The sequence below is a fragment of the Neopelma chrysocephalum genome, unplaced genomic scaffold, assembly GCF_003984885.1.
Source record: "Neopelma chrysocephalum unplaced genomic scaffold, ASM398488v2 Primary Assembly neopelma1_142, whole genome shotgun sequence".
Taxonomy (NCBI): domain Eukaryota; kingdom Metazoa; phylum Chordata; class Aves; order Passeriformes; family Pipridae; genus Neopelma; species Neopelma chrysocephalum.
In genome coordinates, this window is record NW_020897804.1 from 2,477,200 (window position 1) to 2,621,378 (window position 144,179).

At 38.8% G+C, this 144,179-nt stretch overlaps 3 protein-coding genes across 4 annotated transcripts; all 3 read left to right on the forward strand.

The window, feature by feature from the left end:
* Window positions 1-24,029: 24,029 nt before the first annotated feature.
* SPON2 (spondin 2) lies at window positions 24,030-31,654 on the forward strand. 2 transcript variants are annotated; one of them, XM_027699934.1, is made up of 6 exons: window positions 24,030-24,389; window positions 25,186-25,418; window positions 25,779-26,002; window positions 26,270-26,461; window positions 27,475-27,649; window positions 29,688-31,654. In XM_027699934.1, the coding sequence occupies exons 1-6, from the start codon at window positions 24,229-24,231 to the stop codon at window positions 29,864-29,866; spliced, it is 1,164 nt and encodes a 387-aa protein (XP_027555735.1). In that variant the 5' UTR covers window positions 24,030-24,228; the 3' UTR covers window positions 29,867-31,654. The 2 variants fall into 2 exon arrangements, with proteins under 2 accessions (XP_027555735.1, XP_027555734.1); XM_027699933.1 differs by having other exon boundaries at window positions 24,092-24,395; window positions 25,193-25,418; window positions 29,688-30,714.
* A 2,546-nt stretch (window positions 31,655-34,200) lies between these two features.
* Window positions 34,201-39,768, forward strand: LOC113975678 (transmembrane emp24 domain-containing protein 11-like). Its single transcript, XM_027699932.1, has 5 exons — window positions 34,201-34,411; window positions 35,295-35,395; window positions 36,140-36,265; window positions 38,429-38,575; window positions 39,453-39,768. Exons 1-5 carry the CDS (start codon window positions 34,282-34,284, stop codon window positions 39,600-39,602), a joined length of 654 nt encoding a protein of 217 aa, XP_027555733.1. The 5' UTR covers window positions 34,201-34,281; the 3' UTR covers window positions 39,603-39,768.
* Window positions 39,769-43,140: 3,372 nt separating this feature from the next.
* RNF212 (ring finger protein 212) lies at window positions 43,141-62,648 on the forward strand. The gene is made up of 12 exons (XM_027699931.1): window positions 43,141-43,282; window positions 44,994-45,055; window positions 49,049-49,123; window positions 51,703-51,759; window positions 54,731-54,789; window positions 55,492-55,556; window positions 55,646-55,715; window positions 56,541-56,586; window positions 57,828-57,891; window positions 59,456-59,528; window positions 60,198-60,385; window positions 62,489-62,648. Exons 1-12 carry the CDS (start codon window positions 43,171-43,173, stop codon window positions 62,524-62,526), a joined length of 909 nt encoding a protein of 302 aa, XP_027555732.1. The 5' UTR covers window positions 43,141-43,170; the 3' UTR covers window positions 62,527-62,648.
* The last annotated feature ends 81,531 nt before the right edge of the window (window positions 62,649-144,179 follow it).

Genomic DNA, 144,179 nt, shown 5'->3' on the forward strand with positions numbered 1-144,179 from the left:
CACAAACCTTCTATTGAGGTGAGCAAAGTGTGACTGCAGCACTTCTCCCAGGGAACGAGTTAAGACTTTCAAATTATGTTGTCATTCAGTGAATTTCCTCCAAATATAAGTTTAAAATTTAACCTTTTAAAACTATATGTCCAATATTGAGTATGTAAGTCACAGTTTTCTGGTGTATTTGTTGTTGCTTGTAACAGAAATCTTTAATGTAACCTCTCACAGTAATTTGTCTCTGTTGTGAGTTGGGTGCTGACATTGAAGATATGAAGTATTTTGAGAACATATATATTTCTTATGTTGGCTTGCTCAATTATCTTTGTTCTTCAGGGCTGACACAGGGCACTGTAAAATGTTTTAGAGTGATGTACATTACAGAAAAGCATCAATTGTCATAAAAATTTTGTGGGTTGATGCTTGAAGTCTTTAGCAAAAGCTGGGGGGGAAATATTTTCAGGTCACTGGGTGCAGTCAATGATGCTGAGTCTCATTTCAAGTGACTGAGACATTACTTGTAAATCCTGGAGCAGAAGTTATTACTCTATTCAATATAAGTAAGTTACTGAATGGACTACACCAATTTTTGAGTGCACAGAGGATAGAAGGCTCTATTTGGAGAGATTTGTGCAGCTAGTGATACTTTTGGTGCTCAGCTCAAAGTTTTGGCTTGTAGTCTAGAGGGATTTCATGTGGTTAATTGCATGCTTACTACTTGAAAATGTTACTTGAATTTAGGCTTTAAGTATGTGCAGAAGATTATGTGATATCAGAATGTAATGTTTATATATTTTATATGTATATTTAATATAAAAGAGGACTACATGCAATGTAGTAACAGTACTAGATGAGTACGACAGTTTCCTGGTAGAGTGGAATAATTTGCATTGAATTCATAATAAAACGGCTCATTGAAAGCTTATATTTAAATATACTGCAAGGAAGACAAGTAACAAAATCATGTTTTAAAAATAGTTAGGTCCACCAGGCCTGCTTTCAAAGAACTTCAGAAACTCAGAATTTAGGTGTTTAAGTCTCAGCTAGTTACCTTAAGTTCCCTTTGTAGTCAATAGGTAGAAACAGAACTGGGCTGTGAGAGAGACTTGCTTTTATATGTCCAATTTAGAATAAAATGAAACAAAGTCTGCTTCTCTAAAAAATCAGAGTGGAAGAGGTGCTTTTGGTGAGCATCTGGGAGTTTTGATCCTAACTCTAAAATGGATATGTGACAGGATTTCTGACTCGCTTTTTTAATACACTTTCAAAAATTAGTTCTTATCATTATCTTAATAAAATTGTTTATGTATACCAAGAAGTGACTTTTTTCTTAGTTTATCAAGTTCAGCTGTTTGGGGTTTGTTTGTTTTTATTTGTTTGCTTCTATTTAAAAATTAAAGTTCATACTATATATAAAATTTTGCAAATGTTTCTTCTACTGTAGTACTAAATGTCATCACCCATGTCTTGCACTTCAGTAATTGGCTGGATATTTGAAAACAAGATAAAACATATCTACCAATATTTATAAAATATACTGTATAAATTAGGTAGAAGCCATGGGGAATATTAGACACTTATTCATGTTTTTAGAGCAGGCTTGAGAAGATATGGATTTGGCAAGCTACAGAGTAATTTGAAAAGAAGAAATCATACAGTGTTATCTTGTTTCTTCCCTTTTCTGGTTTCATACAATCCGGGAGATAAGACTCTTGTTACCAACTGAAAGTACCATTGTTGAAATTTAGTTAGCGTTTTGTTTTAAAACAGACCTGTAGCCTACATTTTTCCTCCATTTTTTTTTCCATTTTATCCTAGTAATATTTGTGTCTGGTCTTCTAAACTGAGCAAAGATTTAATTTGTACAGTCAGTTTGGAGAGCAGAACACTTTGTTTACATCAGATAGAACACATTCATATAAGACTAGAAAATTAGACACTGCACAGCAGCTCTTTTTCTGTAACCTAGTTCTAAAATACCTTAATCAGAAATAGCCTTGGATATGTGGCTATTTCTCAGGTATTATACCTTTGTGGACTCTTCTGTCCTAAACTTCTGTTTCCTCCTTGCTGCAGGTATATATAACAGAGAATGCTTGTTACAATAAATCTGCATGACACAACAGAGCTAAACGACACGTTAAAATAGTTCTCACTAAGTACAGAACCACACCTCTTTTAGCCCTGGTGACTCTTGCATTGTTTGTTTGAGTATCTTTTGACAAGAAAGATGGAGAACACTGAACTGAAAGATAGGAGTTCGTAATGTCTCCCTCATTTGGGAGGTGAAGGGTGTGGTTTTGGTTTTGCTTGGGGTAGTTGTGGGTTGGTTGATGAGAAGCTCAACATGAGCCAGCAATGGGCACTTGCAGCCCAGAAAGCCAAAGCTGTCCTGGGCTGCATCCAAGGCAGCGTGGGCAGCAGGTCAAGGGAGGGGATTCTGCCCCTCTGCCCTGCCCTGGTGAGATCCCACCTGCAGTGCTGCCTCCAGCTCTGGGAACCAACACACAAGGACAGGGACCTGCTGGAGAGAATCTAGAGGAGGGCCATGAAGGTGATGAGAGGGCTGGAGTACCTAAAGGAGGGGCCTACAAGAGAGCCAGAGAGGGATTTTTCTCAAGGGCACGTAGTGACAGGACAAGGGGTGTTGGCTTGTATTGAGGGGTATCAAGGGATATTGAGAGTAGGTTTAGGTCAGATATCAGGAAGAAATTCTTTACTTCGAGGGTGGTGAGGAACTGGACCAGGCTGCCCAGGGAAGTTATGGGTGCCTCATCCCTAGAAGTGTTCAAGGCCAGGTTGGGTGGGTCTCTGAGCAACCTATTCTAGTGAAAGGTGTCCCTGCCTATGGCAGGGGGTTGGAACTACATGACTTTAAGGTCCTCTTCAACCCAAACCATTCTGTGATTCTATGAACTTGTTGTCCCAGCATCATCCCTAACAAATTTTCCTAACATTTTGTCACAATTAAATATTTATAGGAGCTACATGATGCTGCAGTTTTTAATATATTTAATAATTGTCGGTGTTCTCTTATTGCTGCTAATCCACAATGAGATATGAACACTACATTTCCATACAAGAAGTTATATACATACATGCACACACATATTTATTTATATGAATATATATATTTATTTATGTGCTTGTAGAGTTATGCCATACAGGCTTCCTAATAGATGGACTATTATTTTCTGCATAATTTTGTTTGTAACTATGTGTTTAATCACCATCTTTTGAGCAACTACTAAGTACTAAGTAGAAATTTTTGGTATTTTGATCACAATTACAGAAACATGTTCTTTCTGGCATAAAAAAATAACTTAGATATGGAGAAGGTATATGAAAAGCCAAAAGATTTATTTTACTTAATGTCAGTTTGTGACAGTGAATTCTCTCTGAGAGAAACTTAAACTTTTTATATTCTATGTCCCTTTAGCTTCCTTCACATTACCTTTAGCTTTGATTAACCTAAATTTTACATCCCATGTGTGCTTTTTGCCTCCCTGCTACTCATTTATTTTCCCTAAAGAGAGATAATGAACATAAAATTAATTCTAATACGGACTGAAAACATTAACAGCCTTATTGGGCTTTTGTATTAGAAATGAAAAGCTTTAAAATATGTTTTTAATACAGAGAACAATACAATAATGAATTTCAATATGCATAATTTGCTTATTGAAAATACTTTTAAGAAATTATTTATAAAAGCCTTTACTGTTGTGAAGCCATAACTTTCTACATTGATCAACAGTTAAAAGTCAGTGCACACTAAGAAATCCATGATTAAGGTTATACAAAGAAGGTCCTTTTGTTTGTACATGTGAATATCCTTTCTGTCTAGGAACACTGGGAATTCTGAAAGGACTGCAAATCCTAATTCTATAATTTCTTGCTTTTCCCACTTTTTCCTAAAAAATCTTATATTGAAATGCTTATCTGTGTTCAGTTCTCCTAGGGAATCCTCTAAGACTGCAAACTTTTCCTAAAGGTCCAATACCTTTCCGTCTACCCCATAAATTACAACTCCATTGTAATGAGTTAGTGTTATAACAAAGACTCACTGGCAATGCAGTGTATTTTAATAGACAAATTACTCCAAATTAAGCTCTAACCATCTGTTCCATTCTCATTTATGACTCTAAAATGAACATATTTTAAAATTATATCATTTAAAAATAATGTAAATGATTGAAGTCTGTAGTAAGGCTTCTGCATATTTGTTCATTCAGTGTAGCATATTTATGGTAATAGTGATGTTTGTTCCTTGCTCCAGGCATGTATGAAGGAGAAAGTGGTTAATGCTTGATACAATAAATTTGCAGTTATTATGACGCATTAAGAATGTCAAAAAAGATATTTTACTCCTAGAGAGTTACACTGAATGTAAATCTCTGTATTGGAGCATCCTGATGGGATACCTGGAGGCAAAGCTTTAGCTAATTCTACAACTTGTAGGGGGTTAAGGATATCAAAGACATTAAATGCTTACAACTGTAGTTTTAATATGCTGGGGAAATGAAGCTGTTCTGTATCACTTTCTGTATTTGTTAACTGCTATGCCACCACCAGGGATCTCACTAGGATTTATAGAGAAAGAACATGCTGATAGCTATTTAGAGGGAAAACAGTAATTTTTTTTCTCCTGCAGACCCATTCAGTAGTAAATTGTGGTACAGATTGATGGAGCAGCAAGGAAGAGAATAGAAAAGACATTCTCAAAGGATGCAGCTGATAGTCCAAGTAAATCCCATTTCCCATTGCTTCTCTGCTCTGTGTCCTCCATGTTTTAAAAATGTTGCATTAAATACTCATATTGATCTTTTAAGTGAGATAACTTTATTACTTTTGATTTTGACTTCAAAATAAGCATCAGCAGCCTAGGAATATTTATCTCAGGCTTCATGTGACTGCTGCATTTGACTGGGAGACCACCTGTGGAAGGGGCTAAGTGTTACTTACCATGCAGAGGCACCTTTTCTCCTGCAATACTCTGCAGGTTTCTTATCTTACTGAAATGTAAAACAAGATCAGCTGAAACCAGGAACTGAATCTGGCCTGCGATTTGTCACCACATTCAGCTAAAAGATGACATCAGCCTCACCAGTTTGCAGTTTAAAAGGTAGCAATTTTGCCTGGGTTAAATAATTGGGTTGGCTCTATAGACAGTGAGGAGTGTGACAGGGTTGTTTCTTCTGTGTGTTTTTAAACAGGGAGGTTTTGGAAGTGTCACTGTCTGTGGAGACAGTCCCTTTGACTGAGGCAGGCCAGATGCTTTGCTGTCAGACAGCTAAAGTTAGACAAGAAGAACGCCAAAGTTGGCATTTACTCATAGCACTCCATGTAACATCTCCTTTTCAATCATTTAGAGAATGACATCAATGATTATAAAGGGAACATCTGCTGATGGCTTTAGGAGGTATTAAGTTTGGAATGACTAATTCAGTCATATAATTAACAGAAATGCGGTTTGTTTGGCAGAATAGGAAAAACACACTATAGAGATACTGATGATAATTGTAAAGGCCAGTAATAGAAATCAAAATGTATCACTTCAGTACATTACATCTCTGAGTCTGTCATTCCAAAGTAAGTGCCTCTTAAAACCAGATGCTCCCCCTGCAATATTTGATGTGTGTTTATAATGGATGGACAAAGAAGATATATCTTTTGTTATCTCTAAGCACCAAGGTCAAATTTGGTAAGCAAGCCAGTGGTTTCAGAGTTTTAATTATATACAAAATAACTCTGTTTAATTCCTGCAGAAATGCGTCTGCCTTTGGGGGATGTTCTAGAAGGGAGCATTTTAAAATTGGCCATCTTTTTTCATTTGTCAGGAGATATAAATTTTAAAGTATGCTTTTTTTTTAACCTTGTAAATATTAGGAACATAATTCAGATCTCCTCTCTTTTGGCTGAGGGTGTACTGGAAGGAAAATGCATGTGGCTAGTTTTCACACTATAACAAAATGAAACTACGAAAGATGTATTTTCTCTGGAATATTAATCACTGAAATCACAAGATGTATTAATACAGGACAAAATGTGATTTTACTCTATCTAAATGCCTTTCAATATTTTATCTTTTAAAATTTTTGTTTCTAGAGTCTTCAGAATTTCTTATTTACCAGTGGCTCATTTATTATTTGATGTATGATTTCATTCCATTCCATTCAAATTTATAAACTAAACTTGTAACACTGAACACTTTCCAGTACACAGCTAAGAGCTGTGATTAAGGCTGTTTATCTGTGGTTCATTCTTTTCCATTCTCCACCCCATTGTTTGTAGCATTTTGTTTTGCCAGGCTTTTAAAATTTATTTTACTTCATGTGTTCTAATTAGGCAAAAATGCTAAGAAATTGATCTTGCATTTGGAAAAAGAATGGCAGAAGTCTTTCTTTCCCTTACTTTTCAGAACTTCCCTATAGAATTTTTTTTGGGGGGGGGCAGTTTTTTTCACTTTGCAAATCAACTTTTCGTTCAGTCTCACAGAACTCCTGCTTTTGGCAGATTTCTGAGAGTCTGGTACTGTTCCACTCATCCCAGGAGGAATGGATTCATGAGCAGAGCAAAGGTGAGGAGTTGAAAGTTCACAACAAATGAATGTTCTTATATTATTCCATAATTCATCCTGTGAATATTACTGCTATCTAGATGGAATCTTTTGGTAGACGTGTAGATGTTCAAAAGAATTACATGGTGGATCTTTTCCTCTGTGGGATCTGAACTTCTGCTCATATAGCTCTTTATCAGGCAGGTTTTCCTGCTGCAAAGGAGACTGAGCAGAAAAGCACATTACAAAGGGAGAAAGAGGAAATTGGACATTCTCAAAATTACTGAAAAATAGTTATTTTCTGTTCTAGAATTTGGTTCACCCGCAATGGTTTAACTATATAAGTTAATGTGGGTTTGTTTTGGTTTTGTTTTTAGTGAAAGTTTTTTACTAGAAGGGAAACCAAGTCTAATTTTCTTCCTGTCTAAATTTTCCATTTGTATTTAGGAGGTGATAAGTTTGGGGCCATAGTGGCTATTACTGTTCTTTCTATGCCCTTTGAGATTTCTAACTATGAAATGAAGCCAAAGCTGCAGCTGCAGCAGCAAACATGCACTTTTTTTAATGAAAAACATCTTGCTGTTTTCCCCTTCCCCACTATAAAATTTTGCGTAAGATGAAAAATAAAACATCATGTTGCAATTAGGCCACAATCTATTAACATTTAATTTGGTAGAGATGAAATTAAACACAGGTATAGCAGACATTTTCATAGATTTTGGGTTTTGCACGTATTAGCACACATGAACCATTGTGTGTGGTACTATGCATTCAGAAGAAAAAAAATACCACTTTCTGTCTTTTCCGTAAGTTAACCTCTCATTCTTCAGTTTTACATGAATATTCTCTATTGGTAGCAATTTTACAGACAAACATAATCCTGATATAAAATTTTGGTTCTATTTAATGTAATACTTTTATATAAACAAAGTGTGCTGAATCTAAGCATTTTTCAATGTGTGATGTCAGCTTCATGTACTTCTTCAGTTTTATTAATTCGAACATTTGTCCTTTGAAGGGGTAATGATTTATTGTGTGTGGAAATTCCACAATACCCTATTTTGCTTTGACAGCTGTATTTATTCCAGTGAGTTAATTAATGGGAATCCCAGTTGTTAAGATGGTTTTCTGATGTGTCGACAAAACCCAAAGAAACAGCTGACAACTACACACTTTAGTTTCAAGAATTAAAAATGGCTTATTTCCTTTCCTTCCCTGCTCTTCAGATATAGAATACAGGGATTGTCCTTTGGAAAGAAAAATGAATCCAGGCAGATATTTGAGTTTCACTTTAAAATGCATTTTTGTAATAGTTTCTTTTTAAGATTCGTCTGTAATATTGCTAAATTAAAAAGAAAAACAAAACAATTGAAGTGAAAATAATTCTATTGTTTTCTTAACTATCTCAACTACTTTCCACAGTGACTTAAGTGATGTGATTAAAGTGATTAATTTTCTTTCCTACTCTCCTTTATACAGCAATCTATGACCTGAGATGTAGAAATCTTTAATCTAGCAGTTAAAGGCATAACAAGATATTACTGTGGCTGAAAGCAGAACTCAGAAACATTTAAACTGGCAATTAAATGCAACTTTTAAAAACATAATGAGTCTGACCTTATTTTCCAGCATCTTACTACATCGAGGGCAATTAATAACTGACATTTCTCCCCATGGAAAGTGACAGATTCATCATCATTTGGAATCTTGAAGTCAAAATTAAATGTCTTTGAAAAGAATGTTCTTTTGCCCAGTAAAAAAATTAAGATTGTTACTGTTATCGTAAGAAGAGAAAATAATAATTTCCCAATATGAAATAGCAAGAAAGCTTTTGGTCCTTGTTATTTTGAAGTCAGATAATATGATGATAGTGGATTCTTACTGTCTTAACAGTCTGTGGATCTACAAAAAACTATTCAAATAATACATGATAAGAGTATAAGGAGGAGATAGAACATTTTGAAAGGAAGGATGACATTAGGGAGGCAGTCTGGTTTAGCAATTAGTGCACGAATTCACAAGTCAGAAATTCTACATTCTATTCCCATACCTGACATTGATTAGCAAGTCACATTAGGACTTATTATCAAAAGTCAGATATGCAGCTGATCATCTAATTAAGATCATCATGCTATTAGCATAACTGCATTTGCAAATCATGCATGCAGAGCTTTAGCCTTTGTTTAACCTTGATCTGTGATATGAAAGTAATCTATGTTTCTACCCTCTTATTCCATAATTTGAGCAGCACACAATTTTAAATATATTTATCCTCATCAGATTCTGTCAAACTGGGTATTATTATTTATTTTAAGAAAGTAGAACTGCAGCACAGAAATAGCAGGTCTTGATTTTCAAAGATACTTAGGCATTTAAAGATGCACATAACCAATTAATGAAATTTTCATAAGTCCCAAAGATGATCACATCCTTAAGCCCTATATACATTTTAATGACATTTTAGGTGCCTAAATGATATTTGAATTTGTTCTATGTCTTGTGAGGGTCTATGAAATCAAAGTCCAGGTGGAAACTGTGTCCACATTAGCAAGTAGCACAGACCAACATAAGCAAATTAATAAAATGAAATAGTTTGTACTAAGGATCTGGCTGTCACACATAACAGGAGGCTTTAGTATTGGGCTAGTTCTACTTGTGCTGTGGACAGAATGCTTGCCAAAGCTCACCTTCTACTTACTTTCACTCTAGTTTGTGTGGGGATCCAAAACCAGTCAGTAATATGACTGAAAGTATTATTAAATGGGAATGATCAGGGAATTTGCTTCAAAAGATGACAACTGAGTCAAAATGTTGAATTAGGCTCACTCTGTGATTCTTAGAAACAAAACAATCTAAGAAGTGTATAAGTAATTGAATTCCTCTCTGAAAAGGTAGATAATATTGATGCCCTTGCTTGAAAAGTTAGTATTAGTAAGCAGATTTGGTCATCTGAAAAGTACGGTAAGATTTTTTTGAAGTAGCTCACTGAAAAGCTGGACAGAAACTGTTAAAACTAACTTTGGAAGAGATATACTTGATTTATGGAAGGTTAGCCAACTTAACAAAACAAAATACTTAGCACCTGTCCAACTTTGAAAATATTGCTGTATTCTGGGATTATTTTAGTAAGTATCCTGAATCTCTTGGCCAAGTTTATGAAAGAAAGGAATAATTTTCCATCCACTGCACTGCTCTCACATTTTCATGAATTTTCCATATAATGAGAAAATGGAAGAAGAAATGTCTCATTTCAATGTCATCAAGTATATGAGCAACATGAAAAAAAAATTTATGAAATTAAATAAATTTACATGTAATAAGGCTAAAGGAGATTAAAATTTCAAAGAACAAATATGATTGAGAGTTTCAGTGTGTCATTCTTTTGAATAAATTAATTTTTTCACTCTTACATTTTCCACAGAAATATCATGGCCATATCAGAGGTGCTCTGTAAACTGATACTTCTAATCTAAATATTTTAATTTTTCCAAAAGATGAAATGTCATCACTGTATATATGAAAAAAAACTCCATAGCAAGCAGTTCTTTTGACAACTGCACGTGAGCAAGATTTCCCAAGCTATATAGATTTCCTCCCTTTTTTTCTTGCACTTTGGTAATGCTGACATACTTCAATAATAAATACACATGAGCATTACTCAAGAGAGGTCAGCGAAAGAATGCTGGAAAAAAAGAAAGGTCCCCTGTTACCGTAATACCCTTTTCATGCTCTGAATATTACATCAGAGTTAAAAATGCAGGACATAAACAACAGCTATTGAAAATACCCAAATGAACTGAATAGGGTCAGATGTTAGTAATACAACATGAAAAATCTATATGGATTTTAGAAAGGAAAAAACCCACTTCTTTGTATCTGAATCTTGTGTATTTATGTATGCATTTAATTATTTAATTTCTGGGGCCTCAGAAATGAGGTCACTACAGTAGGTTTCTAGATTTTCCTTGCCATGTTCCTCAGTAAAAAGATGTCTTAATCCACATCCTTTCCCTGCCTTTACGTTTGAGTGAAACCTTAGAGCCTTCATGACTTGTACCAAATACTGTGGATGACTCAAGAGTCTTTTTTCAGTCTAGAAAATGAAGCAACTTCTAGAGATTTTCCAGATGTTACTGCCAAAAGGATTTGTGATATGTCTCTTCAGACTCTTCTAGTCTAAAGCATAAACTGAAGGAGGTAGCCTTATAAAAGTATAGTATTCTCCCTTGATTTCAGAGAACACCTCAGCTGTCTTTTTATTATAAACATGACGATGCTTATAAGTATTCTCATTTAGACTATTAGTATAACTTGTCACGTAATTTACAAAGTCCAAACCTAACACTCCACATTACCCTGTGTAAGAAAATATTTTTAGCTGACATGTATATACAGTTTTCTTTTATAATTAGTAAGAATACTCACTAATTTGCTAATTAATTAGCTAAATTTATAACATTTCCTAGAAATTATTTTTATGGTGTCTCTTTCCCACCAGTTTTAAATCTATGAGGGCTTTCAGACTTGGAAGCAAGTTTAATATATTTTTAATCACTGTGGTTCAATTTCTTAGCCACATTGCCTCTTCTGCCACGCAGTAAAGAGGATCTCTAAACATCTTGGAAATGGCTACTCATAAAGAACAAAGCTTCCTAGTATGCTCATCTATATATCTGTTATCTTGGAAGCTATTTAACAATTTAAAATTTAAAAGAGAAAACACTATTTTTTGTGTTCTTTCAGCACAGACTTTCACTGTACTTTCTCTAGAGAAAGGCTGTCTCCCTTTTCTGAATACTAACAAGTGGGTATAAAAGGCAGGACATATTCTATGTTCTCCAGTCTGATTTCTGAAGCATCTGTCTTGGATTTCCCTTGTGAAATGGGAAGAATGGGAAGTAAAATGAATTCATTTCCTATTGAAGTGAATTCACTAGGAATCTAGTCTACAAATCTTGGAAACATTTACCTATGGGGAATTTATTTTAATTTTTAAAAAAATGGTCTTTATCCCCTCAGGAATGTATGGAGTTTATGAATGGCTGTTATAAAGCAAAAGTTTGAGTTGGAAATCTGTTTCATTATGGGCTGATACTACCTGACATATATCTTTAATGCTATCAATGGCTTCATAATGGCAGTACCATAGTGGGTTTTAGTGAAAAATCACTGTCAATGAAGAGCCTAAAACCAGTGAGGGATGGTTATGGGAAAGCCTTTCATATATTACCAAAAGGGTTCAACTCCTAGTTCTTGTTTATATTCTCCCACAACATCTGACAGTGGCACATCCCAAAGACTGTTCCTGCTTCAGGAGAGAACTTCAGCTCATACTAATGTCACATTCCTACAAAACCTACATTCAGTAATAGCCAACTCTTTCACTGAGCTTTGCTGAAGTAGAAACTTTCTATTGTTATGCTTTTTTTTTTCCCATGTGCACATATTAGAGTTAATCTTGTATGTTATTACTTCAGGAGTCAGTCAGATGCCATGACAACAGGTAGCAGTGTTATAAGCCGGACAGACAATTATCCAACAATTTGATAGGTGACTAGAGAGGCAAAACAAAGAGGTGGACACATTTTGTAAGATCTATCCATCCGCTCTTTTCTGTACTGCCTAATACAAATACACTCATATCATCCTTGTTCTGGACTATGTTAGTGTAGTCCAGACTCTGAAAGATGAGGATGATCATAAGCCTGAACCATTCTGGCTCATATATTTGCATCTTCTCTACCCAGAAACCAGGGCCTAAGGAGAGTTGATTAATCCAGGTCTTACCTGAGGTAGAAAAATGAAAAGGCTGCACATCTGAGCCTGAAAACTGGGAAAGGCTTTGCAGTTTAGATGGAAGCACTGCAGAGTGCCTCCAATTTCGACTGCTTTTTACCTTTATGACAGATGACAAAACTGAATTTTCTCTTCATGGTTAGTCTCTATTTTATGGTTGTTGGGTTTTCTTTTTCTTCTTGTTTGGTTTAAAAGGGTGTGACAGAAGGGCTGCCTCTGCTTTTCCTGGCTGTGGCAGTCTGTGTCAGGTGGATGGGGGGGAGGAAAAGGAGGAGATGGCAATGTCTGCATGCAGATGGAAAGACTCCTGACAAAGCACATGGCTTGGTTATAGCAAAGGAGCAGATCTATGGCCAAGCCTCAGAGGTCAAGGAGAGGATACATTCCTAGAGACCCAGAGGGAGACTGACTGCAACCCAGGAAGGAGTGCAAATTGCTGGACTCCAGAGCATCTGGAAGGAGAGGCTCATTCTGAAAGGAAATCGCATACAAGGGGAAGATTTGTTCTCCAAACTTCTGTTTATCTGCATCATCCACAAGATGTGCATTTGGTGTGTTTTAATGGGTTGTCTGTGCTCTAAAAAAACACAGAAGTTAGAATGACTTTGGTGTTTCTGGGGGGTTGGGGGGTTGTGTTCATACTGCAGATAAAATCGGTTTGTACTACCCCAAGGCTCAGACCTCCTCAGAGTCACATCGAAACCCCACAAAGGCAAATGTTTTTATATAATCTTTCTGGGATGGAGGGTCTCTCTTCCTTATTTGGCAATTACTACAGCAACATTAGTAAATTATGCCTGGTGTAATTTATTTGGCCATTTGGCTGGTAGAAGAAGACAAATAGCTACCATAATGGACTAGAAACCATGGAAAAATAAGCTTTGTGTTTAATCTGTTGAAGCTGATCTAATTAGTGATGACAACTTGTCTTTAGTTAGTACAAGAGATTTAAGAGCATACTCTAATGTTGGTTTCTGTTTCCCTCAATTTTTGCCTGCTTTTCTATCTCTAGGTGCTAAAATCAAACATTTCAGTCTTCCAAGAAAGCAGTTATAATATAATACACACTGCAAACAAATTATACTTTCTATTCTGTTTAAAACATCATTTATCTACAAAATATGTGGCTTGACATTACAAATTCGTGGACGTGTGGGGTCCCATACAGTCAGCCAAATTCTCTGCTGTCCTATATCCTCAAGCTATCCCAGGACAATCCAGGAAAATAAATGCATAAGCTAACTATCAACAAAAGATATTGATCCCTCTGTAAACTGAGCATAAAGCATTATGCATTTTTTTTTAACCCTCTCCCTATCCTGTTTTGGGATTATTGGCAGTGTCACTGAACATGAACTGAAATCCAAATATCACATGCTTTGTAGAAGCGTTGTGACCTAAATAATGTCCACATGGTCTTTATTGAGCTAGTCTGCACCATGCTTTGCTTCGTTAATGTGTTGTATTACACTAGCTAGCTGAGATGCTAATGGATTGGTGTAAGAGATTAATGGTTGGCCATAGATATAAATCTGATCATCTGATTTGCTGTATTTGATGGTACTTTGTTGATGTATACAACAAAGCAAGTGTGTAAAAAGTTTGATACCATGAAATGATGGGATTCCTGTTAACAGTTTGATAACAACTGATCATAGTTTGAGGTTTGTGATATAACATATGCATATAACATATCACCTTCAGAAATTACTATGAATTGCACAGTAGATTTTACAAGCTGCTGTTATCAGAAATATGTTATTTTATTATCATGGGGAAAAAGGCAGGTCAGGCACCACTGTCACCATAGGTAGCACCTGTAAAAGTAGCATCTCATGCTAAGAATCGGGAAAGACATACTTACCTGTAGATGCAATGAAATGACTGCTTGTATTTCTATGAGGTTTTATAACACTATAACAGTTATTAAAGGAAAAAAATATTTATTTTGTTGCAGAGGATGATCAAAGGTTGACAGCTAGATGCTTCTGAAAATTTTTTCATTGTTGGAATCACTGTATCTCTGACTATTTTACTCACAAGTTGTAAGCTGCTTCCACACCTAATTTGCCAAAAGTTGGGTAGCCAAGAGAAGAGTTAAAATCACTCTTAAGATAAAGACATCTGCTTCTGCATTAGAACAGCAGGAATAGTAAATGCTGCTGTAGTTTTCGAATTTGTGAACATGAAAATAAGGAGATGCTTGTTAAAAGAAGTTCCAGAGAAAGACTTCCTGAAAAGGCAGAGGATCCACACTTGAAACAAGATAAAAGTCTTTTCTTTATATCATACTACAGTGTGCTATAAACACATAGCACTTGATGAAACAAGGAACTGTTGGTAAATTTATGACAATTCTAAATCAGCAGAGTGACCAACAAGGCAAACAATGAATCTGCTCTTCAGGCAAGTCTTCATAACCTTGAGGAGGCAGCCAGCATCAAAAACTTCAGCGAGGAATACACAGATCTTCCCCTGGGGCAAAATAACCCCAAACATCAACTCAGAATTGGAACCGACTGGCTAAATAGAAGCAACACTGAAAAGAATCGGGGAACTGTTGTGAATACCAAGTTCTATGAGAACAATTGGTGTGCCCTCATCGTGAGTAAAGCAAAATGCATATGGGGCTGCACAGGAGCTGCAAGGCCAGCACACTGAGGGGAGTTATTTTCTTATACCCGGGACTCACCACTGGGGAGACCACACTGAACACTGTATTCATTTCCGGGATTCCCAAATCAAGAGGGATATTGAGAGACTGGAAAGGGCTCAGTGGAGGGCTGTTGAGACAAACTAGACTAAAGGATACTATTACACGTGAGGAGAGGCTGACAGACCTAAGCTCGCTTAGTCTAGTGAAAAGAGGTCAAGGGCAACCTAAGGGCAGCCTGCAGTCCCTCCAAGCATGTTTTCAGTCAAAGACAGCAAACCCAGAACTCCACTTGGTAATGGCAGATGATGTAGTAAGGGACAAGAGCCATATATTGCACCTTGGGAGGTTCAGTCTGCTAAAGAGGAAAACTTCCATGTGGAGTGTGGTGTGGCACCGGAACTGGTTACCCATGGAGGTGGTGGGAATCTCCCCCCTTGTGCTTTTCGTGACTCAGTCAGACAAAGGCAGAGCTGCCTTAGTTAGGTGATAGTCCTGCTTTGGATAAGAGGCTGGACAAGAGATCTCCAAAGGTCCCTCCTAAATGGTGTTTCGATTAATCCAGAAAGTAAATTGATATATATTATTGAATATATAGTGAATGTAATTGAATACTGTTCACAAAACACCCAGGAATAAATTCACTCATTACAGAATATTGTGCCTGTTATTGACATGAGTAAATCAATGCTTTTTAATTTCTGGTTTTGATTGTTCTGGCTTTTCCTATTATAGCAATTCTAGAGACAGTTAGAAATGTGCCATGTTATAATGATCATGTAGGGCTATTACTGCTCATATAGTGAACTAAATGTGGGGACAATGAAAGAAAAGTATGTAAATGATTACTGAGGTCTTTCCCCAGTTCTGTGTTTATTTATCCTTAGTTTTAAGGGTAACTGTAACGTATTAATGTAAATTCCTTTTTTTCCCATTCTTCTAATCATGCATTTTATTCATAATTATGAAAGGTTATTCAAACAACTGCTAGAATAGCTTCTCAGGACCCATAACTTATAATATATTCAGTAAATTGCACTGTAACTTTGAAGAACAGGTTAGGACAAGAAGTGAAGAATATCTTTCCTTAATTGAATCTGCAAACAGAATTTAGGGTAGTTAATTAAAATGTGGTCTGGGAAAGGGCTTTTCTATTGACAAAAGGAATTACAATATGAGCTTTACATCTTTCAAAAGAATAGGTGAGATTATGATTATGTTCACATCGACATAATTGTAGAGTGTTTCTATTGGTGCTAATTCATATTTATACCAGTGCTTCAGAATTAAAAATCTGTTCAAGCATTTCTAGTAGTACAGTGTGTCCCAGTATGATGCTTGACACGGATATAGTTTTAGAAGTAAAAGAAGTAAATGAGCAGCACAACTTCCTGAGATATAAATTGATATCAATTTATCCTTAATTTGTAGTTAGTGCAGAATATAATGGAGAAAAATTAAATTTTTCATCTCTTGGTAGAGTTCCCTTTTTCACTGTAATAACTGATAAATAAAATTCGCACTCGGGTACTTATATTTATTAATAATGAAGAGATTTGAAACATCAATAAAAATTGCAAGAAATTATATAACCCATTATTTAACCAGCAGCTTTCTTCAATTTCAAAACAGCAAACTCATTTTTTTACCATAATTTCACTTAATTCAATGTTGGCAAAAATACTGACTTAGAAAATATTTGTTCTTACAGTTCACATTCCCCTGAGTTTTGTTGAGAACCAAAGGGTGAATAGAACATTTCATTCATTATTTCTGGAGAAGACCAAGTTTTTTGTTATAGACAAGTGATATTGGCCTGTGGTCAGAAACAATAATGTCTTACATAATAACACTCTTGTTTCTCATGCTCAAAATTACTTTTAAAACCTTCTGTGCTCTCAAGTATGTGTGTCATGAAAGATACTTTTTTTTCTGCTGTCAGGGTGGGTAATTCTGTTGAAAGTTTATTTCTGTGCACTGGGGCATACATGTATAGACAAGTAATAAAACGAATATTTCTATATGCAACACAATATATCTATGATAACCTTCCAAATGGTTTAAATGAGGATGGCTGACAGCATAATGATAGGAGTATTGTTAATTAAGATTACCCATTTGACGGGGGTTGATTTCATGACATTTATAAAAGTCTGTAAAAAAAAAAAGCCTGGTTGCTTATTGTGAGGAGGTCACAAAAGACTTGAAAGTTCCCGTAATAAACTCTCTGTGGGCATGAATTTAGTGTTATTTGTGTTTCAACCAGAGATCCTCTACAAGCACACCAACACTTCTGTGGAAGCTGCTGTCATTGAACAATGTGCAGATGATGAAAGGGCTTTCCTCAGAATCCAAAAGAAACATAACTGTGTTTGTAACCCTCTGTTTCTGAATCTATAGATCCCATCTCTCAGTCAGCTCCATATTCTCCATGTTTATTTAACTGTAGTATCTTGAGTTTTGGAGAGAAATTGGTTCATGCTAACTCAAGGAATTCTGCACTGAATTCCATTGTATGGCATAGACGTATTCATGTCATCAGCTCTACATTCCCCTCCTCTGCAAACCTTAATTTTGCAATTATATTCCCTTTATTACTTATGAAAGAGAAATCCCATATGTGGGCAGGGCCTATGAGATTATTAGACAGGTGAGAATTTCTTGCCATTACCCAAAGCATTGAAATACTATCAGAAAGAAATTTTCTTCATGATATGAGATCACAGGATAGTTGAGGTTATGAGGGACGTCAGGAGGTCTCTCATCCAATCTCCTACTCAAAGCAGGGTCAGCTTTGAGATTCAATCAGTCTGCTCATGGCTTTATCCAATCTCATCTTAAAGTCTCCAAGGAGGGAGACTGCCCTGCATCTTTGGCCCAACTGTCCCACTGCTTGACTGTTATGATGGTGAAAACATTTTTCCTTATACTCAGTTTGAATCTCTCTTGCCTCACTGTCTGCCCATTGCCATTTATCCTCCCAGTGTCCGCCACTATGAAGCATCCACCTTCATTCTGGTGATCTCCTTACAGGCACTGGAAGGCTCCTCTCAGGCTCCTTTGGTCACCTTCCCTTCTCCAGGCTGAACAAAACTTGCTCACTATCCAATGAGCTCACTCAAGTTTATCAGTGTCTTTCTTGCATGGAGTTTAAGTGGGGTTGGAATACCAGAGACAAAATTCTAGATGAGGTCTAACAAACGCTGAAGGTAACACTGCCAGTGCTTGAGGTCTGTACTATAAGATCTTCTTATGCCCTTGAACGATATAACCTATTATTTATCATCTGTCATTAAACTGGAAATTCCTAGTTTTTCTTAGTGTCATTAGATCCTATTTATAATCAACCTTAGGAATGATGATAGAATTATATCTATAAACAGGAAAGTTTTACTGATTTTCCTATAGAATTTCCATGGCAGAAGGTAAAAAAATGTATCTTGGCCCCCAAAATGTGGTGTCACTCTGCCAGTGGGCCACAACTCTTCATTCCAATGTCACTCCTATTCTACATTGACTCCTCACCAGTTTTGGTGTGGGAAAAAGATAATGTGCTATGGTGGCAACTAATGGATCTTTTACTGAATTAGAGTCATGTGCAAACTATGATATATGGATGACTTCCCAGAAAAGACCAATTCATTTTTTTCAGTACCTCATTATTCACATGAATTAAAGATGCAACTCTAACAACTCCACAGCAAGCATTTAATAGATTTAAGACTTCTAAAAAAAACCCCAAGATAAATCAACAAAACTGACTGTGAAGCAGGACATAATATAAGCAAAGAGAGGCCTTGATGGTGACTATTTTAGAAATATAATTTGGTGGCCTTCTGTAGTGTTGCCACAGAGATAAAGGACTGACATTTCTACAAGGCAAAGAAAGCATCAAATTGGTCAACACTCTGAAAAGTAGCTTTCTAGTGTTTAAATCTTTTTCCAGTGGAAATTCAATGGCAAACAAGAGTACAAATGTTAATGGCACAGGTTCATGTCACTTTAGAAATTAAGTGAATGACATAATAGGAAGATTGGACTTGTTGGAAGATGCAATCCATATTTTTCACAACAATGAGAATTAATTTTTATTCTTTTAGTTGTGCTGCTGTAGTTTTGTTCCTTGTTTCCATAGCCAGTTTTCAGCTCTCTTCTTAAACCTTTGTACAGAGAGCCATATTAAATATTCTCTATTATGTAGTAGAAAACTATTGAATTTATTAACAACTGAGGTTTACAAGTAATGACAATTCCACTAGCAACAAAAGCATGTGAAAAGAATGAGGTCCACCAAAAAATCCTACAATCCTTTACATTACAAACAGGGGAATAAGAAACTAAAACTCGTAAAATGCCATATTGAAATAACCACAGGGATTTCTACACAGGCTGTCTACTCAATCTTACTGAAGAATGATGGAATGAAATATATGGTAAACAAAACACTTTTCTTTTTTGTTTACATTGTGTGTGTGTGTGAAATTCCACAAAAATATTCTGCCTTCTACTCTAATGAAACTATAGTGCAATACACACTAGATTCTTTCTTTCAGTTAAAAGGTTTTCCTGAAAATATCTGAAGTAAACTTAAAAGCAGAGATTCCTTCAAGTGTCCATCTCAGGTCTGCAAGGTTTGCCTTCAGCATCTTGTAAACATTCAGCTTGTTTCAGAGTTCTGTTAAGTCATGCAGGGTGTACAGTCCAGTGAGCTAAAACTGCTGGTGTAGGCATGCCACAGGTTAACACAGTGCTCTGAAAGCTGACCCTCATCCACAGCTCAGAATATCTGATGAACAAATCAAAGAAGCTGGTCTTTTTTCCCTCAGATATGTGCAGTTTTGGTGGAATAAAAGACAGCATGAATTCCTTCTCCAATATCCTGCTGTAAACCCCTCTGGAAACAAGACAATTTTTACTGGTGTAAAGGAGGAGAAAATAAGAAGCTGTGATGCAGAAATGGGTGATATTCCAGGATCTTCCTGAAAAATGCCTTTGAAAGCAGAAAAGATGATATATTTGCTATTTTTGAACAGGTTGAGTGAACCTAAGCTGTGGGTAGAGGAAGAAGCTGAAAGAGAAGCATAATCTCTGGTCCTTGTCATAGGGAACCTTGACTTGGTTAGCTAGGGCTGGCCTAGGTTTCTCAGTACCAGAAGTTACTCAAATACAACTGACAGAAGAATGTAGAGGATGATCAAAGCGCTTTTTGTTGCTGATCAGTGTCATTGTGGTCAAGGAGACTGGTATTTTTCCTTGTCCTTTTCTTTATCTTGGCTTGAATTCTCAGTGAGCCCTGAATAAAGATGGAGATACTTGAAACTGTTACTTAGGTGCAGATGCTTTCATGAGAGCTAGGATCAATGGAGACCTTATCAATATATTGGAGACCAGAGAACTACTCATGAGCTATTAATTTGGTCAAGTACCAGTATGAATTAAAGGGTGAGCTGAACCGTTCTCTAGATTCTATCAACTAAAATGACCAAACTTCCATTATCTATAGTGGCAGTTTACATATCCAGTTTGCATGTTTGACCTTACTTTAGGTGCCTTAATCTGCAAATTAAATTTTTATTCCAAAAGGTTAATGAAGATTAAAGCTGCCCTCGCTACTGTTGTACAATCCAATATCAGGAATACTTTATTTTCCTATATAAAATTCTTTATTTTATGAACACTTCCAAACCAGCACCGCAATTTCTCCATCATAAAATATTCTGCTGTTTGCCGCTCTGGTGCTGAGATTTTACAACTTAGTGCTCAGAGGGTTTTGACTGAATGTAAACCTTTGGCATTGCCATGGTAACTACAGGAAAGAAAGTATGACTGTATAATCCTTCTTAAGTAACACAATGTTGTGTTTTTCTTGGTAGACAAAGAGATTCTAGGTAGTCATAAGCATATTAAACAGCCTGTGAATATTAAAGTTGCACATATACTCCTTTTCAGAAAAATGGAAATTGTTTTAGCAAAATTGTAATGTGTGGTAATACCTCAGGAATATAAATACAAAATTTCTGGACCTTCTGTTTTGAGTAAAGGTGGGCAAACTAACTTCAGAAAAATCACTTTGGTAAAATTTCCTTTGTCTTAATCCTATAGTTTAATAGAAAAGTCATAACTAATCATGGCAATCTGCTTGCTTACCAGAAAAAGGACTAAATTATTCTCTGACTAATCAAAATGGAATTTACACCTTTTAATGTGATATATTCCTGTGTGATAGCCTAAACATGTTCAAGTAAGTGTTTTTGTACAGAGCAAATGATACCAGAGCCAACATGATATTGATGATACCACTGTATTTTTAAGTAGATTTTTTTCTCTAGTTTTCTCCTTTCTTTAAGTATTCTTGTTAGAAAAATACAGAATATTGTAGAGAAGGTTATGACTGTTATTTAAAAACCAGTAATATCTGGACATCCTTTTTGTTTTGTGCTTTCCAGTTTTCATCCTCTGAATCTTGGTAAAGACTGCAAGAACTGTAAAACTGTTGTCTTGTTGACAAGAAACAGCAGAAGTTGCACACTTCTGCAAGCAAAACTAAACCCAAGGCACATTTTGGCACAGTTGCTTATGTAAAACAAGCTTTGTATGCCTAATCCCTGCAGCATCCGGGGTCTGTAGAGGTACATATGTGGATAGAAAATACCTGTACCTGAAGAGACGCAAACTTGAAAAACAAAAGCTGTTTTCCTGTAAAAAAGAAAGAAAAATATGTTCTAAACGGAAAGGGGTTTTTTCCAGTTTTCCATGAGTTTTCAGCAGCTTCCTAATGGGACATACAAACTGAAGAAGGAACGCAAGCATAGGTTCTGATCCCACAGCAATTTTTTTCTCTAACTGCTGGCCCACAGAAATTTGGCATCTGTGGTTCTCAGTCATGAAAGTAATTCATTGAGTAGAAATTTTTTTCTGTTTTTTTTTTCCTTCCCATCTACGAGATACATTTGGTGTTTTGATGTCCTTCACAATGTCAGAGACTGATTACACTTAGCACAGTTTCTATTTAAAGAAATAAGACTGTGAATCCTCAAATTAGTATTTTCTGACAACATTACTCTGCAGGTTTTGTTTTTTTTTCTCTTCTTTCCTCTCTCCCTCACCCATGGGAGGTAGGGAGAGAGGACAATTAAATAAATTTACAGTATTTTGTCCAACAATTTCATTAGAAATCCCACAAAGGTAAGAGTGGGGCTCTAGGTCCTGAAGAATTTAATCCTGAGAAATCTGTCATAGTAAAGCCCTCACTGTAAACAAGGAAAAGTCCAGTGCCAAATTATGCAGCCTGCATGTATTGTCCTGTTCCTGGATACATTCATAACACGTAGCCATGGAACCAGAATAATCTAGTCTGGTGATGTGCCTTTTGCCAGTAATTTATCTTTGAAAGGAAAAGGCCAGTCTGATATATTACATAATTCTGTGCCAGATCCAGAGCCAGTTGCTTAGTTCCCATTTTAAGTGCCATCCTGGCAGTGCCACAGTATGTTTCAGCATGAGAACTTCACTGGCTCAGTAATTGTGGTGATAAACAACAAAGCCTACTGAAGTTTACAGCTGCTTAGCAATATATATGTAAGCCTTAAGTATTTCTAATAGTGCTCTGAGCAATGTACTTTTAAACCTTTGTATAATTCTTCTAGAGACTGCATGGGCTGGAAAGATCATCCCCTTCTGACGTTATTAAATTAAAATCTCTAAGAAACCTGTGGATCTGGAATTCTGTGCATAGGAGGGAGTGAGATGGATATGATTCAAATATCATCCTTCAAAAAACACTCAAATAACTTGTATAAAAGTATGCATGAAGGCTCTTTGCTCTTTTTCTTAGTGTAGTCTGGCTCCTGGAACAGAAATCAATTATGGAAAACATAAGATTAACATAGGATGAAGAGACTTTGGAAATAAGGGCATGTCCCTTCATAGATGGCTTAACCTCCTACAGGATTCCCATAAGCTATCCAGATAGAGAGGAATTGTGGCTACAGGTGCTGTCTCCATCTATGTTGAAACTTGCAAGAGATTCCATTTTGTCAGCAGAATAATCAATGGAAATTCCATTCAGGCATCCCAGTTTATTCACCTCCTGGCTTGGATTTACCACGGGTGAGGGGCAGAAGGGAAGTTTCCAGTTAAAGTGCCACAAAGCTCTAACATGTTTGGTAACTCCCTCCTGGTGGACAAATGTGTGTCACTTCATCTATATGCTGTGTGCTTAACCTGTCATGGCCTGGGGGTTTCATCTGAAAAATAACTGCTCTTATTTGCTTTTTTCCCATGTGCTGTACCATCATGTTAGAGATCTGTGGAAATACTTAAGTGACATTCCTCACAATTTCTAAAGCAAACTCTATGCAATATTATCTTCATGGTTCGCTGTAAAATTTTGAACTTAACTTCCTTTGCTGATCAGCCAAGAACCTTATAGGGATGGCACAAAGCCCTTGTTTTCCCTTATTTGAAAGGTGATGGGGAAAACAATTTAAAATAAACATTACACATTATTTTTAATTGGGTCACTATATAATGCATATTTTTTCATAGACAATTTAAATAGTTTTAGTGATGTAAGTATATGTGCTGTGCTACAGAGGACGTATAATTTAACTGTAATAATAAGATTTTTATTTGAGGTTTTCACTCTGAAGACAGCTAAGAAAAATCTCCAAGCTTCCCAAAACCACTCTTTCCAAAGAAACCACAACGTTACAGAGCCCTTTCATCATCCAGCACACGGTCTGTACAACACAAAAATGTACACTGTACTACTTTAAATTAATTCATATTTGCAGGAGACACAGTCTGTGTCACTATGTGCAATTATGAAATGTAACTTTTTTTTCCTCTTGACATTTTTAGCTGCCTCACCCCTTTTATTTGAACACATACATATGGTGTGTGAGAGTGAGCAAGCTCTCTGTAAATGTTTGGAAGGAGCATCTGTCAGACAATAAAACTTACAAGAAAACATGTTTCTCATTTAAAGTGTATTCACCAGAACTATTTCAGTGTTGGAATCAGTTCATTTGTATAGCTTGGAGGCATTAATAAGAGCAGAGAACTGTAAAGGCACCAGAAAACTCGAACTGTTACTAAGAATCCAAGGTATTTTTTAAAAGCATTTTGTCTTTTCAGCACCCCAGTCTTCTGATAAGGAACCTGAACCAGTTGACGGACAGGAAACCTCTGCTAGTCCTTCCAAAGAGATTGCAAACAAGAAGATGGCATGATTTTTGCAAACCTGGAAAGTCTAAAGATTGCAATAATTGTTGGACCAAAGGGACCCTCTTCAGGCATAAATAGCAAGACTCCTACTGTCTTCTCTTGCAGACCAACTCAGCTGCCAGCAAAAGCAGGTGCTCTCCCACTACCAGTGCTCCAGAGGAATATTTAGTGAGTATTCACAGCTATTTTTACAAATTAATATATTATTAGAGATTTAGTTATGTTTGTATAGTTTTCTCAAAGGATAGAAACATTTAAAAATCATGTTGAAAGGCTCTTATTTTAAACAATTGCTGGAGTTCAACAGTCTGATGCAATTACCATGTTAATTTAAAAACAAAATTTGCACAAGCTATGACAGTAACTTTTAAAAAATATTGGGTTTTAGAACTGTGCAGTTTAGACAATCTAAAGGAATTACAATCTATTTTTAATCCACATTATGACAGCTAAGTAATTTATATAAATATGAAATGTATTTGACTTTAAATGTTATGCTATAAAACAGCCTTTGTAGAACACAAATTTAAAATAAATCATTTCTTTTGGCAAAGTAACCTGCAATTTAATCTTTAGAAGAATAAATACACCACTAATGTTTTCCACAGAAACAGTTGCTACTCTAATTAAATCAAGATGTGACTCTAATCAGATTTCAAAAGAAAATCAGAAACAGATTTTTCTCAGAGGTAGTACTATGGACAAGGATAAGATATTTCTATTTTCATTAGAAACACGTGTCCCAGGTAAAGTTACAGATTTGTTCTATATAGCATGGAAATTACAAATCTGAAAGCATTATAGTAATGCTTTTAGAAGCATAAAAATTTTTATTGTTTCAGATATCTGCTTTCTTTTAGGTTATAACTGATGCTACATTAGATTTTATTAGGCAACTGTTATTAATTTTGAATTTAGAGTGACTAATATGGCTAACAGATTTTTTTTTTCTTTTTGTGTGGAAGGGAATGGAAAACCTGATGTTTGTCTACTGCTCCTGTAAAGTTATCTGGACAGTACTTGTAACTATACTAGGTTATGCCAGCAGCTTGCCTGTGGGGGATGATTCTATTTGCACAGCACAGGAACTTGCTAAGTACAGGATAATCTTCATAGGGAAATGGAGTCAGACTGCTTTCCCTAAGCAGTATCCACTCTACAGGCCCCCAGCACAGTGGTCATCCCTGCTAGGTAAGTCAAGTATGCACAGTTTTAACAGCAGATAAATCTCTTGACCTCCGTGGTGTTTTTTTCTTCTTAATAGTCAAATTTAAGATAACTAATGGAAAAGGAAAAAATTGCCAAAGTTATTAAGAATGAAATTCATAAAATGAAGTATCCACAATATTTTCCAAAAATCTGCAACTGTTTTCAATTGACTTCTGTTTTCAATTGGCTGCAGCTGAAACAAACAGTGATAAGCCAAATGTTTTAGTGTTCACTCAATTTTATACACATTTTTTTTAACCTCAGAAATAAAACAGAGAAAATGAAGAAATAGGGACATTGTAAATCAGACTTTTATGTCGTGCCATGTATTCACTCAAATAGGTGTTACTCATAGTTCTGACTACAGCATGTGGAAAAAAAATGAATATGCCAGCAATGGTGTACGTGATTTTGCTGAAAAGGGTGAAGCATGGGTATTAATGAAAGAAATAGAAGAAGCTGGAGAGAAAATTCAGAGTGTACATGGAATCTTCTCTGCTCCTGCAATTACCAGTGGTACAGGACAAACCTCTACTGAATTAGAAGCGCATCCAAGACATCCCTTAGTAAGTAAACATGCATATTAACTTCAAAAGTTTATTTTATGTCACCAGCACCCAAAATTAAATATTTGACTTCTCACTTGTAGGAACAATATAATGCAAAGAGTTATGAGAAAGCATGTCACATTGCAGGGAGCACTGTACAGTTTCTATAAAGTAGAAGAGCATAATGAAATTATTTCAGAATTTTTGACTTAAAATTACTGTAAACAGGGCTGAAGCATTCCAAAATGAGTGATGCAATCCTGATGGATAATTTTGTTTCATTAGGTTTCATTTGTTGTACGAATTGTTCCAAGCCCTGACTGGTTTGTGGGTATTGACAGCCTAAATCTCTGTGAAGGAGACCACTGGATGGATGAAGTGTCAGTAGATCTATATCCATATGATGCTGGAACTGATAGTGGTTTCACATTTTCCTCCCCAAACTTTGCCACTATTCCACAGGAGACAGTTCAAGAGGTAGGTATTGTTCCATAGTTTAGCACTTCATACTGATATGTTTTGATATTTCCCTTTAAAGGATAACTATTCTATAATTGTGAAACTGATTTTAGTATCTAGGATGCTGATGCTCTCTACACATGGATTTATTACACAGCTGATAAACTTACTGATTTTGTTTATTTTCTGTATCTTTGAAATTTATTAGGTAGATGCAGATGGTTCACAAAAACTTGTCTCTACATTTTAATAACTTTATAGAAAAGCTGACAGTTTTTAGATGACATTTAACAATCCTTAAAGCACCAAGAAAATAAAAATACTCGCAAGAGTCCTGACATTATGAAATATGTATCTAAACAGGAAAATTCTTAGTAGTGAATACTGATGTGAGGAGGAGTTCAGTTGAAAGCACTGCTGAAACCTGAAACTTGCATCTGAGGGAAAGGACCTAAAGGAAAGCAAAGAACTTCACTGCTATTGCAATGACCCCAATCTCTTTTGCTCATTTGATCCTCTATATGCCTCAAACTTTGCTTTTGCCATTTAAAAATGGTGGGGAACAGAGGATTTTGATTCAAATGTTTTGAATACTATAGGTATTCAGTAATCCCTTCTTAAAGGTCAGTTTTCCCCGAGACAAATACTGTGCTAATGAGTAATGAGAAAAGGTACAGAGAATCTGTAAAACAATGCATTTGGCCTCCTATATCCATATGACAGCAGACCTAATATTATTATTTAATACTCAGCCAGTTCTTTCCATCAAACCTTCCATACATTACTGTGTTTTCAGTACCTCCCAGCACAGTTTGCTATCCAAAGTGGATGAAATTCATTGTTCCCTGTCTCAAAGAATTCTGCATAAAAATTCTAGGACTGCCAGCATAGTTATGAGAACTGAGGTTCACAGAAACTCGTTGTACTCAATTAACTTGCCAAAAACTTGCATGATGTATAAACATGATTTTACAGTTATCTTCTTACTAATACGATGTCATTTGGTTAATATTCCCCTTTTAATTTTGCAGATCACTTGCTCCTCTCCAAGTCACCCAGCAAACTCATTTTATTATCCAAAACTCAAAATTTTGCCACCTATTGCTCAAGTAACAATGGTGAAAATAAAGAAAAGCCAGCTGGGTCTTTCTGCACCTTTTATTAATCTTCCAGCCAAAAGCAATGAAATAATAGACTCTGTCTCAGGTAAGTGATTAGTTCATTGATGTTCTCAATTCTGTTATTTTCATTCACTCAGAAATATGTGGAAATCTGGCAGGTGATGTGGATGAAACAGGTGATCAGGCAGAATACTCTCCTATCTGCATAGGAATAGTTTCCAGACTCACACATGGGAAATAAAACAAGCCAGTTGACATAAAAGAGAATTCCTGAAAGACTAAGGGAGGGATTGCATATTTGAGCTGTGGTTCAAAGGATTGGGTTGCATCCACAGTAAGAGCTTACTCAAGCCTTTGTATCAGTGTAGATCAGTGAATTTTATGAGAAACAAATGACACTTGATCAGAATCAGAGTTCCAAAACTCTTTGCAACTTTGAAGTAAATATTCACCCTTAAGTTTTTACATGATGAAGCCAAGAACTATTATTGTTGTCTCCTTCTGGATCACAAGGTTTGCCAGTTATGTGCAATAAAAATTGATATAATTCAATTGTTTTGGACTTATTTGCGATAGAAACATAAATCCTGACAACAAAAATCAGATTCTCATTTTTATTTTCTTAAAAATACTAGCTAATAACCTTGACCAGGTAGGAAGATATGCAAACTACTGACTCAAGTCAGTCTTAAGGGTGATTTCCAAATCCCTGAATTAAAAAATGTATGGTTAAAACCCAATATTAGCTCCAAGGGAGCAATGCACTCCCAGAAGAGTTGCTATGTTCCAAGAGCTTCTCCAGAATGTCTGAGTATTGCATGGGTCTGTGCTGGACACCTCACAGCCACTAAAATAAAGCTCATTCTCTACACAACTGATGTGTGATTTTTACTTTAATAAAGGTATTTATCAATTTATAGTGGTTTAATGTACTTCTGTTAGTAAACAAGACACATTCAAAGTGACTGTTTACATATCTCATTTGCAGTTATGTCTGTCCCACAGCATTCAAAATGAACATTTGGCCCTCTTTAGGGAATAAATTTAAAACAATGCATTTAAAGCATGGTATTTCAAAATTAATTTTTAATCACAAATCTCCACTTTATTGTACGCTAACCAGTAAATCAGTCTGCTTAAAAACATATTCCAGAATCAAAAAGACAGATTTAATTACCAGAGGTAAGTTGTGTCCCTCATGCCTTCTAGAAACAGGAATGAGTGATGACAGCAGAAGTGGTGAGTTCACTGTAATGCCAGAGATTTATACCAGGTGTCACACACTTAGTGTGGCATTTAAAGATGTGCACACCTATTTTACCCACAAATGCTGTAACAGGAAGTGTTCATGCAACTTCCTGTGACAAGCAATATTTTAATGTATTCTGCTAAGGAATACTCACCGATATTTTTATGAGATATATTTTTACCAGAAGCATACATTGTGCAAAGTACTTCAGAGTTTCTAATTTCTTTTCTCGAGGCAAATTATACTGTAACCCCTTTTAGTATTAGAAAGCTTACAGTGACAGAATATCTTTATTGGCAAAAGGGAGAGTAGTATACACACTAAACAATAGCAAGATGATTTAATGTAAGAAATGGGACTTTATTTCTGAAGCAAAATTGCAACAAAATTAAAATGGAATTCGATATGACCAACTATTGGAACAATAGCTAAGAAATATAAATATACCCAAACAAACCAGAGAAAAGCTTTAATCCCAGCATTTTTAGTAAGCCGTTAAAAGACAAATGAGTTATAAAATTGACAGTAAATGTTTTTTAATTCAACCTTTTGAGTGCAATTATTTTAAGTGTAGTTTTCTTTTAAAGGAATTTTGTATTTTCAGTTCAATAGATAATATGCTGCACTACTGATATAATACCTCAGACATGCTCTAGATTGCAATAACAATAATATCATTGTCCACAAGTTTAGGAGATGAAACCAGATCTTTTTTTTAATTTATGAGACAACATATGGATTTTATTATTATCACATGTATTTTTTCTAAAAGAAAGGATGCTATTTGATCATAATTCCTTAATGCTTTTCCAACTGTGTACTTGACTCAAGTACAGCTTCATGTAAAGTTACGTTTTTGTTGTGTGTATTGCAGAAACACCCCTGGACTGTGAGGTTTCTCAATGGTCTTCCTGGGGACTCTGCAGGGGTGTTTGCAGAGAAACAGGGACCAAGATCAGAACTCGTTTTGTGCTTCTTCAGCCTGCCAATAATGGAACACCTTGTCCAAATCTGGATGAAGAAACGCCATGTGAACCAGAAAACTGTGTCTGAAATAAAGAAAAGATAATAACTTAGATAATTTAAAAGTAGGATAAGTTTAAATCTAAACTACATGTCACTCAGTGTTCTTTAGAATTTGGATATGCTGCACTATTTTGATGAAAAGGTGTATAAGAGTGGTTTTGAAAGTTGCTATTTAATGTCAAGATTTTAGGGGGTTAAATTTCTAAGGTTTAGTATGTCAATAGTACTCGATCACTTACAGACCAAAAACCCCCAAATAAATCCTTCCTACAATACACTGTAAGTTCTTCGAGTACCCTCTAGTGGCAGAAAAGAAGACATTTGGAAACGTACTTCACATGAATAAAAATCAATCACAACATCTAAACTAATAGCCTTCTTAAATGCTGTAATTTGATTATCTACAGATATTTATACCTAGAAATTAATTTTTTCATCTAAATTATGTTTTTATAATTTATTGGCATTTTTCTTGTCTTTCTAAATATGCTTAACATGCATTTCTTCAGAAACTACTTACCTAAGTCAGAGTGACCAGATGTTTGCAGCGTGGTTAAGACAATAGTGGAAGTGAGTAAACTTGTCTTGAGACTTACGAATATATGAAAATGTCTTTTTCTTTTTTTTTTATCAAAAGTGAGAAGAATAACTGCCATGAGGACACTCAGCCAACAAAATTACTAGAAAGATATAGAAGTGTGGATACTACTAGAAAACTTTTGAACTGAATTAAATGTGTTAGCTGAGATTCAAAAACTGATTGTTGGTGTGTGTCACTCATAAGACAACTATCTCAAAATAAATGCTGTTGACTATAACGTAAATTATATCATTACCTTTATATATGCAGTAAATATTGTCCACATTTCTTTAAATGTGTTGCTGCTATTTGTTATTTGCTCTTTTTCCACTTTTTACCGAGAAAATTTAGAATTTTTTAATAGTATCTAAAATTCAGGTATAGACAATGATAACAAAACACAACATGCCAGAAAGTGTTCCTGACTGCAAGCTTTAATGCTCGAATAACTGTTATAAAATGAATGTAACATATGGCTTATGAAGAGTTGTGGCTACCAACCAGGAAAAGGATTTTGGAATAATACTTACTCAACAAAATAAGTTTGCAGTCAGCTCACAAAACTTTTACAGCACACTGCAGTTTTACAAATATACAGCGCAGATATTGAACAGGAGAGTTGATTTGAGAAGGTTCTTTTAGGAATATGCCAAATACAAGAAAATTTCTCACGTCCTTAAGGGAGCACACTGCATTCTCCACAGGGCTGAAACATTCAAAAGGTTCTCTGTATTTCTTTCCAGGAGATAAATCTTGCAAAGACCCAAATAAATTTGAAAGTTTATGACACTAGAATTAGTTGCTCCTCCAAATGATGTTAAACACAGTTTTCAGAGCTCAGTGTAGGAATCTCTACATCTCTCATTCTTCAGACTCCCACTGTTGCCCATTGTTCAAAATTGTTTCACTTACTCTTTTTATCATATCTGGTTGGTTTTTTTCCAGGTTCCCCTGTTTCCACTCTATAATGGGAATAGTGTAACTACATTATTTTGTGTTTAGTTAACTACCAATATTTTTCTTTCTTCTTTTTATATTAATGTTAATCATTCTGTGTTTTCTGTCACACTATATTTTTACATTTTTACTACTATATTTTTACAGATTTACCATCGTCTCAGAAAACCTATGCGTACATCGAAGTATATATTTAAATACTCTCTGAGGACAGGAACTAATTTCAAATTTATTGATTGTTGAGTGACAAATTAGGCTCAATAAAGGCTTTGGGCAGATCTCAGATTCAAGTCTAAATCCTAAATGCCTTAGGAAAAACAAACCCACAAACCACAGGTATCCTTGGAGGTAAATTCCTGGAAGTTCTCTTAACATTAGAGTTTTGCTTCTTCACGTGCCCAGAGCAAATAGAGGGTCAGGTCCAGTAAAAGAATATCTGCCTTTGCAATTGTATACATGACCTGAATCTGGGATTTCAGTCCTACAAGAAAAGAACTGAGAGTGGAGAAGTCCCAGTGTTTACTCGAACTCCTGGAGACAAAAGTTTCCCAAAGGACACTGAAGGAGAAAGGATGAGAGGGAGTGGTGGAGTAGAAAGGGAAGTGAATATATAACAAGCCAACACACTTCAGGAAACTCCAGTCAGTGATATATAACTTTGCTACTTTAGAGTGTTTATGTACACGAATATTCACTGCAGCTTCCTTTAAAAGCAGAAGTTTTCTATCCAGCCAGTTACCTGGATATGGGATTTTTTGTAAGCTGTGACTTCAGGAGACCTTGGTACATATGACATTCTTTAAGGATGCCCTTGTAGTTATGTAATGTTTGCCCATAGATCATTCCAGGTATTGCCTTTGCAAATCCCAGGCATGGAGTCATTACTTGGCAAGACTATGGATACAGTGAGTGAAGCACATTCTAATGATGGAGCATATTTCTTATAATATATCTTTATTAAACTGATTAGTGAGGTACATTATCCCTGTGTGGATACTGTTAGGACCTTGTAGCTTTTACTTTCTGCAGTCTTGGAATTCTCTTAAAAATCTGGGGACCAGGAAGAGGCATAGAGAAGCTCTTCCTTTCTTTTCCTTTACAACTAGTGTTACAGATGGCTGGCAGCCAAGATGCTGTGGTCCTAAAAACATGAGATTTAGGGAAGGAAATGGGCAAATTAATTCCTGAGTTAAGCTAATCTCAGAAAGCACTTTGGGAGGAAGCTTGAAATGGATTTGTAAAGACAATTCTTTTCAAGAATGTTTTATAGGAAAGATCAGCTTTGATGCCTTGGCAGATATTATTGCAGAATGGAAAACATGGTTAAAGGTAAGTGTAGTAGTCAAAAAGTCACCACAGAATTAAACTGTGGTCCTACAGAAATAATCAACACCAAATTAAATTCCTATAATGGAATAAGGTACCTCATTACTGAGAACAAAAAAGATGGAAAAGGACTCTTTACAAGGATTTGTAGTGATAGAAAAAGGGAGAATGGGCTCAAACAGAAAGAAAGCAGGTTTAGGTTACATATTTGGAAAAAAATTCTTTACTGTGAGCATGGTGTGACACTTGAACAAGTTTCCCAGAGAAGTTGTGGATGCCCCATGCCTCGAAGTGTTCAAAGCCTGGCTGGATGGGGCTCTGAACAACCTGGTCTACACAAAAATAAAACATAAAATAAAATCCAAATTCCACCTTTTCAAGCAAAATAAATGTTGGTAAAATTCCATCAAGGAATGTTTTCTATTCTGTGGCACTGTGTCCTACATATATGACCCGTATATGTGCAGCTGAGGTAACGTCATCCCATACCCTGAAGTCAAGATGACAGAAATCAGAAGTCAAGCGAGAGGTTCATCAAAGACACTTCAAGGGCATCACTGAACCATTGCCCTGCAAATGCCAGGTGCTGCTGAGGACAACGGTAGGGTTGGGCAGACTGTGATCAAACTACAGACCCTTCCAACAGGAGCTTCTGAAACAAAATTGAGCTCCCTACTGGAAATGATCCCACAGGTGGGTCCTCCCCGCTGGAAAACGACCACATATCCTCTGACATTGAAGCCAACCTTTCAGACAAAGAGATCTCAGTTTATAAGACAAAGAACATTTGAGTGATAGATGAGTTTGTCATCAGGCAAACGCATTGGTCTATATTAGCACCAAGGATAAAAATAAAAACCTCAATCTTTGTTCAAGTTACTCTATAGCTTTCTCTAGAGAATTTATTAGGCAGTGACTAAGAAATAGACATTCTTATATAAAAAAATCTTATCCTGAAAGTGTTAATGTTATTTTTTCCCCGAAGTATCATATTGAATAATGTTTCAGATTCTTTTACTGTTCAAGTTCTTTTGACTTCTTTAAATTTCTTTCAGACCTTTCATGTAGTCCCTGTGGTTTTATGCAGGCGCATATATTTGTCCAGTGATTTAGGATGGAAATTACAAGATTTCTTAATAAAAGAGGAGTGAAGCTCTGGAATAATAGCCCAGAATAAATAGGAAATACAACTTAATAACTTCATTTAAGTTGAAAATTGAGCAGTTTTTGGAAAGAGATAGCCAGTGTGGTTACTTACAGTAATCTAGTGAACTGATCTCAAGTACCTGAGAGGCCCTTTCAGTTTCATGCTCTTGTAAGTGCATAAAATAAAATTTTAGTCTAGATGCTGGGAAAGAAAAAAGATTTTACAAGGTGTCTTTTTCATGTTATCTCATTCTCCAGAACATATTGCAGTTATTTATAAACGTGTAACCACCAGCTGCCTTTTCTCACAGTTTTTTTCTCTCTCAAAAATACACTGATAAGAAGCAAACAAGGAACAACCACAGGACTACAGGCATTTGTATGTAACTATTTCTCTTCAATAGCAGTACAGTAGGGATATATTAAAAAAAACATGAAAAGCCAATTGATAGGATTATTTATGAACTTCTGGATTTCTTTTTCACTTGCTTTGTATTTTCACATTGGAGAAAGAGAAGAGAAATGTATAATTGAAGATCTTCCCAGCGACACGTTGGTATTTGGTAGGTACCTGTCAGTGCTCTATGATTATCTAACCTATGCAATAATAAAGATAACTTTTAATGTAACAGGAAATTCTGTTACTGATGAATATACTAAAACATTAGTGCTAAGGAAAGGGCACACTGAAAATTACTCCCCACAGCAGGGAGTAGGAATAAAGTCCTCACGCATTGTGTGTGTCCATCACTCAAAAAAAAAATGCAGGTTTTCAGAGTGCTCTACTGACTAAACAGTCTTTTAATTCTACATCTGCGGAACTGCTGCTTCCATGTGTGTTTCTATACATTCTGACTGATGTACTCATTGACAACAGAATTTCCGTAACATGGTTTTCCCCATATGAATGAGAGAGTTACTTTTTTGATTAATGCCAGTCTGGAAAGAAACAATTCAAGATGTACTAAAGTTCCATTTCACCTGGGATACCACAGGCACATTAAATTAATCTACAAGACTGTACATGCAAGATTTCAAGGGGATAGCAAAAAATAATACAGAATAATCTTTTTCTTTAATAAATAATGTGATAAATATGAAAAACAATCCAAAAAATGTAATTTCAGTACAGCACATTATGCTTTTGGGGGTCTCAGCATGCCTTCTGGAGGTTAATCTTGCCAGAGTTTTAGGAGTAATCAGAAAGTACTTCTTGTTAATTAACCATTATTTGTAGTACTCTAGAACATTTTCTGGTGTAGTAAAAATTTATTGCATTTCACAGTATTGTAAAGTGCCCCTGAGCACTTTTAATCATAAACACATGAAATACATATATTGTTTTAATGTTAATCATTTATCTTTATATTTTTCCTGAAAAAGCAATGAAGATGTTTAATGTTAAGCTATGTTTTATTTAATGGATTTATCCATGTTCTTATTCAGGGAATTACAAAGTACAACGCTGGGATATACATAAACACGACTTTCTTGAATCTGCTCCTGGTTTGGGAATGTATGTGACTGTCTCAACTCCTTCTGGTGAGGTAAATATGCTCTATGAATGTTTCTGTAGGATTTATATGTTGACTTCTGGCACTGGCAGGCAGCACTATCTAAAAAGAAAAGACACTTCTGGAGAAAAAGTAAATCTACAGTTTACCAGCTAGTTTGGTATTTTGATGCTGAAAGGTTTAAGAACCTCGTGACTTCTATCAAAGTAAATAGAAATTACGATATTTGATAATTATGTGCATGGTCAATTTTTGCATTACCATCAGATTTCGGAAAGTGTGTTATTAAGAACAGTCAGTGACAACTGAGAAAACAAGTTAAAGAAAAAAAAAGAAAATTCACTAATGAAGTAAAACGGTACAGAATGTACTTGAGCAGCAGAAAGGAAAGCTGATGATAAACAAAACTGTGAAAGTTGAGATCTTCCCTAGGCTGGGTGTGGCCCTCATGTAGAGCAGCTGCCTGTGTTGCCATGAAGTCCTGAGCCTTTCCAGCAATGGACAATATATTTCTGTGCCTAGATGAGGTTTTAGTTTTCAAACTTTGCATGCTTTAGAGAGCAATGGCTTTGTACACTGCAGAATTCTATAACATTTCAGTGTTCACTGTGAACTAAAATAGTTTAATTTTCTCTAAATCTACCCTGAAATTCAGATAAATTTAATGATGTCAGGAGGCTAATTGATTCCTTTTTGATCCAATTCACAGTACTGTCTTGATAGTTTTATTGGTATTTACAATTTACAAACCCAACATATATAAAATTTAAATTGCAGGTACTATTATCAAAACTGTATGGGCCACAAGGAACATTTTCTTTTACATCCCATCTCTCTGGGGAGCACATTATCTGTTTCCAGTCAAACTCCACAAGACTTCTGGCAATTGCAGGAAGTAAACTGGTAGGTATATTTCTTAAATATTCTTTGTTGTAACCATAAATTGTTTACAAACCACAGAGATTACAAACTAGCTTAGAAGTTGGACTAACTTCTAGCAGATAATTTGACATTTCCTAGTGATTAAAGAAGACAAAACCAGAATTTTGTAGATCAAGAGATAAAAAGACTCTGTTCTCTTCTATTTAAGAAGTCGGCTTTCAAGAGGCAAGACTAATAATGATAGAGAGACTTAATGTTTTTAAAGTGCTTTGAATGTGATTCTGATCAATAAGAATGACTAATTTGGTTCAAAAAGACCGATATGAAACACTTCTAAGACTAACACAAACATTTGTCATAAAGGTGTTCCATGTCTTCACTAACTTAGATTGAATTCCTAATGAAAACTTAACATTTCAATTTTTGAGAGATATTCAAAGAAAAATATATTAGCATTCTTGTTATTGTGTACTACCAGCAAAGCTGGTCTTAACGCAGATTTTGAGAAGAAAAGAAAAAACCCATCAGAGGTGGTATCATGGCTCTAATCTATCCCAGAAAAAAAAAAATATAAATTCTGTTTTGAAAATATATGCCTTAGCCCAAAAGATAGTTGAACAGGTGAGAATTACTCTCTAGAGTGTTTGTTTGTTTGTTTGTTAATTAAGTTGACTGCAAAAGAGTTAGATAACCAGCTAAATATAAACATCTTTTAAATGTGTTGAGGTAGGTCAAATTTCATACAAGCTGTGTACTTTGGGAACATGTAGATGACACAGAAATGAGAAGAACAGTACAGAAGTGGGATTCTTATACTGGAATAACTAGGTGTTCTTACAGACTGATTGATAGAAATGAATGGAAATTTAAGCATACACATTGCAAAAGCACTCAGGTTCTAATAAGAAAAAAAATTGGTGGAGTTTATCAACTAGAGAGGGTAAGGGTGATAAAGCTTTGGTTGATCATAGTTAACTACACACCATGAATGTGATTCTGAGGATATGCAGGTGATTTTTATCTGGTATAAATGGAGCTGTATTAACATGATTTTACATGATACATGCACCATGTAGAGTTCTGGTCATCCTATTTAAAAGAAGTGAACAGATGTGGGGAAGGAGAACGTTAATATCACAAATATTAAATGAGGTGGTTTGTTTAGCTTGAGAACACAGAAATTAAAAAGGAAAATACTGCTCTTATAATTATACTTGCAAGAACAAAGGTCACACAAGAAAAACATTATTTAACTAAGTTAAATTTTTCAGTGGTCTTCTGTAAGAACCATATGGTTATCTGAACTCCTTCAAACCAAAATAATTAATAAATTAATGGATGATAAGGTTGTGAGACGGATTTCTAGCTATACAGTTAGCTAACTCCAAGACAGCTGAAAGATCTGCTCTTCATTTGTGGGTGATGTCTGGCAGATTATTTGCTTGGCTAAAACCTTTTTATTTTCTCTTAGGCACAAATTGGCTTCTAGAAGAAATTCCTCCTATTAATTTTAGCAAAATTTTTCATTCATGACAAAATAAGTTGCATACTATTGCAAGTTCTGTTCTTCACTCTTCTTTCTATGGTTCTATTGCTTGACTGGGTTCAGGCATTTTTGCCATAGATCATACAACAGCTTACAGGATATTGGGAGATACTTCATTCTGGATAAATAGTGTGGAGAAAGAAAAAGATACCCTATGGATACCCATGTTAAACTGCAAATAGTGATACAGCTCATCTCCTTCCAGTCTTACAGTCCCAACAGTTACATGAGGAAACCCAGAAGGGCATCTACAAAAAATTTCCTGCATTGAAGAATGTAATTCCTGCAATATTAGAATGGAATGTGAAATATAATAAGCATCCCTTATGGTCTTTATTTTTTTAACTATTTTGGACAAAGAAAACATTTTCATGGTGGTTGAATCAATACTATCATAAAATAACGCCCTAACATTAGTGAAGTTTGTAAATTTGTATAACTAGTTTAAAAATAAAATTAAGAAGCACTTTAAATTTACCACCTGATTCTAATTTTAGGAAGGATTTTTATAAGAAATTAAAACTATTTTCCTGTAATGAACCTTAAGGGAAATTATCCATTGGTTCATTTTTAATTTGAATTTAGGAATTTTGAAAAAGCAGATGACACAGAAATGAGCATATATTTTCTGTTTTCAGCGTATACATTTGGACATTAGAGTTGGAGAGCATTTTTTGGATGAATCTGCTGTTCAAGCCAAAGAAAAAGTGGATGAAGTTAATATCAGACTAGAACATCTAATTGAGCAAATGCACCATGTATCCAAAGAACAAGACTATGAAAGAGTATGTATGTTCCCTAATGGAAACATTAAAAAATATTGTACATAGGCTTATTGATTTATTAAGTATTATGAGGTTTATTATTCAATTGCAGTGTTATTTTTAACTAACACATAAAAATCTATTGGTATTTAACCAAAATTGTCTCTATTACCTTGCAAAATATTTTTAAGCAGTAACCTAAAAACTAATTAATGACTGAGAACTCACGCTTATAGCAACAGGTGTTATTTTATAGCAGCAGGTGTTATTTTAAAGCAGAGTTTTCCAAATAAGAGTGTTCTTGGCCAGTCAGCCCCAGCAGCTGAGCAGGTGGCAGGTACCGCTGTGGGTGATGTCTCCAGCTGTTGTTTCCATGCAGGTCTATGTGCACAAACTTTATTGGAGTGGGGAAGGAAATGACTGAGTGTATATTTATAAATCTCCATGCAGTTAGAAATAAAGCCCTCCTTCAAACAAGTGTACACCCGTTCTCTTCACTTTTCCATTCGTACGCAGGCAGTCAGACTGTGTTTGAAATATATCGACTAGTTACCTAAAAATAGAAATTTGGCTGCAAAAGGGTTCTTGACAGCAATATGTGACTGTAAACCTAAGAAGGTTAAAGCCTGTACTAATGGGACATATTTAGCACAATATATTTTCTGTGAATAAGGGAAGTTCTGTTTGCCTTTCTGCTTGAGGATACAGTGTGTCTGCTTCTCAGTTTTGATTTGTAAAGATACCCACCATATGGATAAATAGAAACTTCCGTTTTTATCAACATGAAGTGTTTGTTCACCACTATGCAGAAGAGGGATGTTTGTCTAGTTACCTGGATAGCAGCATGAAACATGTAGATGCTAAAAGGTAATAACTATGCTTTTCCTTTATTCTTCAGGAACGTGAAGAAAAATTTCGGAAGACAAGTGAAGAAACCAACAGCAATATTTTGTGGTGGGCTATAGTACAAACACTGATCCTCATCTCTGTTGGAATCTGGCAAATCAAATCTCTCAGAGATTTCTTTATAGCTAAGAAACTTGTTTAAATTCTATAAAGTAAATGCACAGATTCAGAAATTGCACATCATGTAACACTGAACATCATAAGAAACCCTGTAACTAAAAGAAAATTGGTTGCATAGAACTCTCAAGTTTCTCTCATCTTCTACTCTGATTCTAACTCTGGTTTCTCCATCTATGTCACAACCTCTTATACCCCACTACATTTTATTCCTTTAATCCAATTTTTTATAAGCTTTTTTTCCCCCTATACAGATGTAAAGCTAAATCTAGAAGAAAGATTCAGTGACTAAGGCAGCATTTCGTTCAACTCAGGATTGTTACATCTAAAATAGAAATCTAAAAAAAAAAGTTTCCTAGGATTTAAAATTTCTATACTTGCTTACTAATGTTACTTGGTACTACCACAAAGAGTTCAGCACTTCAGACTGACCACAATTCAGACAGGAGGCAGAGAAATAACCCATATCCCCTGTGGTGCTTAATTTGGTGAGAGTGTCTTGAACTCAATCTATATATGGGTAACACCTAAATGTAATTGTGACTGCTTTCTTTCAAAATATTCAACTGATCAGTGGCGGCAGCAATTATCATGGAAGAGAGAGACCCAGACAAGCAATTTGGAGTTGTACTTACTTTTCACTTCCAGATTAGGCTATGGAATTGTGATCAGACATCTCCCACAGTTGCTCATTTAAATTATATTCTTTATGAAGTATGCCAAAATAAACCAAATTACAGGGTTTTTTTGTAAACAATGCCTACACATTTTGTTTTAATTCATTCCTGCAGAAAATTCTTCAGTCTCTTTCTGTGTTGAGAATTTTTACTACTTTAATTATTTAGCAACTGTAATATGACAGCCTAAAGAACTTACCAGTTTTTGACTTATTTTTCCATTTCACTTATTGCAGCTTGGTTACATACATCTTTATGCCTTAATTTAACTAGCAGTGTAACTACAGTATCATACAATGAGAAGTCAAAAGCTCTGGTTAAAAATCCAGATAATTAGCTTGACAAAGCAGCAGTAGTGTAAGGAGGAGTTGGAGGTGGTTACATATAAAAACATGAAACTTGAAGAAGTTTCTAGAGCACTGTGATAGCAAAGTATTATGGTTTGGTTTCCTACTTCTCTTTCCAGACCCTTTGCTTATCTAAAAGGTAGTGAAAGCTGGAATATCTGTAAACAATTACTGTTTTAAAGGCACTGCTTTCTTTCTTTCTTCTATTTTCTCACTTGTGGTTTTCATCAGCAAGGAAATGACACTGCCCTATGAGTTCACTTACATTTCCAGTACAGTAATGAAAATACAGCTGTGAGAATCCATAAAATTGATACAAAGTAGAGACAAATCAATCAAAATAAAATCTTATAAAGCTACTCACTGAGGTGTGTCCTACATTAAAAATTCTGAGACTTTAAAGTTGTCACTCGGAATAACCAGTAAATAAGTTTTATTAACTTTACTTTCATAGATCAGTCATTCACAACCTGTCTTTCAAAAGTATCTTTGGTGGTGGGAAAGAAGGAAATATGTGTTACAACCATATGGTATATGAAGTCCAAGAAAAAAGTTTAATAGTGTTGCTACAAGCTTGTGTTTCAGACTTTAGCTGATATTTAGTGTAAGGCTTCTAACCACATCCCAATGCCAAACTTAACTTATCTCACAATACACTTAGGCTTTTAAACCAGGACAGCCACTACATCAGAATTTATAAAGGGGCTGATTGTATTTCTCTCTATTAATTAGGTCTATGCTCAAACTAGCACTGAGACTCAGAGCCTTGGATACAGCTTGAGAGTGCTTCATTCTTTATCTAGAATAATAACAATAGTAATAGTGATTAAACATCTTTGCTTTGATGAAATGTTTTCAGTCTCCTTCAAGATTTTTAATTAACTCTGTAAAGCAGAAGCTGAATTGCAACTCTTTTGGGACGCACTTTGGGGGCAGTAGGCTTCGTGAAGTTAAAAGACAGAGGTTCCTCCTCTGCAGTTTGTGGCTCTGACATACCCAGAGCTACAGCCTGCACTGCACCTAGATCTGTAAGGGAATTTTTTCCTAAAAATTTCATCAAGGGAAACTAGCAAAATATGGGTTTGTTTTTTTTTTTTGGTCTAAGAAATGAAAATCAAAACTCCTTGTTTTGCTCTTTTTCCTCATTGAAAGATGCCATAGCAAAGCTGTGACAGCAAATTAACAACCTTCCTGGATTCCTACATTTAAGGGAGTGGAATTCACAACCTTTTTCCACACACCTGCTGGCCAGGAGGAATGAGGAGGATGGGGCTCCTGCTGCAGCCCCTGCCTGGAGCACTGAGATCCCAGGTCACTTCCCCACATTTGAGAAAGGGAGGGGGAATCTCTCAGAGGACCCTCTGCGTGGGCACTGCTCCGCTTTGGTAGTGAGAGGTGAGAAAAACAACTTCTTTTAAGGCTGTGAGGGTCAAGCTCAGATTCAAAAACTGCGCATCACATAACATTGAAGAGCCGAAGAAACCCCGCACCTGTGAGAAAATTGTTTGTATATAACTCTCAAGCTTCTCTCATCTTCTACTCGGATTCTAACTCCGGTTTCTCTATGTCACAACCTGTGTCTTCCCCTTACATTTTTACCCCTTGAATCTCATCTTTTATCAGTTCTCCCCCCCCTCTACAGATGTAAAGCTAAATCTAGAAGGAGGACTCGGTGACTGAGGCAGCACTTAAATTGAAGTCAGGATTGGGATGAGTCAGGATTGAGTACCCATAGGGGGTTGAGAGCAAGGGAACATGAGATGCAAAAAGAATTACTAGGAGGAAAGCAGGAGCTGGGCAGTGGGGAAGGAAGGAAGATAAAAGATGGAAAGGCTAATGGGGAGAAGAGAATTTATAATATGTCATAAAACTAATCTGGAGTCCTTGGTTTTCTGTATTTATGGTTTTTTGGTTTTTTTTTTTGTTTTTTTTTGGTTTTTTTTTTTTTTTTTTTTTTTTTTTTTTTTTTTTTTTTTTTTTTGGTTTTTTTGTTTTTTTTTTTTTGTTCCCAGGCTCATGTCTATAAGGGAACTTTTTAGATTTGCCTTGAGCATCTAGGCTGAGAGATTGGAGATGGAGGGACTGATTTGTGAGAAGTGTTCACCTGCTGCCAGCTGGGTCATTCCTGTGAGTTCATGCTGGCAGTAGTAACTGCTCTGTTTTTCCTAGTTAGGTCCCACTTAGGGACCTGAATCTAAAAAAAATAAAAATAGGAGTTTCCCAAGATTTTAAATTTCTCTGTATTAAAAATTCTGAGACTTTAGAGTAAGATTACTGCTTAGTGACCTTTGGGAAAAGGAGGGGGAATCTCGCAGAGGATATTCTGCGTGGGCACCGCTCCAGTTTGGTAGCGAGAGGCCAGAAAATACAACTTTTTTTGGGGGGGGTTGTGAGGGTCGAACTCCGCCGCCCCTCAGGCCCCGCGGCGGGTCGGGCGGTCCCCCCTCCCCCGGGGCCGCCTCAGACGGGCGGGCAATGGCGGAGCGGCGGCCGCGGGGCTCGCCCTGAGGAGGGACCGCGTCTGCCCCGGCCCCCGGCTCGCTGCCGGGCCCTCCTGCCCCTCCGGCCCATGGCCCTCCCGGTGTTCTGCAACTCCTGCTCCTGTGAGCCCCGCAAGCCCACGCCGCGGTTCTGCCTCACCAGCTGCGGCCACGTTTTCTGTGAGATTTGCCTCCAGAAAGGTAATGGCTGCTGGAGCGGGCAGTGCTGGCGTGCACACCCTCTCACCTTATCCTTCGTATTTCTGACTCGTTGTGGAAAAAAAAAGAAGGACCTGAGCATTCCTTCATGTCTGTCGAATGCTGTTGATAAACCTTTTCAATCCTTGCTATTGATTTTCTTTAAATACTGAAGGCCGCCAGTGTCCACCTCCAGGTGAGTCTGGCTTTGAGAGCAAGCCTTGGGCACGGGAAACTGGAGGCCTTGATAAAACTATTCTGGAAGCTTGTGATTCATAAGGTTGTTAAACAAACAATCAAAGGCATTCTCTTCTGGCTAATTTGGAAAAGGACTTGCTTTTTCATCCTGAGAATGGGCAATTTACACAGCGTAGGATTTGTTTAGGGCAGGCTTTGCAAGTAGTCTTAAGTTGTTTTAAAGCTCAATATTGTTCCTGGAAATTTTTCAGCAGCGTGAGGGAGGGTTGGAGGTGATATTTTGAAGCTCTTGTGTCATGTGCAATTCCAGAGTCATATTCTGTGATATTCATTATCAACCTACTCTGGCTGCAAGTTTTGTTATTAATTTCAGTCAAAGAATATGTTGTCAAGGACCTCTGGATGTCATCTTGTTCAACACCTTGCTGAAAACAAAGCTAATTTTAAAGTGAGATCAGTCTTAAATTGCAGTATTTCAACAGAACTTGATGTGCTCAGACGAAGATATGTGGAAAAGACAGAGGAGTAATGAAGTTGTTTTTCAAAAGAAAAGAGCAGCAGACAAATACCAATGTTTTTTCCTTTGAGATCATGCTAAATGTCATATTTTTTTTTAAGGGCACACAGAAGAAATGATGAATCTGTATTTCAGAATTAAAAACTTTTGACTAGCTGTGTTCACAGGGTTGCTTTTAAGGAGGAGGATCATAAAATGCAGCCTCTAAATCCAGTTTGCCGGCTCCCAGAACCTGAACGTCTTTCCTTTCTGCTCTTAATATTGTTTGGCAGAAAAATGCCTGAGAGATTATATATCTTTTTGCTGGGAATTCAATAATAATCATAATACCACGTTTAAAATTTATTTACTCTTAAACGATGTTTATAAACATTGATCCACAGAATCCTCAGAAAGGAAGTAGCTAGTAAAATTACCAGTGATAAATATTGTAATAATATGCATTTGATATAAATATTTTCTAGTATGTTTGCAAATAATCAAAGAGAGTTTAAAAATGATAAAGTTTTTAAAATTACTTTCTCACTGGAAGAATTCACAAGGTAAAATTATTAATTCTTTGATGTTAAGGTCATATATTTTATTGAGAGAACCATACTGGGCCCCAGTCTAAAAAGCCATGTATCTGGTTGACTGTAAGTCATTAGTGCACTTAAGCATACATTTAATTAAACTAGGCAAGTAGTCCTATTTAAATCAACGGAACTAAAAGTCACCTGCATTCTGTGACACTAATGATATTCATAAAATCATTTACATGGAATGCTTGTTTGTGGGAGTAAGACCCGATGACATTCACACACATATATTCCTTGTGCAACTCTGTGTAATAGTTATTAAAGAATCAAATTCTTTATTCATGTTTATTCACATTTCTCGTATAACCTGCAGATTTCTTCCACAAGCTCCACACAAAGGTTTAGGCATTGAGTTCTATTTACAAGGTATTCGGTATCTACTCAGTTTGATGTATATTTTAAACGTGTGTTTACCTTACAGGCAAAAAAGATGAATGTTTGATCTGTAAAACTGCTTGTCAGACGTTAGTTCTTTCAAAACAGGTAAATGAAGCTTTAGTATTGTTGCATTACATTAATCTGTTGTTTGCTTAACAGCTAAATTATTTGCATTACAAAATGCTTCCTTTTTTTTGGCCAATGGTGACATGAATATTTACTGAAAAACCGTTGTTAGTCTTAGATACTTATGCACTAGACAGCTTTTAGTTGTATGTATTTCTTCAAATTAAAGTGTGAGGAGACTTTTTAGGTTTTCAGGTTCTGCTGGACTGTAAATCATTCTAAACTTTTCAAGAAATGTGACTGGCTACTACTGTGTAACATCAGTGACTGCTTTCAAAATGTGGAAGAATGTTTATTGGTTTTGGCATTTGTACATCAGAGAAAATGAACTGTAATGAATTATTTTGTGTAATGGACTGAATAGAAAATCCGCATGATGGCACAGCAATGTTTTCAAGGTTTTTTTCCCCCCTGTTTTCTCTTAAGTTTAATGATTTTCCTCATGGCCACCTGATTAAGAGAGGATCTGAAATGTTGTAGGGAATCCTTGTTATTCACTAGAGAAATGAGGGCTTTTGATTCCCTTTCTTGATAAATCATTAGAAATGTTTGTTTTCCCTTTCTCCCAGGAACCATCTTCTCCTTAGCTGATTTCATAAATAGGTTGTGAAGACATTTATATTTTCCTAGACTGATGCCTACCTAAGAGACAAGAGCCTACCTTACCAGGATAGAGAAAAAACACTAAAAATATTCACTAATATTCAATACAGCTAATGCATAAAATCCTCCTAGGCTATAAGGCAGTCATGTATAGGAAATAGAGGACAATTTTGGACTAACCCTGAAAAGATGACCTTGAAGAAGGGCATGATTTCTTTAGATATGTTTAAAACTGAGCTGATGTATTTCTAAATGCAGAAATTTCTACTCCTGTATGCTGTATATGAAAAAGTAAAAACCTGTTACACTATGTTTCATGTTTGTAAACGCAGAAGAATCTTGCAGAACTGAATTAGAGTGAAGAAGACGATACCAAAAATAAAAAATTACAACAAAATGGCAAAATGCAATCATAATACAAAGGAACAATGCACACAGTAATCAAATATTAAAACAAATATGAAAAAACCCTCATAAAAATTCTAGAAGACATATTTTAATATGCTTTCATTATCAACCTACTTTGGCTTGCAAGTTTTGTTATTAATTTCAGTCAATAATTTAAGTTGTCGGATACCTCTGGAGGTCATCTTGTCCAACACGTTGCTCAAAACAAAGCTAATTTTAAGTGAGATCAGTCTTAAATTGCAGTATTTCAACAGAACTTAATAATTTACTTCAAAAATACCAAAGGAATTAAAAAAATGCAATGATTGGGATACTAACAAAAATGTTAGATGTTTCATTAGAAGCTGCCATTGCTCTGGAGGGTTGAAAGGAAGCAAATTACCATATTCTTTAAAAAAGACATTAATGATGATTGCTTATCCTTGATTAAGAACAGATAAAATGATTGGAATGATAATTAAAGATGCATATAAAAAAGTCATGGCTCTATAATTCAGGAACCTGAGTGGAAATATACCTGGTAAGCTTTATGAGCTTGATGCTGTGGAAGAATTCCCAATGAGGAGGAGGTCCTATAAATGTGTTAAAACTCCTAATTAAATTGTATGTTGGGGCAATCACCATCTACACATTAAATATTCTCATCTTTACAGTAATGCATTCTTGTCACCTTTATATCTTCCTTGTATGTCCCATGATCCCTACTTGCTTTTCCCCAGAGGATGGTTAAGTGTTATGATAAATCAGAATCTCGCTGTTCATTATTGTAGAATATCATATTAACATCTGCTACTCCTCCACGCAACAGATAAAATTTAAACAGTGTTATAGGAACCTTTATTTTAAAGAGTTTTTACATCAGCATGAAGCTGCTTGGGTTTTATTTTTTTAAAATCTGATAGGTACTTAAACCAAGGTCATTGCTTTGACAGAATCCTAAATAGATTGCAAGAGCTTGGCTCTTATGAATACATTTCATTTAAAGATGCTAAATGTACTTTTATGAATATATTAATTTTCTAGATGAAGTATTATCGCCTTGTTTGTATTTTCTTTACTTAAATACCATGGATAGATTAGACTGTGCTGTCTGTCTGTCTGCTTTTCTCTTTCTCCATCTGTCAGTTCACCCCATGGAAATTTTTGAACGCTTTGGCTTATGTCAACCAAACTCAAAAGAGCAGAGGAAGTCTCAAATACAATTAATTACCTCCTGTGAGTTCTGTAAAAATTAGTAGCTGGGGAAAGCAAGGCAAAGCAGCTTTCCTTGCTCTCCCCTGGTGAGGGGAATGCAAGTACAGCCCATCAATAATCAGAAGTGCGTTTGGCAGCTGTGTGCACGGCTCTGCAGTCAGGAAACAGCGCAGGCCATCAGGTGAATTGAGTACAGGACACCAGAGTAGCTGATGTCAGAATATGGAGAACAGAAGATACAAATCTATTGCAAATCCAGGTTTATTAATTTAGCTCCTCACATAATTATTTCTCGTACATTAGAGACTCAATTTCCCTTTATTATTAAAAGGATATAATTTAAGCACACATTGCAAATAGGTTTGGCAAATACAGCTGTTATTTAGTCTTGGATGTTTGACTTTATACCAGTGTTAAAATATTTTTGGTGTAGGTAAAAATACTGTATCTATCTCTCTAGATGTTTGTGCATTTCTAAGTGGAGCAAAGCCTAACTCTTTGATTTCAATGCACTGTTTTTAATTCAAGTGACTGCACTCATCTCTGGTTTCTTAGACTCCCAGAAAACTTATGCTTCATTCACAGGTGGCTTACTTCTTATTTCTTTCAGTAATTCATCTTTTGAAATTTTTCTATTTTTTGAACTTCTCAAGATTCTTTAGTACTTCTGGGATTAATTTACCCTTGGTCTACAATATTTTCAGTTATTTTTGAATGGATTTTGGAAAGTGATTCCTTACATGAAGGATGCCTTCTTTTATCATCTGAGTATGCTGGCATTACTTTGGGGTTTTTATTCAATTTTTGGCTAGTTGTAAACCTGCCTTCTATTATTTAATCATAATACATCAAAGAGAACTTTCCAGGTAGATTGTTTTCTCCTAAATTCACTACTTTTGAAAGCTGTTTAACTGTTTTAACTTAGTGCTATAACTAGTGTAACCATTTTGGAGTTGTATTTTCTTTGTTTTTCGTACGAACTAATTAAGAATACGTGTATTCTGGATTAAAGTAACACTTAAGTTATCTGCACTGCTTTGTAGTTTTGGATAGATGTCCAAATGTCACTGTCATTCTGAAATTCACTTTATATTTTGCATCATTTTTTTCTCACCATAAATAATAACTATATCTTTATTACAATGATGGGTTAGGTGCAGAGCACTTACTGAGCATTTTCTGAAAGCACAGAAGGCCATTTGTGAAGCCACATCATGATCTCTGATTAAAAGTCTCAAGTCATAAAATACCTGAAAAATTCAGCTATGATTTAAAGGCTCTTTTCTTATTCCACAATGGCATTCTGCTGCCCAGTGGGCAGGAGAGACAGAGGGAACCCAGTCAGCATTGGAACTATTCTGAAAAAGGACTTTGAAACAAAAATGATTATAAGATGCACCCGTGTGGCTGGGAATGGTGAGAACCAAAAAGGCTGAAGAGGGGCTACCAGAAACCTGGCTTTTGGTCTGGAGGCATTGCCTCTTCCAGGAGCCACAGCATCTTCCTTGAATGTCCTCTGGAAATTGTTACTATCTTAGAATAAGTATATAAGTGTGTAATATATTTAAACAAATGCCTTCCAGATGGTTGATAAGGGCGTTAGAGAAAACTGGGCTTGTTTTCAATTTCTGTATTATCCTACTCATGGTTTGTCTGTTTTTTTATTTGTATACATCAATCAATTTAAGCAACAGTTTACAAAATGCTTTATTTAATATAACGTGCAAATAAAAATGCTAACCTTGGCATACTTTCTTTTCTTTGTAGATAAATCCTGATATTCAGGCACTGTTCATGGGAGTGGATGTGTTATGCAATAAATACTCAAAACAAATAACACAGGTGAATCTGCCTTAAAACTTTTTAGCTCTGTAAAATAATCAGCAGCTCCTACTGATTTTTATGTGAATGGAAAAATTGTATGAGTGAATGCTTGAAAATGTATGTATGCCCAATACCATCTTTACTTCCTTAATTCCACAGTTTCAAAGTTCTTTAAAAGGCATAAATTATTCATTATGGTCTCTGCTTATTTTTTCAAACTCTCTCTAAGGAGCACTAGTCTGGTTATTTTAATGGTGTAAAATCACTTTCAGTGCCATGCAATGAAAAATTAGATCTGCCATAAGCTTAAATGTGCCCAGATATTGTGCCCTTATTATAGCAATAAAAAGTTACACAGTGAAAACCTGAGCGGGCTACAGTTCTGAGCTGACTGTGCTCTCTCTCCCTTTTTATTTTTTTTTTTTTAAGTCAAAGCAGGTCTCCTTTTTGTTCAGCTAGATGCATTAAATGATTCCAAGGTAAATTTCCTCCTTGTCTTCTCCAAACTCCAGATAGGACTCCTTCCTTCAGGCTTAGTTTCCAGTCAAGAACTTTAGGAGCTGTGTGGGTAAAATGAATGCATCCAAACTCTCATTGCCTCCTCATTTTCTGCATCTCTTCTTGTACATTCTCCCTGAACCCAGCTGCAAACAAGTTTGATCTTCTGGTGAGTTTCATCTTTTGGTGAGTTCCCTGATCCGCAGAAAAGTAACCCAGGGAAGATCACCTGTTTTCTTCAGCGGTGATCATGGATTCACATTTCTCTACTCTGTGCTTCACAAACTTCTCCAAAGCTGAGCTTGTTCTCTTTCCTCAGCAGGGCTCTTTCTCAGGTGCCTAGGTGACTCAAGGTAAACATGAAGCCTTCCTCTCTCTTTACAAACCCACTTTTTAACAGCATGATCAGCAGTTATTCTGTAAACTGAACAAATGCAGGCAACCACAGTATCAATCACATCTGAATATAAATCTCCATAATTATTAAAGGAAGAAAATAGAGGACACAATCTCAAAAGACTAAGGTGAGATAAGCTACTGGGAACATATTGAAGTGTAATGAAGGCATTGAGGTATGGTCAGAATTTTTCCCAGCATCAAAAGACATAAGAGCAGCTCGTGCTCTGTTAGGACAAAGGTTTATCTAATCTAATATCCTGTCACAACAGTGGGTGCTCCGGAAAGGGCGTGAGAGCAAGGCTGGTGTGTAGTAATACATCTTCAGAACAGCCTCCCAGCTTTCAACAGCTTGTGGCACAGGGTGGGGGTTGGTGCCTTTGCTTTCAGAAGCTTGTGGCGGATATTTTTCCCCACATAATTGTCAAGTTGTTTTCTGAATTTTAGCATCTGTCTCATACTATTGAAGGGAGGTGCACAGGTTATTTACTGCGTGATAAAGGTTTCCTTTTTCAGGTTTTAAGCTGCTATACTCTTGAATCCCATTCTGGAGGAAAGTGCACTCCATCTGTGCTAATCATTAGTTTCAGACTGCTAATGCATCCCTTCTTCAACTGTCTTTTTTCAGCCATGAAGCTTCATATTCTATGTGGTCATTCTTTTACTGAGGCTCTTACATACCTCTGATTAATCTTGAACTATTCCCAGACCTGCTGTGTCCTTTCTGAGATGTTAAGCAGACTCAGGATATAGTAATAGGCATTTTTAAAGAGAAATAATGATGTCCCCTATACCTTTTTAAATCACTGCTAAGATCTGATTTTCTTTTTGACTGGTACTGAGCTCTAAATTGACATATTCACAGATTTCTCCTAGACACAAGAACACATTTCTGAGTGAGGGGAGGCAGCTCTGAGCCATCACTTTCTGAGGGGATCTTTCTTCCATCAGTTCTTCTGAAGACACTTCTGATTGTTTGATGAGCATTCAATGGGAACCCCCAGGCTCTTCCACAGTGAATAAAAAGTAACCTTTTCAGTTGGATACTCCACTTTGGGTTCATATTCTTAGAGTGTTTCTTCTTGGTTGTCTCTATTCCTACACGTTTTCTAACACGTGAGAAAATTTATTAGAAGTTATTGCCTGTGGTAATTTGTTCCTCAAGCTCTTGTCTTGCCTTGTCTGTTTTTACTTTTAACGTGTCATGGTTTATGATCCTCATTTGGACGCCAGAAGTGCTTACACACCACCAGGCAGTGTGTCTAACAATTATTTTTTAATTAAGAGGATATTTTTACAAGGCATGTTATAATTGCCAGTAAGACAGATTACTTTTTATGTTGGCATTAATTTTATGTGTTTGCTTAGCACTAATGAATAAGAAACACTGCAGCTAAACTGCCTTTCTAATGTCTTTGCCTTTTTATTGAACATAGTGTTAAAATATGAATCCAGTGAAATAAATCTACCAACTCTAGGGTAGGTCATATTAGATTTAAATAAACTTTATGAGACTTTATCAATGACAATAAATTAAAATGTTTTGGGGTTTTTTTTTGGAGAGGACTTAAAGAAGATATGGTAACTACTTATTAAAATATAGAAAACCTTGAATACTGTGAAATAGTTCTCTTCCATCACTTATTTGCTGAGGTATATAAATGTAATTTTATGAAGCTTAATGTAACTGTACTTGTTTTCAGATTTCAGAATTTCAAGAAAAACACCGTAAACATTTATTGGCATACTACAAACAAAAGGTAACTCTAACTGTGATTTTCTTACTTTTTCTTATGTTTGCCTTGTTACTTTGGTTTATTTTTAGAAATTATATTAATCTTTTATTGGAATACTTAGAATAATTAATCAGGATTGACTCATTTCTGTAATTATAAATACCAGTTTTTAATTGTATACATTTTGTGAGGACTTTATTAATTGTAATTGCTGTTATTTAATAAAATATTTTAGTTGTGGGGTGACCAAGATTAAATGGAGAATCAAAGGACAGAAAAGGAAGAAACCAATTCACTGTATGGAGGGGGAAGTGGGGAGAAAATGGTGCTAGAAGATAAGCCTAGAGGGAAGGAAGACTAGGGACGTGAGAAGCTTGAGCAGCGGAGAACAAGACTGAGGACCAGTACCCTGAATTCAGGATAGCTCAGTGGGAAGAAGGATAGAATTAATTATTCTGTGGAGAACAGGTGCTGAATTTGTGACTGTTCTTCTTCCTTTGTGGAGTGGAAGTTTCTTTTTCATTTTTCAGCTATTTCTAAATATTTGATAAAATAGTTGGCTGTTTCCTTCATTTCTAAGGACATGGACAGGGATATCCCTGAAAGCTGCTTGGCAGTGTTGGTGACTCGACCCATCAGTAGGTGCACCATGTGTGAAGTGACAGAGGCAAACTCATATAGCTGATCAGTTGGCCATTCTGTGTATCAGGAGAGCTTCTGGTGTGGTTGTCATGGATAGAACAGCTTGGAAACTTAAATGCTCTGTGGCTCATTCCTCCCTGTTTTCTGTGGCTGCCTTTTGGGATCAGTCCTAGAACACTGTGGGGTGTGTAGTTTTTTTCAAGGTCCTGTCCTTCTGCTTTCAAAGCCAGGCCATGGAGGAACCCTGATTTCATTCCCTTTCTAATCTATTGTGCTGACTCCAGATGGTAAAACTGAAACCTTTAGACAAAGTAAAATAAATCTCTTAACATCTTTATTTATGCTAAATTCTATTATCTCCAAAGAAGAGAGTTTTGATACCTTTTGATGGTAAGTTTCTAAGTTATTTACTGTTGAGACATGAATTTAACAGTGGTTTTAAAGTACTCAAGGATGCTGCTTGACCTAAGGAAGGTGTTTAGGTGACAGTGCTGGAACAGTTGAAAATATAGTTTGTTGCTGCTTCAATGAGCACACTGTTTTGGGTGGTTTTGTTGTTTTGTCCATTCTGTGCATTTGTTAGTATGTTAAAACTGCTTGCATTGGATCAGGGTCAGGAGAGACCGTTTGTCTTAAACACCCTGTGAGCAGCTGTGGGTAACACTGGTGAGGCTGTTTTGGTGGAGAAATGGTTTGTCAGTGAGGCTTGAGGTGAGCAAGGAAGAGAAGAGTGTCCCTGTGCAATGATAGACCCCTCCCCTCCCTGTGAGTGTTGGTTAGCAATGCTCCCCCTTCCAGAGTTACTGTGAGGCAGTCTGAAGGAGCCAGGGAAGTCCTCCTGCCACTGGCTTTGAGATGAAGGTGGGTGGGAAAAGGATGGAGCAAGAATGCTTTACAGTATAAATAGTTTAGCAGATGCAGTGATGCCTGGGGAGGTGACAAAGGACAAATCTGCCCTTTGACACAAGTGCCTCTTCCACTTTCCACTCTGTGGGTCTTGGCCTGTGGGAAGGGTGCAGTACTGCATGAAGAAATTCCATTTTGTCCTGCTTGGCTGTCTTGTTTATGGTCCCCTTCCTTATTTCTAGTGTGTGATCTTTGTCACTGTCAACCAACAGGCTCTCATGACCTTCATAAAAGTTGCTTTGTTGCTGATCTGGGGAGTTGTGCAGATATCAGTGTGCAGATGATGGTGTGTGGTGTGGGAACTTGTGTCCATATTCCTGGCAAGTCTAGACCTCGTGTTGTGCCAGGACTCCAAAATACTGAAAACCAAATAGTCATTCACCTTCTTTAAGGAATTTTGGTCTTAAAATTATCCAATCCTACAGAGTGACTGTACATTCTTCCTGACATCTGTACTGGCCACTTTCTTAATCAAACCCAGCCCTCATTAGGAAAAAGAAAAAAGAATACTAAAAAACCGATCTTATGTAAATTACATTTTGCTTTTAATCTGTTTTGCAGAGTTTTGCATCTGCAAAAAGAGCATAATATCTCCCACAAACTATATGATTTTATAAAGGTATATCAGGTAACGTTATTAAAGGACTCAAACGTGAGGAGAAGAATGAGAAGTTAAGCAAATTCATAATTTGCCTTCAAATCAAAATGTGAATAGTGTGAAGGATTAAGGTCACACCATGGAAATTAGGGATAAAATATAGATGCAGTTTTGAGGCTACTGAGTAAATTTTTACTTCCTTCATAAAATATAATATATGATCGTGTCATGAGAGACTGTAGAAAATACACATAATAGGGAGCTGACCTAATGTTTTTGACCTTAATATTCTTCAATTTTGCAAGCTCATAACATTCTTTAATGGAGATATTTTTGGTTGTGTCTGTAACATAATAGGAGATACTTTTCACTTAAGCTTATTACAAATAGATGCTTCCGTGAACTGAGTACATTTTAAATCTTAAATGAGAAATATGGGAACATCATATTTGGTATTTTATACAGTTATTGGTAGCTTTTTCAGATAATTCCATATTAAACATAACTTAGCTGTTATATCAGATATGGAAAAGAAGAAGAAAAAGAAAACAAAACTATTTTTAAGCACTTTTCTTAGTATTCATTTATCCAATATTACCAGCACACTTAACAGAAGGTAATCAAACTAAGTTTGTAACTGCCAAAAAGAAACGTATCTCTTCCAGACTGACTGTTTGATGGATCTGAATTACAGCTATAACAGCTCCAGTAAATCTAGAAAAGCAATGATGTCTTTAAATTAAAACCCATAGAAAGCAGCCTTTCAACACTTTAGAAGACTAGTTGGATGAAAATGAAGTTGTATATCACAACAAATAGATTTTGTTTAAATCTATGATTATCTCACAGGCAGCAAAGCTGGAAGAATCTCTCAAGAAAGCAACACAACAAATACAACAGATACAATGGTAAGTGGTTTAATGCAGCAAAAGTAAATGTAATCAGCCAACAGAAAGGTTAATTGTTAAAAAAATAAAAAAGTCGTGCTTTGTTTCCCTTTCTCATATATTTGTACATAGTTTTACAGAAATACATGAATAGTGATTTCTGACATCAGAACCATTTTATTCACACTAATCAATCCTGTCAGGAAGAAATCCTTTTGTTTTAAAATTCAACTCAGTGGTTACTCTAAAAATGAACTTTCAGTAAAGTCTGTGACATAGATAATCAGTTTTAAATTTTTATTTGCAGTTACATAACCATTCTGTGTATTTTGCAATGGGCTTTTTAGCATCAGCCTTGAAAGTACTATGATACCTTTCCTGGTGTCTAGCCCATTTACAAAATTACCAGGGTTTGGTAACATGGTTCACATCTTTTCTATTTCTAGTAAAAATTAACTTCTGTTTGGATATTGTTGGGTATGTAGTGAGTGCTGCAGACATTATGGCAAAGTACTTTAGGGAACAGACATTATGATCTGGAGAAACAGTTAGCTTATCAAATAAGTTCTTAATTTGCTTCATGGCAGTTAGTTAATTTGCTTCATGTTAAAACTAGCTATTGATGGATAAAATGCTTTGATTTTTTACTTCATTGATCAACTAGACACTTAAACTAATCCAACCAACTCAATTTATATCTGGTTTTTTTTGTTTCTCCTTTAGTATGAAAGCACCTGAAAAAACTGCACAACTGCCATTTTCCAGTACAAGCCGAAATCCATTTTCCAGTAAGAAGTGTTGGTTTAAGATCTTAACTATGGAATACCTATCACTGGATATAGCTATGTTCTAATATTAAATTTCTTAATGACTTCAGTTCCTTCAAGAAAACAGAATGGTTATTCTTCATATCCTCTTCATTCTAGTCATCCTTCCTCTTCTGAAATGTACGTACAAATTAGTTAATTTTCAACGAAAATCTTAACTGATGTTTTATACAGAAAGTCATTTTTTCTTTAATGAGTTTAAAATATTTTCTGATTTTGTGTTTTGTTTCTGCAAACTGTTTATATATGAAAGAACTGAGGAATGTCTTATCTATGCAAGTGTACTTAATAGTTACTTGTATAGATTGTCTGTGTAGTCGCTGGAAAAAAATCTAAGACATGATGGACCTTATTCTAAAGAATTTCTGAATGGATGGATAGATAGATACGTAGACTAGAGAGACAGATTAATTAGTGGATACATTAATTAGTGAGACACTTTCCATTTACTATAGGGGAAAACTTGTCTGCCTATATGTACACTGTGGTTGTCTAAAGTTAGACGGGATGAACTCTAGTAAGGCTCATTTAATTTTAAATAAAATGAACATACAGTTTGCTCAAGTGAAAATATTTCTGTACCTATGATTGTGACTTTCTTTTTTATTAAAAAATAAAATTTCAGAATCCTCCTTGTTGTGGAGACAAGTGACAAATATATAAATATGCATGTTTATTCAGACTTAAATACAAGAATAGCAAGGCTGATCATAAAATAACTTTCTCTGTAAACGTCTAAACCAAAGCTCAGAATCAATTAATAGATTTTTCTACTGCTAGTGGGTTTTGGAATAAGTCCTAAATACTCATATGTGTTATGCATTATGCCTTATGCTTTTTCATTATTAGTCAAACTTAACATCAGAATCTAACATAATTTTAGTTGTTATAATGAAAATGTTATTTTTATTAGAATGTCATACTTATTTTGGCCTTTTTTGCAAGGGTGGAGGCAATGGAGGTTGATCCTGTACCTTCACCGATGAGGAAAGTAAGTGATTTTTTAATGTATGTTTATATATGTATATAAACACACATACATGCTTTTGATTTTTCCTACTCTTTTAATGCTGCAAAAAATAGGATTCTCCCCCCATTCTCTTCAAAACATTTCTAATGTACATGCTGGTTTCAGATATGCTGAGCTTGTGATGCCAAATTAAATGGAAGATTCTTAAAATCTCAGTATGTTTGTATTACAAAAATATATCTGTTTAAAAAATAAATGTTGCTAATCCATGCAACCGAGAGTTGCAATTAAAGTTCTAACGTATTAAGGAATGGAAATATAAGTAAGATTTTCACCTTTACCAGACCTCATGTGGGTGGCTACAGTGCAGATCTGTGCTAGCATGTCAGGGTTTCCTTTGTAACCTATGGATAAATTATATCCACAGATAGGCCTATATCCATGGTTAGGCCCATGGGCATAACCTATGGATTATAATATGTGTGATTCATCTCTTTCTAAAGGAAACTTTCTGGCCTCATTCATGTTTCTCTTCCATGACCATAAAGGGAATTTGTGGGGATCAGGATGTAAATACTTTCGTTGCAGATGTCTGGAGTTACAAAAAGTGAATCACTTTTAACTTCACATCACACTCTCAAAACATTAATGAAATTTAATTTTAATTTTTTTTTTAAATTTGGGGCTTTTTTAAATCCAAAAATAAAATCAGTCTTTATCTTTCACTTTTTGTAAACGGTTCTGTTTGCTGCTTGACCATGTGATCTTGCTTCTGTCTATGCTCAGGGGCATCAAAGTGTGTGTGGTATCTTCCCTTGGTAAGAAAAAGCCAGATGTGGAGCCAGTGGTCTGAAAGCACTGTTAGACTTTGATATTTGAGTAGGGAATTGCAAGCTTTGAGTGACCTTGCTAACATGAGAATGAAAGCAGGAGCTTTTCACTGTATTAATGTCCTGATTAGGAGAGGTAACATCCAGGAACAGATGCTAGCTTAGGAATGGAATCTCAGCATAGAAAACAATGGGAGTGTCTGATATGTTTCTTATCTGAATGTGTCAGATAAGAATAAAACTAAAATACGTGTGCTTTCCCCTTGCCCTTAGATCTCTAAAAATAGTAACTTAATTCTTAGGTTTTGCTTTTTAGTGATGTGAATGAAACTGGCAGTGGAGAGTTCCAGAAATCTGTAGCACTATTGCTTAAAATGCCTTTATAATTAGTATACTTATTACACTGTGGTTAATGACTTGCCATTCATTTAGCTCGAGACACCATCTGGTCCCACAAGGTTATCAGTAATAACTCCACCACAGGATGGGCGTATGGGTGAGTAAAAGTAAAGTTTGTAGCTGAATAACATTTCTATTACATTAAAAGGATGAATAAATTAAAATCCGTACATTAGCAATTTACTAAAAAAACCTGAATTGTGTTGAGGTGTAAGGAACTTGCCAAATAGACATCAATCCAGCAGATGGGAAATGCTTAAAATGAAGTATGAAATGTCTTCCTAGTACTTACCTCTTCTGTTCTGTAAATTATTACTTGTAGCCAAAATGATTTCTGCCCAAGTCAACAGCTGCAAAGAAAATACTATAACAATGTGTATGGTTGAAGAGAACAGGAATACTTGCAATATACATTGTTGACCCTCTTTTAACCTTCATAATTGTATTTGTTTCTAGTTAGCAGAGATTAACATTGTCCATAATGTCATATGAAAAATCACATGAGGAAAAGGGGGGAAACTAAATGGAAGTTAAAAAAGTATTTAATAACAAAAGTCAGGTAGTTGAGTTGAGATCAAGAATTTCTTTCGAAAAGTGATTTTTTTGTTTCACTCTATCACTGTAATTGGGTCTAAGACCTTTTACCTGCCAGTACTTTCATTCTTGGGCTGTTGCAGAGCTTGGGTAACACTCAGGTGCAAATAAGAGATGAGTAACAGCCTACTGAAATCAGTGCAGCCTCTTGAGAACTGTTTGTGAGGAGGTTCCCTGAATTCGTGATGCTTTGCAGGTCTGCTATTCATGTGTCCCTCTCATTCTTGGTTTTACATTCAACATGTTTCTGTGACAGTGCATTCCCAGGCAGGCTTTTATTTGGCTTCAGCAGTTCATAGAATCCATCTCCAGCCACATAAAGAGCTTTTAGCACTCCTGTGTTTTTACATGGTGTAAATGTCCCGAAACAAAGACAAATGCAATTGCAATGCAATTTCAATGAAGGAGGAAAAATTGCTTTTTCTATGTTATGTGTGATTTATATGCTCAGATCCTCCCTAAATACATGCTTGCCTATAAATTTATGGATAACAAGATAAAGGGAGCTGAGGTTAACTGTTTTTTTTATTGTGTCTAAAAATAAATAGATATTTATTAGACAGTAAAATTATATGTAGAGCAGTTATGTGTTCAGCACATTTCAGAACCAGCCCATAAAGTCTGGCAGTGGACAAAGCTGAATGAATCAAAGTGTACGTGCAAAAGGAAGGGCAAGTGGAAACAATGATTTAATGGTGCACTAAAGAAAATTTCCTTCTCAGAGGTGGATGGGGCAAAAAAGGATTAGCTGAAGAGCTGGAGCACCTCAGCACAGCTATCTTGATAGTCTAGTAATAATCTAATAAATGAAAGAAAGTGAAAGAAACCAACATGTGTGTTTAACTCAGAACAAGATTTGCAGGATGGTGCAGTATGATTTTTTTTGTGACAGCTAATCTCTTTCATTGACTACTGTAGTTGTGCACCATTTTTAACTCTTCAATAAACCAACCATGAATTTGTCCCAAATCATGCAATTAAAGTACTAATCTTTGTTTCCAAAGTTATCTCTTAAGGAAAATGGGTAATTCACTTTGGTCCTGTTTTCATAAATCTGATTCTTACAGGTAGCGTAGCCTACAAAAGTTCTCAGTCATCTCTAATAATGTCAAGTCAAAACACTGGAGCAGGATCTACAAGGTAGTTAATCTGTACATTTAAATGTTATATTCTGTGTCTGAAGAAATGTTATTGTGCAGGCTGGCTGTCATCTACGTGAATGTGTTTGTTCTTGGTGGAAGGTTGTATTTAGAAATCACTTTTTTCAAAAATACGCAGAGATAGTCTGAGTTTTTGTAACTGTGGACATCTGCAGTCATGATACTTCTATATAAAGTGTAGTAATTTTATAGTAAGAAAGTGTAACAATGTCTCTGCTTTAACATTCTTATAAAAATCAGAGCTGACAGCACAATATTTACTCAAGAGCTGTTATCTGAATAACCCAAACTTTTCAGTGGCCTGGAGCAGGTGTTTCAGGCTTTTCATTTAAAAATTGAAAATATCTCAAACTGTGAGAATTATTAACATGAAGAAATAACTGCAAATGGTTCCAGAAAAAAGTAAACTCTTTTTCCTTATAATCATTAAGCCAAATATATCTTCCTAGGTATTTGCAAAGACAAATTCAAAATATATGTAACAAAGTATCTATTTTTTTCCATCTCTGATTCTCATATAATGTTTTATGTCATTCTGGTAGTATTTTCTTTTAAAATATTAGCACTGTGAATTTAGGTAATTTTGAAATCTCTTGTATTATTATGACATTAGCCTCAAATCACATGCAGGAATTCATTTCATTAACAGATCCACACCTCTAGGATTACCACTTAATGGATGTCCATCATCGTCTGGATCACAGAGTAGTAGAAGGGGATCATGGGGTAATTCTGATTTCAGAACCCCTCAGCTGTATCCACTTACATCACCTTCCCCACAGCTTTCTGCAAGACATCCAATCACCATCTCTGGACTTCTGCAAAGACAACAGTTAGGCAAGTATATTTATAAGACAACATTTAACACTTCCTGAAAAATTTTAGCATAGCAGCTAATTTTTTATTTACAGGAGACAGTAGATTAGAAATAAATTAAGCAACATTAAGATGGTATTTCAAAATTGGAAGTAGGCTATCAGCAAAATATGAAAAATGCTGATGTTTATTATTGCATTTTGCCTTAGTCTTATTTCCAGTAGAGTATTTGCTGTGAAAATGTGTTATTGCTTCACCTCAGAATATTTTAACAGAGATTTAAATCTGATGATGTCCATAAATGTTTTCTAGAAAAAAACTCCACAACTTCCAAAGAATGCAAAACACACAATAATTTGGCAAAAACTAATTGTGCAACAAATCTCAGGTTAAGGAGTAGAGAAAAGAAAAACATGAATGAAGTGCAGTGGGAGTCATAGCAAGACCGGGATACTCAACAGGAGTACTTTAATAAAGCAGAATAGTTGAGTTGACACATGGGAAAGGAGTAAAAAAATGTCTGTAATGAAAAAGATGAATAGGAGGCAGTTCCTGCATGACTGAAGAGCATGTTGAGAACGTGGGTGAGAGCTGCCACCTCACTGCATCCAGCAGGGAAAAAAAAGGAAATAGAAGGAAACTGCAGTACTCTGAGAGTAAGAAGTGAAGTATTAGTCATCCGTTATTAGGAATTAGGGAGCGTTAATGGAAATGAACAAATCAGTGAACTCATTCTGAAAATGAGCAATGAATAGGGAATGAGCAGAGGATGAGACAGAAAAGAAGAAGGAAAATGTGTTAAGGAATAGGGGAAAAGGTGAGAATGTTAAAGTGGTTGGGAGTGGAAAAGGAGAGCAGAACGGTGCATGGGACAGAGCAAAGGCTATAGAGGAAGCAGAGTAAATAATTTATGAAGAATGGAGATAAGACTGCAAAATACTAGTGTAAAAGAGGAAGCAGGATGGACCAAAGGAGAGAGATGAGAGGACAGTAAAGGCTATTTCTCCTGCAAAGCAAGAGAAGTAGAAAGATGATGTTCTGCATAGTTACAACAAAAAGACTAAACAAAAAAGCAAAGGATAAGGAAATGATGGGAAGAAAATTAAGGCAAAAACATTTCCTAATATTTTATTTTTATGTTTTATAAATAATATTATTCACTACATGTTACTTCTCTGTCATATGATCTGTATCTTCAGTTTGGGAGGAAAGGCTTAGATATTAATTATGAACATTTGTTGTTGGTGTTCTCCCCCATATTCTGTGATATTAACTTTATTTCTTTTATAATTACCTACTATCCCATCACAGACTTCAGTAGTAATTTTCCCAATCCCATGATTTTTTCAGTCCTGATACTGAGGAGGTACCTAGATGAGGTTATTTAGCACCCTGACTCATCACATCTTGCAAACCTAATTCTCTGTATTGCAGAATTTGCATGACAAGTTAAAACTTTTTTTAAAATTTACATTAAAAAGCTAATTCATCTCTAAAGCACTTTTTTAGTCCATATTAATAAATGTGATCTTTCTATTCCGAGAGTAACCCATCCACAGCAGTTTTGAGTTCATGAAAACAAAATAAAAATATTGTAAGAAATTCACTCCTTGTCAGTTATAAAGGCTTACAGCTTGTGGAAGCTCACCTCATAATTGTTTTACTTGCAAAATTTCTGGGCAGTGATACAGCATATGAAATAATGCCTGAACCTGACAGAATCTCTAAATAATGTAGGAGCAACCCTACATTAGGAGAAATTAAAGTTTAAAAAGCTGTATTGAACTTAAGGATTAGTTTTCATTGAGCTATATGTTTGCAAGTTAATTGCAGTTCATATGCAGAACAATGGCTTTGGAAATTGCCTTGTGTAGCTGAAATTGGAACATGGCAAAAATGCTTCTATGGAAAGAGAAACCTGATTTTTTTATATAAATACAAAGGAGCATATTTACATTCATGAAAATAGCTATAGAAAAGTTGTCATCAAATTATGTAGGTTGTATTTTTAATTTTTTATAATTTTCTTTTCCTTGTATAAGTTCCCAAATAAGTTACATGAATAAAGTTTTCCTTTAGTCTCACCAAGTTTTTTTTCCATTTGTACTTGTATTGTTATTCTAGGATCGACTAATTTTGGAGGACATTCAGCAGAAAGATAAGCAAACATCTGTGAATTCTTTTGGTTAATAAGCATCTGGAGAAGCACTACAGAGTCTTTGGATATCAAATTATTTGTAACTTCAATAAAATGTCAAATTGGCATAAAACAGCTAATTGTTCAGCATGAATACTGTATTTAAGCATCACTGATCTTTCTGATTAACATCTACAGTAGTTTTGAACAGAAGTACAAAATCTTCTTGTTTTTACAGATTCTGGCTTCAATTATATCATATAAATAAACAGCCTTTATTACCTAAGTGTTAAGACAAAACATGATTATATACTAAATGAGCATTTTTTGCTGTGAGTACTTTGAGCTGCAGCAGAACTTTGTAAATGGTTGTGCCTGTATGGTATTAGAGATGGACTGCAGTCCTAGAAAAAGCATTAATTTATGGATTTTTCATTTCAGAATTCCAAAGTTTGGTTCTTAATTGGAAAAGAAAGTAGCAAAACAGTTTACACTGTTGGAAAGGGATAAGGTTTGAGGGATATCACATTCTAGAGGGCTCTACCAAGCTCATAACACAGTATCTATTCCACATTTCCAAAAGTTTACCATTTGATTTAGGTAGCAATGATTCCTTCCTGAAGTGGAGTGAAATGGGAGGACTGGGATGAAGAGACACAACCCAGTGAAGATTACCTGTACTCTTGCACAGGGACAGTAACTGGAGACTCTGAATGAAGGGGGCCAGAACGCAACATTTTCCTTCTGAGAATAACTCTTAAATTCACATTTCCACCATTACTGTGCATGTCTGGCAATAATTTTGGTATGACTGAGTCATCAAATACCTTTGTTTTGACCCTAACTTTACCTGAGATCACTCACCAATTACCATCACTGGTAAAACAGTGGAATCCCACAGTAGATTTCCTTTCAAGCAAGCTTTCATTCAAAAGATTTAATTTTACAATGCCACAGACATATACAAATAAAGATGTGCAGTGTAACTCTTAAAAATTTCAACTTTCCTTTAGTTCCAGATGAGCTAGAATAGCTTGAAAAATGAGGCTAGTAAAATATGATTGCACTCCTCGTGGTTCAGGTAATCATCAGTTTACCTTTTCTGGTAAGCAGATGGTGCTTTTGGCTGTAGGTAAAGAAGAGAACTTGGAACATCACATCAGTAAAGAAAAGAAGTGTATATGGGTATTTACATTCTTTTACTTCTGCTTTGAACTACTTTATAGTATCTAGTAGCAGCTTCTACTTTACCTGTATTGCTTAATCTGTTTGAGCCCACAGTCCAATCCTGAAGAAAAAAAAAATCCAACAACCTCATCTGCAGAGATGTTATAGCTTTTTAGTGCATTTTGAAGAGGAAACAGAATGTAATTTGTGTAAAGCAAAGGCATGGGAGCTACCCATGCTGAGCAGAAATGCTTTTGAGTAACACCCTCTTGCTTTCCAGTTCAGAAAAAACGAAAATTTTAAAAGCAATTAATGCAATAAATGTAATGTGAAAGTTTCCAAAACTTGCATCTAAGTGGCTCTTAGATAATGCAAAATAATTGCTGGGAAAAATTAATTTTAAAAAGCTGTGTAAGGAATGTCATTTGCCAAGTTCAATGCTTTTAGTGTTTGTTCAACAAAAGTTGAAAATACTAAATTCGGTATTTTATTCTTTAAGAGGAGAAGAAGGAAAAAAAGCAAGGTTTCTTCTATCTTCCAATAAGCCCAGAAGTTTGCATATTACTCTCTTAGGCATCTGTCTTCACAGAATTTTTCTTGGTTTCGTGAGGAATTAGTCCTTTTATCTGTAAGGAAATTTGCAGTACACTAACGAAACACCAGAGGGTGCTGACTTACCTCTAAACAAATTAGTCACACCACTCTTCTGGGCAAGGGAAGTAAAATCGGTACTACTCTGGCTTTTTCACTTTGGAATTTGTATAGAAAAGCTACAGACATGAAAAAGAAGAGCAACGATGTGATGTAGAGTCTGAATGTAAAACATCAGAAAAGAACCTGAAGATGAACAACGAGTGTGAGGGACTGAATGAGCTGACCCCGAACTTAAAACAGTAATTCAGGTACAGTAGTGCACAAGTACATGAGAGGTAAAAATGGAAGCAGGGGTTAGTCATGCTGGTGGGGTAAACAGTAGTGGTCTGAAGGAAGACATTATTTAGGCTTGATTTTGAGAGACAACTTTGGCAACACACTCGTCTCTCAGGATGGGGGCAATGCACCATCACAGTGGATATTCAGTTCCTCATCATTGAGAAGTGATTACTAAAGCTGTGCTGTATAACTTTGAGAGACAGAGACTAAACTAATCTCCAGTTCTTTTCAGTGTTTCTGTCTGCAGGTTTCTGGCTTTAAGTCATAAGAGGGCACTAATTTATCTTCTGCAGTTTTCTCGGAGAGAACACGAGTATATATTTCACTACAAGGGTGTTTTATGCACACACAAACAATAGCAAAGGATTTTATTACAAGTCAGAATCATGCTATTCATGCAGTGGGGTCACCACTCATGCTGAAGGTATCCTCTTGTTTGCATTATCATTGCCAACTTCAGCTTCATTTCACAGTCATCACTTATCTCTCTCACAAGGTGACGCTTAGGCCATATAAGGTAGCATCATGTCTATTTATTCCTTTGTCACACAAAGGAAGTCTGTTGCAGACAAATGCTTGGTCTGTTAGACATAATACCTGATACTTGCCAAGGAGCATTTTCTACAATTGTGCCAATTAAAATGTGAAATTGCTACCACTTATTTTTGAACTCTCTTGTTCTGGCAGTCAGGAAAGAATGCCATAACTCATCAAGATGCAGCACTCTCAGATTATTGATGATGGTCCTCTTTTCCCTCTAGAATTTAACCTGCTCATGACCTGAGGAAATGCGATTTGATAATTCTCTCCTTCTGTGGTCTCCGTGTCAAAAATGCCAACATATTTCAGTCTGTAGATCAGCTTTGTGTGCCTTTGGAGCACATGCTTTTTCTGGTGGTCAGACATGTACTGTTGTGCCACTCTTCCTGCAAATCTTCCGTGCAGATAGGAAGACACTTCTCATGTCCATGCTGTAGTGTTTGGGGTTCTTTCATATTGCACCTTTAGGATTGCTGGGTATCCCATCAGCTCCAGCTTTAGCACTATGCAGTCACTAAATCATCTGCATCACAAGAACCTGTGACTGTTACAACACTTTGTAGGGAAAACTGCCTTTCCTAGCAGAAGGATTGGCTTGCTGGGTGTCTCCATGGAGAAGGTTAGTGATGTCCTGCCCCCATGACCCTTTGGCTGGTGTGCCCTATGGGCTCTGGGCAGCTCTCCCGTTGATTATGTCTAAAGCCCTGATACTTCATCCCTTGGAATGATATTAAATATTTGTCCTGGACTCGTGAGATTACAGTAGTACCAGGGATTGGGGTGCCAGCTGGGCACCTGGTGTCTGCATGGGATAGGGAAAGAACTTTCTAGGGACAAAGTGATATTTATGTGGTGACCAGGTGGGGAAAGGTGTGACTGTGTGTGTGAAAGAAAAGCCTTTCAGTGTCAGGAGCGAGTGAACAAACTTTATTATCGAGTTACTCAGTTTGCCACTAGCAAAAGAGGAAAAATCTTTCTATTCTGCAAATAGTGTTGCTTTCCTTCTTGATGCAGAACATGGGAAAGGTCCCTCACAGCCCTGCCCACAGCAAACAGCAGTCCCCTGACCTTGCTGCCGTAGAGCGGTTCAGAAGCCACCAAATCGAGAAAAGTGGCTGTTCTATGTCCTGATCCATCTTGCAATAGTCTGAAACAGGCACTGTCCCCAGCTGTGCTGCCAAGACTCACAACCGAAAAACCTCTGCAGAGAATGGACAATGCTGAGAGATTCCACTTGGATTCTGGCACTCCAGAGAATCACCCCACAGACATGGTGTTCTGTCCTGACTGACCTGGGGCCTCTCAAATAAAGGCACACAACACGTTTCCTATCAGGGCGGTCTCCATCACAAGATCAAGGGCTGTCTATCCCCATATTAAGGCATCTGGAGGAAACAACACAAAAGAGAGGAGGAAATCAGTCCCACTAGACATTCCTAAAGGCTTTTTCTGGCCCGTGCCTTAACCGAGCGCACATTTTAGCCATGTTTGACATCCTTGCCCAGCTCAGTGTTGAGCCAAACAGAAGCTGACTTTGGAGATGGTCTAAGTACATCTGTGTCTTTATGCATTTGGCTGTGCAGAATGTGTTAAAAAGTATATATATTTCAGCCATCTCCAGCTCCTCTGAGCTCAAATGATTTGAAACAGGCAGGCTAGAGCTCCGAGAGTCACCGTGGGTGATGACGGGCAAGGCTTGGTGCGATGGGAGTGAGGAACAGATGGGCCGTTTTCAATTATGGTCCAGTTCCAACTATGTTTTTGACCTCCATTTGCACGCAGGACCCAGACTGGGAGGGGGGCAGCTGTCAGGGGTTATGTTATGCTAGGAGTCACCTGGAACATGGGAACATTATAAGTCAGGATGGTGCAAGAGAGGGACAGAAAAGCCTAGCTGGGAGATAGAGGGTGGAATAAAGGGAGGAAGAACAAAAGCAGCCGGGAGTATCAAGGAATGTTTTCAACATAAACTACCTCCCAGTCTTGCTCAGCTTTTCTTCTTGTGTGTACTCAGATGTTCATGCATGTTCTCCCTTCTGCTGTTGCCCATACAATGGTAGCAGTAGATTGATCCTAGAGGGCTTTTAAAGCAAGGAGTGACAGGAATAGCAAAAGGAGAGCTGTTTAAATGGCCCTGGTCAAGGCTTCTGCTGTTCTGTGCTCTGATATTACTCTTTTTGGAATAAATATGGAGACCTGGATTCCTTATTTATTTGTTCCATTGTAAGCTCTGAAATTTCCAGCTTTCTGTTAGAAACTCTGCAGTTCCTAGTAATGGCAGGCCATTTGCAAATTATGCAGCTTTTCTAACTAAGTAATAAATAGATAAAGGAATGAGAATGAAGGCAAATAACCTTCATAATGCAGAGGACTTGCGCTTTCCACAAGTGCAGTGCAGTTGCTGTTTCTTCTGACAGCATTTCACAGCTTAACCAATAGAGCCTATAGAGTGTGTGGGTAAAAATAACACAGACTAGCAATGTTTCAGCCCCATACATTAAATCTTTGCTGGAACATAAAAATAGAGCTCTAGTTTGCCTATGTGAAATTACCAAGTTTGCAGATTATTAGCTTGAATGTAAAAAGGTTCCAGCACAGCATACGGTAAATACATTAGTGCTATAGTCAGGAAATCATCATTTTCCCAAGCTATAGGTCTTGCTGACATATGTGGTGGAAAGGCTAGTTCTGCCAATTGTCTGCTCCCTTCATATCCTCTGATTTTGGTGCAAGTTTAAACCAATATGCTTAATAGCCTCAGTCTAGTATTTTGAAAAGTTGCAATACTATCTATCTGTGTGGAAAGTCACATATCAGTGACATTTGGTTGGCAGAGTGGGTTTGGAGAAAAATGGCAATGGAAACAGTTGGCACTGAGTTTTTAGAAAAAAAAAAGAGTCAGAAAATGTGAGTCTGTATGCAGTAAACTCAAATCTTATTTGCTCATATATCACTTTGTCAAGGTTTTCAATAGTTCTTGTGGAAAATGTGTAGATGAAATATAAATCAGCTTCTACCTATAGTAAGGATTTTTCCTTTAACCTAATTGGTGTTCTCCCAACCTATGCCATGCACAGTATACTGGGTAGTACAACATTGTCCTCCCAAAAGAATGACATGAGCCCCCAAAGTCATTTCTTTGAGAGAAAGAGTGCATCCATTCACATTTTGCAGGACATGTGTGAGGCAGGAGGGTGTGTGTATGCATTGGCAGAACGGCTGATACCCTGCCATGGATGCACAGGGACATGATAGATCTGTATCTTCACATGCTCATGTAAATATTTGATACCATGGTTGTAGATTTAGAGGAAGGCTGCCCTATATTTCCGGTTCAACTCCAATTGGAAACCAGCAAGCCACACTCCAGCTATGGTCCTTCTCCTTCACACTGTAAATCACAGACAGCTAATAACAATAATAATGCTAAGGCATCAGTCTGCTGAAGCATTTTTGCACACTGGGTGAGGCAGCAGCCTCTTGGGGTTCAGAAATAAGGAGTTCAGAGTCTCATTGGTGGGTTGGAATTGGCAGCTTCTGGCAGTGTTTGCAGGAGTGTGTGGAGGGGACAGAAAGTTGACTCTGTTTTAGCATAGAGAAGCCTCTTTGGAGTCCTTTCATGGTGGTGCCCCCGCAGTTCTCCTCCCTGAACACTCAGAGTGACTTTCCTACAGCCTGTGATTAATTGTTTTAACACTTCAGCAGTGAAATCTGCTCCATCCATCCTGGCTCTAAAACTCAGACCAAGGGGTGACTTCATAGGCATTTTTCATATGTGCAAACATTTTATTACATTGCAACTCAAGCCCTCTTTCTTGGGGGCAATCTTTGTTCCAAACTACTATTCCCTTAAAACTCTTACCTCGGTTGTTGATGATGGAGCTACAAATATTGCCACTAAAGATACAAGCTGTAAAATAAATGTCACAAAGAAACATACACTGTATATAAACTACACGCACACTGAAAGCCTTCCTGTTGTTTGCTGTGGTTAATTCCTACACTGTTCCTTGAGAATCAGTTGAGAAAGATATAAATCAGAAAAGAGCTCCCAACAGTATGCTGTTGGGGTAAGAGCAAATTTTTGACATTGATTGTTAATATGGCAACAGAGTGTTCGAAGGGACAAAAAAAGAGTTGGAGAGAAGGGAATAGCTCTTTTAAGACTCAGCTGTGCCTGTCAGAACTGTTAAAAGAATAACAGTTTTTGTTAGGCATTAAACTGGAATCTCTGCCGTGCTTCATTTAGTTTCCAAAATTCATAAATGCAGCCTGTTTCCAAAAAATTAATTAGCTTATGAGTAAAAACAAAAAAAAAGGCCCGGAAGTTTGTGTAGAGTGTTTTAGTGCTTTCTTGTGATATGCTAATATATGTTTTATTTTACTTAATTGCCATTCAGCAGTATTGAACTTTTTGAATACACCGTATGTAACGTCCCATTACTGCATATATCACATCTAATGAAATATTGCTGTACTAGCTGCATATTTTCCCCAACTTTATATAGTGTTTAATCCATGTTCTTCATACCCCAAGACAGTGAAAATTGTGACTATTCAGAGAGTACAATCTCTTACATTTTCCTTTTAAGCAGTAATAAACAGATCCTGAAAGAGTAATTAACCCAGCACAGTTAAAGCCAAGTTAGTGGTCACAGGCCAGATTTTAGCATCACAGAGCCTGTCACCCAGAGGTGAATTTAGACCAGCTAGGACTGTCAGCAAACAGCTTGTGAGCCAGTGGTGTCCCACTCACACACCAAAAATACAACCGAGTGGGGCAGAACTGATATGTGAGCCCAACCATCTGAGCAAGTGGGAATTTTGTTATTTGTGAAGCTTTTTGGACAGAGGTGCCTTGAATACAACTATTTGCTGCCAAAAATTACTTTTAAAGTGGAAAACACATCTCTTTTTATACTGAAGAGTGAGAAACCATTAAATTGAGGATGGGTGAAACACCAACAGCCACACTCACAGTTCCTACCCACATCCAGGGCTTTGGTGGTGTGAAAAAGGGATACGTGCATGTGTTTCGCCACATATTTCCTAAATAACCAAACTTCTCCCAGTCAGATTGTTGTAACTGAGAAGGCAACAAATACAAATGTTTGCTCGACAATTAGTTGGGGGTTATGTCTGAATTCTTTTCTGTAAATCTGATATTATTGCTTTGGCAATAACAAATATATCTTTAACTTCTGATTGTTTAGCCTAAAAGTGATATTAAAAAAAATAATAAAAAAAAGAATGAAAGAAATACAACTCACTTTCACTTTACAGTTTGTTTAGAGAAGTCAGACAAAAAAGTTATATTAAATATGAGGTATTTAGTAAACTACATAAATACATAGTAGCTATGTATATCCATTCTTGGGGTCCCAGTTATGCCTCGTTATGCTATTCTGTCATAAATATTTATGTGACACGTAACTGATATTTTTAACAGAGTTCTCAGTGATTTTCCAGTAAACATTATGTGCAAACTGGGAGAGGAGTGACAACACTTATTAGTTCACCACTTAGGGAAAGCCACCAGCTGGATGCAATAGTGTTCAGGCTTGTAAAAATCCACCCCAGTGCAGCTCAGTTGTATAAGACACACAAGAATCCACTTCGCCATCAAGGTTGCTTTGCTGTGAGCAGCCTGGGATGTCTAATTAGCTGTGAACTCTGTCTGAACTTTTCCTTGAGCTTAGTGCTATGTTGTGTAGCCTTCCTAGAGTCTAATAAGGGTGAAATCACACTGCAGCACTAATCTAATTCAGGTAAAAACAAACAAAGCCTGAGATAGCGCCTGCTGGAGGCCAGGCTTTCGCTAGTTCATGTGCTCAAAGAGGTGCTTGTCCATTTAACCCGAAATAGCCCTTTTCGTCTAGTACTTGGTTAAAAAACAAGCAGCAAATAATTTGTAGCAGTGATCTGCAGTCAGCCAAGGGATATTAGGTATGCAGGCCCTGGTCTTGAGGGGGTTTTCAGCAGCAGAACTGGTTTTCAGTGAAAAGTGAGTTTTCCAAGCTAGATGATCTTTTAAAAATTCATGTTCATTGAAATGTATGTAGGTTTTTCATTATTTTTCCTCTGTCAACCAAAGAATAAAGATCACAAACCCAAAATGTTTTATGTGAAATAGTACATTTTTTACTCAGAGGACAGGTAAACAGGTATCCTGGCTGCCTCTTCTGTTATCCCTTTCTTCCTGAGAGAGCAAGTGGAGCCTAATGTCACAGGATGTCACACAGCAAAACTTGGGCAAAGAACTCTTCACTCAGTCTGCTACACCTAAGCAGGATCAATATAAGCACAGCTACTCACCCCGTTTCCAGGGAGCTGAGGTGGCATCTTTTCATTTGGTAGTGTTCTGTTTTCCTTCCAAGGATGTCCATATAACATAAACAGGGAAATTAATTCAGCCATTTGTTTTCAGAAGCAAAGACCTTCCTGTTGTTGTTTCTACATCCATGAAACCATGGTAGGATCAAATTAAAGCAACATAAATGAAAAATAAAAATAAATTTTGTTATTAACATGAGTCACATTTCTGGACTAATTTTCCTATATAATCAGATGTTAAACTTACCCAAACCATAGGCCTGTTTCTGTGCAGCACAATGTGAGATCTTAGGATCTGAAGCGGAATAACCAAGGAATTTACTTCATTTTCATTGCTGTTTAATGAATGCAAGAATTAAATTCTGTGAACTTTCCAATATTCAGTACAGCAGAATGGAACTAGTGTGAAACCAGATGAAACCTCTCCCAAATCCTTTACACAACACAAAATATGAATCTGCAGCCTCGTGCAAATCTGAATACAGCTTGGAAACCCTGCAATGAATGGGAACAGCATTTCCTTGTGGCAGTGGTAGAGATAACAGGATTGAGTGGATGTGGAAGCAAAAGGCACTCTAAATAATGAACTGCTGAGTAAAAGTGGAGTCAGGATTACAGTACATTCCTTATGGCTATCAGCAAGCAATACAGTGAGTGGAAATGGTCTCTGAAAAACCTATTCAATCAGGGAAATTGCCCCGCCTGTAGCTCATTAACAGGATTAAGTCCTGATACAAAGTGACAGTCAGTATTATTTGTTTAGGCAAAAAGCTCGCTCCCTTTGTAGTTTTTGGCATATCCAGCTGGCTTTAACAATATGGATCTGAGACAGCTAGTGTAGCTTTAATGTTAAATTAGCCAGGGTTAAAAGCTTGCCAAGGCCAGGCAGGAACAAAGTGTTCTTTTTTGCGAAGCTGGCACATGGGCCCAGTTTCATTTCAGTAGCACCCATGTGGTAGGTACTCCATTTCCCGCGTCCACAGCAGTGTTTTTCCAGGTATTAGATGTCGTTTTGTCACCAGAGCTGCTGACTATTACACTGAGATCCTGCTCTCTGGGCCGATCAAACCGTGTAAACACCCCATTCCTTGCTAGGAAAGGGTCCCTGTGCTCAGAGCACTGAGCACAGGGGGAAACCCCAAAGATCAGCCCTTTGTTCAGAGGAGACTCACGCTGCTGAAATCTGAGGTCTGTTCTGAAGTCTGAACTAGAGATAAAGGCTCAAGTCCTCAGCTGGTAAAAATTAGTGCTGCTACTGTGAACTTCTGGAGCTGCTGCAGTTGAGTTTATTGTGAGACAGCTGGAGTGTGGTGTAACTGATTCATTGCTGAGGTGTTCCAGAGGAACCGGCGCTGGAGAGGCAGCTCATGCTCCAGTGCTTCCTAAATATGGATGGTGGTCTGGATTTAGCTTCAAAAAGATAAATATCCAGGCTATTACAACAGTTATTAAACTGCTATTTTAAAATCAAAACAGATTGTGGTTTATCTCCCTTTTTATATTTGGAGGCTACAGTCTGTATTTGCGGGTGCTGGACAGCAGAGGTTGTGTCAATGTGTTTGAGGGAATTACATGTGTATTCCTGTACAGCAGCATGGCATCCAAAGTGCAGAAATGTGTTTGTTACTAGAAATCAGTACTTTCTTTTCTAGATGCAGCTGCTGAATGATGTTCCCTTGCCCCCAATGCTGCCACCCCACTACTGTGCTGCCCAAGGCCAGCATAAACCTCTTCTTGCACTAAAAAAATAATTTGGAACTAAAACATAAAAAAATACATTTATCTTTCGCCATAATTATTTGCTATGTTTCTTTTTCAGAGCTTAATCGAATGCCTAGGCCTGGTGGGTTAGGAATAAATTTTCTTTGAAATTTACCCCAAATCTGCTCATTTGTGCCAACAGCTGGTTTGAGAGACAGGAGTCAGAGCTGAACCAGACACGGTGCTTCTCTCCAAGAGTGCTGCAGTGCCTATACCCTTGGGGTTATCTGTCCCAGTGATGCTTTAGGTAATCTGGGTTTGAGAACTGTAGTTTATTGTGTTTGAGAGAAATCAATGCTAAACCCTCTAACGTCCTGCAATGTCAGAACATGATATACTAATATCTTAAATAAAATATGAAATAAACGTAGTGATTTAAAATAATTCAAGCACTGTGAACTTTGGCAGTAAGGGGGCAGAAAATGTTGGAAAAGTTTGCTTATGTCACAGCTTAGGGAAATCTTAATGATTAAGAATCGGGCATGCAAGATAAAAGGAGTAGTGTTGAAAAAAGAAGACTGATGTATTAAAAAAGTTTGATTGAAAAACAGAATTTGTGGATCAAGCTGTACCAAATCATTACGAAACAGACTTGTTTATGCCTTTTGTTCTAGCACTGAAAGTAAATGGCCAATATAGCTATAAGAGGCACTAGAATCTGTCATCACTTATGGCCAGAATAAGGCCATGGATAACAGACTGTAATGCAATCTAAGTAGCAGTGCCATGAAACCAGAGTAATTTAATTTAGATCAGAGGATTCAGTTTGTGTGGTATAGACTTATGAATATAATAATTCTTAGCCATGACAGATTATCCTGCCAATGTACTACAGCACTCCAGGCTTTTACAGAAATGCCATCCTCAGTTGCACGTTTTGTTTTAGTCTGTGCCCCGTGATATGTATTAGATTTGTGGTATATATGAGCCACTAAAGACCAAATCCCCTGGTGGCCTAGTGGTTAGCATGCAGGACTCTCACTGCTGCGACCACGGGTTCGAATCCCAAGTCCCCCGGGCAGATGGTAGCTCGTTAGCCCTGTGAGGCCATCCATCTATGAGAAGGACACTCTAAACAAACCTACGTCCTAAGGACCTCACTGCCATTGTCCAAGCTTGCTTGGCCCCGGCAGATGAACCTTAGGATTAAAGGGTGGGCTCAGTTCAGCGCAGGCTGTGTCTCACCTAAAAAATCCATTGCGCAGGCTGGAAAGGTAAAAAGACCTTTCCCCAAATCTTCGTTCGCGAAGACTGGCCATTATATAAAGACCAAATTGAAATCCCTAAATCCAGTATAGTCTCAGAGATCATAACATAAGCTGAAAACAACAAGAAAAAATTGCCCCATTAACTCAGAAGATGTAGGTGATCATAAATAGTTTTTTGAACAAGTGAGAAATAAAGTCATGAAAGGCCTGAGGAACTGGGAAGAATTATCCCTATTGCAGGAGCATATCTATATTCAGCCAAGGAAACTAAAATATTGCTTAGAGTAAACCATGTTTAAAAGTGTTGAAGAATAGTGATACCACATACATTTGTTCTTATCTTTGGGCAACAAGTAGGAAATGAGGAAAAATTAGTTTCTCCATATAATAGACATGTCCTTTTCCAGATCCTACAAGTCTTAAAAGACCTACATTTTCTCTTCCTTTGCTTTGCTTATCTATTTTTGTGAACATTTGTTAAACAACAGGTAGACATCATCTGTCCATCTCCTTTTGTTTTGAGTCCTGACTCATAACGATCAAAAATGAGATAAAGAATTCCTCTTTCTGGGCTTTAATACTCCAGCAGGAAGGATGTGTGTTCCCAACCAAGTAAGATAGTACTTGTTGTTCCTCACAAGATCACATCATCCCTATCCGAAAACCTTCACCTTTGGCTTACATAATCTTCAAAAAGTTTTGAAGCATGAGACGTGAAGAGATGTCTTCAGTTAACAGTTGGACTTGGTGATCTTTAAGGTCTTTTCCAACCTAAACAATTCTATGATTCGATGATTTTAAATTACTAGGTCAAGTGTACTTTAAGGCACCTCCACAATCCTGGTTTTGACCAGAGCAAAGATCTTGATGGATCTTGCTTTGATGTCCTTTCAACCCACGTGAGAGTGTCACAGAGGCTAGAAAATGAGGTCAAACTGGGGGAGGGTGGAATAAAAAGGTGAGTGGTAATTTATGCCAGCAATATTCCATGTATGGGAGCTGAGACATAACTAGAGCTCATCGTCAGAGTCCAAGAATTGCTCCAGGTTCCTGCACTTCACTCTCAACCCTGGTAGCTCCATTCTTAGTGTGCAGACAGAGACATCATGAAATGAAAGCTGACATTTCTCAGCAGTGGCTTTTTTGGGAGTGTCGAACCAATTCATGGGTTTAAGTTTTGCCCTGATACGTAAGGAAGCCACTAGTGCCCATATCCATGTTTTATCATTGCAACTGTCCAAAGGTTTTGTAACTGTGTAAAATACATGGAAAAAAAATAACCTTGAGGGACCTAGGGCTTACATAGAAAAGAAGCCAGTTGGATTTATTTAGCTACTTCATGTTGGATCATTGAATAGAAACTTGATAGTAGTAAAGGAACATAGTAACATCTTTTTAACTAGTTTTTATTCCATGTATTTTAACTCCACAGAGATTCAGAAAACAGACACTGTGACCCACAAGTGTAGTTAGTTCTCAGCTCATAATGCAGATGTGAAAAAAGCATTTGTCTGCTTAGGCAAGGTTCACTTGCATTCATGGCATATGGAGCTGAACTTTTCCTGTTTTCTCTTCTGGCCAAAAAGCATTGGGTCAAACATATCTGGTGCAAGAATGTTGATTTCTGTTGCTTCAGCAATGAATAAGACCCATAGCTTATTTTTAGGCCAGATAATAATCCCAGTAAAACAATACTGATGACTGTAAGTTTGGCTCACATTAATAGATTAAATGTGGGTAGATGCAAACAGATGGCATGGGTTCTTTGTCACTTCCTGGCAGAACTGGACTCATTAAAACAGCAATTTTGCTGAAGCTTTTGTGGCTGTGATTAAAGTTGCCAAAACTTTTAAATAGGCAGAGTTTCAAAGTGATAGTTGGGATGGTTTCCAAATGTATCTGGCATGGTACAGCACTCTACATTAGACTTGTAAAGCTGGATGTTTTTGAGAATAAAGGAGATCTTTCATTTACCCAATAGGCACTTTTATAATTTCATATGTCATCTGTTGCATTTGCAAGAATGTTTCCCTCCAAAGAAAACAGTCAGTGGGAAGTAATGAAGGATTATTTAGTAAACAGTATGCTAGAAGGCTGTAATGGCACTGATGCTTCTTCTCTGAGCTTTGTCAGAAACAGAACAGGGTGAAAATGTTCACTCAAATGACAATTCACAAATGAATGCGGGCGAGAGGGAGTGATGAGTGTTTGGAAGCTGCTCTGCAAGAAGGCAGAGTGCTGACAGTTTCCAGCTCTTATTCAAACTGCAGTTTGCTCCTTTTGCAGTAAGAGGTGGTGCTGCTGGCAGGAAGAGCAACACTTCTTGCAGGTTGAATTCATGGTTATTTGCAAAAGCTTTGGTATTTATTGCCTGAGGGAAGGGTGGCTCTCAGTACTGCACTGGTGCTACAGAGAAGTGCCTTATCCACAGAGCTCCAGTGCAACCATGAACAAATACAAATAGAAACATAGATACAGAAATTATTTAACCTTTCTGTCCCCTGGTTTTTTCACTGTTAAGGTGGTTTTAGCTTTTTTTTATGGGAAAGGCAAAGAATATAAAATTTTCTGAAGATTAATTGCTATAGGATGCTAAAACCCTACCTGCTAGTGTCTGTAAGAGGGATAGATATAAGGGCAGAGGAGACAAGTGGTCTGACATTTCTGAGTTGAGGCTGGAGCTGAAAGATATTATATTAACAGAAAATATTTAGTCTACCTGTAATTGTCATAGAACCATAGAATTTTTAAGATTGGAAAAGACTTAAAGTCCAACTGTTAACCTAGTACCACCGCCATTAAACCATGTATTCAAATGCCATATCCACATTTTTTTTTATACTTCTAGGGATGGAGACCACCACTTCCCTGGAGAGCCTGTTCCAATGCTTGATAACCCTTTCTGCAAAAATTTTTTTCCTATCTCCAATGAAAACTTCTCCTGGAACGACTTGAGGCCATTGCCTCTCATTCTATCACTTCTTACCTGGGAGAAGAGAACGACTCCCACCTGGCTACAATATCCTGTCAGGGAGACCAATACGGTCTCCCCTGAACCTCCTTTTCTCCAGGCAAGTTAAAAATAAAGGGATTGGGTTTTGTTGGTAATTAGCAGATTAAGACTTGGATCTGGTGGTGGAGGGTATTGAATGAAAACTCAGATGGATCTGCTGAGTGGAAAACATATTTGACATTTGGAGAAATGAACCCAATATTTTATAGGTTTCAAATATATAGCAAACATTTTAATTCCCCAGGTTCCAGGAATATTACAAACAGGCCACATAGAAAACCCTGAAGTTTGATATACAGTATGTGGCTTTAGGAAAGAGATTAAGCTTGCACATGTGCTGGTCTATTGCAGTTAATGATATATGAGAAACACAGTTTTAATGGGTTCACATATTATTTATTATGGGAGCAGAACATCATAAATTTGATAACCAGATCCTACTAATTTGCCAAAATATGTAAGAAACACAGTGACATAATTGTGTTTGTACTGTATTCACTTGTGTAGAGTAGTTTAATTTGTATTTATGGGAAATTTCCATTCAAAGGCAACTCATGCAACAGCAAATGCTTCTGTGCATACTTGTACAAGATCTTACACAGACATGCAAAATTCTACTACAAAATATTGGTGTCTCCAGGGGAACAAAAAAAGTATTTTACAATTACAGATTAGAAACTACTTATAGCTTATTACTTTGGCAAATCTGTGAAAGAAGAGTTTTGAACATGGCTGTGTTTCTGCAAATTTGCAGAAAAATATTGTCCCAGTAATAAAAGTAGTAACTAACTAAACATTGTTCCACTGATTTATTAACACAGGTCCTGGAGACGTAAAGATCAGTCTGTCAGATATAATTCTGTACCATCACACTGTTTGACCTGTCTTCTAAGCAAGAAGTCAAGAGCAGCTCAGCATGAGGGAGCTTCTAAGTACTCTGTGAAACTTTCCTGTCTTTTAAAATCAGGCACTGATTCTAACTGTAGTATGCAAGGGACCAGTAGTTTCAGTGAAAGGTAGCTTGTTACTGAAATGACACGTTCCCACAACACTGTGTTTTTATAACAAATACAAAATCATTCATGAGTGGCAAAACCATCTCTAGTTTTAAAGTGAAGCAAGAATCCCATTCGAAGTAGTGTAATGAACTGTCAGTAATAGATATTCTCATGAGATTATTATTTTAGCTCTTTTTAGGAGGATCTGGCAGGAGAAGGAGATGGGGGAAGGAACTCAACCAAGCCATGCAAAACCTCTTATTTCCATGCAGTGAGTGATTCTTACATCCAATTCCTTCCTGCTTTTGCAAAGGAAGTTGAAAATTACTTGATTTGGACACACAGTTTAAGGCAAAACTATGGTGTCTTCAGGAAAGAACTCATGCTCTCCTCAGGAGGGATGTTATTTCCTTTCACTCCCTCAAAACAATTTCACTGGTTTACTGATGTGTGTTGCAAAAGCAATGGCATGAAGGGTGTTTTCCCCAAGAGGGGAACACATTTGAATGCCATAGTATATAATATCTCTCACTACTTGTGAATTCCCAGCTCTTTTTCCAGAACTGATTTTCATGAGCAGCTGCAGTAGCTTCTCCTTTTTGCTCACATGAGGAATTTGCAGTGTCTTCTCTCTGATGAGAAAAAGGTGAGAACTCAATTAGATCCAGACGGTTCTGTGACATCAGGTCTGGGTGCAATCAGCTCCTTCCAGGTTTCAAGAAGGAGATGGAAGAGTTTGTTTTGTTCACCAAAAGTCAAAGACCTGACTCAAGCAGAGATGCAGCTCTGAGTGATGTGACTCCAACTACCTGGCACAGCATGGACCTGTGTGTAGCCCTGGCCTTGGATCCCAGGCTTGGTCTTGCACTGATTGAGGAGGTGACAGGTTACAGTGTGGAGATGATCTGCTCACCTTCCCATTCAGTTTTCTTGAAACTTATGCTCTGGATAAAAGCCACAAAGAACGATCTGAAGGGTTATAAGAGATCATGTATGAGATATGATTTCCTTACCATTTGGCTCCAAAAACTATGGAAGTACTATTAATTAGGGAGCTGACCTGTCATCTCTGAGGGCTGCATGGGAAGAAGGACCAGGAGCATGGTAGAATCTCTCAGAGGTCACTGAAAACAGTAAGCCCTGTCACAAAATTTGAAGACCTGAAGGATTTATTTGAGTTTTAAGGCCGAAGTCCTTGCTACCCTCTGTGTACTTACATGTATGCACAAAGATACGGATGTATATTTTCAGATTTCTGAATGCCAATTTATGTCATGGGTCTTGAGCAAATGTTAAGCCTATTCCATGTGAAAGTATGACTTGAGAATCAGGAGAAAGAAGAGTTTAGTTCTGCCAATAACTACAAATAAGTATAAATAAAAAATAGATCAGAAATGAGACAAAGAGAAGATGAAAGACTATTTTCAGTGCTCCTTTAGGCCTTGAAGGGCCTTCAGTTAAGGAAGCCTGTGATTCCTTTGGTCTTTAACAGCAAATATCCCTTGATCTTAGTGGTGTTTTGTTAAGCTGCTATTTTAGACATGTAGTATTCCAGGAAAAAGAATGGTCCCATAACCAGACTTTCTTACATCCCCCTTCCTCGAATATATGATGGTTCATTTGACACATGGTTGTGATTACCTGCTGCTATTATATACTGGTTTTATTGACTGCATTTTGAAATGATTGACTTAAGAGTAAGCCTCTGTGTTCTTCCTCCTTGCAAACAGAGAAATTTGAAGTCTGTGCAAGTAGATTTAATATTTAAACTCTTTCTTATCTGATTTTTGTCCCTCAAAAGCCATATGTCAGCTTATGCTTAATAGGTGATATTGGTTTGTCTCACTAATGGTCTGCCCAAAGTACAGCATGGGAGCAGCAGGGACAGCTGCCCCTCAGCAGCCTTTCAGAGCTGTTAAAAGACGGTCACATAAGGGATGGGCTGAGTCTCCTCCTTCCTTTGACCTGGCATAACCATGGCTTGCCAAACAAACACAAACAAGGCATTGTAGTCTGCCCGAAATAAAAACATTTGCTAATGGGAAAATAGAGCCCTTGGTGGAAAAATGAGACTCAGAAACAGCAGTCAACTGTATAAAAGCTTTAATCCATCACTCTTCTGGTGTGACAGGGTGCCAGGTCAAAGAGACAGGTGGGATATTTGTTGTTTGGAAACGCCATCCCTCCAGTGACTAGCTGTTTTCTGCTGAACAAAAAACAACTTTACTCCACCCAAAAAACCCGCATGCTTTGTAATCATACCTGTCAGAAACAGGCAGAATTTTTTGATGCTGTTTGGCCTTTGAAGAAGAGTGGACAGAAGTAAACAAAATCCTGATTTTGAAGGGGCATAACATTGCAATTTTTCCTCACTTCGGCATAAAAATATGTGAGAGGTGAGCAGTGACCCCCTCAAGGAAGCCACAGTTGGTCTAAATTAGCTTCTGCAACCAGTATAGCAAGGGCCAGAGACACTGGACTAGCCCAGCTGCTGTTCCAGTGATCCTAAACCTTGTATTTTTAAGCTAGCATAGGTGTTTTGCGTCACCATAGCATTATAAAGCCACTACTGTACACCAGTGAAGAGGAAATCCACCTCCTGAACACCTAGACACTTGGTTTATTCAGAGAAATCCCTGCCTTGAGCAGTATTTCTCTTTATGAGGATTCCTGTCTAGGTGGATTGACTTTCATGGGAAGTGAAACATTTTTTCCAGATCCACTTCCATTTACTTCTATGTAGGGGAGAGGGCATCCAAAGCAACTTTGCAATAATGTGCGTACTGAGTCCTCGTTCGTACAAAGGCCCTTATACATGCTGGGAGAGGTCTAAAGAGCTAAAAATGGATGTAATCCCTCTCCAAATTGCCAGAACAGTGCAAAGGGCCTCCTCAGTGTAAATAAAATTCAGGGCATAGTTTTATTTCAAGATGTTCCTTCCCAGAAGTCCTTGCTCCTTTGAAAGCACCAGAAGAGGGGAGCTTGGAAGAGAACCAAGAGGGCAAAGAAGAAAAGAAACATTTTATAGATCAATATCCCTGTCAAAGGCAAATATTTTCTCCTATTTTGTCTGGCACAGACAGCTTTGGAGGGGGTATTTTTAGAATAAGTAACATGAATTTTTGATTACCTTAAGAGATTTATTTTCTGCCAAAACAAAGGCATCATATTTCTCTAACCAGAATGTGGCACTTACTGTGAGGACGGCCAAATCTTGCACATAATCATTGAGGTCATATGCAAATAAAAGGCACCATACTTTGTGTAAATTCCCATTTTAACAATCCTTACAACATTTCTCGTTTATAATATTGTAGCTATTTTACAAAAAGCTCCTTGGGACCAGTCTATTAAACCGTAACCAGCCTATTTTCCTTCAGTTCCTGCTGAGGAACTGCCTTCAAGGAATATTTTGAGATTTAAAAATTAAAAAAAAAAAAAAGAAAATGCTTTTAGCAGCTTAGTTTGAACTCATCCTTTAAATGCAGTACCATCTGTAACATCTTGTTCATCTGCTGCTGTCATGGTCCAGCACAGCAGTGATGGCGCCAGTGGGGTGAGAGACACAGGAGGAGGTCCCTGTGCTGGTTCTTCTTGTCCTTCAAGTGACCAAATGCTACTGTGTGCAGCAAAAAATGGGGTGCCACAGTCCTGCCAATCCCTCAGTACAGCCAGTGCTTTTCTGTCCTCACCATTTTATCACTCCCCATTCCCTCCTTCCTCTTGTCTCCCCTGCCCCAGGCTTCATCAAATTTCCTTTTTTGCCTATTCAATGCGAAAAACATTTGTCTGGCATGTTGAAAGGCTCGTGGGAAGTGCATTGTCTCCTGTATTCCTGCATGGGGAGGCCAAGGCAGGGGCTGCTGCATTATAACAATATTTCTTGTATGTGAGTACAGTAATTAGGGTATGGCATGTAAAACTTACTAACAACATATTCCAAATCCACTGCTGGTCTAAAAGGAAATAATATTGGGTCTAAAGACATTCAGATTATTGTCCCTGCTGACTCCTTTCTGCAATCAAACCTTACAAAGCTGCCTACTGTTCTTCTGAGCTGTCTTGTTCAGGCCGCTTACCAACATCATGAAAAAGAAAGTACTTCAAAACTAGCTTTTTTGTGTCATTTCAAGAAAATGATTACCTGTTTTAAAGCTTTACTCAAGATACCTCTTTTTTTTTTTTTCTGTGCAATAATAGGGTTAGGTGAGAGAGGTGAGAAGATTTTAAACACTTACAGTATGGACTTTCTGTCTCTTCCTTTCTGCACAAAATCTTGTAAATGTTTTATAGCCACCTGCCGCTCTCCTTCATCTTTTGGATGCTATTTCCCCAATCCCCACTTTGGAAATATATCCCCATCTGTACCCCTCTGCTGCCTTGGCTCTTGCCAAATTACAGACTCCTGTTTAAGCCGCACTCTTCCCCCAGAGCTGGACCTGGTCCTTTGTCCTTATCTGAATGACAGAGCTCAGCAAATTATTTTTCATGTCAGCTTGCACAGACTGCCAGCTCTTTCAGTCATCACCAGCCTCCTGTTTCAACAGAACTGAGAATAAAGGAGTTCTGGCTATTCCACTGCAACCGATAAAAATCTTTATTTCATGGGTAACAGTAAGAAAACTGCCAGGTAAAGTCAAACACTTCCAGGAGACTGAAAGGAAGTGTTCTGAATGGCTTGAAGGACAGATCCACTTTCTTCATGAAACAGATAAAACATATTGTGCCAGTGCCCTCTGGAAGCTGCTTAAAATCACCTGCCCTCATGTAAGGCCATCCGCTGCCTTCCTCCCTTGCTCCCATCCCTTCTCACGCACAAAGTGGTCATGGAGCAAGGCAGAAATTATTTTGTATAGGTAAGTGGTACTGTCATGCTGTGTGAGCAATTTTTGGCTTGTTTTCCTGACATGATCTGAAGGCAAAGACAACTGAACCCTCTTCTTGAAATACACCCTCTATCCCTGATCACAGAATAAAATAGAACAGAATAGAACAGAATAGAATATTTCATTTGGAAGGGACCTACAACGACCATCTAGTACAACTTCCTGACTAGTTTAGTGCTGGCCAGAAGTTAAAGCATGTTATTAAGAGCATTGTCAAAATGCCTCTTAAACACTGACAGTTTTGGGGCATACACTGTCATTTTCTCTGTCTCACTGTCCTTCTGTTTTTCTTGCTTTCCAACCATAGACAATGTGGCATCTGAGAAGATCTTTACTGCCTTCCCTTAAGTGCAGCCGTTTTGCCCAAGGGACAAAGAATTAAAGGACAAAGGTTTTCCTTGTGTGCAGCAGCAGACAGCCACATCCTATGGATGTGAGATTACAGATCCTTCCGCAGTGGTAATAAATCCTCACAGTCAACTGGATGGAGTGAGCACCTGAACATGATACATGTGCCAACATGGTGCCAGCACAGAGCCCTGGAGCCTCATGACACGCAGGACGTGTCCGGCGTGCTTCCAGTCATAAGATCCCATACTTATGTCACTTACTTACTTTCTAAATGCTAATGAAGAAAAAGGACCCTCTCACTGTGTAAGGTTCCCTTTCACTACCTCCCCACATTTGCATGCAGACACTGTCTGATTTCAGCTTGTAATAGATACCAAATTGTCTAAATGAATCTTCACTACAAAGCCACCCTCTTACTTTTGTTTCTCAAGCATCCCTCTCCTTTACTGACTGCCATCAGAACTACTCTTTACCCAAAAGGAAAGAAATAGGCAGTAATTTTATAGGAGTCAGACACAAGCACTCGTGTTGCAGCAGAACACTATTTACTAACCCAAAGAGTGCAAACTGGTAATGTTGGAGCCAGTGGTTAAATTCTTTGGGGAAGTTTAGTACAAAATTACATCCTCAACACAGAATGTTTAGGTTTCCTGTAAAAAGCCTTTCACTCTCCCTGACAACAACTGTGTTGTTTTTCAGTCTAATTTCTATGGAATATTTTCTTCTTTTACCCCTATTCAGTCCTAAAAGTCTGCCATAACTATTAGGACTCCTAAGTGATTCCAAGACTGCTGCTGATCCTCTTTGAGGATATGTCAATGTGAGTCTCTGAAGATGCAGGTTGTCACTGCTCCACCTCAAATAAGACAGGAGGATCATAGTTTGGATTCATCTGTGGCTGCTCCTAGGCTGTTTTGGAACACCTGCACTTCTCTTTTGTTTTCTACAGGCCTGCACAATGTTACTGCCACAGAAAGGTAGCTCCAAACTTTAAACATATCCTTCAAGAAAGAAGACTATGTTTTTCCATTACTTTCTGTGATGTCTCAGTGCTGTTTCTTCCTTGAGCAGGATGGCTCAAGGGGCTTGTTGAAAGATACAATTTACTTTTCCAAGCCCAACCATAGTCCAGTCCAGCTTGGTAGGAAGTGCAAATGGTATTTGGGCTGGTGACCCATTCAGAATGAGATGATTAAACTCCATTCTGTCCTCAGTTACCAGGTGTTCACATTACATAGTTCTACTGCAGTGGTCTCAGCAGAGTAATTAAAAACAAACAATCCCCTCTTTCCTTAGCAATGATCTACAGGTCAATGCAGTGGCATGGGATTGGAGGGACGTGGGGACTGATGAAGCATCCTGTCGAGTTGATTAGTTATATCTCCTTCATATTTCCAGCTGCTGTATAAAGAGGTGGATTCCTTGGCTTCAAACTGAGCTGAGTGAATTCCAGTCTTCAGAATTACAAGCCACCCCAGTATTTCTCTGGAGTGTCAAACTCACATGAGCTGAAATAATTAAGCCTCCATATTTTACCAGTCCTTCCTGAGTAGCGCTGGGAGGAAGAGCTTCACAGGAAGGTACAACTCCTCTGCCTCCTTTACAGGATCTGAGTCCATCTCTGTTTTCCATTGTCCCCAATGAGTTCTCCAGCCTCATACAGCTGGCACAGGCATTTTCAGTAACTGTGACTAATAATGGAATTAATTGCCTGAATTTTCTTCCTTTTAGAAGGTTTTCTTCTAGTGCTAGATCCATTCTTTGAGTTGTGCTCACCCAGTTTCGGGTGGGCTCTAAAACGTCTCTGACTGGGCATTGCAGGCCCCATACTCTGTGTAGTAATCTTTCTAGGTGCTTTGGATTTTGGGGTGGTTGAATGGGTATGCGTGTATATATATATATATATATATATTTTTTTTTTACTTTGGCACAAAAATTAGCATCTGAAGTCCAAATATTTCAGTTTTTTATAGATTGATTCTTTACTCAGGGAAGTGTCTCTCCTTTTCTAAGGATGAAGAAGCTATTTGTCCCAGTCACAATCTCATTTAATTTCTGTTTTGGAACAGTGTTCTGTTAGAATTAGCGTATCTGACATGTGTGCTATTTGCAATTCATTTATCATCCTATGAAAGCTATTCCTCCAGCTTATTATTATTGTTTCCCTCCCTGTTGCTCACAGACACCCCTTTGTAAAGTGCATGTAATAGCTTTTGGCAAAACTTTGGCTTTTTTTTTTTTTAAGTTCGTTCCGTTATTCAGTCTTTTTCAAAGACACTCCAAAATTCTACTGCCATTTCAGCTGTACGAGGTGATGTTGATGAGCAGTGATAGGTGTAATGTTCATGCTACTCAGTCATCCAGCTCTTCCATTTCTGCATATTTGGTGCGTGACACAGCCTTTCCATCTAATCGCCTTGCAAAAGGTCTGTTGTTCTCAAAACTTCTTCTCTTGGGTAAGAAAACAGAATATTCTTTCCCATGAGCTGTTCAGCAGATGCCATTTCATGGAAGTTCTCACTGAAGGCAGGAAAAGTGTCCTTGTCACATCTTATTTTTATGGTGTTGCATCCAGGTAAACCTGCTCTGGTTCTCCAGATGTTGAGGAGCTCAAGATTTCTGCTTTCATAAAATCAACGTGGGACCTCTGAGTTGGGTCCTGTGTGCTGACCTGCTGATACCTGTGTGTCCACATGCACCGTGCACAGTTATAGCCCTTCAGGAGCGTGAAATGTGATGAAACTTCCTTTTGAAGCAGAAGTTCAAGAATCCATTTACAAAGGAACTACTGAAAAGGCTTAGAAAAATCACCTTTCAAAAATTTAGTATTTCCTGAAAGGTCTGGGTAAAATTTTTAATGGAGTAGTTTATTTGTTAAAAAATGTGATTTAGTTGGCCCAAAATAATTTTGACATTTCAGCTAAATTCACCAAAGAATTGCAATTGGTTAGTATTCAGGGGACTATTTTCAACAGGAAAGCATTCTGAGGGATTAATTAATTTCAACCCAATGGTGAAACCTTCATTTGCTTAGGTGAAACTTAACCTAAACCTGCCTATTATTCCACTCTGACTGTCTAGGAAACTTAAGTGAGTAGCTCAGGTGTAGATATTGACAGTGTAGATGTCTGGTTACAGGGATAAGTCCCAGCTGAGCCAGCCAATGGGAAAATAGGGCTCTTTTATTCAAGAGTCTTTAACAGCACATAACAAGATCCCAGGAGCTTACACATTTTGTTGAAAAAAGTCACAGGATGAGACAGATTGGGACAGACGAGGTTAAAAAAGTTATTTGAGGTCATTTAGCAGCTTAATGGCAGGGCTGAGAGCAGAGCAAGGTCAGTGCCTCATTCTCCAAGCCAAATCACATCCCCTAATTATTTATGAAGTTTCTTGGCATTGGGCATGACTGAGAGAGGGGAAAGGCAGCCCACACTGCAAGGGACTGAACACAGAAGAGACAGGGTGCATGACAGCGTCAAAGAGGTGAATGACTTCATGGTGTTCTTTTGGCCCATTATTAGTTTCTCTCTGAAAGGAAAAATTTGTTAAAGGGGACTTGAATGAGGCAGAGCTGTAAACAGAGGCACTGGCAGCGTGCTTTAGGCGCAACAGGAAAGACAGACATGAGAAGGCAAAGGGAGCAGCAATCTGGACCATGCAGAAAGAGTGGAAGGAGAGGATGGTGATAAATTTGGAGGGGAATGGTAATAGCTGGAGCATCCAAATACACACAGCAAAGACAGGCAGAAAAGAAAAGAGGCTGTTTGGCAATTGGGTAGTTTCTGTGTTAACAAGAGTTAAGATCCTGGAGATTAGAGATAACTACAAGTCTAAACAGTCCTTTGGATTGTCCTTCAAAGGTACAGCCTCTGCAATTCCTTCAGGCTCAAAACCAACCTGCCACCTGTGCAAGGATGTGAAGCCAATACTGTTCTTTGGAAATCCTTTAGCTTTGGACTGGCTGGTATCTCTCTATGGCCTGACTACATCTGGCCTTCCTAAATGTTCAGAGTACTTCATATATTTAATGCAGCATTGCAAGAATATTTGCTGCAGGATGGTTGAAAAAGAAGTGCATCTGAAAATGAGGGTTCTGCACATTCCCACTATGAGGAGCGATGTTGGGAAAGAAGAGTACAGAGGGGGAGCCCACGACGTGGTTTTGAAATGGAAATGTAGGAATCAAAAATTGTCTACAATAGAACTTACTGGAGAAGTCTGGGTTTACACCCAGAAGCCACAATTACACATGTACAAAGTGAGGCTGGCACTTGGCTTTGTTGTGTGATTTCCTTGCACCTTCAAATCCAGCAACACAGGACTGGCCCAGGTTTAGTACTCGTGAAGCTCTCTATAGAGAAGCAAGTAATTTAAGTATGAGCTCAGAAGAAAATCCGGTTAAAAATGTATTCAAAGGTGTAAAAGAGGAAGAGAAGGAAAAGCCCTTTTTATTACTGAAATGCTGTTTTTTCAGATGATTTAATAGGCACCAAAATATTTTCCCAACCTCTTCCTGACTGCACTTGAGCAGTGGAAACTTATTCCTCTGTGCCTGCCATTCTCTTTTGTTGGTTCTACTCACAATTACAGGGAGTTGGACTCGCAGGGAGAAAAATATGTCTTTGTATCTAATTCCCCAATGTCTGCATGTAAATAGTGATCCAGTTTTAAGAATAAAAAGATCATTTTCTTACCTGCAAGGGGGTACAAGACAGATGAGAGGCAGCCTGTCCTTTCTGCTCTGGGCTTGGTTACATAGGTGAGCAGAAGTGCAGAGGAACAGGTACAGGGCAGTACAGGGCAGCACCTGGGCATCCCGTCTCTCCCTCAAGCTTTGACCTTGTTCTCCACAGCACTAGTTATGACTGGGCCTCCATCTCTGCTACAGGGTGTCTGAAAACTCTGGAGAAGTACATTAAAGCACTCACAGACTATACAGGAAAAAATTTCTCTGTGGAAAAAGCAGAGTTGTGTGCAGAAATGCAGGTGCTTGGTGGCCCTGGAGCTTCTTGCAACAGGGAATGATTCTTCACTGGTGCTCAAACCAACAACTGTTTAACAACTTCTGTCCATGTGATTTCTGAGCCTGGCATCTGAAACAGGTTTGCTGCATTGGGATGCTCAGTTCTTGTCGCTGAGGAGGTACAACTTGAACAGGAAAGAGAGGGGGGCAGGATTCAGATTAAACACTGTGGGGATTAGATGGTATCAAGTGAAAAAAACTCTGCAAGGCTGTGATAGTAACAGCAAGGGGTTGGCTGCCTGTGAGAGCTGTGGTCCCAATGCTGGTACCTTGCTTGGATTTCAGTTTTCACTCTGCTCTAGGAACCGAAAGGTTAGAAGAAAAATGGAGAAAGCAGTGTAGATCAAAATCCTGGCTAAGGGATTAACAACCCCAAATTTAGAATCAATCCTGTCTTAATCTAAATTTTTTTAGAAAATAAGATTAGGTATAGGGAGATAATATTGGAAGAGATTTCACAGAAGTGTTTTATCCTATAACCCATTCCTCTAAAGCAGGATCAGTTTTTCTCAGGGACATGGAAATCATTCCTGCCTCAGCTGTTTATGAGACCTTCCAGTGCTAGAGGTTTCACAGATTCTTGAACAAGATTTTCTAGCACAAAAATCATCACGTCAGGAGAAAGTCTCCCTGCATAGCCAATCTCTAAGTTCTCTAAGTGCTGTTGAAACCAATTACTTCTTGTCCTATCACTAGTGGATATCACCAGTGTCCTATCACCAGCTGTTTGTCTTTTTCTCCTCTGAAGCTGCTTTGTAAGTCTTTACTGCTCCATTTCCATCCTCTTATGTGAAGACTAGATAAACCATATTTCTGCACATCTTGTTTACTACAGCTCTGGCTGTGCTTTGTGTTCTTCTCTGAACACTCACAGGTGGTCCAGTTGGTAAAGCTGATATAGGGAAGAGGAGAAAGCAGATGATACCTTGATATCCACTTAGGACACAAATGGATTGAATAGAAAAATAGGCAGTAAATTAAAGAAGTCAATACCAAACCCCCCTTACTGTCCACCTTTTCTCCTGCCCAGACATGCTGCATACATCCATGCAGCTCCTTTTACTCCAGCAGCTGTGAGGTTTGTCAGCCCTTTTGTGGCAATTACTTTAATTCCCTGAAATCAAAGCACCTGCCAGAGAAGTGGCTTGTTTTACAAAATCAAGGCCTATTGAAACATTTTAAGGAAAACAGTTGTTTCATTCTGTAAAGATACAGATCTCTTGAGTCAGGGAGAGAAGATAAAGGGGGAAAGTTTGACATTTGACTTCACTCTGGAATGCAGGTAAACGCTTGAAATATAAACTCTGAGATGAACAGGTTTGATTAAGATATCGTTTAAAACTACTGTCCTTTTCCTTATTTATTTGTAACTTTGAAAGAAAGACAAATAAGCCTTATCTTTGCCATTGGACAAAAAAAAAATGCAAGCTGGCAGCTTTCTCTGAGAAAGTCTGAGCAACTTTGATGGCTACCATGAAAGCATGTTGATCTGTTTGATCTTTTGTTGACTAACTGCAGGTTTGGGGATGTTACAATACATGTTTACATAATGTAGGCTGGCTGCAAAGCCTCACCTCGGGTGAAAAGACACAGCTGGCTTTAAAAGCCAGCTAGGCCAGGATAAAAAACAAAAGAAGTTACACAACAGATTATGAAATTTCAAAGGTAACACTTGGGTTATATGGCCGGCATAAAACAGACAAAAAGAATGTACACCATCAGAAAAGAGTGCAAATAGACTGGGATTTGGTGGGATCCCTTGTAGTTTGAAGCCAGCTTAGTGTTCAGTATAGAGCCAAAACACATTCCCTTTGAGGGTTATTTGTTAAAGAAAAAACCTAATTCAACATCATCACTGAAGTCACAGGCTAATCCTCCTCAGGAAAATTTGCTTTAACAATTCCTTTTCTACTGCACTGTCCCAGACCCAGGCTGCTCCCACCAGCCAGATTTTCTAATGCCGATGCTGAGTGTGAAACCATTTGTTTCAGTGTAACCAGCTGATCACCAGTATCTGTCACCTGGATGGATGCAATTCAAGTGTCCAGCCACCCTGCGACACCACTAGGTTCTGCTTTGAACGACAACACAATAACATTTGGCTTTATAGCAGATGACCACTGGGTACTCTTCCTGCTTCAGGGAAGTCAGACTTCTGGCCTTACTGAGGCCCATGGATCTGTAAGGGGCTAAGAACTGCATCACAGGAGCCAGAAGCACAACTGAAGTAAAACTTCTACTGGAAGAAAGTGCTAAGGACTGAGCTAGACCTTCAGCCCTGCTCTCAACAGTGTGTAACTAACTCTACAAAGGGACAAAACACAGAATTAAGCTTCTACAAGGTAGTTTCTACAGAACTTAGCAGAAAAGGATTCACTGCTTAGCAGAAAAGGAGTCACTGCTTAGCAGAAAAGGAGTCACTGCTGAAGTCCTGACATCCACACATGACATGGTTCACAAGGGTTATGTCCATTGATATGTGCTGTGGTTTTCTGCACTGAAAGGTGTCTCCAGGCACTTGGATTGAAGCAATGCCCAGAGGACAGTTTGGGATCCTCACATCCCTGTAGGAGGACATCTGGGGTGTGCTTTAACAGAGGGTTTGATTTTGTCTCCTACAAAAGGAATCTGGTGCGCTAAGACTGCTGTGTGAACTGAGTAAACTCTGCGAACTCTGTGGTAAAGGGAGAAAGGGGGAGTTGTTTCCAAATTGCACAACTGCTCCAAACCAAAATACTCGTGTAACATAGCCAACATTTACAGAAAGGGAGAGGGGCCAGCCCACTTCTCTTCAAAACACAGGATGTCCCTTGAAACCACATCATCATCATCATCATGGCTAGGCTTCACGAACGAAGATTTGGGAAGGGCTCTACCCACGATTCTTGCAAGCGCGTTGGTGGCTAAAAAGGCCAATACGAGAAAGGCAAGTCCGGTTGTAAAAGACACAGCAGAAAGACTCCTTAGATGGTATATTCTGCAAGGCTCGATTCTTTCTGCGTTGTCTTTTCTCCTCAAGAGTGATCCTGCGTGCTTTCTCAAAAGCATCAGCAGCGTTATAAATGGACTGTCTCCAGGCCTCCCGGTTAGAGGCCAGAGTAGACCAGTTATGGTGATCAATATGCCCGAGGCTGAGTTGTTGCTTCAGGGAGTCCTTGTATCTTTTCTTCGGAGCTCCTCTCTTGTGGCAGCCGGAGGCAAGTTCACCATAAAGCAGGATCTTAGGGAGGCGGTGGTCCTTCATCCTGGAGACGTGCCCTGCCCAGCGCAGTTGCGTTCTCAGTAGCATGGCTTCAATACTTGAAACCACAAGTGGTGAGGTTTCTTGCCAAAGGCTATGAGTTCAGGTTGCCCCCCCACCTGCAGGGAGTTGGACTTGATTGTCTTTCCAACTTGAGCTATTCTGTGATTCTGTGATCATGATATCACACTGCACTGACAGTAAGTGTTGTTGTCTCCATGCTTTGGTCCACATCTGGAAGCTGTGGAAGTCAGTTTGTGCCATTTTACTTCACATCAACTTTACTGCGTTGTTATTATTTCTTGGAGAGCTGGTGCCAGGGAAGAGCACCTGATGAGCCACCGAGTCTTCTTGCTGCTTTTCAAATGTCCACATCCTTTTGCTTTTGAAGATACAAACTTTTCCATTGACTCCAGAAGGGCGTTGGATTTGGGCTTCACTTACTGTAAATAACCGAGAGAAAATACTCTGATTTTTGCAATGTTGATTATAAACCACAACTGCTGATTACTTGGAATTTTATCATAATTGGTGAAATCTTGGTTTTTAGTTTCTTTGTGCCTTATTGAATATTTTATGGTTATAAGCTGTCTGTTGGTCTATTCATAAAGACAAGAACTGAATTTAACTGCGTTCTTTAGAGGAAAAGTGAAATTTAAGAGACAGCTTAGAGTTTGTCCATGATTCATCCTGAAAACTTGTTATACAAGTAGTGACAAACTATGCTAGTAAACAGAGAGAGGCAGGGAACAATTTTCCAGTTGGGATGTGGGTTATTTTCAAATTTACTGTGTGAAGATAAATGCAATACTCTTAGCTCAACAGAGATGGCTCCCCTCCAGCTGAGACATTCATTAAACTCCATATAGACATTGGTTTGGGAAAACCACCTAGGAGCTCATCAGAATGAGAGCTGCATAGTTCCTTCTAAAATTTCAGCTTGATCCATGGGCCACTACAGGTTACCCCTTTTCAGAGCGCTCTCTTTAAATTCAAGTGTTTTATTCTTTTTGTGCAACCTCCAAGGAAGCAGCCTGATAGCAAAAGTGCCTGTACTTCAGTCCTGAACGCAGGTTGTGTAGAGAAGTGGGGATGTGCACAGAGTTTGATATTTCTGACATTCCCAGCAGGAAAGGCTGGGTATGGAGGGGACTGGGACACAGGTGGGAGTGGAAAATCTGGGAAGAGTTTTTATGAGCATTTTTCTTGTTTCCCTGATGGATTGAGTTTAAATGTTGCTCATTAAATGTTTAAAATGATTAAAAGATTAAATGTTGCAAGATAGTTGTTATCAGTTTGATTAATCACTTGGAATACTAGTTAAAACAGTGGGGATACACTTGAAATTGCTATGAGAGGTCTCAGTGGTCCCAGCAGACATGCTGAAGAGTAAGCACAAAATGAACACTCAACAAAAACCTTGAGAAGTATTTAGTTAAGCTAATTGATATAGAAATTTTAAATTAAAGAATGAGTAGGAATGCACATAAAGGAGGGAATAGGCAAAGGAACTTTTTTAAATACAGAAAGTTCCTCAACTTTACCAGAATTTTTTTTAATATAAACTCAACAGAGTCATAACTGTCTGTGAAACATTTCAGAGTGCCTTGGCTCTGCTTTCCCATTGCTACGCCTGGCTGAATGTGGAAAATACACCTTACTGTGAGCAAGGATTTCTCTGAACAAACACATTTGTGTGAACTTGCTTCCATCTATAACTAGCTTTCACAGTGAAAATACAATTTCTTTTCATGAAACAAAGTCTTGTTGCCTCAGGGATAAAGACAGTTTTCAGATTGCATTTCATAATTCAGTCTGCAGCAGACTGGGTTTGACCGTGAGGACCCTCACGGGGACCATTTTCATCTTCGTAGCCTGTGGGCTCTCTCCTCTGGGCAGCAACTATTTATTCAGTTTCCAAAATAAGTGAGGAAGGAAGAGATGGGACCGGTGCCCCTGAGCTGAAAATGCCCAATTGATGGATTGTGAACAGGAGAACTAATTTCTGCCTACTGCTCTTGCTGGATTCCCGGTGGGCTGCCTTGCCTGAAATGTAATACAGGTGTAGCAATTGTAAAAAATGTGTCCGAAAACACCATTTAAATTAGGCTCAGTTATGGCTTTGAAAGTAAAACACATCTTGCAGTAGTTCAGAGGTAGTCTCCAATTCCTTTGAAAAGCACAGACTATGCAAGGGCTCTGATACTTGTTTTTCTCACAGTAGATTTACCCCCAAACACTCCCTCTGATATCAGTAGATTTACTGTGATGAGCATCTGCTTCAATGGCCTGAACCAGAGCCTGTTGGAATCAATGAGGAACCTCTCCTGCCTTCAGTGAGCTCTGGTTTAAGCCCTAAAAGAGACATCATGGGAGTTCCCGAGCATTTTAGGTGTTATTTACAGTGGTCTGCTGCTGGGGGAGCGCTAAATCACCGAGTTATTTGTCTACTGGGGAATTTAAATGGCAGCCTGCTCTGCTGCTGCCACAGCTACAATACCTTTTCTGTTGCAATGATTCATGACAGGTCAAGAGAGCATATGCAGTGGAAATATACTTCATTGTGTTTTATCACTTGTCAAGTCTTATAAGCTCAACTATTTTTAATTTTGGGGTATTCTCGTTTTATTTTGACGATATCTATGTGCAGAACCAGAGTGTATCTTTATGTAAAAAAATAGTACTAGGTGCTCTTCCCATCTTAAAGTTTAGTATATTTTTCATTTAAAGGCTGTTTCTGGTTATGTCTCTCAACCCTGGTAGCTCTGGGAATTATGGTTGAGAAAGGAATGCAGCACAAGCCTTTCCAGGTCCCAATGGCCAAACTGCTATGGAATGGGAAGGGGGCAGTCAACCTTGTGAAAGGATTTATTTAACTACAAGAAGGGCCACGTTTAGGCTCCAAGAGAAGAAATCTTCCATCCATGGAGTATTTCTACACCAATCCTGTGCTGCTGTCCCTTGAGCCATTTTCAGAACTCTCTCGTGTTTCCAAAGTATTTTTCACTTTTGATTCCTACCTTAGGACAGCTTCCTGACCCTGTGCTTGCAGTTGTCCTTCCCCAGGCAGAGAAGGGTCACCATAAGCTGCTCTTCAGGCAGGATTTGCTTGGTCCTTCATCACCTGCTTACCCTGGATGGAGCATGGTGCAGCACATCATCATCTGGAATCTGGTGGACAAGGGGAGTGAGGCAATGTCTTGTCTGCTGGGGACAGGCTGGCAGGCAGGATCTCTGTACGCTCTGCAGGGCACTGCTGTGAACATTGGCAGCTTCACATTTTCTCAGTAAGTAGCAACCTAAAGCAAACTTACTGCAGTATTGTGATTTAGGGGATCCCAGAGTGATTCTCAGCCCTGCGAATGTATTAGAAAAAAATAACTCATTCCAGGGATCAGGAGCAGTGGCTGTTTACCTGTCACTTGTGTTTCAAGCTGAGTTCATTCTTGCCTTTGAGTAGATCTTCAGAGATGGGGCCAGAGCAGCCCAGCCAACTGCTGCCTTGCTCTGGAATGACTGTGGTGCTGTGGCACATAGTGCCAGATCTAGCAAGCCATGTGTTGGGTCTTATCTGACTCTGTCATTATCAACAAACACATGGGCTTTCAGGCTTCAGTAGAAGTCTGGGATTTTTGTGGCTGTCTCTACAGAGATTGCCATATAGCACCATGAGCTACTGCACAGTTTATGTGTCACCAGCTAGAAAATGTGCTGTATCTTGGAGTCTGATTTGAGCATGAAGTACCACATGATGATAACTGTTGTCAGGCATCTTCAGCACAGACTCTGGGTTGAACTTAATGCACAAAAACCAGAGCCCTTTAGGAATGTGGCAAAAAAATCAAACATTTTCTTAAAAAGGTTGCTTTTTAAAGAAAGCTTACTGTCAAACTCCAGTCCCTGTGTAGCAATTCAGACATAAGTTCTTTTTTTATTGATTTGTTTTCACCTGCCTCACATCATCCATTCTCCCCCGGCTTTATGAAGAACATGTTTCAGATGTTTCTAAAGTCTGGGGAGGGGGGAAAGAAGCCAGACCCAACGCTCTGTTAGCAGCCTTGTGCTGTCAAACTCAGCCAGAGGGTTGTCAGCTCCCTCTCGTGGGTAGCGGGGCACTGAGCGGAACCGGCTGGTGCTTCCCAGGCGCCGCATGTCCCATGTCAGGACTAATTTATTGTGCAATGGTTGTGTGTGAGAGCATCCACAAAGCAGGGGAAGATACGCGTGAGCACACATGTTTGTGCTGACTTGCATGAGCGTATGTGCAGTTATATCCAAGGGCAAAGTAAGCCAAGCTCAACCCTCAGCTCAAAAATCAGTCTCTCCCACCCTTCTGGCTTGCTGGGTTTCAAAACCCATCTCTAAGGGTGGGCAGTGGACCTGGCTGCTGCCCTCACCTCTGGTAGGACAAGTGGACATGCCTTGTGTCCTACAGTGTCAGAGCAGGAGCATGTGAGGATGTTCAGTTGTCAGTGTCACCCGGACAACTCTGATTGTGACATCCAACGCACCATGCTGTGTCCAAACTCTTGGCAATAATGGTTCTGCTTGAAAACAATCTCTGAGTATTTATGAAGTGCTGCCAAAAGGATGGTGGTCAGCAGGTTGTCTCTTTTTGGGCCTTCTGGTGATGGTTGTAGGTCAAGGTGTAGTCTCCAAAGCCCTAACTGGCCATTCAAATTAGCTGATAATATAAGGTAAACTTTGTGCTTTATTTGGAGCTGATAAACCATACAGAAGTCTAGAGACAGGATGATTTTTCTACACAAAGAGTTGATTTTTATCACCTTTTAGGTGATTTCAATGGGAATATCTTCAATATCAAAATTCCTACAGCTTTCCAGAACCTTAGAACACTTTTTGTGTTGGGAGGCTTAGAGCTAAGGATGAGGAGGATGGAGCCTTAAATTCCTTACCACCACATATCAGATAAAATGAAAGTTATCACAGCTCACGATCATTGAATCACAGACTCCTCAAAGTTATAACTCCTAAAATATTGAGAGATATAGAAGAGAGCTTTGTAGACTGAGCTTTTACCGTAGGTACTCCTGTTTTATTTCATCCTCAAATAAGGTGGTCCATTTGGAGGTAAGATCTAAAGAGCTGCAGAGACTCCCTTGAGCAAATGCTCTTATCTTCTAATGACATGAGGGAAAATTAGGAGGCACAGCAGGATGTTTAGGTGCAAAAGATTTTTCAAGAGAACGTCCAGGTATAGAAGTGGAAAATGGTCTTTTGGGAATCACTGTCAAATATAAAGGATCTTCAGGGTCCATAGCCCTTCCTCATTATAATGTGAATTTATACCCAAAGCCTGTGCTTGTACATGGTGCCAGCTCTTAACCAAGGCAAGGAATGTGGTGCAGATGCTAATGACATATTTCTACTGAAGCAAAACTTAGACATAATGTTTCCCTGACAGGTGATCAAAACATCTCAGTGACTATCAAACCCTATTTCCTACTGTCAGAAGTAATGGCGTTATCTAGACTGGGAGCTATTAACACAATGTTATTGCACTGCCATTCACAGAGCCCAAGGGAGGATGTTGTTTTTTTTTTTCTTAAATTGCAATCCATCATGCGTGAATGAAGATCTTTATCGGCTGAGAGATAACAGCTGATGTCTTCCCTCCTGCTTTCAGACAGGGAAAGTAATATCTTACATAATGGAACAAGGGAGCTGAAGTAGCTCCGGTGAGAATGAAGAGAGAAGGGAGTAGATTGTGTTTCAGGTGTAAGTGTTGAGCTATTATGTTTCATGGAATAATGATGTCCTACCCTGTAAGATAGAGTAGAAAGAGGGTTTTTATTCAGCCCTCGGGGGCACGGCGGGGCTGTAATCACATTCCCATTGTGTGGGGGACCAGGGGATGCAGAAGCCACAATCTGTTTTTCTGCTTCAACTTATCTACCAGAAAGGGAAAAGTTAATACTCTGATAGTCAAGACAAGCCTTTTTGAACACGGTATTTGTTTTGGCTGGGAGAAGTAGCCCCAGTTAAGTAAAATGACAGGGTTATTAGAGAGCCACAGAAATGGAGTGGGCAGGGCATGTCTTACTTCAGTCAAGGCTGGTCTTTGAATAACCAGCTCCTGTAGTGGTTATGGAATTGTCTTAAATAATTTGTATTCCTTGAGTGAGTGAGGCTTTGAACATTCACTGGAAGGGCTGCTGTCAGTGGTACTGGGACCATTTGGCTCCCGATATCCCCAGCCCAGGAGACATTCCCACAGCCCTCTGCTGAATTTATCATTTTCTTAGCAGTCGTGGGGAAGCTGAAGGAAGTGTAAATTTGGACAACTCAACACCAAGGGCCCTGCTTTGATCGTGGCACACACAGATGCATGTGGGGAGGCCTCAGAGTAGCTCAGGTGTCCTAGAAATGTCACCACAGCAGGCTGGGGGATTGAGGGAGCTTGCAGTCTTCATACCCAGCTTCCTAAGTAGGCTTTGGTGTCTTTCCTGGGCTGTCTGTTGCTATTGCTACATGACTGAGGAAGACAAGTAGGCAGCAATACAGTGGATGCATACAACTGGTATCAGAAAAGTCTCACGTGCTCACACTTTTCTTCACACTGGTGAAGGAGAGAAGTGTGAGTAAGCTGGCTTATCAGAAAGGACTGTAGTGTTTTTTTGCTTTTCCACTCTGAATCTTGCCAGATGCCAAAAATGCAACAGATTGTTGCCGAAGCACCACTTGTGTGTTCTCACTCCAAGATCAAGTTGCATCTGTGCAACTACTGCAAGATTTTTAAAAAATATTTCTTGCTCTGCCTCTGGTACATGTAGTGAATTCTTCTACTGAATAGAATCAAAGAGGAGATTGTGGTTTTCCTCACAAAGGAAGTGATATAAGAATGAGAATTTGTTCTGCTCTTCCCCATACGATGAAAGGCTGAAGTCAGGTTAGTGCATTACTTCAAAATAGAAAGCTCTCTTTTTGTTGTCTGAAACACCTTACAATTAAACTTTGATGTAATTAACCTGGAAAATTACCTTTACCTGTAATTTGAGACCCTTGTTCACCCACCTTGTTCACTTACTGAAATGAGGTACAGTTAAATACCTTTCTGAACTGGAACACAAAAGTGTGTTTCTCTGAAAGTGAGAGGGTGAACAAGTTCAAGGTCATCGTATGGGTGGGAACAGCTGTATCCTGCTTTGCAAGCTTTGGGCTTTCATCCATCTTTAACAAAGACCTCACAAAAACTCCTTTGGATGCTAAATATGACCTGAAGTAGATATGGGAGAAATGTGCAGCCAAAGAGAGATTTCCTTAATGGGACTGTGGATGCCACATTCTTTATGCAACTTTCTGTTCGTGCTGCTTTCTGTCGAAGTAGGTTTAGATTAGATATTAGAAAGAAATTCCTTCCTGTGAGGGTGGTGAGGCACTGGACCAGGTTGCCCAGAGCAGTTGTGGATACCCTGTCCTTGGAAGTGTTCAAGGCCAGGTTAGATGAGTCTTGGAGCAACCTGGGCTAGTGGAAGGTGTCCCTGCCCTTGGCAGGGGGGGTTGGAACTAGACAATCTTTAAAGTCCCTTCCAACCAAAACCATTCTATGATTCTGCCATACTCCAGAGGGTCCTTTTCCATCAGAGCATCCTAACATTATCCAATGAAAATGAGTTGCATCCAGGATGGCCTCTGCAGGATGGGTGCTCTCAGACAATCACCTCTTAGTGAAGATGATGCCTTCAGCCATTTAGCACATAAATAAATGAGTAAAGACTGGAATGCTGATGACAGAGAGTGCCATGTGGTTCAGTTGCCTCTATTTTATGTGCCTGCTGTGTTGCTCTCACATGTATTATAGTCTAAATAGAGTGTAAAAAAAAATTATTTACTTTTAAAAATCCATCACCTTGACACTTTGGCTGATGGTTTTGGAGGCTGCCTTTCTTACTGGCTTCTAAAAACTTGTCAGATGCTGCTTCTTCAATTTCAACCCTTCCCACCCCCCTTTTCATCCCTCATTCACTATCATTAACTTTGTAGCTGAATTGCCAGACGTATAAATCCTTTTTTCCACTAAGGTTGCCACGTTACCAAATAAGTGCAAGTTTTAAGGAGGAATATGAATTTAATTCCTGAGTACCAGTGAGACAGATGTTTCTGTTATGAGGAATTAGCACTTGGGGCTTCCTTTCTGTTAAAACAAATAGCGGTGTTGCTGGCATTCTTCTGTAATTAGTATCTGCCTGCTCTGTACATTCTTTATGCTGAAAGTTTTATACATTAGGGCTTGTGTCATTTTTCTGTTTCGGAGCATTGTTTAATAGGGCAGTTGGCTTGCCAATAACTGCTTGTAATTTCTTAAATAAATAAATTTAATTAATTTCTTAAGTAAATTCTGTGCTGTTCTAAATGGGGCAAAAAGTCTCCTGAATCCAAAGCCTTAGATGATCTAAGGTCTTTGTAGCTGGAGATGTCTGCAGAGCTTTTCACTTGCCTGCTCCTTTGTGCTGATGGCACCTCTACCTGGTCTGTAAAGGCAGCCTGAGCTCTTGGTTCACACATAGACACCTATACTACACACCTAAATTAGGTGTCTTAATACAAGAGCTGAATTCTCCCTTCATGGAATTATTTGGCTACTTCAGTGAAGGACTTGTGTAGTGCAGTAGAGTGCTGAGACAACCACGCAGGACTAGTGGAGGTGGCAAGGGATGTCCTGGAGACCAGCTGGGCAGTGCCAGAGCATCTCAAGTGACACAAATGTTGGTGTTTTGGCAGTGGAACAGAGTACCAGGTGTCTACTGTCAGTGGGAAAAATTACCCTCTGGAAATGCCTGTCTCTGCTGCGTATGGCCAGCCTAGATGGCCAGCTTGGATTAGACTTCCAGCTTTTAGCTGCTGAAATGAATCTCACTTTATGAAAAATTGGAGTATTAATGGCTCAAATGTGTAATTTATATTTGCACTTTAGAGACACTTAGCAGCCCAGCCAAGACAGCTCCTTTTTCCTGGGGCTCTCACAAATAAAAAATGAGTGTTTTCTTTATCTAAACAAAAGCTCTAATACATTTTTGTATGCATTTGCACACTCAATAAACCACTCAGAAAACACTGTAGTCTTCATTCTAGAGATTCAGACCTGAAACAGAGAGGCGTTAAATTACTTGCCTAGAGTGACATAGACCTTTGCCTAGAGTGACTTCTTTTGGACAGAAGAAAGAACTTCACCTGGCTTTCCTGTTCTTAGTTCTACGTCTTTATCACAAAAATGTGAGTTTTTTTCTTCAAATAACAGAGTTCTTAAAGCAAAATCTCTATATAAATCTTGTCTGAGTAAATGCATGTTCTCTACAAAGGATATACAACTACCCATGTTAGGCTTCTAAAAATAGATGGGTAACAACAGAGACTTTTCTTTTAATGACATCATATGTAACAGGGACAATATAAAATGGTGCAGAAGTTGCATGTATTTGAGCCTGGATTTCAATCAAATGGTTTAGATTTAATGAAGAAGAGTTTGACCACACATATATGTGTGGTGCCATGACAATCCAGCAACCCCAGCTTTTTGAACAGTATGTGCAAAAGTGGCCTCAAAAAGTTCTATTAATATCTGTTTGTCACAGTAGATCATCAGGTGCTGTTTCTTGAGGTGCTTATGAATTTTATGGTGCTTTTCATTTTAATTCATTTGAATTTCTTGGGATATTCCAAGGCATCATGGTGCCTACCACTTTAATCCTACAGGCTCTACTCTGCTAGACTCTGAGTAAGAAAGTTAAAGGCTTGTGAGACCATGGAGCTTTCTATCATAGGGCACAGACTTACTATGATACTTCAATGGATATTTTAGTGCTTCTCCCCAAGGTGGTATTTAGGTACAGAAACCTATTAAGAAGACATCTGCAATAGAGGAAACTACCTGGCTAAGACTGGAAGTTTTATCCAAGTCTGCAAGTGACTGTAACCGACCTTAACCCTAATTATTTGTGAACTCTGGTGTTAAACCTGAGGTTTACAAAAGTCAGTGTCAGAAGACATTGGCTTTGGTCAGGCTGGGTTTTTTTTTGCCCCAGGACTTTCAAGGGAGTTTTGTGGTTCTGTCAATGATGTGATTGATATCTGTGTTATATGTGCGTGTGTGGGCAGCCCAAATCTACCCCGTCCTGCCAAAATGCATTGCAAAAGTATTCTTGTTGAATTGCTTGTTATCACCTCTTTGTTTCTCTTCCCTTGATTGCTTTCCTGCTTTCTCCTTTCTACTTTATAATTTTAAAAATTGCAGAGAATTGCCTCATTTCTCTAAATAACCCAGCATGGCAAGAACACTTTGCTTTAAGAAGATATAATGTTCTCTAGCACAAAAACCCCTAATGTGCCCTATTTTTAAAATACTGGCATGGATTGCTGGAGGGATCTTTCAATATATCCTGGCATGCAGTGGATGCTTAACACTCATTTCCTCTCCTGAATCTAAGTATCAAACCCAGATGATGAAAGTTTAATCCTTTGGCACAGGTACTGCGCATTGCAACTTCCAACACAATGGATCCCATTTTCTGTGGAGAAGAGACAGTGAAAAATGCTTTGTGCAGGACTTTGGTGCAGGATCTTGGGTTAGAAAAGGTGCAGTTTTGGCAAATAAAGTTCCATCTCCAAGATACACATCCAGCAGGCCAAGGCATTGCTTAGCGAAAGAACTATAGTGCCTTAAAGCCATCTGCAGAATTTCTTAAAGCTTCACTTCCCTGATGGATAACAGATGGAGGAGGAAATTTGTAAGTAAAAGATTAGAGTAACTCTGTTTATAAGCAGGAGTACTAATCACTCTGCCTTTGCCCTGGAGACCAAATTTAATCCTGGGGTTTAGCTTAATGCAACTGTCTTGTTTCTGCTGCCAACTGAGAACATTCAAATACTGCCATGATAAGAAATACTTCAGGATGATACAAAACTAAACACTGCTTAGAAATTGATGACCCAACATAACATGCTGAAATAATGGACTGGGTAATGTGTGCCTTTAACATTTGTCATCTCCCAGTGTTTAAATTGATTTGCTCAGCGCTTCTCCACTGCATTTGTGTTGTGTCAGTAGCACCTGCACTTTGTACCCTCACCTGATGGTTGTATTCAGCACCCACTAAAATGAAAAGTGAGACAGTGCCTCCAAACAGTTGTTTCAGTACCTGAAGGGGCTACAACAGAGCCAGAGAGGGGCTTTTGACAAGGTCATGGGACAAGGGGGAATGGCATCTACCTACTGAAAGAGGGTAGATTGAGATATTAGTGAGAAATTCTTTACTGTGCGGGTGGTGAGGCACTGGAACAGAAGCTGTGTGTGCCCCATCCCTGGAAGTGTCCAAGGCCAGGTTGGACAGGGCTTGGAGCAAGCTGAGATAGTGGAAGGTGTCCCTGCCCATGGCAGGGGGTTGGAACTGGATGATCTTTTAGATCCCTTCCAGCCTGAACCATTCCATGATTCTGTGAATAAGGCATGGGGCAGTAGATTTGCTACAGGAGAGGTCTTCACTGTCTTCTCACCCTTTGGAAGGAACCTCTGTGTGTTGTGTAGGGGTTGTATGTGGGAACCAGGGGTCTGTGGTCTCATGGGCCATCTCTGACAACAGTCTCGACTGAGAGCTGTGGTGAATCACTCATGTCCCAGCACACAGCAGGGTGTGGAAGACTCAGCTAAGCTTTACGTCCCACTCACCTGTGTTTTCAGTCCTCAGCACAGGTTATTGCGTAGCGGATTTTCCACTCTCTGTTTTCTATTTTGAAACCCCATTTTTTGTGCTGTGTTCTGGAGTGTTGGTTAAAAGAACAGAGACAGTGCAATTAAACCTATGATGAGTATTGATTTTTCAATTTGCTGCTTGAAGTAGAAATTAAAAAGGAAAATTGTCCCAGTCTGACCTGAAATGAAAACATATTAATTTTCTCATGGAAAAGAAACCAATCACTACTCCTGCAGCACCCCAGCTAAAACAAAGTACCTCCAGTCTAAACAGAAGAATTCCATTCAGAATGGAATTATTTTTTGTTAGCAATTGCCTGCTTGGGCAGTTGGTGAGACACATATTTAAGGAACCTGAACATTTCTATGCTCCCTAGAAATAGTATTCCTCCTCAATTGATCAAAAGAAAAGAAATTTGTGCAATCTCCAGTTATTCTGTGTATGAATAGTAGTACTACTTTTTTGCATTTTTTTTGTTGGTTTATTGGAGAAACAAAGGTTTAGGTATCATTCAGGAATGTGTGAGAATGTGGCCATTTAAGTCTTTTGTCTGGAACCATAGCAACAAAGATCTCCGGGTCATGAAAATAGCTGTCCTAGGCCAGGATGTGACAGAGGGACAGGCTGCAGTTGTGAACGTGCACTTTTGCATTTTAAACAAGGGGGTTTACACATTTTGGAAAAAAACTCACCAAGAAGTGTCAGCAAGATCATTAACCCTATTTGACTATTGAAAATCCAACTCTAAGATACAAACTCATGGGAAAGCAGATACCAGTAGTTGTGTTGCTCGTGGAATGTGTTACTTTAAATAAGATTTGGAACGAATTATTATTCTTTGCCAGGTTCTTGAATATTGGCAGCACTTGAGTGATGGAGAATGGTTCATTGGTTATGCTATGCCCTGGTGAGGACAAACCTTTAAACCTTTACCTGTTTGCTTGTTTGTTTTATAAATGGCAGTTTCAGAATTGACTGGGATGTTTATGAAAGTAAAAGGCAAGGGAAAAGAGATTAAATCTCCATGTTACGAAGCCATGCTGCAATCTAGGTTGGAGGTCTGAATGAATTAAAGGAGATGTGTTCCTCCTTGTGAGCAGGAAGCTAATGAGCACCCCCTTGAGACTTTTCTCTCTAGAAAAATGATACAATTTTAGTAGCTAATAGATTAATAGTAAGTACATATCTCATTGCTAAAGGATATCAAATGTCTCTTTATCACATAAGTTTTCACATCCAGTGAAGGGAACCTTTGAGTTTTTCCTTTTTTGGGAGAATGGAAATGTATATAAATATCTGACTAAAATATTTCCTTTCTAGACTTGGAAAAAAAAAAAAGAAAAAATCCCACAAAACCCAAGTATGTCTTTGATAATCATGTTTATACAGAGTCTGAACAGTAGTAGTTTTGTAAGAGAGATTTCCTTTTTCTGGACTTCTTCTGTCTTGCACATTTTCTCCTTTTATGAAGTGTGTTTCTTTTAGACATCCTGGCCTCATAAAAGTGGCTTATTTAGAACAGACCTGGCCATCTGGGACTGCTTTGCTATATGCTAAGCTTAACTTATTAAGTATTGTCGTCCAAAGACAAACAAAGAAGCTACTAATGCATTTTTGGCCTATTCTGTGTATTACATATTCTCTGAGCAATGAAAAATTAAAAAAAAAAGGAAGGAAGGAAGGAAATAAAATTGGAATGAGTTGTCTGGAATTTGCTAGCTTTAGGATAAGCTAAATTCAGTCTGTGAAGGTGTTCAGCTTCATTTGCCACTGAGGGGGAAAAGGGAAAGTGGGAAGAAATGTATTTTCAAGTGTCTGCTGAAAGCTCACCCAAAAATGTCTTGCCTCTGAATACAGAAGGGGTGAGATACCACATCTGTTGAGGCATATTTAATGTAAGAAATACTTTTCAGCAAATGGAGCAATAGTGACTGTTTAAAGGAAACTGCGATGAAACTGCAGTGTCAGTTATCTTCTCAGACACAAAACAAATTCCCTTCAGTGCTGCAGCATTTGGATGACATGGAAAAGTGATTGCTACTGGAGCTTAAACAGCACTTTCCTGGGTATTAGTGTGATTCCTGGGGAGCTGGGTGTTATTAATGAGAAGTAGTTTCTAACTTCTTTAGGTTGCTTTCCTTCACCTTGTCCTCTCTATGAGATCAATCACAGACCTTTAAATCCTAAATACTCAAGGAAGCACCATTGTAATTTTTCACAGAGATCCTGGTCAGTCACTACAAACCCCACTGGCAAAGCCACAGGCTGAGCTGGGGACCGATCACATCAGTTCACCTTTTTCTCCACTTCTTTGCAGGACAATAGTTGTATCCATCTTTCTCAATGTGCATGTACTATTTTAGACATTATTACCATCTAGAAACACAGTTATTTCAAGGTAGGAAGAGATAATCCAGGAGATACCTTGCAGTCCAGTGTTTAATCCCTGGTGACAGGAAGCACCCAGGGCTTTGGAAGCAAATGTTACACATAAAAAATCACAGAATCATAGAATTGTTTGGGTTGGAAAAGACTTTTAAGATCATCAAGTCCAACTGCTAACTTGGAACTGCCAAGGCCACCACTAAACCATGTCCCCAGGTGCCACATCAACACATCTTTTAAATATGTCCAGGGACAGTGACTCTACCACTGCCCTGGCCAACCTTTCCATGAAGAAGTTTTTCCTAAAATTCAGCCTAAACTTTCCCTGGTGCAACTTGAGGCCTTTTCCTCTTGTCTGTCCTATCACTTGTTACTTCAGAGAAGAGACTGAGCCTCATCTCACTAGAACCTCCTGTCAGGGAGTTGGAGAGAGTGATAAGGTCTCCCCTGAGCCTCCTTTTCTTCAGGCTAAACACCCCCAGCTCCCTCAGCTGCTTCTAGTCAGACTTGTGCTCCAGACCCTTCCTCAGCTCCACTGCCCTTCTCTGGACACTCTCCAGCACCCCAATGTCTTTCTTGTTGTGAGGGGCCCAAAACTGCACACAGGATTCAAAGTGCAGCCTCACCAGTGCTCAGCACAGGGAGATCACTGTCCTGGTCCTGCTGGACACTATTTCTGGTACAGGCCAGGATGCCATTGGCCTTCTTGGCAACCTGGGCATACTCCTGGCTCATGTTCAGCCATTGTCGAGCAGCAACCCCAAGACCTTTTCTCCAGGAGAATGCTGTGGGAAGTGATGTCAAAGGCTTTACTGAAGTCCAGGCAGATAACATCCACAGCTTTTCACTCATCCACCAAGGGATCACCTCGTCACAGAAGAAGATCAGGTTATTCAAGCAGGACTTCGCTTTCACAGACCTGTGCTGCCTGGGCCTGATGCCCTGGTTATCCTGTATGTATTGTGTGATGGCACTCAACATGATCTGCTCCATGACCTTTCCTAGCACCAAGGTCAGACTGACAGGCCTGTAGTTCCCCAGATTCTCCTTCTGGTAGTTGGGTGTTACATTTGCAAACCTCCAGTCAACTGAGACCTCTCCAGTGGCTCAGTGACCACTTCCATCAACTCCCTCAGTCCTCTTGGGTGGATTCCATTCAGCCCCGTAGGCTTGTGTGTGTCTCACTGGTGCAGCAAATCACCAACCATTTTCCCTTGGATTATGTGGGATCGTTCTGCTCCCCAACCCTGTCTTCAAACTCAGGGTTCTGGGTTCCCAGAGAACAACTGGCCTTACTATGAAACACTGAAGCAAAGAAGGCAGTAAGTACCTCAGCCTTTTCCTCATCCTGTGTCACTATGTTTCCCCCTCACATCCAATAAAGGATGGAGAGTCTTCTTAGTCCTCCTTCTGTTGCTGATGTATTTATAGAATTTTTTTTTATGTCTCACTGCACACAGGTAAAATAATCTGCTTATTGCAATAGTTTTTTCCTCTCTATAACAGCCAGTAGTTCCTTAGATTGAACCCATAAGATTTTAGAGCTTTTTTCATATTTTTACTAACTAAATGGCCTAAATATATCTTGTTCAGAAAACCACCAACTTGTTCAACTCTTTACTTTATAAAAGACTTTTGGCCTTTGATGTAGTAAGATCAGTTATGATTCACAATGGTGACGTGGGGGCCATTGGAGAAGTGTAAAATTTTGTGCCTTTATGAGGTTGTCTGTATTCAGGCACTGTGTAGGCACTCCGGTGTCAGAATCCAGTTTGGATTTTCCCTGAATCTTGTCATGATCTCAGACATAAAAATCCTTAATTTCTACTGGGACCTCCATACTTGCTGCTCTCCCACATTCCCTGGGATCATTTCCCAGCTGTTCAGAAACAAGGTACCATTTCCTGCAAAACTGATCTTGGTGAAAAATATATTTTGAGAAAAATTGAGTGCTTATCCCTGATGAACCCCCCTGGTCTGGTCCTTTGTTGCCTTTAGGAAGTGGCAGGATTCTGGAAGGAAGGTATCTGCTGTCGGTGTGTGGTTGCAGCTCGACATGCTATGCCTGAAATAAAACACTGAGGGAAGATTTCTTTCTGCTGTCTTGCTGGGGAGGAAGAGTTTTTGAGAAAGCTAAAGACAATACTGAGATTAGGCTGCTGTTGTTTCAGCTCAGTGGCAGACGTTGAAGCTTTGGCTGAAAGCCCATCAACAGGACCAGATGTTTTAGTCTTGAACTTCCTTTGCAATGGGAAATAATGAAAACTGAGCCTTGTAAGTGGAACGGGACTTTGCTGATTTAATTCGTTTGTCGTGTCATTGTGATTCATATCATTAGAAAATCTCTGTGCCGGGGGTTCAGACCAGCAAAACAGGAGCTTGTAAGGGAGCTGCTAATGGGGTTTCACAGGTGACCTGTCATCCTGTTTTCACTTCTCAGATGTCATCTTTAGTAGCTCCCACCCTGAGAAACCTATGGAAATCTATCAATTTTCCAAAGGCAATTGCTTTCTGGGAGTTCATTTGCTATGAAGCGTGAGACACAATCCTAACCCTTTAGTAAACCAGTCTATAAGAGGACTGGAATTCAAAGCACAATGCTCAGAGAAGACGATGACCTTCCCAGAGCTCTGCCCTGGGTGCGATGTGCAGCATCCCTGTGTTACCTGGGTGATCTGGGTCACACTTCATACATTTTAGCTCTGATTTACCCCACCTGACCTGCCAGAGCATCCTCTGTGCACAGCACAGAGCGAGATGCCTGCAGGTGTGATTTAGACATTTTTGTGGGGAAATCCTCTTTTGGAAGAGTCCATCTCTGTGTTGGCTGTGTAACAAGTGTGGGTAGGTCTGAGCATATCCACAAAGTGGGATGAACTCAGGAACAACTGTTCTCAACCAAATACAAGCATTCTCTTTTCCCCTGTTCTTCCCTGCACCTGAATATAAACAGCTTGCTTCTTCTGGCAGACTGTGCTCTCACACACTGGATTTTTTCATTAAGTGACCTCGAGTATGAGAAGTTGTTCAGTAGGTTTAAGCATCTTTCTTTTCAAATAAAGGAGGTACGTAAGGTTGTTGGAAACAGAGTTGGCATTGCAAAAATCTCTGCATTTTTTCCTCAGAGCAATGTTTGCCATTTGTCAGGACTTATTGAGCTTAGTTGAAACTGCAACTAGAAGGAGCCATCATGACCACGTGGTTTGGTATCTCTGCTCTCAGTTTTGCCCAGAGGCCTCTGCACAGCAATGTTTCCCTTCTGGGAGCATTAGCAATGCTGCTTCCAGGACCTTGGTCCCACCAGCCTGAGGCTGTCTGTGATCACCGGTGCTGATGCTCTCCACAAACCCATAGATTTATCACAAAAACCTTGTGCATCCTGGAGCAACAACAACAAAAGCAAGAGACAGGGCCATTTGACTAACTGAAAGGTAACCTAAAAAACCCAGATAACAGGAAATTCATACTTCGCAGCAGGCAAGGAAATTTCCTTCAAAAAAATCAACATTGGAAACAAAATGAAATATATATACTGTTCTACCCTTGAGAAAGACTAGCTATTTTTTTTTTGGCTTTAGTTATTTTAATGACCCATGTGTAGTTTTACATCTACTTTACTATGTATTTAAACCAAGTTTTAACTACAATACATTGCTTAGAAAGCCAGGCTTTAGTAGGTTGTACTATTGTAACAAAGTTAATAATTGGAGCACTTCACTCCTGTTAAACATAGTTGGAAACATGTATCTACTTCATGAAGTCAAGTAATATGCTAAAAATATGCCTCAGAATATCCAAATTGCTAAAATCTTGAAATAGAGGCAATAAAATGTAACAGATTTGAAAGAGGGAAAAGTCTGTAAATGAAAACCAGAGAAGAAGGCCCACAGTAACAGTATATGAGCACCTCCAAAGCCAAGCTCTGGCAAGTGTTAACCAGTTCAATGTTACAGACTGTCTCTCATGATAATAAGCTTGGTAGCTCAGATGAGTTATTGGAAGGTATGTTCTGATTAGGGTCTGTTTTGTGGCAGATATGAAGAATGGGATTTTTAGCAGTCCTTTAGCTCTCTCCCCTGTAAATCTTCAGCTGGCTTTAGTAGCTGCAGAGTTCAGTGGAGACTGAGGCTTTTGCTATCTGCACATATTTGGTCACAACCGATATTTTTTAAGGAGAGGATGCTAAAGACAAGCACAGTTATTGAGGCTTTGGAGTTCCCCTGTTCTACATAAATCATGGGGACAAGGTCACATAAATACAGCAGATAGTCCTTAGGGTAAAAGGAAGATGGCATGCAAATTCTTCCATTAAGTGTATTTACAGAAATGTGTAGATGTGTGTGATGGTTATAATAATAATAATAATAATGGCCCATCTTCGCGAACGAAGATTTGGGGAAAGGTCTTTTACCTTTCCAGCCTGCGCAATGGATTTTTTAGGTGAGACACAGCCTGCGCTGAACTGAGCCCACCCTTTAATCCTAAGGTTCATCTGCCGGGGCCAAGCGAGCTTGGACAATGGCAGTGAGGTCCTCAGGACGTAGGTTTGTTTAGAGTGTCCTTCTCATAGATGGATGGCCACACAGGGCTAACGACCTCCATCAGGCCAGGAGACCGGGATTTGAACCCGTGGTCACAGCAGTGAAAGTCCTGCACGCTAACCACTAGGCCACCAGGGGTCTCAGTGATGGTTATATTACTCTTTACATCTGCCTGCTTTCCTAAAAACTTATTTCTGCTTGGAATTGGCTTGTGAGGCATCCTGATCCTCTGTGGTATCCCGTTAGGTCAAATGAGAAGTAACATGGTTAAAGAGGATTTTTCTCTGAACCTCTGAACGCAGAGGCCCTTAAATGGAAGCAATTTTGTTGTGTAAAGGTTATCATGTTGTGTCCTGCACTGTAGGCACTATTGTAATAAAAATTAAATAATAGTAAACAGCAGAATAGAGTTTGGTAATCAGCACTGACAATTTCCTGGGGTATTTTGGGGAACGAGGGTGGAAAGTGTAGATTGATCAGCCTTGCAGTTATGTATATTAAGGGGAAAAGGAGACATATTTGGTTCTCCTCTGCACTTCGTCCTGACAGAACCATCATATTTCACTGAGTAACTTCTACACACAGACAAGTGTCTTGTTTCTGTGAAGATTGTGACATCTGGGGGATTCTCCAGGAGATGGGAACCCGTCCTTTCCTTTGGCAGTTCATTCCCTCACTCACCCACTCTGTTAGATAGTTGTGACATATTTTTCTTGTTGGGATGTCTTTGTCTTTATTTTTCAGCCATTCTGTGCTATGTTAAAAAGCCTTTTGATATCTGATATAAACTGTCTTTAAAGAAAAAGTGTAGTCTTTTTGACACTGAAATCATATCCCCCTCCTTGATCTCTTTGAGGACTTCAGAAGAGTGAGTGCCTGACATTTCTCTGTAAGGCACATTATCCCAGTTCCCCAACAATCAAGACTTGTATGTATCTCTGTGCTCTGAATTTTTGTGAATGTGATATTGAAAACATGTGCCCAAGGTTTGGTATTACATCTTGTACAATAATGTGTTTCTGTGTGCACAGACCTGTACTTGCATATGTGGAAAAACAGTAAGCTAAGACACAAAATGTGCTAAGGACATGAAGATGAAAGGAGCATCTTTGTACCTATTGTACATTAACTCTTTAGTCTTAGAAGACATTTTTTTCCATCTTAGTATAGTAGTAGTGGATAAAAAGGCATAAGACACTGTTCATTGGTAAAGAAATCTAGAAAAAAAACTTTCGTCACATTCTTTTCCCACAACAGTTTAGCTATTTTATGACTTGCATCTTTCCACTCTTCTTCTTCCCCCCAGCAATTTGCTTAAAGGATGTTTTGGCAGCTTGTGGTATAATCAAATGTTTTACTCAAATGGCTGACAAACAGTTGGGAGAAAATGTGCCATTGTTAAATATTTTATATTGTAATGCTTTCCCGACAAGCTGGGCACCTGCAATTCCCAGGAGAAGGCCACAGAAGCAGGAGTCAGACTGCTGATTAAGCAACATTTAAATAACAGAAATAAAATCCTCACATTTTCGCATTGCATTTCAAAGAAATAAAGAAGGCCATAAAACTGTCCTCATTGCAGTGAGCTAACTCCATGTGTGGGAACATTATGCTGCTTCTTACACACAATATGGGTTAGAACATTATTGAAAATTGCAAAGCCCTTTACATCCTGTCTGGCAAAAAAAAAATGCTGCATTTTTCTTCATAATCTAATTCAAAACATTCCAAACCACAGAAAAAATATAATGGCAACACTGACAAGCATTTACTCACATTGTCACTGAGATATCATTGATGATTTAACTGCAGCTACAAATGATTAAATATACTGCTTCTGATAATTTCTCAGGGCATGATATCTCTATAATATTGCACATAGGGACATATTGGCATGTGTAAAATCTTATTTCTTATAAGGGCATGTCAAGATGAAAGTGTTTGTTTCTATACAGTGCTATAAGAGATGTGATTCTTCTTGGAAACAGAGGAGCAGCAAGACTGAGTGGGGGATGTGGCTTTACCTCCATTAAATGCTTTAGTTAGACAGATCCTGGAATGCTGTGTCTGTTTATACCACATTTTGGTAAAGATATTATGAGATGGGAGAGAGGTTAAAGGAAAAAAAATAAAAAAGATTTTATTGCAGCAAACTTTTTTTTCACAGCCAAAGAAAATAATTTGTAATGAGGGATTTATGAAGCAAGTTCTTGGGTTATCAGAAGAAGACTGAAAATAAAGGTCAAGAGATGAATTAATTTCAGTCTCTACGTTCTTTCACACAGAAAAGTACTGAGACTAATGGTCCCTCCACTCTTATGGACAGAGGCCTGGCCAAGTTGAAGCCAGACATATTTTTACAGAAGAACAATTAACCTTTGTGAAAATTTCCCATGAGAAATGGCTGGTTTCTCCACCTCCTGCCATTCTTGGGAAGTGACTTATGCCAGTGGCTGCTGGAAGACCTGCAGTGAGCAAAGACGTCACTGAACTCACTCGTGGGACGAGAGAGCAAGTGTCCATGTCCTATGGACACACTGATACAACAATGTTCTGCTCTCAAAGCCCACAAATGAAAAATGAACAGGGAACTTACTGCCTGCCTCTGTGTAGCTGCAACAGTTTCAAGTCATGGGGGTGACTCCAAGGTGGTGGTCAAATCCACCTTATGGTCTACGTTCATACCCTTTGGGGGGAGCTGCAGGTGTCTCTCAGCCATTGCAAAAGAAAACCCAAATTATTATCAAAGCCTAATGTTTTAATATGGCCACCAAATAAATCTTAAGAGAACTTTTCTGAAGTTCTGAAGACTTAAACGTGTAACCCACTCCTTCATGCGTTATAGATTAACTTCAGCGCAGGGCAAAGGTGCTACATTTCATTTTTCAGCTCTTTACTGATCAAGAGAAACCCCCACACCCAAGGAATATGTCTTAATTCTTGACCTAAGGACTTCTGTAGTGGCTGAGGCAATGGAAGAGAGAAATCCACAGTGACCTGTTTATTCAGTAGAAGAACAGTAGTTTCTTTCTGTCAGCAATAGAAACAGAAAATCTTTGTAAGTGTACACGTATACAAGGCAACTGCTTCCAACCAAACAGCTTGAGTGCCAATATTTAGAGATGGGACACAGGGCTGCCTTTTATTAGCCTGTTAAAACACCATTTCAGCTTCTAAATAGGCTGTTATTTTGGCTATGAGATCTAACCAGAAAAATTGGCTGTGCAATGAATATGATACTCATCTGATTTCTACATATGAATAGGGAGCAACTATAGCTCAGAAGAAAAACACCCATGGAAGTGCCTGCACTTTGCAAGTGCCTATTCTAATTAAATATTCATAGTATTTTGAAGTGTTGGACTGGTGTCACACAAACAGCTTTTCATGTGTCTGCCCTGGATGTTTCTAGACTTTGCAATTTCAAGCAAACAAAGAATTCTGAAAACTGGATCCTTTTTCGCTTTCCCCTCTGCTGGAAAAAAAAAAAATAAACTGAAGCAGACTTCTAAATGACAAATGAGGTCTTGTCAAGGGGACTGTAATATCTCTTTTTCCATGTTCCAACCTGTGATCAAGGGAAGCTTCCTGGCTTTGGAGTAACACACAACTTGTGGCACAAGCAACCAGCAGGAGACCAAAATGTGCAACTGCAAAGTGGGATTTTCAAATAAAAAAGATAGGACAAACTGGTAGGAGAGGAGTGCTAACTTTGTGTTTTATGGGTGAGAACTGAGACAGAGAGCATGATCTGTCCCAGGCGATAGCAAAAGGCTGTGACCACTTTGGGGTGCAAATACAAACCAGAGCCAGGTCCCTGCTGGGTGGGCTGGGTGGGCTTGTAGCCTTGGCTCTTTGGAGGCTCCATCTTCAGCTTGAAAGTGTTATTCACGTGTGCTGTGTAGGGCAGAGCATGAGGGAGATGCCTCCAGAGGGTCAGCCATTCTTCTCCCCTCCCTCTCATCCCACCCCACCACTGGAGACGGGCAGCTCACCCAGCACCTCATGTGCAAGTGATGAAGACAAACCCCATCCACCACCTTCTCTTAAGGTTATGTTTAGCATTTGTTGGTTTCCAAATTGGCGGGTGTCCATGCTGTAATACTGTAAACTGGGGAGCTCCAGGGCAGGAGAAGGTTCACATGGATCCAGACTTAGCATTGGCCGTGCCTTGTACATCTGTGCTGGTATGACACCAAGAAATGGTTGGGACAAGTTGTGCTATCACTGTGGAGAGATGTCCTGGAGCAGGGCTAGCTTGGAGGTGTTGCCCTGTGGTCTGGGTGCAGCGTGAAATTGCTCTGACATGGTGTGGATGAGGGAAAACACCTGGTTAAATTGCACTAAAACCTCAGATGTCCTTAGGAGTCCCACCATTGTGACTTGAAATACTCTGTGGAGTTAGGACCTGCACTTTTGATGTTGGCAACCAAACACTGTGCACATCAGTGTTATTCAGGCACATCTATTCTGAATTTGGGGTGGAAAGTTGCACAAAGATATTCCTACTTCAAATTTGATATGCACTGCAGCCCACAGCAAAAAATGCGCTGCTTGAGAGACCACTCTTTGAAAACATGGGCACGTGTGTATTACTTGGCTGAAAGATCACGAAGGTGTTGGTACAATAACCAGTATAAATATTTGAAAGGTGTCAACATCAAGGTCTAGATTTTACACACAGATGCCAGCACAATGTTTCCATTGATTAGCTGTTCTGTAATATAAACCTGTATATGGAAAATGTATGCTAGAAAGAGTTTTATACAGATTATGCCAGGATTTCACTTTCCCTGCTTTTGTTGTATCAATCTGAGACGACTAAATCCACTGGAAGTTACAGAAATTTTTATTGCAAGTTGAAATCAGGAGCTTATTGTAAAAAAATAAAAGAAAATAAAAATTTTCTGGACTGACTGAGGCTCAGGATAGGATCATTATTTGGGTCCATTATTTCCTGGATAATATTAGCTTTTGATTAACAAGTCAGCAAGCAGCTTTAACTACCACAACACTACTCAGGGGTGCTAATAAGCCTTGTGTGTGGATACTGAACTGGAGTCTATTCTGTCTCTAGATCTACTTCCATTGTGTAGGTGTGCTCAAATCTCTTCTCTTGGGAACACTTATGGATTTCAAATCTTTGTTATTGTTCATGGATTTAAGCTTGGTTTGATGCCATCCATCTCTGTAACACCTGTATGTACAAAAAGTCACCTGTCACATTTATGGCAGAGGCAGGATCACAGATCAGGTCTTCTGAGGCTGTGTTCTTATGTTCCAACTCAATAAAGCAGTTCACACATGCTGCCTCATTTTGTGATGGAAAAGGGTCCTGCTGGTCCCATTAACTTTGTGAAGCCAATTCTGTGTTGGAAGTGAGCCATGTGCCACATCTAATGCTGTACCTGATGCAAATAGGTCCTCAACTATATTGTTAATTATTTTCAGCCTGTGAGGCTCATACGTATCCTCACCATTAATAAAAAACATTTTTAATGGAAAATGCCTTCCACATTCACATAATTAGTGTTCCTTTTATTGTAAAAGAATTGGTCAAGGAAATTTTGAAGGAGCAAAATTAGGTTGAAAAAGATTCCAAATTAGTACTTTTCATAAAGGATGGTCAGTTACTTGCCTATCAGAAAAAAATCATTAAAATGTTACCAAAGAATTAAAACTTTTCATTTGTACATTTTAAAGTTGAGCCCATTATCCCTTCATTTCAAAACAGCTTTTGATTTTTAATTTTTTTACTTTGCATATGAAAACGTTGAAATTAGATGAAGTTTTCTAAAAAATATTTTGGCAAACTAAAAAGGTAATTTTTGAGATAATTTCTCCCTCATGTAGAATCTTGAAATATTTGGGGGTTTGCTCTGATTTGGGCAGCAGCATGTTTGGAATTTCCAAGCTCCTTCAAAGTGGAAGTTTGGACCTTCTGTTTCCATGCAGCTTTATTACAAAATTTCTTAGCAAAGCCCAGAGAGATGAACCAATGCATTTTTCAGTTCAATTTCCATTTGAATTGAGCTGTGACTGAAGCTGTTCCAGGACAAATTGCACAAAACTTCATAATAATGGTTTTGGTTAAGGAAAAAAAAATAAAAAGAATTAGAGATTCAAAGAAATTAAGTCCCGTCCCTAAAAGACTACAAAGCTTACTAATAATTTTAGTGCTGTCAGCCAGCAGTCATCTCCATCTAGTGTTTTGAAACTGTAGATGAGGTTGATCTAAGCCCATTCAGGCAGTTTAATCTATTCCACACTGAAATTATGTCCCTAAAATAAAAATATTAAATAATTTGTTACTTTGTGCTGGCATTTTTTAAATTTGTTTTATTTTATCTTACAGCAGTTAACACACCCACAGATTTGTACCCAACAGAAGTAGCATCCAGATTTTACACGCACAGAGGAAATATTCCCTAAAAGCATTTAATTAGGTTACAAATAGTCCAAGCATTGTTAATATTTACCCTGCAGATGACTTGCTTCCTTTGTTTGCAGACCTTGATGTGAAAATTGTTTTGACCTCATTGGGAATAATGGGAGTGATATTTGGTTAATGGTGTTGGCACAGGGGCAGAATAGAGGTGCCCTTTTATTGAGCTCTGTCTCCCTGGTGTGTGACAGGGTGATGTGCTGTTGGTGACTGTCTGACTCATCCTGGAGAGGGACAAGGAATCCAGAGGCAGCCACAGATGGATTCAAAACAAGAGCTTTGCAGCTGCAGACTGCAAACCTGCTTGGATCACGGTAGCAGGCTTTAATTTAACAGGCTATTTTGAGGAATGTTATTTGTCTGTTAGCAAGAAAATCCTCAGCTGGCCTCCAGGTGAGACCATGTTATGTCAAAGCAGAGAAAACCCCAGGTAGGTCCCTAGTGGCCTCTGTATTTTGAGGTGCAGAAGACAAACTGATTTTGGCATTTTTATGTGTGCTGTGTGTTGGTTCAGGTTGTTTTACTACTCTTGGAAGTCCCTCACCTTCCCATAAAAAGCAGAACTCCCTGGGCTTTGTGCACGTGTTGGAGGAGAGAGAGAGCATCACCATCAGGCATTTCTGCAGCCTCTGTGCCCAGCAAGGGTTTCCTCCCAGAACTGAAGCTCTCACACCAATGGGGACTGTGGTCCTGGTCCCACCATACCACCATACCCTGGGGGACTGTCCTATCACATATCTGGGCTGCCACATTCCTGTGGCTGTTTATTCAGTGGGACCAAAGGCAATGAATGTTATAGGTGCTGCAGATGGTGTACTCTGAGACGTGGAGAGATGGCATCACCTGTTCATGTTTAGTCCGAAAGAAGTGGAAGACCTTTCCCTGCTCATTAGAGCAATAAGAATACCCTTCTAGTTAGAGCAAAATAGGTAAAAGGCCAAAACAGTCTGCAAACAAGGCACAAGTGATAGTGCAAGATACTATGCATGACTTGGACATGCGTCTGGACATGAGTGGACAAATTTCCTCATACTTCTGTGCAAGATGAGGATAACCAGCTTTATATCCTTGTTATGTCTGGCTGAAGGGGCAGAAATCTCTGATGGGTGATGGTAGTAATGCTGAGATGATGCCACATCTAACCCTGGCTGAGTGCAAACCCAAGTGTGGAACTAGCATTTGCTTTGTTGTTTCTTGGTTTGGTTTTTTTTTAAAGCCATTTAATGCATTAATTCCATATTTCTTGCTAGATCTTCAACCTTCCTTTCTAAATCTCTGCACACTTCAGCAGGTATCCAAAAATGGTGCCAGTCACTTACAGTATGTCCAGCATTCACTCTGTTGGAATGTGCTCAGAACTTAGCCATTAAGCAATCCAAATCTTAGAAACACTTTCAGAGAGGAATATTAAGGTAAAATGTCCACTTAAAATGCTGTTTTCAGATGGTATTTTGTTTTGGAATTAAACTCCACAATTAAATGTGGTGTATTCTCTTAATAAGCATAAAGAGAGGACAAACTTGTTCTGAGTGATAAATCCTGGCCATAAATACCATTCTTGGGGAGAAACTGAGACCTTGCTGTACTCCAAAGGAACAGAAATAGCAGGTCACTGGAAAATGTAGGGGGAGAAAATACTTGTGCTGCCTTGGGGGAGAGGGGAAGGTGGCCCCTTAAATCCCTTCCTACTCTTTATTTCTGTGACTCATCCAGACCTGCCTGTAATGGGCTGTTACATCGCCACATTGTTAGTTTAACTTCTTTGTATCCTGAGCAGCCAGCGGGTTGGTAAAAGAAGCTCTTTGTGCCTTTGGTGGGAGAGAATGGCACCAGGGTTGTTCTTGGAAGAGGCCCAGGGAAAGTGTGGGGTGAGGAGGGAGAAGGGAGTAAAAGAAACTCCCCAGAAAAAGGAAAAGAAGGAAAAGAAAAAAGGTGTCTGTTTCACAAACCCCGACCTTCAGCAGAACTGCCATTTCCTGAGGCTGAACAAAATGTACTGTTCGCAGGCCTGGCACAGAGGGATGGAGACAGACATTGGCACTGCCACAGAGCTGGCTTCCCTAGGTCCCAGGGAAAAGCTGATGGGCAGCCAGGTCAGGGAGTACCTGACCTTGTCTTTACCACAAGAGCAGTGCAAGCTGAGCAGTAATGCCTGGCTTGGCTTGAAGTGAAAGGAGGAGCTGCATGCAGTAACCATTGCCTTTCACAAGGGAGTCTGAAACGGCAGCAATTTCCAGAAGCTGTGTTGTCTTTGAATCGTGTTGCAAACAGGCGTGACTGGCGATAGGACCCGAGGGAATGGCATGAAGCTGTGTCAGGGAAGGTTTGGACTGGATATGAGAATAAGGTTTTTCACCCAGAGGTTGGTTGGGCACTGGAACAGGCTCCCCAGGAAAGCAGTCACAGCACCAAGCCTGACAGAGTTCAAGAAGCATTTGGACAACACTTTCAGGCACATGGTGTGATTCTTGGGGTTATCCTGCGCAGGACCGGGAGCTGGACTCTGTGATCCTTTTGAGTCCCCTCCAACTCAGGATATTCTATGATTCTATGGCTCTTTAGTGCTCTGTGGTTAAATTTGATGCAGAGAGAAGGAAAAGGTTAAACTACTTGGAGTATAGAGAAGATCTGGGGTTATTCCAAGAGGAACAGCCAAGTCAGATGGGGACCATCTTTATAGTAACAGAGTCCAAGCAGTGAATAGTCAGGGAGGAGTCTTATCAGTTCAGAATAACTTCATTCTCTCTGCTTCAGGGAACAATGCATTATTTGGGTCAGCAACGATATTGCTACCACAGGGAAGGAAAGGTGGGAGGGAATGGCTACATGCCATGTTCCAACAGCCTTTCTTCAGTGCCAACAATGGACAATAGTGGATTTTTATCACCAACATTTTTCCTGGAAAACTTCAAGGGATGTATTTCATCCTAGATAGAAATGGGTCTTGAAACGTTGTAGAAATTGAAAGCTTTGTGGCTGAGAGGGAACTGGGCTTATAATTACAGAACAAACTTTATTCCCAGAAAAACAATGGAGCCAGCAACCACTGCACCTTGAGGGCAGATAAGTCTGTCTTTCCTCCTTCAGTCACTGGGCAAAATAATGCGCTGGAACAAGACAATGAGCGTAATATCATCCAAAAGATCTCTTCTTTTTTTCTCTGACTCTTTCACAGAAATGTGATGCTTTTCTACAGAAAAGCAGGTCATTTCTTAGAGGGAGACATGCAGGCCTCATCTTTCCTAGTGCCTTGAGATTGTGGATAGTGAGGTCCCTCCAGAACGTGAGGTGTCTGTGTTCCAGTTCCAGCTCTGACTCAGAAGAAACAAATTCCGCATTACTTGCAAGAAAAAGTAAATGGAGAATAGTTCAGATGTCTTCCATGTTCCATATTTTTTCTTTTTGTGTGAATCCTGCATTTTTCCATGGCTCAGAATAATGGTGAACATCTGCTTGGCTAAGTTATCTGGTACACTGCAGGAGAGAGGGAGACATCTTGAGAGTTGTCATAATCTACATCTATCATGTATGTAGTGTTGTTATGTTGTAGTTTCATAGTTTTTACCAGGCTTTTCACCAAAACCCAGAAACTGATGGATACATGCAAAATGTGGGATCCTTTCCCAGCTTCTGGGTCTTAGACTGCACTTACCACATCCTCACTATGTGCTAAAAAGAGACATGTCTGATTGTCTGCCCTGGTTTCCGGATGAGGGTAATGTGGATAACTAGGCAACCCAGAATGGCAAAATGCTGTGGAGCTCACCCTGCCTGCAGCTGAGACACATCCAAAGTCAGCACAGACAGAGACTTGCAAATGGTCATTGGCACAGATATGCTAATTGTTACGAGCAGCAAAAAGTGGATATGTCTGTAAAGGCCAGATGGGAATTTGACTGATCCTTCCTCTATTCCTTTCCTCAAAAAACAGAGATTTAAAGCCCTAGTAAGCTGTTTCTTGAGGGGAAAGACTCTGTATGTATGGATCTTTTCCCTCATGACTCTGGGGCATCCAGACAAAGGAAGCTTGGTGAAAGCCAAACTTATTTTGCTGTTTGGTTTCCAAGCCTGTGAAGTTAGTACTGTGTTAGCAGTATATTGGTTCAGTCTTTCAGTTTGGTTGTCTTGGCACTAGTCTGTCTGAAGAGTTCTGAAGCTATTAAGTCACATCTCAAGTGAATGGTTTGACCAAAGTTATTAGTGGGTTGATGTATGTCTGGGAGAATGACTAAGGAAGTTGGACAGTAGTCTACAGCAGAGCACTCAGATGGGATGGAGAAGACCTGGGGTCCAGACCTTATCTTCTTCTTGGCCATATAACTCTTGCCTGACAGGCTTTATTGCAGCACAAGTTCAACAGAACAGATATAGCATGATCTCTTTTTCCCTATCAGCCAGGCTATTCTGTATCTTGACAGCTCCTGCCAAGAGGAAAATGCTGATTTAATAAGTTTACTGAGTAAACTAGATTTCATACAATATAGCATGTGCTCTGCCATGGGCTGGTGCTGAGTTTTTTCTTAGAGATGTTTGGTTTAGTGCTCACCTGGAATTGTGCACATTACTTTGATTCCTAAGCCAGCAGAGATCACCCAGACCCTCAACAAGCAGGGAGAGACAGGAGTGCAAACATGTGGGTGTATTTAACACCTCCTGTTAGCTCCAGGCTGCTTCCTGCTCTGCATGTCAGTCTTCTGGAGTCCTAAATCCAACGGCACCAGTGATTTTGCTCTGAATTGATCGGTGACACTCCGCTGCTCATTATTAGGGTTTCCATTACCCAAGTCAAAGTTTCAACACCCTTAGTCTGCCTGAGCTGTGCAAGGTTATGTCACTATGACTCTTCTCCTCAGGTACTCATGCAAGTGCTCTGAGCTGTGTTTTTATCTCTGTGATGTGGCTTCCTTTGCCCAAACATTGCATTTCAGCTGACATATATGCCAGCAAAACCAGAAGATAAGTATACAGATCAGTATCCTGCCTCCTGGTTTAGGTCCTCAGCACTCTTCTGCCATTGCACACTAAGGAGAACCAGTGCCATGCCAGGCTGCAGCCAGAGGCTGGGCATAGCAGATCAGTCCTCATGCCTGACTGCAGTTTAAGGCTGCTCCCACCAGTTAGACCTGCTGGCTCAACAGTCAAATCATAAATCACATTTTGGTGCGGTTTTCATCTCCGAAGCACATCATAAACATTAATCTTAACATCCCTGTTAAGAGCCAGTAGGTTCAATAGTCAAAATGTAATAACTTGCAGACATTCTGTTATTCATCACAGAGGTTTCCCACTGTGAAGAGCTGAAAATAACCTGGCACATAGTGATAATATCAGTGTTCCCTTATGAGACAGATCCTGACCAATGTCTTAGGACATGCATCAGTTTGGTGGCAGCATTCAGAATTATGTTTCATGTCCAGAGTATTAAAACCAGGTGCTTTAGAATGTGAAAGCTGGATTGGTGAGAAGACAGTAATAAAAAAAAGGTATTTTTTAAAACATATAGAGGTAGACTAGATGTTGCTCTTGATTTAACTAGGAATAATCCATTGATTTCATGATTTCATGCAGTCTCACACGTAGAAAGGCTGTTGCTCGTGACCAAAGGAAAGCTGTAGCACCAGAAGTCAATCTGGGTGAGTGTAGCTGAACACCAGTGTTCAGCCTGGTCCTCCTGCAAGGCTGAAGTCTGATCTAAGACAACTCAGGTCATTGCAGCATCGTGTGCAGCAATGATGCTCAGTGAGGCAGAGGCCAGGGACTTCTCTGAAGATAAAATAGATTTTTGATGCAACATGTCGAAACTCATTCTGAGCAAAAGTCCACAAAAAATGAGGTTCAACACTCGCTGAACTGCAAAATATTAGCCAGCTGGATTTAGCTCACATTGGGCTGGATAGTTGCTTTGAAAACCACTACTTCTTTGATCCCAGTCCTAGCTATACTGTTGGACCTCTGCTGTACAATGAGCTCGAGGTCAGTAAAACATTTTTCAGTTGTGGTGGAAGCATTTAAGTTGGAATTTGTTAAATCAGGGGCACAATTCCACAGGTAGAAATTGAACTCTACGTGTGACATTTCTCTTCTTATTACTCTTTTAAGTATTAAATCGTGCAGGTTTTCACTTCCATTAAAAACAAGTTGCCAGGTTTAGCATTTTGTTACTTTGAAGTCCTTCTTTTATTCTCCCCCAAAGGGCTTTAACTTTCAGACATGGTTATCCTTAAAATATATTTTAAATGTTGGTTTTGAAACCTTACAAAGGATATGGCATTGGAGAAATTCAGGATGGAATGACTTTCCAGAGGCAACAGTCAGGGAACAGCAAAATATCTCCATTTTTCTTCCACCCCCACATTTCCTTTCAGTTTCCAGTATATTTAATTGGCCGTCAGCTCTTTCTACCTCCTGTACAGAGTTTAATGCTGAACTTACAGATAAGCTTTTCTTAGGATTAGTTTCTACTGAAACTGGTTCCATAAGATTTGCCCATTCCCAGCAGCAATCTGAATTACTGCTCCTTCACAAACATTATTCATATGTCAGAGCAATGTTCCTAAAATACTGAAAAGCAAGCCAAACTCTTATGGGTCAAAGTGTGATTTGAGATGGATAAGAGCAGTGCAGTCTCACTGTGAGTCCACAGAAATGTAAAAAACACTCTGCTGCTCCGGGGTGATCACTGATAGCTGTAGGGAGAGGGATGGGCTGTGGAGAACATCTCCTCAGAGCAGTCAGGTGGTTTGGTTTGGTATCTCTACCTCAGATGAAGAGCTGCAGCGTTCCCCACTGTGGGAAATGCACAAGGGGAGAAACAAAGAGTACCCAAGGGAATGTTTACAGACCTTCCACCCATGCAGTCAACCATGGGATGGGCCACAGACATGGCTTTTACTGCACTTGCGCTGGAGTCTGTGCGAGGGGCATCTGGAATTGCAAGGACATACACAGCAGTCTTCCATCTCCAATGCTATTCCTTCTCAGCCCCAACCACACAGTGTCTTCAGATCTTATTTCACCTCTTTCCACGTGTTAAGAGAACACAAGATAAGGGATGATCATCACCTTGCTTGCATTACCCACGGTCTTCAGAGAAGAGAGAAATCCATCACTTTGTTTTTCTCGCAGGTTATCCCAAATCTTCTTGCTTCTGCTAGAAGTGTGAATACAACTGATGTGGTCATGACCAGCTGAGAAGCAACTGCAATATGTGCATTTGTGAGCCAAGATGTGCCCCTCTACACAGCCTGAAAAATCTCGAGTGTCTTTGATGATGTGACCATAAGGCCAGTGAGAGAAGACAGGAGCTTCCATGCACCTCTGGAGTCTTTCACAGTGATCAGCTCCGAGCAGAACTCTCCCTTGCAGTCCTCAGTGCCTGTGCCCATTGGGGATGACCTGGTGGAAAACTTAACTGGAAAATTCCTACTGTCACCTTTCTTCCTATTTGCTTTTTCCCAACAGCCCTTAAATCTTTGGGGGAAGTAGAAAACTTTTGTTAGAATTATCTGTTCAGTGAAAGCTAAAACTCTCTGTCTCTTTGCAGTTACTACCATCATTTTCTTTGCAGCATTTATTAAAAAAACTTCATAAATGGTTTCTGATTACACCAAAATAGGAGAAGAAACATTTATAGAATCATAGAATAGTTTGGAGATATAGATGTTATATATGGAGTTAATTTGTTTTTCTTTTGAGATGAAATAAGGTTTCTCAGAGGTATATAATTTTAAACTATTTTAGACTCCCCCAAGTAACATATAGAGGTGAATCATTTTGCTTGTCGCCAGTTCTCACTTGTGAAGTGTCTTTACAGACTTACAGTGTATCAACATATTTTTGTTCTTTCAAAACTGAAATTTTCCATTATTGAAACTAACCCCCAACTCAGAGAGCAACATCTCTGCTGCTCAGACTCGCCAAATCAAATTTGTTTTGCAAACTCAAAAGAACTGTGTAATCTCCTTCTATATCCAGTTTTCCTTTCTCTTGCTATCCTCCTCAGTAAAGCTCTAACAATAAAACTTTCAGTCTTAACATTGTTTGACATGCACAATGTGGCATGTGTAGAACTGTCCCTTTTGCCTTGGCAGTCCTTTGAAGTCTGGACCGTTCCATGACTTCATGTAAAGTTTAAGTCAAAAGTAAACATGTCACTAAGTGTGCCTCACCTGATGGGCTAACGGTTTTGGGAGGTGGAATGATCTTTCTAATGGTGTTTTCTCTTGCTAGATCTCTTGTTCTGAGATGTCACAGATCCCAGGAGCCCCACTTGAATATGAGCCTTTTGAGTTTTGCAAACTCACTGTGATACTAAATATGGCAAGAAGTGCTAAAGGAAGACAACTTAAAACTGTGCAGAAGTAATTCAGCAAAGAATCTAACATTATTCAGGTTGTGCATCGTACAAAGGCCATTTATGTCCTTCATAAGTGGGATGTGATTGTTACTAATATTTCTCCTTACTTGAATATCTGCAATGCACCTCTTCTTCACGGTCAAGACAGGTTTTTTTAAAATGCAGGAAGTAGAGAGGCTGCTAGTTTTCTCACATCTCTGCCTATTCTGCTGACAAACATCCTGGTCTGTCCTTGGTCTTTTTTAATTAATATACCACAGTTATGCAATGACTGGAATGAGATTTTCATGCTTAATTAAGGATTTTAGTTACTGAGTAATGTGGAAAATGAGGAGAGTAGGAGAACCGAGTAACATGGGATGTACAAGAGCATAAGGAAGAGAAAGAAGGTGAAATGCATGTGTTTCAGAAGTGGGAGTGCAAACAGAGAGTCTGAGGAGGAATACGAAATGTCAGAGGTTTGCACTTGGAAGAGAAGATAAGGAAACCCCATGGGAAGCAGCAAGGAGAGGAAGGGTCCTGAGTTAGGAAAGGTTAGATGTGGATGCAGTTGTGCCTGAAGATTTGGAAAGAGTTGTCCCAGAAGCAGATAGAGCCTTGGCAAAGTCAAAGGCTGTTGTATCAAATCAAAAGAGAAGGTCTCCTATTATGTGCTAGGAACAGTCCATACTCATTTAGGAGCAATGTGGTGCCATCCCATAGCAGAACTGCAGGAGATGAGCTGTTCCTACTCTCAGGATGCCTCCTGCATATGTCTGAAGACCCATATGCTGAGCAAGTGGTCCCACTGCTACCAACATACTGATTCACAAGAAGGAGGGTTCTGGTTTCCCCAGGTCAGAGAGGAAAGAGAAGGACTTTGTTCTGGGACAACAAACAGCATCTCGGTAGTCTTTCCTTCTGTCCATGACTAAGTCATTGACTATGCTTACTTAAATGGCTTGGTATGTAGATGGAGCAGGTTTTAGTGTTTTTTTATTGGTTTTGGTTTTTGTTTGTTTGTTTTTTCTGAAAGCCACTCTCTAAATTGTGTATTGTCGATGCTAAGAACAAAACATACACATTGATATTTTTCACTGCCCTGTAAAAAATATAAAATTGCCCTTTAAGAGAGAAATAACAGGAGTGAAACTGCACATGAACAGTTTTGTTCAGCAAAACTGATCTTTACATGCTGCCAAAATGAGTAAGGGAGTCTTCCAGGCAGGTTGAATGAGTGTCCCTGACAGGAAAACTAAATGCAATTATTGTTATGAAGAATTGCACCAGGATCCAACTGCAATTGTTTAGCCTTCAAGGAAACCTTTTTGAATGAGGTTAGGGTTTTGTAGAGTGACACACTGGTCCTTATCATTCAAGATGTTATCATCAGCTAAGGAAATAACAAACTCTTTTGTCTTCTTCTAATAGACTCTGAGGTTATGATTGTGTTGTTTGGATGGTTATCTGGTTATCTAAGGAACAAGAGTGAAGTGGCTAACAGGGAATTTCGAAATCTCCTGATTCAAAGACACAGTCTCAGAGCTTGAGGATATGCTAATGTGCTTAAGGATACCATAAATAATCACCCTTAAATGCCCCGTGGATAAACAGCTCATGGTAGCTTGACACAAGGTAGTTGATAAATGCCTGAGTGAAAAGACAGGGGGTACATTCAGATGCTGTTTCCATTTTTCAACATGGTACTTTTGCACTTTTTCAAAAGAGCAAGCAGGGACTTCCTAACCTTTAGCTTGCAAATGAAAAAGACAGATACAACAAAGTGGTGGATTTAACCTCTGAGTAAGTATGTGTTAATTTCAGTTCCTGAGAGTATGCTGCATTAAACTGTTCTTGACAGATTTTAATATGAATTTTGGACACTGTACATTAATAAATAAGTGCTACCTTTGTTATTCTAAGTGCAGTGGTTTTCCTTAGCTGAGAAAGCCTGGCGCTCTCACTTGATTTATATGATGCTATGTTAAAAAAAGGTAGTAATGATACGTGTGTTATTCATGTACTTGGAAGTCTCAAAGGATTTTAAATATATCTTGACATGTATGCTCATAAATTGTATCTAAGGTAGACATTTTGGCAAACTGGATATGGAATTAATGTTCCTGAGACTTCCAAAGACCATTGATCAAAAATACTTTCAAAATTCTCTATAACTCCAAACTGATTTCTTTTGAACCTGTCTGTGTGGTCAGTGCACCATCTATCAAACTGTCTTCAGCTTAGAGACATAGTCCATGGGCCCAGACTGTGTTTCATTGCGAATTCTTCCCATCACAAAGGTTTGATTTCACCAGTTTGAGATGGAGCAGTTGAGAGCGAGTCTCTAATGAAGCAACACAAAGACTGAAACGTGAGTTAGTACAGAGCTCAGTGTTCCAAACGTGCACATGTTTATGAGTTTCTTAGTGATGATCTTTCTACACTCGGTGTAAAGTGTGAAATGCAAAAACTTTTGCAAACCGTGTTTCTGCTTTAAGCAGTGAGCCACACGGTCTCTGTGGGGTGGATGGGGGGAAGGATGCTCTTGAGATGATTTGGAGAGGCAGAACAAACACAGCAGTGGGCTCAGAGCAGGATTCTGGGTTTGCTTCCCTCTCTGTATATGGGCTTAGCTCCTCTGGAACTTTTGCTGCAAATCTTCTGTAATTGTTAATACTGTAGACTGTTTTGGGCACCAAGATTAATTTTTCCTTACTATCTGTGTGTGCTGGCAGCCTTCAGGTAAGAGTATAGTTCGGTAAGCACTGCTGCATTCTGGTCTACACAGCTAGCCCAACTGGGGGCCATGAAGATTATTTACCTTAGGACAAGAGGATGACAACTTAATGGCAGAGAGCATTACTCTGGATGCAGCAGTAACAAAACTGAAGTCAGTTGCTTGCAGTTCCAAGCCCTTGCCAGGCCAGTCCCCCTCCCAAAACATACCCTTAATATCTCTCCAGGTGTACTACAAGGGCTTCCTGACCTACTGCCTTCTTGATGCTCTCTGTAGCTTTTAGAGACCAGAATGTTTCTGGTCCTGGCTGTTCATGTCCACACTGCAGCATGTGTCCACTGTAATTTAGGGAAGATAGAGATTTAAATATTTATAATGGGATTTAATCCTCCCCTTCCCCCTAAGGTCATTCTAGCTCCCACTGATCTGATCAAATCTCTTTCAAACCTCTCTCTTGCCCAATTACCTTTCCAGCATGTGGAGCGAGTCTTTGTGTGAGTCGTTTCTCCAAAATCTGCTCTGTTTGGTTAATTTCTTTCTAGTACAATTCTTTCAGTCTCTGAAATGATATTCCTCGGCTCCTGTGAGAGATACCTGAAATAGTCCTGTGACATTTTTTGGGTGACCCCACGGTATTCAGAACCATCTTCCAAACTTTATTCAGCCTGTTCTTTCCCATAACTCTGCCCACACTAAGCAAAATACCTCTTCTAAAAGTTCACTGTTGGAATGTGCGAGAAACCTTTTACAAACTGAAAATATCTTCTTCAGCAGAAATGAGGGTTTTTTTCAGTTTTGCCATGTAGAAGGCTTGTTCAAGATCCACATTTCTGTGTTTCTTTTCAGGAACCACATATGAGAATTTATGAAGGACCTGAGTTTACCTAGCACTTTGGAAAGTGTTGTGATATATTTTACTGTCTTTTTCAAGTGGTTTTGGTTTTTTTTTTCTATTCAAAGGAATGGAATACGCTGTTCACAGTCTATTTTGGGAGGTTTGATGCATGTAACCAGATGAACTGCTATTGAACCTTCCTATTACATGATCAGATTGCTGATGCAGAGGCAGGTGGGGAATTTCTAGATACTCAGAATGTAATAAACCAGACAAAACTCTTAGAATTCAAAGTTTAAAAGGCTCGAGGGCATCTCCAATATTAGTATACCTGTGTGTGCCTATTTCTTTCAGGGAGCACACATGCTAGTGCTTACAGTGTGAGGACAGTGTTCACATACAAACAGGAAGGAATGGGAGCAGAATTTGTTGCAGGGAAATAAATTTCCCAAGGAGAACTTGTTACTTCACCTGGCAGTGCCAAAATCTGTATCACGTTTTGTCTGTGATTTGTATGTAAAACCCTATGCAAGCAAAAAACTCCACAGAAAAATTGTATGTTGAAAAACATTTGTAGAGTTGAACCTTACAGAGAACCTTCATTTTCTTTCTGTAAGAGGAGATTTGTCCTTCCCACTGGGTTTCATAGCAAATATCCCTTTAAACTGACTCACGTTTCTTTGCTTTCACTTTGCTATTGACAGCCCACTTGTTTGGCCATCAGAGTGCAGCCGTGAAAATAGAAGTTCTGCTCAAGGACTTTGAAATGCTCTGTGGTGTTATTTGGAGTTAAAAAAATATCCTGACACTGGCAGGCTCAGCCATTTAAACCTGCCCCATGGGCCTCCCAGATGGGACAGCTTCTTTCCCCAGGGTTAAAAGTTGTTACTTTACGTCACTACAGGTCTTGTTCTGGTGTATTTTACCCTCATTGGAGGCATTTTCCGCTTTTAAGACCAACATAATACAGACAGGTTGTACCCCATTCCTAAACATGAACAGGAATCCTGTACCATTCCCTAGGGTAGGGTGTCAGTGCTTCAGGCTGGGTTGACCCCGATGCCTGCTCAAGGCAGCTCCTTCCTGAAAGTTTGTTTTCCTCTGTCCAGCTCCCTGGGTAGAAGAGAAGCTTCTGCTGAAGGCACATGATGCTTTGTCTGGCCAGCCAGAGATATAATGGTCTTGGCCACGAAACAAAGAAATTTCATAACAATAACTTCTATCTGGTCCGTTTTCTGATTTTTCTGTACTTGCCAGATTTTCTTTTCTCTCCTTCTCTTTCTTGCTTTAAAAAAAAATAAAAAAATAAAAGAACTGAGTTTCATTGTTTCCCTGTTAGCTCAGAAGAGCCATGAGCCAAGTTAGAGTCCCTGTGCTTTAGGCATGCCAGGGAACAAGCAGTCTGTCAGGGATCACAGGTACCATCTTCCAGCCTCCTTCCTACACTGGACCCTCCTCCTGCTAAGGGACTGTTGACTGGAAAGCCGGAGCACCACAGCAACTTTTTCCATGTTTCCTGAAATATCTTAGGCCCTTCTTCTCTGATTTAAGAAGCATGTTTGAGTTCAGGCAAGCATCCCTAAGTTAGTCTTTTATGCCTTGTAAGTCTTCGTCTGAATCCAAGCCCATGTAAGCTGAGATTTCACAAGACTTCTTGGACTTTCTTCCTATTGCTTAAGGTCTCCTCTCATGCTTCCCATCCAGCTGTAACCTGTTCTCTGTCCAGTTCATGTCTCAACCAGATTCAAATGAACTTACAGGTGTGTTCACAGTCGCTGTGTACAACTTTGGGAGTGGGATGCTCAAGGTGATTCAGTTCAGACTAGCACATAAAACCCCCAACCAGCCTCGGATGTGAGATTGGCTGAGGTATGTATGCCTCCAGAAAAGCCTGACCTTGAGCTGACACATGCCTTCCACCCCATTTGATCTTTTCAAACAAGCTGGAATAGAAAGAGCCACCAGTGGTCTCTCTGTGAAAGTCCTTTAGACGATCTGAGTCCACATTTTATTTGTTTAGAAAGCAGGGGTTTTTTATTCTTCTTGTTTCTTTTCAGCTCCTTAAGCCCATGCAACACCTGAAACGCATTAATAAATTCCAGTCGAAAAAGTTCTCCCATTTTTTATGAGAAGCTTTGTGATCCATTGTACCTCATTGCTCTGCATTTTGTTGACTCATTACTGGGTGCAACTCGAAAGTCCCTCAACATTTGAGTGCCAGAATCTATGACAGCAGAGCACAGGTAGAAGAATCACCTTATAGTTAGGGGTTTTTTTTCACACTTCTGCTGTAAACTTCTAATATTGGCTGTTGTCAAATAAAGGATACACAAATTGGTAGTTTGTCTTAGTGCAGTTTTACAAAGTTCTTTTTCATGTGCTGATCAAAACTGTATTTACGTTAGCAGGGTTTTTCAATCTGCTCAGACACACTTCATTCTGCCCCCAAAGACTTGGTCGTATTTCTCTATCTTTTCTGGGAAGCTACAGCATCTTGTCTCAGATCAGGCTCCAACAATTGTTTAGATCTTGTTTTAATTATTTTCTGGCCATTGTTAAGCTTTGTGAGTACCTCCATTGTTTGTTCCAGTTTGATTGCAGATATCAGCTCATCCTTTCTCTTCTGGGAAACTTGATTCCTCTGGTGATATTTGCCTGCCTCATAGCCAATATTTTTGGTGTGCAGATTGTTTTCACTGGAAGGAGAAATTGGTGACCTGTATTTCTTCAATACAATCATGTTTGCTTATAGAGAATGATGACAGAGACCTGCAGCAATGAACTAGGAGTCAGTGTCTTTGCTCATAATGCCATGTTTCTTCTTAAGTAATTCTATTCCTTTTTGGTGGTTTTATTTTATAGATACTCTTTGTGGTGTGTTCTGCCTGCCACTGGTCGTTTCTGTCACTTGTGCAGACACACATAGGTCTGCCATGCCATGAGCAGTGTTTACAGTGTGTGTTCAGTTCCCAGTCAAACCATCAAAGACAGATCTATGTGTCATGTAGATTAGTTATAGGAACAGTAATTTCTCTTGTAAAAAACAGAACCTCTTTTTTTGCTCTCCCATTTATCTTGAATAAAAGGCTGCGACCAAACCCATAAGCTTCAGAGAGGTCTGGAAATATCCATATACGAAAGATAGTGCCTTTGAGACACTAAATCTTCTAGTTGAATAATGAGAGAGATTTGGGCTCTGTCACAAGCCTTCATACAGACCTGTTGGTTAGCTGATAGTGTCTTAGGCTTAATATGCCTGACTTTTCCCTCTTGGAGGTACAGAAATAGCAGCAATTAATTATTCAATAGTCATAAAACTACAGTTATTAGTCTCTATGAAGTGTATTTGGATCTTTTACTGTAATTAACCTAAACTACAAAACTAAATTAATTAGTCAGAATGGTGACAGATACAGGCCTTCTGTTTTTTGGTTTTGGTTGTTTTTTGTTTGGTTGGTTGGTTTTGTGTGGTTTTTTATTTGTTTGTTTGTTTGTTTTTGTGTTTTGTTGGTTTTTTTGTTTGTTTGTTTTTATTTATTTTTATTTTTTATTTTATTTGAACTGGAGAGGACACTGCAGCCTTCAGAGGTGGCTTCTTCTTTCTGAGCATTCAAGTCTTTCCTCACTGAGCTTGTGGGAAATGAGTTCTGCAATGTTGCTTCACCTGGAAGAAGTATTTGAGGAAGTCAGATTTGGGGGACTGGCCCTTGCATGCCATTCCCCCCTCCCCTCATATTGAAAAGTTTTGCTCTGTTCAGTATATGTAGGATAATTATGTTGCTATCAGAAGGAATGAGTTAAATCAGTTTAGCTAGGCAATAGGGGAAAAACAATGCCCTTAAATGCACAACTGGAGAAGATTAGAAGTTTGCAGTAACACCTTTCCTTTAATAAAATTGTGAGTGTCTGTTTGTAAGGTAGAGAAACCAGGGGGTGCTCTCTCAGTAGTGTTTTCTCACATGCCAACAAGAATAAAAAGAACTAATATATGGCTTATTTTCTAATGGAAATGCGAATTCTAATAAAATTGGTACCTCTTTGCTGACCTGAGGGTTTGGACAGGTGAGTGTTGGTCCTTGGTACCCAGAGATTTTTGCAGAAAAGCTGCGGTGTGACTTCCCACCAGGTCAGTGGGATGTCTCTGCTGATGCAGCCAAGTGCCAGCTGCTCTTCCATTGTCATTGGCACCAGTGTGATCCCTCTGTGCCACATCCCTGGGGTCAACATGACCTGTGGCTGAAACAGCAACTGCTGCCCATCCCTGCACACTGGCCCCAGACAGGATCTTTGTCACTACAACTTGTATTTTTTCTGCTTTGGCCTGGCAGGTCCTTCTCATGATGAATCTCTCATCTTGACCCTTGTGCTCTGTTTGATCTGAACAGATATTTTTTTTGCACAGCTAGTGAATTATGGAGGATGGTGTTCTGCCTCCAGCTCACTAATAGTTCTGGTTCCACCCTTAATGCCCTGCTTGAGACTCTGAACTCCTTCTCTAACACCTCTCCTCTCTCTTGAATGTTATAGATATCCCTCCATTTTTTTTGTTTCAGATTTTCAGCTTTATGTCTTTTCCCTTTTCTATGATGTTCTTTTCAGCCAAACTGTAAACCCTTTCTTTGCCTTTACTATTCTCTTTTCCTTCTTCAAGCCTACAAAGACTCACTCACTCATCTACTTTGAAAAATCTTTCTTATCCAGAATTATCTCTGAAGGAAACTGGCTCTGAACTAACACTTGCATTTTCCCAAGGGACCAGGACACATTTTTGAATTTCAGTTCCCTTATTTCTTTTTCTTTCTGTGACATTTTTTGTGGTAACATCTCCAAAACACAGATAAGTTTTTCTAAACTGCCACCCCTAATTGTTTTCAGCTATAAATTATGCATCTTAAAACTCACAAGTCATTAGTAATTGCAGGAACTTTTGCCATGTGAAAAATTATGTTTAAATGCTGAGAGGAATCTGGCAGAACATTACTGCCCTACCTTTCCAAATGTTGCAAGATATTCTTGGCTTATTGCATATTATATAACAGAGCTTTTAAACACAGATTATCTTTAGAAAGAAAGTCAGTGATTATTGTCAAACCACAGTGATGAATTAGCTGAAGCTGATGAGATGCATTTGCAAAAGGAACTGACCAAGAGAAGTGAGAAGTAGCCAGCCTGTTTTGGGAATAACAATGTTCCCAAAGAAAGTAAATAATACATGTGATTACACATTTATTGTTCTCTTGGAATGATTTTTCTGACTTCAGAGTAAACAGAAACTATTTACATTATGGCTGTCTGCTTTTCATAGGGCTAACTGAGGACTTCTGCCTGTCAGTATAGCAAAGCAATTGGTCAAAACTGGGGCCATGGCGAGATAAAATCAGTTTCCTGTTGGAAGTCCTGCCACACAAGCAATTTCTGACTGATGAAATCAGTGTGGATGATGTTTTTTCTAGGACTCTTGCTGGCATCAGGAGAAGACCTGTACTGGGAGTAAAGTTAAAGGAATAGACTTTTTATGCCTTGGTTTGCTCATGTATTTTAAATAGATGCTATCTCTGAGCACTGAGATTTTAGGCTTCAAAAACAGTAGAGGAATGTGCCTTGGATGAACATACTCATGCTTCTTGTAGGGGTATTTGTGCACCCTACTCAGACTTCAAAAAGTTCTTTTAAAACTGGTAATATTTTACCCAATTTTTCACTTGACTTATCATTGCAGACTTATGATTTCTGGAAGGAGTAAATTATAACCCACTTCTGTTGCAAATATTTAATAATTTGTCCTTTTTTGAACATTTAATGTGCAGATTAAATATGAGTCCAGACAAAACTCCCACTGTTGGTGAGGTTTTGCCTTATTTGTAACTACCAGCTTGCCAGAGAATGTGGTGGATTCTCCATTGCTTATAGACTTTAAATCAGACTAAATATCTTTCCGAGAAAGATGCCCTGCATCAACCACAATTTATTGGAAATAATTTAGGAATTGCTGTACAGCCTCTGGGCTATGCAGATGTCAGAGAAGGTGACTGCAAAGTTTCCATAAGATCTTTAAATCTACAAATACATGGCTGATCTTTGAAATACCAGGGTCTTAAATAAGTTTTTCTTTTTTTCATCAGGGAGGTTTTGAGATCTTTGATGTGCTAATGATCCGAGTTGTCTGGCTGGATGATAAATCTCAGATGAAAGAAGTAGATGGTGAGTTAAGACTTCTTCCTCACCTCTGCCTGGGAGCTATGGCACATCTTAGTAACTTCCTTAATAAATAGTATGTGTGTTCAAGGAATTGGGCATAATTTTAATTGCAGCTCAGTAGGAAACTGTTTTCCTATTTTATGAAAGCTCTCTTGATTTTTCGAAAAAATGTTCTCATGCTCCGTGGAGCTGAAATTGTACCAGCCCTACACCCCCTTCCAGCAGAAAGCCCAGGGTTTAAGGCTCTGGGGTTATAATGCTGTGTCCTTGTTCTGGGTCAGGCAGAGCAGGAGACCTATATTTTGTCTTCCAAATCATTCTGAAAGAGTTGGGCTGGGGAATATGGACTGTTCTCCTGCAGAAGTCCTCCTCCTTGTTGTTTTGAATAGCAGCTCAATCCTGGACCCTGAAACTTCCCTAGGAAAACTGGCCAGTGCTTTCTGGTGAAAATGTCACGTCTCACAATTTGATATTTCTTGGCAGACACCTTCCTTCCCAAATAGTAAAATGTTTTGCCAGAAAATCCATGACCAAGTCCACCAGCAATTATTGCAAACAAAGTTACACTGGGATAGAGAGAGAGATCACTTAAAGCTGTGATGCTTTAAGAATCTCAAAAGCTCTGTGGACCATCAGAGATAGTAAATCATAGCAACTGTGAAGGCCAAGATGAAAACACTATCAAATAAAATACAAATTGTGTCTTCTCCTTTAAGTGTTCAGCAGTTTTTTAATGACTATGTTTACATACTTTTAAATCAGAATTTTCTTTCAATGCTAGTGTATACATAAGAGAGGGGGAAAAAAAAGAACAAAAACTTTTCTTCTCAAAATCAGATTTATTAAGTGTAAACAAGTGTCCTTCCCAGTCTGTCTGAAGCCGACAGTTCTAAATTTTACTTTTGCAGAAAGTATTTAACATAATGTGTGTAAATATTATGTTAAAGGTTTCATGTCCTGTTTCAAACAGTGGCAAAAAATTTCCTTTCAGACTTTGGGTTTTCCACTAATTTATTTCATATTAAATCAGAGCAGGCTAAAAAAACTGCTGATCAGATCTTTACTGAGCTTCATTGTAATGTAGTTTAAGTGGATGCAGACGGCTGGTTTTTCTTTTTCTTTATTTCTTCATTTTTTCCCTCCATGTCTGAAATATTATACAGGAGACTGGAGTTCTTGTGGCATTAACATGAGAGTCTCAAAATGGGCCAAAAAATAAATATTATAAAAATATGACATCCAAATCAAATACTGTGTGAATAAGGGAAACTGGAGAGGTTACAATTGTGGTTCAAGGTTTTACATGCAAGGTACCTCAAAAGTCAGCTAAATACATTTCAGATGGATGTAAAATGCGGACGAAATGTGTTAAGTATCTTCCCTTGGTGAGATCTCAAGTCTAGCTCAAATAACAACCTTGGAGGTCAAGCTCCTATGTGTACCTATGGAGTGACAGAAATAGGCTCTGATTCTCCTCTCCCTTTGACAACAGCATGTCCCTGGCAAAAAGGCAGAGGATCTGCTATGCCCTGACAGTGCACCATGAACATCTTTATGCTCATCAGCAGTCAAAAGCCCGGGGGTGCCCGAGAACAGCGTATGAAGCCTTTAGGTTTCTTTACACTGGGCAAAAACTTCAGCTACTGACTGCCCATGGTGCTTCAATGTATAATTGTCTTAATTATGCTAAATTGCACTGTGTAGTCCCTTAACAATTATGTGGGTTGGCAACAGTATTAAATGACAAAAATGGCATTAATACAGTCATAGCAATGCCTAGCAGAAGCATGAAAGTCAGTAAATACCAGAGTCTGCACTGGTTTCCCGTGAGGAATCGCTCTCACCACTGCACACTCTGGCAGCTGCAGGAGACTTTAGCACAGGGGGTGATCGTAGTATCACTGATTATGTAAAAAATCTTTGCTTATGGGACAGCTCTAAGAAAATGCTTATTTTGAAATGTTCACTAAACAGTGAATGTTTGGGGCAAACACTTTTTGCCCAGTGGTTCACATCAAGGGGCTGATGTTGGCTATCAGAACTTGACTGAAGGTTTTTCAGCTGGTTTGGAGTACAACTGTGAAGTCTTACCATGGCTATCACAGAGCTGGTCCAATACAATATTCCAGGACTGCTTCCACAAGCAGATTATTTTCAGGGTGCAGTTCTGTTTGGCCATATTGCTTTGCCTGGAAGCCAGGGACACAAATCTCTGAAACGAGTCTCAGCAGTGAAAACCGTGGAAGAACTTGCTCAGGAATTCTGGGAACTAAAATCTCAATATTTTTTGCAAGTGTCTAGTTTGTGACTCCTAGACCTTCCTATTGACTCAGGTGCTGCAGGCCAGTTTCCTTCTTCTCCTATCCAATGCAGCAGAGCTGTCTGTGGCAGCCCCCTGTACAGGTGGGCTCCTGCTCTCAGGAAAGGTGCAATTCTTCCTTCATTTCCAGAAAAATCAACATGCTGCAATACCTTCAGTGTGGTTAAGAGGTTCCTTCCCTCTTGCACTATGCAAAATATTATCTATTTTAATATAAACATAGCAATCATATTTAATAATTTAAATATTTTATATTTAGTGTTTTTACAAAGTTAAAATATATTGCATTTGTGCAACAATCTGTGAACTACAAATATGGCTCCTCTGCTACCCACTGCTTTCCATAAGACTTATCAGAGACCTTCCTTGTTTCAGCCCCTGTGACTGGCAACAATAAATACAGTAGCTCAGATGAGCAACCAGACATGAGTATGAGCTTCAGGGAGCCCCAGGAAGTTACAGAACTGAGTGCCATCTTTTGTGCTGAACTGTTGGAAGGAAAAGAAAAATAGGCTGTACATATTTGACCAGCTTTGTTTTGAAATAACATCAGGAATGAACAGAAAGGATCTTGTTCTGATAGAGTTTTTGTGTTAGGGTTTTTTAAGGCATAATGTAGGATCCTCTTCAGTTAGCACACTTTTTATATGTCTTTATAGACATATAAAGAGATGGTTAAAAGTTATGGGCATGAAATAGCATGGCCACATCAAGGAATCCCATCCTAAATATTAGTGAGGCATTTATGCTTGTTGTCCTAAAGTGCTGCTAAAATCCAGAGCAAGGCCTTTAAGCTAAGCTACCTGATTGACTACCTCTGCCAGTGAACCCATTTATAGAAGCCAGGAGTAATTTATATTATCTCAGAGTAATAACAACTTGTGGAGAAATATTTTTTCATATAACCATCTGTGGAAAAATCAGTGCATTCCTCTCTTCATACTCTGGGCTAACCTATAAATTAATTCCTTAGGTATTTATAAGGATAGCTCAGTGTGTGGGATTTGCTAACAAACCCTCCTGAATTCTAGTTTGGGTTTCCTCTGGTGAGGTGAACATGCATATCCCCAAGTAAGCCATCTGGACAGACCTTGTTCAGTCTGAAGAATTTGACACTCCTGTAAGGTTTAAGCATTCCTAGAAAATTTTGGATTCCCTTACAAATTATATTTACATTTTTTGATAGTGTGAGTGTAGCCAAGACAGACTCTATCTGGAAGAGGTCTCCTATTTATCAACTGAATACCTACTCTTAGAGCAGTGAAGAGGGTGAACCTTAGAAAAGCAAAGAAAATCTCTTTGAAAGAAGGAAAGAGAGGTATTTTATTAAGCTGGCATGCCTTCTTGCATTTGAAGTCATATCTTATGATATATATGGCCAAGGTTCAACGTGATGTGGTTTGAGATTGGTTTCCTTTAGCAAATAAAAGTATATATTCAGTGGATGAACCTTTCTTTCATTGCAAATTCAGACACAAACTCCCTCCAGATTTTGGGTAATTCTTCTCCCAGGGCTGTGACCAATAAGATGAAAAAGATGAGAGCTGTATACAAAGCTTCAGGACCTGAGATTTTGGTCTAAGGACATCTCTAAAATTGACAAATCCCTCCATATACAATCTCCCCCACAAGTAACTATCTAATAATCTACAAAGATTTACAAAAATGTATTGAAAAGTAAATGCTCTGTTTGTATCTAGGTGTTAGCATTCTAAAAATAACCTCAGTCTGTCCTCCTGAACTCACATTCAGTAGTGCTCCTAAAAGCACTCAAATAAAACTTTACAGTTAAAGAATTGCTTTATCAGCCAAAATTATCTATAAGAATCTTGAGGAATTTTCTGGTAAATAAAATATTTCACTGCAAATATTTGCTCTGCTTTAACCTGGCATTGTTCCTGTTCTGGTTCTGTTGACACTTTGAGGGGAAAGACACATTATCATTTTGAGCTTTGTCTCAGTATTCCTGATCTAGTTTCTTAACTGAGTGTGTTACAGCACCAATTATCTAAAAAAATGACATTTGATACTTTGGAACAAGTGTAACAGTGTGTCAGCTCTGTTTCTTTTCAAAACAACTTTGATGAGGACACAGAACTCAGCAAGTGCAGCTCATTTAAAGTCAGAAAGCTTTCACTGGTCCTGGCATTATTCAGCTTCCACATTTATTGTGTCCATGGGTTTCACACTTGACAACTACTTCTGTCCAAAGAGATATTATAACAAAAAAGATAACTTACTTGTTGAAGGAATGGTTTACATCAAAGAACACGTTCCTGCAGTGCAGTATAGGTATAGCTGAGGAGGGTGTAGGGTTTAGGAGCCTTGCCAAGGTCCTGAATGGAGCAGCTCCATGACTTATCTCACCTGCAGCTTTATCTCTTTGTATTCTTCATTTTGGGTGTCTGCTGCAGGCTGTGGTTCCCTCTGGGCTTGTGGCAATTTCAGAAGGATCATGGTCAGACTCAACACCTGGAGCACTCGCTAGTGAGGTGCTCTTTGCTTTTTCCCCTCTGGAAGACACAACTTCCAGCCTGAAATAGAGGAGAGCTTTACAGTCCGTGCTCCCTCTTGCCCTACCACTCTTAAAACTTAATTTTAAAGGGCTCTTAGGTTAATTTATTTGTTTACAAAAGATGTTCCCTTGAGAGAATGGGCTGGGTTCACATCTCACACCCGTGCAAATCTGGAGTAATGGCTTTCATCCTGGAAATCACTTTAGTTTAAGCCTCTGCAATAAACCAGGAGTTGGCTACTGTGTTCTTCCCTATCATCATTTTAATTCCAGTACATACTTGTATATGCTCTGCAATAAAATTAGAGAAAGAAACATCTGGCAAACAAAACTATTACCAAATAAATGTTGCCCATTGGCCCTGATTTCACACTCAGAATATTGAAAACAAATGTTCTGGTGCTATTGAGATCTTGACATGTTTGTGTTTAGCTTGTTGGGTCAGCTGAAATTGCCTGTGTTCACAGTGATCCCTGATGAGAGATGCTTTGAGTCATAGATTATTTAGACTATTCTCAGTATGGGGTACAACTCAAAGCTCCTTAGCAGCAGGACTCTCATAACAGTGATATAACCCAACAGCAGGTCCTCTGACCTGTCAACACACCCGCCACTTCCAGGGAATCTGTGTAGCTAAACAAAATATTTGTGAACTAGTGGGAACACAGGAGTCACCTGCTATGAATCTGTCTTTATTTTAAGGACAGACAGCACTCTGCGGCCTGTTCTGATTTCCTGGAATACTGTACCAGAGTTTTGTGTGGAAATGGACCACATCTCAAGAGATGCCAATGGTTTTCTTTTCCTCTTGTCTACTCATTTGGAAAAGAGTCCATACACGGTTTGGCACCTTTTGTTCCAGTGCAGATTTTAAAGGAAGAATGGAACCAGCATCTCTGTTCAGATGTTAATTAAACAGTGATGAACTAGGCAGTAGAGTCCACAGAAGAGACTCGCAAGTAGTCCAAATTGGCATTTTTGCTGACTCAAGTCAACAACGTCTGCGTGCAGGGACATGGGAGGGAGAAGAAAAGAGTAAGAGCACGTATTTGGGTGAGGGCCGATACCTCAAAATCTGAAGACCAGTGACTTCACCAGGAATACGCACATGTGTGTGCTCCAACTTCCCTTAGACTTGTCCCTTGTCACTGATTCCATCCCTTCCTTTCTTCCTCTTCCAGCACAGAACCTCACAGACAAATCCAGCTTCCCCAAACAGGACCACCCTTTCATCCCCACACAGTGTAGAAAGTTGCTCTTCCTGCTTGCCCAAACTGAAATCAGCTTGTTGTTATTAACACAAACAGGAGTAGGGAGCCTATACATCCTGCAGAAAATGCTTGGTTTTTCCATGTATGAGTCACAGAATCACAGAATATGCGGAGTTTGAAGGGACCTACGAAGATCATCAAGTCCAACTCTTAGACCTGCACAGGACTATTCCCAAGAGTCACATTATGTGCCTGAGGGTATCATCCAGAAGCTTCTTGGACTCTGTCAGGCTTGGTGATGTGACTTTCCTGGTGAGCCTGTTCCAGTGCCCAACCACCGTCTGGGTGAAGAATTCCCACTCAGAATATTCTGTGATTCTGTGAACCTTTTTCTAATATTTGACCTAAATCTCCCCTGACACAACTTCAGGCCATTCCCTTGGGTCCTGTCACTGGTCACCACAGAGAAGAGAAACAATGTCTGCCCCTCCTCTTCCCCTCAGGAGGAAGTTGTGGAATGTGATGAGGTCTTCCCTCAGCCGCCTCTTCTCCAGGCTGAACAGACTAAACGCTCTCAGCTGCTCCTCTTATGGCTTCCCCTCAAGGTCCTTCACCATCCTTGTTGCCCTCCTTTGGAAGCTCTCGAAGAGCTCAATATCTTTCTTCTATTGTGGTGCCCAAAACTGCACACCAGATTCCAGGGGAGGCCACCCCAGAGCAGAGCAGAGGGGGACAATCCCCTTCCTTGACCAGCTGGTGATGCTTTGCCCGATGCCCTCCAGGACACAGTCACCCTCCTGGCTGCCAGGGCACTGCTTATTCAACTGCCACTGACCAGGACCCCCAAGTCCCTTTCTGCAGCATTGCTTTCCAGTATCTCATTCCCCAGTCTCTATGTACATCCAGGTTTGCCCCATCCCAGGTCCAGAATCCGGCACTTTCCCTCATAGAAATTCATGTGATTGGTGATTGCCCAGTCCTGTAATTTGTCAAGGTCTCTCAGCAGGGCCTGCCTGCCTCTGAGGGAGACAAGAGCTCCTCCCAATTTTTTGTCACCTGCAAACTTGCTCAGTGTCTCTTCCAGTCCTGCGTCCAAGTAATTTATCAAGATATCAAAGAGCACAGGGCCTAAGAAGGAGCCTTGTGCAACCCCACTAGTGACAGGTTTCCAGTCTGATGTCACCCCATTCACTATCACCCTCTGTGCTCAACCCATGAACCAATTGCTCACCCACCACATGATGTGTCCATCCAGCTGTGTGATGGACATTTTGACCAGGAGGATCCTGTGAGAGACACTATGGAAAGCTTTAGTGAAATCCAAGAAGATTAATTCAACTGGCTCCCCTCGATCAACTTTTTTTTCATAAAAGGAAATCAGGTTTGATAAGCAGGACTTTCTTCTCACGAGACCGTGCCGGGTGTGATCAATGACTGCATTGTCCATCAGGTGTTTTTCAATACCTCGCAGAATAATCTCCATAACTTCACCAGACACTGAAGTGAGACTGACAGGCCTGGAGTTTCTTGGCTCCTCCTTCTTGAAAATCGAGACAACAGTCACGAGCTTCCAATCAGCTTCCAGTCACATAACTCATTGCTCATACACAGTATGCATCTTTGTCTCTAGACAATCCACCTTTTCCTCCATTTCTATCCTTCTTACAGTGCTGTGGAGAATGCTAAGTACACTGCCTGGTATAGGCTGTACCCATTAACTTCTGGCTTTGTAACATGTTCTTACCAGACACCTCTCACCTTTCTGGATGAGAGTTACAACAATGTTGGTGTTGTTTGGTTTGGGCTTTCTGTCTTTATTGGAATAATTTCTCTATTCAGGGAGGACTAAGTCAGTCTCAGTAGTCTTGTAGGGGCCTTAGAAGAAACAAAGCATTCAGCCTCAGCCACTCATAATCACTTTAGGGGATCCATTATTCTACCAGCACATGCAAATTTGGTCAAAATGAAACACTTCAGAAAACGTATTGATTTTGTCAGCACTTTGGATAAAGAAAATAAGAAGGGGGAAGGATTTCAGTCCTGTTGAAATGTGCTGTTTTTAAAATACTGCTATTTTAGGTTTGGTTTTACTTCAGATAATCTTTTCTTTGGCATTTTAATACTGTGGGGTTTTTTAAATAAAATTAAAGTAAAAATCAGAAAAGAAAATGTCTTTTGTTGAATTCTGAACCCAGCAGGTTTAATTTTAAAAGAGAATAAAATGCATATCTAGATCAGCAGCAATCAGAACTTTTTTCAGCAGAGATGTGCACTAAGCCAAAAAAGCTTAGGCAATGTCCTTACCATCTCCTATCATCCAGCTCTATCTGGGGAAAGTGGAACTGCAGGGGACTCAAATAACAAATTAACATGGAATCATTACAAGTAATTTAACTTCTGAAATGGGATATTTCTGCATGAACAATAGATAGAGATTGAACCCCCTTCTTTCCCACAACTGTCAAACATGCTTGTTTTTATGAGGCCTGGGATAGAACTCAGTTTGACTTCTTGATAACATCTTCTTTGTATCCAAGCAAGTGAATGTGGCATAGATTCTGAAAAATTCCTGTATACATGCAAAATCCGAACTGATTTTTATGTCAGCTTTTTGCTTTCTGTCTGAATTCTTCTTCACCTCCTCTTTATACAAAGATTTAAAGACTTTCAGTGTGAAAATTTTTATATAAAAAACACCTACTGAAGAAAACATGTTTTTATTTATGAAAATCTGCTGATGTTGACAATATTTGATGATTGAATGATAATTTCTAAGTGATCACTTGTAAATAAAGCATTTGATAATTTTTTCAGACAGTCTTATCAGTAACAATGGAAAGTACATGTCTAATTCTTCTTATGCCATCACAGTAAAATCCGTCCTTAATTATAAACGTACAGCAAGATCGTTTTATTATTCTTAGAAACATGGCAGAGTATGGGACAACAGAAAAAGCTGATTGAGTACGAGAAATGTCCAGTGACCTTACA

Bases quoted from the DNA above. Each gene is read 5' to 3' on its own strand.
- SPON2 (XM_027699934.1), top strand. From the start codon at position 24,229: ATGATTTTTGCAAACCTGGAAAGTCTAAAGATTGCAATAATTGTTGGA. The intron at 25,419-25,778 runs GTAAGTCAAGTA...TCACTCAAATAG, and splicing joins ACAGTGGTCATCCCTGCTAG to GTGTTACTCATAGTTCTGAC. The intron at 26,003-26,269 runs GTAAGTAAACAT...TTGTTTCATTAG, and splicing joins CGCATCCAAGACATCCCTTA to GTTTCATTTGTTGTACGAAT.
- LOC113975678 (XM_027699932.1), top strand. From the start codon at position 34,282: ATGAAAAGCCAATTGATAGGATTATTTATGAACTTCTGGATTTCTTTT. The intron at 34,412-35,294 runs GTAGGTACCTGT...GTTCTTATTCAG, and splicing joins CAGCGACACGTTGGTATTTG to GGAATTACAAAGTACAACGC. The intron at 38,576-39,452 runs GTATGTATGTTC...TTTATTCTTCAG, and splicing joins AAGAACAAGACTATGAAAGA to GAACGTGAAGAAAAATTTCG.
- RNF212 (XM_027699931.1), top strand. From the start codon at position 43,171: ATGGCCCTCCCGGTGTTCTGCAACTCCTGCTCCTGTGAGCCCCGCAAG. The intron at 51,760-54,730 runs GTAACTCTAACT...ATTATCTCACAG, and splicing joins TGGCATACTACAAACAAAAG to GCAGCAAAGCTGGAAGAATC. The intron at 60,386-62,488 runs GCAAGTATATTT...TTGTTATTCTAG, and splicing joins TCTGCAAAGACAACAGTTAG to GATCGACTAATTTTGGAGGA.